This window comes from Saccostrea echinata, unplaced genomic scaffold (assembly GCF_033153115.1).
Source record: "Saccostrea echinata isolate AGI-Se365-2 ecotype Australia unplaced genomic scaffold, CSIRO_AGI_Sech_v1 ptg000023l, whole genome shotgun sequence".
In the NCBI taxonomy this organism is placed as follows: domain Eukaryota; kingdom Metazoa; phylum Mollusca; class Bivalvia; order Ostreida; family Ostreidae; genus Saccostrea; species Saccostrea echinata.
This window is the reverse complement of record NW_026889772.1, coordinates 10,129,688-10,273,866: the sequence shown is the minus strand read 5'-3', so window position 1 is coordinate 10,273,866 and position 144,179 is coordinate 10,129,688. Positions and strand designations below refer to the sequence as shown.

At 33.0% G+C, this 144,179-nt stretch overlaps 4 protein-coding genes across 5 annotated transcripts; 2 read left to right on the top strand and 2 right to left on the bottom strand.

The window, feature by feature from the left end:
• The first annotated feature begins 40,539 nt into the window (after positions 1 to 40,539).
• On the top strand, positions 40,540 to 50,470 carry LOC133191447 (myomodulin neuropeptides-like). Its single transcript, XM_061327201.1, has 2 exons — positions 40,540 to 40,732; positions 49,465 to 50,470. Exons 1-2 carry the CDS (start codon positions 40,678 to 40,680, stop codon positions 50,154 to 50,156), a joined length of 747 nt encoding a protein of 248 aa, XP_061183185.1. The 5' UTR covers positions 40,540 to 40,677; the 3' UTR covers positions 50,157 to 50,470.
• A 30,637-nt stretch (positions 50,471 to 81,107) lies between these two features.
• Positions 81,108 to 110,026, bottom strand: LOC133191178 (myb-related protein A-like). Of its 2 annotated transcripts, none has more exons than XM_061326901.1 (16): positions 109,861 to 110,026; positions 104,795 to 104,930; positions 99,016 to 99,168; positions 98,569 to 98,672; positions 98,299 to 98,427; positions 94,689 to 94,898; positions 93,748 to 93,851; positions 93,253 to 93,398; positions 88,922 to 89,233; positions 87,643 to 87,764; positions 87,191 to 87,302; positions 86,209 to 86,301; positions 84,919 to 85,029; positions 84,665 to 84,784; positions 84,261 to 84,329; positions 81,108 to 82,501 (listed from the first exon to the last, which is right to left on the bottom strand). In XM_061326901.1, the coding sequence occupies exons 1-16, from the start codon at positions 109,878 to 109,880 to the stop codon at positions 82,400 to 82,402; spliced, it is 2,043 nt and encodes a 680-aa protein (XP_061182885.1). In that variant the 5' UTR covers positions 109,881 to 110,026; the 3' UTR covers positions 81,108 to 82,399. The 2 variants fall into 2 exon arrangements, with proteins under 2 accessions (XP_061182885.1, XP_061182884.1); XM_061326900.1 differs by lacking the exon at positions 109,861 to 110,026 and adding an exon at positions 109,561 to 109,682.
• Positions 110,027 to 111,173: 1,147 nt separating this feature from the next.
• LOC133191177 (DDB1- and CUL4-associated factor 7) lies at positions 111,174 to 122,796 on the bottom strand. Its single transcript, XM_061326899.1, has 10 exons — positions 122,727 to 122,796; positions 122,436 to 122,533; positions 121,549 to 121,709; positions 120,794 to 120,895; positions 120,465 to 120,563; positions 120,087 to 120,200; positions 119,303 to 119,435; positions 118,055 to 118,206; positions 117,515 to 117,632; positions 111,174 to 113,345 (listed from the first exon to the last, which is right to left on the bottom strand). Exons 3-10 carry the CDS (start codon positions 121,702 to 121,704, stop codon positions 113,173 to 113,175), a joined length of 1,047 nt encoding a protein of 348 aa, XP_061182883.1. The 5' UTR covers positions 121,705 to 121,709; positions 122,436 to 122,533; positions 122,727 to 122,796; the 3' UTR covers positions 111,174 to 113,172.
• Positions 122,797 to 129,059: 6,263 nt separating this feature from the next.
• Positions 129,060 to 136,563, top strand: LOC133191270 (uncharacterized). The gene is made up of 5 exons (XM_061327025.1): positions 129,060 to 129,172; positions 131,729 to 131,958; positions 133,628 to 133,763; positions 135,327 to 135,496; positions 136,231 to 136,563. The coding sequence occupies exons 1-5, from the start codon at positions 129,060 to 129,062 to the stop codon at positions 136,470 to 136,472; spliced, it is 891 nt and encodes a 296-aa protein (XP_061183009.1). The 3' UTR covers positions 136,473 to 136,563.
• Positions 136,564 to 144,179: the final 7,616 nt, after the last annotated feature.

The window sequence follows — 144,179 nt, the reverse complement described above, 5'->3', positions numbered from 1 at the left end:
TTATGTACCAAATATTTTTGATATGCATTAATAATAATTTTCTAATTTGTGACTCTGGTAAATGAAATGTCTCAGACACAAAGTTGTTAAACCTGTCCATCGTATGAGAAGACCAGTATAAAAATGTACTTGTGTTTAAGAATTTGACACGCAAGTAGCAGCTATTTAATACTTGGTCATATCACAAAAATCGATATATTCAAAGTACAGTAAATATTATTCATAATTTCATGCCCATAAAAATATATTTCAAAACAAATTCGTTTTTTTCTCTTTTTTTTCTCTTTCACAATATAATGGTAAGAATGTTTGAATATGTTAGTGGTTCGAGGCTATGGACTTTGTTTATATCAATTATTCCCGGACTGAATACTTAAATGAACATTTTTTTCCTACTTTATTCGTTCTTATATAAATGTCAAATGTGTAAAATAGCTAATGGTGAATATTTTAGTAATTAATATTTCTTTGAAGTAACTGTTAATAGATACTAAAAGTACCAATCACAAACTACTAGTGTGTCAAGGTTTTCATGATGTCTAGGAAAATTAAGCAAAATTGTTCCGTAAATTTTGTGGATCGCTCTTCCTACGTTACGAAAGGTATTTGAACTCAATTTTAAAAAGAAAATTTGTTTAAAAGACTGTCTGTATGCCTATAATGACCTAAAATTTGGTACCGATGAAGTAAACATTTACAACTAAATAAGGATAGTAAAAAACGTTAAACAGCTACAACTGATACAGAGATGGTGGAAAGATAATAAACAACAGGTTCAAAAGAAACAACTTTACGATGGTACAAATACAATAAAAACAACTAAAACAAAGAAAGAACAAAGTATTTAAGAACTAGAAATGATACAAAGATGGTATAAAGGTAATAAAAAAAGTACAATAATATATATGGAGATAACAAACAATAATCAAACTCAAAAGTCCATTGATTGATTGTATATAGTTTTACGTCCCATCTGAGAATATTTCACTCATATAGAGACGTCACCAAATACCGGTGAAGGGCTTCAAATTTAGAACTTTACACTCAGTGCCATTAAGCAGTGAGGGATCTTTATCGTGCCAACGCCCGCCGCGACACGGGGCCGCGGTTTTTTAGGTCTCATCCGAAGGACCGCAACTTTCACTTCAACGTGCCGAGCGCTTGGCGAAGGAACAGTTCCTACCTAGTATACCGACTGAGCTACCGTGACGGTTAAAAGTCCAATGAAACAATACAAATCAGGAGCAGAGCAAACACGGACCTCTAAAAGAATAAGAATTGGGACCATGGAGGAGTAAGCATCCCCTGTCGACCGGTCACACCGCCTTGTCATACAAGAATGATGAGAGATAAACATCTACAACTGATACAGGGACGGTACAGAGATAATAAATGCAACTGATGCAGGAATAGTAAATAGGTAATAAATAACTACATCTTATGGTACAAATATCAACAATTACAAATGATACATAGATCCTTCAGTGGTAATAAACAACTACAAATAATTATAATTAAAAGGATGGTACAGAATTAATAAATATTAATTCAACTGATGCAAAGGTTAAACAGAGATTATAAACAACTTCAAAAGATACATAGATGGCACATGATTAATAGACAACTATAATTGATGTAACGATGCTATAGAGGTATAAGCAAACTTTATTACATACTTAATAATAATACCCCTATTTTTTTTTTTATTTTTTTTTGATTTACAATATCTCTTTCTTGATATCATAAGCTAGGCATTCAACTCAACATTTACATATATCGACGACGTATTATCAATTAAGAATAGTTACTTCCATCCATTGTCGACTCGATATATCCCAGTGAGCTTGAAGTAAAAGATACCACAGAGTCTGTCACATCTGTTTTATTTTTGGATATTTTCCTAGGAAAAGACGTTAATGGTAACCTAACAAAACTAACAAAAAATAAATAATGAGGCCGACTGGGGTTTTATTATGTGAAAACTACAATAGAAATACTCTTTAATTTTATATCATCATAACTTACATAGACTTCACTGTACATGCCAGGCCAAGTTTCGGGAAAATCTATCGTCTGAGTATTTTTAGGGACTATATCAAAATACAGGTACATTTACTATAGGATTATATGGGAAAGTGCTAGTTTTTCGCTCTTCAAGGCAAATCTTACAAATACTACAATAGACGTTTTCAAAAAATTAACAAATTATAATATATAATGAGTAATACTATATTGCACATTTTATGAAAGAAACACAAAATTCTATCTTCTGGTTTCCATAGGGGGCATCTCAAAATGTAAAACACTACGAAATTTTCCTGTTTTTTATGGAGTACTACAAAATACAACTTATACTAATTACAGTGATTAATATTATGTATTTAAAAAAAAAAAAATTAAAAATATCTGGAGGCCAATTTAATTTATGAATGCTCCATTCTACTGATTTGGGTAAATGATAATTATGTCTGTAACTACATCAGGATCATAGTTATCAATGTATCAGTTGAACATGTTACTGCTACTGTAGAATCCTTAGAAAGGCTCTTAGAATTCTTATTGCGAGAACATATATTCACGATTCGACGCTTGATCAAGAGATTTTAAAGGATTTAAGCACCAAATAAACATATAGATAAATATACGAAATACACTTCAACATCGACCATCGACCTTCTAACATCTTTTTTTTTCATTTATTTTTCTCGACTTCTTTGAAAATTCTACTTTCCTACTTATCAAATGTTTGATTACTATAAATGTATCATCACGAAAAATGTTTTACACTATGTGAAGATAGAACTATTGACGTCTTTTAGACATTGATTTATCAACAAGCTAAGATGTTTTTTTAATTAATAGTATTATTGGAATCCAGCAGTTTTCCTGCGCACATACAATTAGATTGAATGCTACTATATGTACAGGGAGAAAAGAGTGGTTTCATTTTCTTCTCTGTGATGGTACTAACAGACGAACATCGACATTCACTGTTTCCTTCCAACAAAAGGCTCATAGGCCGTGATGGTTTCCTGCCAATTATCTCAATATTTGATAATCTTAGCATTTATACTACTGACTTTTGCCGAATTTTACAATTTGGTAGAGGATTGTTTATTGTAACACTGCATGAATTTTAGTCTCTTAAAGACGTTCAACACACTGGGGGAGATAACTCTTGCGATTTCAATTAAACGTTTAACTTGACGTCAAATTTGACGTTTATAATAAAGCGTCAAATGACGACCGAATCGATCCCGACGTAATTATAAGAAAATGGGATTAGGGGCTTGATGTGGTTTCTTTAGAAATACCAAATCGTATCCTTGATTATTTGAGCTTTTGATTTAAAACCCGCCCTTCCTCCATAAAAAAGGAAGATTATGTCTTAAATTTCTTTAATTTTATATGAAACTCGTATCCGTGATCAATATTAGCACAACAATATTCTTTATCTTTTTATGATACATTGCTTTCTTTCTTTTTTTTTTTTTTTTTTTTTTTTTTTACAGTTGGCTATGTAACATTCGTATTACCAGATCACGGCCTATCTTCAAATTAAGAATTAGCCATATAAATACTGTTTTGTTCTCCTTTTAAGAAAAAAAAAGTTAAATACAATACGTTTCCAAAAGTTCACTGATCAAAGAGGAACAACTCTAAAAATAAGGGAAATTTTCCCCCTCCCCTAGTTGAGTTATTTCCTCCTGTTTGTCGCACAGTTATGAAGACACAGTGAATTCTGATGAACATAGGAACTGAAAACTATAATATATACTAAGTAAGTACCGAAAATGTAACAGAATTCTTTACTGAAATGACCCGAACTCACAAATATCTTATATGCGACAAACTGGCCCTGTCCGACCATCTAGATATACCACTGTCAACAATTTCAGTGCGCATTTCCTCGAATCAAAACAAAACGTTTTATACATGTATCACTGTACATGAATATTTTGACACATGAATAATTTAAACATAGATGGAGAATTTACAGTTTGATAAAATGAAGTTAATGTAGACGAATACGAAATTTCCATTTTATCTATAGAAGGATGCATACAAGGTGGGGGGAGGGGTACTTTTAGATCCCTCTCTTGTTTGAAACAATATATTCCATTTACCAGCCTGTTTACATAATAGAAGAGTTGAATTTTCAACATTGTGCGGGTAGACTTTACTTTACCGGTCCCCAGATCCGCAAGATCCGCGCGCTCATTGCATTATGACGTAAGATTTACGTCACTCAACTGATAAGGGTTAGTCTTGCACATTTTTGACTGGTTAGGGTTAGTCTTGCACCCACCTGAGAGATTAGGGTTAGTCCTTGCACATGGGTTAGTCTAGCATCCGCCCGGGAGATTTGGGTTAGTCCTTGCATACCATCCTAGGGATTAGGGTTAGTGTCTTGTTTTTTTGTTTAAAGATAAATTAAGAAATTCAGTTGCATCTGTGTATTTTTGCAAGATCTCAATTCAGCTTTAACGACATCTCTTTGGTTTGTTTACATGAAAAAATGGCTAAGTACGAAAGAAACGGCACTAAGCATGCGCCGCACGCGCTCTGTTGACAATTATTTTTCGTCTCCTTTTTCACTGAATAAACAATATTAATCACTTTTTTCAGAAAACGAGGTTAAAAACTTCGTTTAAAAACGAAGCTCTAATTACCGCGTCCAAAAAAAAGTGGGGGGGGGGGGGGGAGGGCTTTGTCAAAAATTGCCGATACATCTGCACTTCAATGAACTGAAAAGTTTTAAGAACTCTGATATATAATGTAAATAATTTTTATAAAGCAAAAGATATTTTCTAGCTTGGAATTTTTCATGTGTATTTGTAGATCTAACAATGTTTTCTGAAAGCCGCTTGAGAAACGTGACTTAAGGAGAAAGAGGGGGGGGGGGGTTCGCTATAAATTCAAAACGGCTCGTTTAAAAAAATTACAAAAAATTATCAAGATTACTTTTGTAACCAGTTACATAAAAAAAGTATTTTTTCCAAAATTAAACGATAGGTTTTTTCTTAAAAAATATTAAATTTGAAAAATACGCAATTTTCAAGGCTTAAATGAACCATAGTTTTTCAGTTTAAGTTCTTCAAAAAATATTTTGGCGATGTGTACCTCTACAAAAATACTTTATTTGTTTGGTTAATGGTTAAATGAATGAGTCAATGAAATTTGACAGCCAGACTAGCTGGACTTTTTTGAAAATCAAGGATTTTATACCTAGCCGATTTCAAATTTATTCTCCGCTTGAACAACCAAAGGGGGGTAACTTTTGGAACTTCCTGTCCAAATACGACTCGAACGATTTTGTCCAAAGTGTGCATATGCATTGTATATATGATCATGTATAAAATATACAAAAATAGCGAAAATTAAACGACAGGAATTTTTTGGTGATGGGTGTGTTGTACGTCCTTAAATGCTAAGGAGTAACATTTAAAATATATTATTAGCTTAGTCCCATTTATTATATAGGTTAGTTGTTTGTTCATGTCCAAAGTCATTAAATCATCCAAATATGAAAAATGTTGCAGACTCTGCATTGTTGTCTTTTATATCCAATTCAATAGAATATGTCAAGTAGACTTATAAAGAAAGCTATCATTCGCGGATCCAGGAATTTTTTTCCGGGGGGGGGGGTTTCCACCCCATTCAAAAATCCTACTAGAAATTTCTTGACAAGCAAAAAAAAAGTAACTACTTCCCCAATCGTGAAAAACCTATTTCGTGGGGAGGGGGGGGGGGCGTCGTTGACTTCTAAAGCTTCAGTACCTATGACTTTTCATACCAACTTACCACAGATCCCCCGTTTTCGAGGGGGCCTCGTTTCCAACGGGTCCAAGGTCACTTTTACTTGGTTTAAGTATATACATTTAATAACTTTACAAATCCAGGGGGTCCTGACCCCCCTTTAGATCCGCGCATGGCTATTCTTAATTTATTATTAAGTAAAAGAGGTTTTTTCATTATGCATCGTAAGAATTTAAAAACAGATCGAATAATAACGAAGCAACATCAGAATTCCAACTATTTGATGGAAGATTTGGTCTCCAAAATTTCATAAATATTGAAATGAGAAATTCCAACATCTTTTTAATATCAAAATCCCTACTCCATCATCCTCCACCCCTCCCAACCCCTTCGGTAAAGACTTAACGTCTGAACAGGATTCGCCGTTGAGTTGATAAGAGAAAATAAGTTCAATAAGTAACAAGAAAACAAGAAAACAAGAATGCAGAAAAGAGTTGGAGGAAACACAAAAGAACTTGTCAAAAAGTGGAGGTATTTGTTTTGTTTGTTTGTTGTTTAACGTCTCTCTCGAGAATTTTTCACTCATATGGAGACGCCACCACTTGCCGGTGGAGAGCTGCAAATTTTGACCTATACTCGACACTCAGGGTCATTGAGAAGTAAGGGATCTTTTTCGTGCCAGCACCTACTGCGACACGGGACCTTGGTTTATACGGTCTCATCCGAAAGACCGGTCTTCACGTCCCACAGTGGGATTCGAATCCGCGACGAAATGATTAACTCCTTACTCCGCGACTTTAGAGCAGACGCTTTAACCGCGGGCGACTGGAGGTATTTGTTAAACAACTTTGGGGGACGAAAGTGGTCTTTTAGTATTAAAGTAAATCGTAATAATATTGCTATTAAATATTTTTATTGAAATGCTTCGAAACTCATGATAAAAACTTGATAAATTGTAAGAAATTGTTTCTGATCCTTTTGTGTTAAACAATTATATATATATATATATATATATATATATATATATATATATATATATATATATATATATATATATATATATATATATATATATATATGGAAAATACATTGATTGTAAGTCTAAACTACAAAGACTTAACATGAAGCTTATTGGGAACAAGTCGCCAAAATGGAGTAGGGAAGCGTTTAGGGAACATCTGTAACTGTCTCTGTTACAAATAGAATTCGTTATTACGGTTTTTTTTCTTAACCTGCATAGTACATGATCCATAACACTTTTTATGAGCAACGTGGAACGAACCAAAAAAAGACAAAACAAACAATCAAATGACACTAATAAATATACATAAAACAAAAGAAAACAAAATCTCAGAAATGTGTCTATCAAAATAAGAATAGAACTCTTTAGAAACCACTTATTTTCTTCTGTCACGTAATTAGTATTAAAGAGATACCAAACGTAACGCTTTCGTCGATACAAATGTCAGTTTTACACGACTTGTCAGGAAGCTGACTTCAGCTATGGCTGTCACGTCAGTCTCCGATAAAAATCTCTTAACGCGTGGATTATACGACCTTAACAATTACTGAATGATTGAGATTTGACTTCAAAGAGGGAGCGTTTAATGTTTTATACGCAAATTGAAATTAAATTTTGCTCTAGTCTTCAAGCAGATTTGAATTAGATAATTTCCTGTCCTGGGAGTGAAGGTTTATGGACGTTTTCAGATGAAGCACAGTTCACTAACAAATTACATCATGGTTGTAACGGACATCTTGTTCGTCTTCAACTTTTGTTGCACTTAATATTTCTAATGACATTGAATTTATGAATTTCTATAAATTGAATATATCCAGTTTTTTTTGTTTGGGGTTTTTTTTTTTTTTTTGGTTTTTTGTTTGGGTTTTTTTTTTGGGGGGGGGGGGGTTCATTGAAAGACTGAGTTTATTTTTATTTGAAGCACAATATTTTCCTATTTAAGGTCATTACATAAATTGGGATTTTAAAAAAAATACATTCTGTGTGTGTGTGTGTGTGTGTGTGTGTGTGTGTGCTGTAGACTACGTTAGATCCTGCCACTATTAATAAGAAATGCATCTTGGTCTGAGATTTATTTACCCCCAGATTTGACCATTCAAGACCGATTAATCAAGACGTTACATGACAACGAATGAATGGTATTTTGTAACTAGGAATTAATAAGTTCCTTATTTTTCGTTATGTACAGACGCAGTTTACCGAACCTATGGAGTTTTATATTGGAAAGCTATCTATGATGTGACGTCTTTTTACCTCCCCCTATATTCCTGTTAATGGCTAAAAGCGATAGAAGAGGCCAAACGACGGGTAACCGCGATAAAGAATAAAAATCGTTAACAATCTTAATGAACAGCAATGCATCTCATTTCATTTCGATACGTCCATTGCTTTTGTCGGCAGACTTATTTTCATAGGATTTAAGTATTTGTGCATGATTACTGTATATTATTTAAATACATTTATAAATAAACCAACGATAAGCACAATTCGCTTTCCACAGGAAAATGAATAACCGTGTGATGGAGCATGAAGGGAATGAAATCTGTATACAATCGGTATCAAAAAAAGTCTCGACCGAGATTTTTGCTACAATCATTTTTTTTTAATTGAAGTCATTTCCTGGTTAAATTAAACTATATTTTAAGGCAGTTAAAATACTTTCCTAGGTAGGTAGACACAGAAAAAACTAAGGCTCCCGAAATCCAGTCATATGATTTTAGTTATGGCAAATGAATTTATCATTAGATTAATACGAAGGTTCTCTAATGACACACTGAAAAATGTGTTTTAATGTTTCACAACAATTCTTACATTCATCCCTAAGCACTAAAGGACACTACAAAAAACACACAAACAAAACACGACAATCCAACAAAATGAGGATTTATATAACTGATAACTACAATGGAAACCTCAGATAAAAATCACTGGTTTAAAGAAATGAATCCTGGAAGCAAGATGTACTACAGTAATTTGGTCCTCTTTTATCATATTTTGACTCTCTAATTTATGTTAAAAATCTGGTAAATGAATTTAAAAATAACTTTCCCAAGGGAAATATTTCACAATGCCGACACGTACATGTATATTTGGTTAATATGCATTACACTAACAAAGTTTCCACCAATACTTATTAGAAAAGACTTCTTATAACCTCAAGTGACTGACGAGAAATAGGAGTTTGCTGAAATCTCTTCTAAATTATATTCAACGCTGAATTCATTTCTGTAAACAGTGTTCTATACAGGCTTCGTTTTTATTGCATAGATATACATGTACTTGTGTAGGTCGGTCTAGATATACCTGTACTTATCTAGGTCGGTCTAGATATACATGTACTTATCTAAGTCGGTCTAGATATACCTGTATTTATCTAGGTCCATCTAGATATACATGTACTTATCTAGGTCGGTCTAGATATACATGTACTTGTCTAGGTCACCAGACTGCAATTTTTACTGATATATTTATTATTTTATCGCGAGATCTAAAATCTTTAAAACCTAAAGTAAGGGACTATATCACGTTAAATAAAAATATAGATATATCATTTTTGAAAAGTTTTCTTAAAGAAATTAAGGATTGATCTATGTAATATCGAGTAGAAGGTGTTACGTGGTAATAGGCCTTATATTTGTTCTTTCATCCCCATATCCTTTTTTTAATCCCACTCCTATTTTACAAACACAAAACCCACTTGTCAATAAAACCAGTAAAGTTTGTCTTTCCCTTGTAGTCTAATGAAATGACACCCCCAGTCAACGTATTTCTGAGATTGAAGAATTTTATTTATTTTGTTTCAAACTTAATAACCTTTTATTTCAAATTTGGAACGCGTGTCTCTGACAGGCAATACATGTATATGATGAAAACCCGAATTTAAAAAGTGCCTCAGTCTCTAGAGCAGTGGTTGCTTACAAAAACGTGATGTATTCCTTCAGCATTTTTATTATCTTTTCAATTTGATTTTTTATCTTGACATATTGATAGCGAAATTCTTTTAAAAACCTGATTTATTTGTAAAATTCAAGACGGACTTTAAGTGAAAATTTGCAAAAAAAAGTATTTAAAGCTACGGTATAATGGAAATCACTGCACGCTACTTCAAAAAGTAAGATTTCAGATGCTTCAGGGGATTCAATTCACTGTTGCAGATATACGTGTGTGTGTTGTGTGTGTGTGTGGAGAGAGAGAGGGAGAAAGAGAGAATAGAGGTGAAATGATAAAGTATTGGCTTATTTTACCCAAACTGTTATGATGTGGTTGAAATGAATTGGGGAAAACGTAAGCTCTATACTTTAAAGGCAAGATAAAAAATACATTGTTTGTAGCAAAATAAAACTTCTTTTTATAGTTTGACAATATGAATTTGCTAATTCAATAAAGAAAATGTTTGATTTCGAAAGGTTCATTTTGATACATGTACATTATCAGAAAACTGATAGCATTTTAAGCATCTTTGAAATCCTGCATGAAGTCAACATACCCTTTTTCTATTTTTTTTTCTAACAAAGGATTTAATTTTGTAATTGAAAACATAATACGAATAAACAGCAACATTTTGACGTCAGATTGATTTTCAGTCGAAAAAGATTGTCCAAGTTCGCCATTACGTAAGATTGTAAAGTAATCAATTCATAAATTTCAGCGAATTGATTCTAAAGAAAAAAAATTGGATAAAAGTCGGAAACAGGGAAAGTTCCAATTACCACTATCTCGGGTAATATAGTGTTTCATGTAACTCAAGTATGGACATAAAAGGGGTCAAATAAAAGCTTGGCATCGAAAGTCAATATATTGCATTATGTAACGACTAGGAGGCGAGCCTTGTTACTTTCTAATTAATCAGGTACTGAAGCGAGAAAATTTGACATGTCTTTATTGAGAGTTGTCCAAATGTTCAAAAATACATCTTTGAAGTGACGTGTTCTGTTAAGAAAATAATGAGTTTTTATGCTAAATTTAAACAGTTTTTATATTGCATAATGATGCGATTTGTAAAGGGAAGTGTGAAATGTGAAACATTTCCTCGAGGTTTTCATTTAATACAGCAACCACCCATATTTTCTCTCTTAAGAATTTGTTAAATTATATGTAAACAGTAGCTTTATGTTAGCACACCTACTTGGTCATTTGAAGCAGTGTTTAAATCATACAGTCAGTACTAGTAACAGTTATGTTTTTATACTTAAAGTAAGAAAAAATGGCTATTTTGTCTTTCGGAAGCAATCATACTTATGCATAATAGTATCAAGAATTGAAAAATTAAAAAAAAATAATGCAAATTCTTTTCCGTATATATAATTCATTGTTTACTATATTATTCTTCCATTGAATAGTAATGATTGTAAATCGATATTTTACTTTACTTTTACTATTTGAAGTTTTCATTTTCCATCAGTTACAAAAATTTAAAAAAACAAACAAACAAACAAACAAACAAACAAACAAACAAACAAACAAAACAAACAAACAAACAAACAAGCAAAAAAAACAAAGATGAAGTAACAAAAAATTGTTGGGTTTTGTTTGATCGTTTTGTTTTTATTTTATTTTATTTTATATTTTTCCCGTTGTTTTTTGCTTTGATTTTGTTTGTTCGTTCGTTTGATATCCCTCCGTTGTCAGATTTACTGAACATTTTGCATTAACACAATTTCTGTTTTAAGGTATGTCATTCGTCAGCTTCTGAGAAAAATTTGGTCAGAACCTCTATCTCCAAAATTATTTATTAAAATTAAACTTTTATGACATATTTGAATTAAACTATGCAAATTACACCAATATTCAGTTTAAAAACAGCTCACAAATTTGTTAAGAAACAAGATTTATGGACTTTTTTTGTAATGGAAGAATGTTTTATAAGATAAGATTATATTTATTGCCATTTTTACATTTGTTAAAATATTATAATGGTTAAAGTGATTAACCTAAAAGTTACAATTGAAGTGCAAAAAGGGTCAAGTTAATTGTACCGTTGCTCAGTAAGATGCACACCGACTCCCAGTTTTCTTTGCGATTTTGAGTCATGCTAAATGAGTAGTTATCTAAAATATACTTCTCTAAAAACCCTTGATATAACTCATTTGACGAGTGATATACCTTAATTCTTTCGTTTTCTCTCTATAGATGTCAAACACATGAAATATAGGGTGATAACGAACAGTATTCGAGCTCAAAAGTCTATTAAACATTACAGAATAGGAGCAGAGCAAACACGGGCCTCTAAGACATCAGAGGTGGGATCAGGTGCCATGGAGGAGTGAGCATCCCCTGCCGACCGGTCACACCCGCCGTGTGCTCCTTGTCATGATCGGGAAATAACGGAAAAATCCGTCGACAATTCAGTGTGTAAATAATGGCCTAACAATTAGTATGAAAAACGTCAGTCAGTATTTGACTTAATGAAAGATTGTATTTCTTTTGCTGACAAGGTCATTGTATCGACCATAGAACTTACGAAATGATGACTTTAAACGAGACTGTTGATATTCTTGTTTCATCAACTTGTTTGTCAATACCTTACCTCGTTTTGGAAATTGTTCATACGTAGAGCATGCTCTGGTGTATCGAATCAACTGAGAGATATGAACCCCGTTTGCAGGTGATAAGGGTGTATTGCTGCATAAGTATTTGGATATTTTACTAGAGAAAGACATTGATGGCAATTAACAACTAAACTTTATGATAAACGTGATTACCTTAATTTTTCCAGCAATACATACGGGGTTTTTGTCTCCCAGTTGATTCGGTAATCTCTTATGAACAATTTGTAAAACAAAGTTTATAGTTCAGAGTATCTTCATTTTTCATTTACAATCAACCTTTTGCAAACTCTATGGTTTGCAAATACAATCTCTCGTCAGGTAGAATGTAGAATGAACAAATCGTCGGGTCGTTATTTTTATACAGAACTGACAACGAGATTTCTCCGTTTACTCGATCACGACAAAGGGCACATGGTCGACAGTTGACAGTGGATGCTTTTCCACCATGGCACCTAATCCCGCCTTTGATATGTTTTCAGGTGTCTGTACAATTTGTATTGTTTCATTGGTTCTTTGAGCATGCGGACTGTTCGGTTTCTTCATATTTTATCATTCACTGAATGATCAGTTATAATTTATGATCGTCAGAACCACTTTTTACGACCTTATACAAAGCAGTCAAAATCATGCCAAGGTTTGTGTTTTATATCGGCATTTATATTGATAAGACGACAAAGCCGAAGACATTTAGCTAGACAGGAAAAGCTACTGCTTTGCAAAATCTGACTTGTTTTTGTTGAAGCCTTCAATTGATGTAGATTTGTTTTCCTGACAATTAGAGGTATTTATTTAATAACCGTATCCAGTAAGAACACAAAAATCCTCCCCGAAGATATAAATATTCAATCCTTAAATAATAGCCATCAAAATACAACAATTAAGTATTATATTCTTACTGTTGATTTTCTATGATTCATTTGCTTTTAGATATGCTATTTATGAATAAACAAGAAATATTTTTACATTGCTAATACTTCTTTCCTTGTTTACTAGCAGATTACCCATGCGTGACGACTACAGTCTTCAACTAAACATCTCTCAAAAGTACGTACAAATGTTAACGATTTTACAGTACTACAGAGTTCCTGCTTTTACTTTATAATTACGCTCAACACATTGTCTATCTATGACGCGTGACGTTTTATTTTTGCTGATATTATATCGTGAGTAGTTTTTTTTAAATGTAAGCAGAAGTCATGTTGACTTGCCTTCTTCTTATGCCTTTAGCGATGTTAATTTTACTATCAAAAAGCTGTATACAGCTCATCAGTATTTTCCATTCATAACAAAATAATAAAACAGTTCTCTTTGAACTTAATAAGCATATTTCTAAAAAAAAAAAAAAAATGGAGAAAGTGCCGTTTTGAGTGTTTCAAATGGAATAAACAAGGTTATAAGGTTGCTTAGAAATTTAATAAGAATTGTTTTCAAGATTTTGATAATTTTGTCTAATTCTTTAAAAAAAAGATTTAGAATTTTTCTGCATATAATGGAAATTTTTTTACATTTACTTAGATTAAAATAATGATAAGCCATTGAAAGTTTGTATAAATTCTACAAGATTTGTGGCATCCCATTTGTATTTCTTTTGCCATTTACCATTGAGGAATCTGTTGGAGTTGGATCTCGACATATTTTTTTAGTATCTAATAATTTAAAATGGATTTATTGTAAATTTATGTCTAAAATGTGTGTGTGTGTGTGAGAGAGAGGGTGTTTGTGTGTGTGTGTGAGATAAAAGATTAGACTTAATTTTTCAACAGGCTAAACACTGTTCAAACAGTGACGCTTACATCCTCAAACCTTTGTAAAAGATGATCCTTCTACCGACATATACTTATTACCCTTGTAAAAGAAGGTCCTACTACCGACATCATTACCTGATAGAACACTTATTACCCTTGTAAAAGAAGGTCCTTCTACCGACATCATTACCTGATAGAACAAGTACTACTCTTGTAAAATAAGGTCCTTCTACCAACATCATTACCTGATAGAATACTTATTACTCTGTATTTTGGTTCTTATTAGAGTTTGCTGAGAAGATCGAAGCCAGGGTCATTATTACAACTGCTCAGCTTATGTCCATGGAAAAATATCTTCAGGAAAAATTTTTTGCATTTTATTTATTTTGCTTCTTTTTCTCTCTGGTAAAGGTAATAAAAAGTGGTTGATGAGAACATCTGAAGTGAAACTTAAATTAAGATTCACTCATTTCTAGAAACTCCCCGGAAAACTTTTGTTGCTTTTCGAACAAAAATCACGGGAAAAATCCACGAACTTAAAATTATTGCTTTAATGTTGTTTTTATTAGTTCCTAAAAGTTTAATAATTGCTGAACACAACTGTCTTTCTAATACTCCTCTAAACAATTTTCTTTTGATTTCAGAATTCTTTAGTACACATTGCAGTGGTACTAGGTAATAGACGCCGTTTTCAAATCCGGTTGATGAAGTGCACAAACCACATTAAAAGATTAGTCATTGTGTTTCAAAGAAAATTATTTTCATACTTTTTAACTCGGTTAAGATCCCTTTTTCCTGATTCAAAGTAAGGAAAAGGAATTATTCATAATCATATTTACAAACTGCTTTTATTTTTGGCTTGGATTCAGTGATATAGAAAAAATGGGATTATTCCGTTGAAGATTTTTCTTCAAACCGTAATTCATACACTAAAGAAACGAGTAATTTATAATTCAGATTTTCTTACATCATATCTTTCATAAAAATAGTACCTTTCTTAGTTATATTTTGGTTAAAATTGCTCTGAAGAAAATCCTGCCGGACCAATTTTCATTTTGATATGTTACATTTCAGTTAAACTTCAATAAAAAATCATGTTGTGTTCGTTTTTTTTCTAAATAAAGCGAATAACATAGCTACATGTATATAACAGTTCTTAATGTTCTGCTAATTCTTTTTTTAAAAAACACTTTTGCATTTACGGACATAGGATACTAAAATATGTTACAGAAATTTGTAAAGCGGTACATACAGACTTTATTAATAGTAAAACATATTTATCACGAAATTTTCATACCTAACCAGCCTTTTTTTCTTTTCTTCAAATTAATAGGTTTATATCTATACTACAATTTAACTTGAATAAGAAAAACTGAAATAACTGCTATGAATATTTTAGTCTAATTTTACCATAAAACAAATTAATTTGTTACTAAAAACAAGGAAATGGGTATTCTATAATCTTTAAACATATTGTGATAAGTGTTTAGAAGCGATTACAGTGAATTATCTATTTATATTTTCCTCAGGAATATGTATTAAATATTTTTTTATTACTAAGTCTGCTTCTTGATTTATGTTACCAGCTTTAGCATTTATGCTTGCTTTGTTTTTGTTTTTTTATTTATGAGAAGTGAATTTTTAAATACAAGTACAAAAGTCATTACTTCGTTTTATTTATTTAATGATATACTCATAATTTTTTTTATCCTAATATTTTGCTTTAGAAGCAATTATTAAACACTGTGTCTGCATTGATAAAATTAAGTAAAAGGATTTCATATTTGAAATAAGCATATAGACAGCTAGTTAACCTTTTGTTAGGAGTGTCAGACACGTATTGCATCCCTTACTTTTCCTAAAATTACACTTTTTTCTTTTGGGAATAGTTCAGTCATCAATGTGTCTACATTAAAAGCGTGACTGTTCTGCAGAAGATCAGAGCCTAAGAATATGCGCACATTTTAGAACGAAAATCCTCTCTGTAATTAATAAGCAATAAAGACGATTAATTTCAGTGATAACTTCTCGTAAACATGGAAATAAACCAAAAATGTGAGTCTGCTGTGCGATTCTACGTCTAATCGAGTCTCTATTTTGTTCTGATACGCTAAATATTAGTAACGATATCGTCAATGATTTGTTTCGAATTTTGCTCAATAAAGAAAAGAATGTCACTATTTCAAGGGGCAATATATGATAACTTACCATATTCTTTTGTGTGTGTTTTTTTTTTTCGGAAAAAAAAACGCGCATTGAAATATTTTACGTTAAGAACATATGATACAAACAAACTTCCATGAAAAATGTTTGAAAATAGCCACTTTATTCATGATTACATGAGTAAAATGAATAAGTTAAATCGCATAGATTTTTTCTTCTTCAAAGTTTCACAATAATTTGATTTTAAGCGACAAAAAATTGTGTAGCTTAATAGGGAGGGATGCAGAAAGGCAGAATTTTGAACATCGAAAGAAAGTTTACAAATTCTTAATATTTTAGAAAGTTATTACTTGCATAAATTAGAATCAAAATAGGTCCAAATATATATACCAATCCAGGCATCCATTTTTGTTGTTGTATCGTCTGTCCTTAATCGTGCAAACATGTATTTCAGTATTATTTATCTATTGCTTAAGACATACATCTTATCGCATTTCAACATATTATACAAAATATTACAAAATGGCATTGTATAGCGGTCCTTATTGATTACAAAAATATAATACAATATAACAATTATGATTTCATGGAGAATTACCATATGAGAGAATGCTTTCTCTCAATTTAAAAGCAAAATGAATAAATTTCCCTAAATTACAAAGGTCATGGACATTACGTGTACCTAATAATTGTACAAATTTAAAACAGATGGTTTTTGCCAGTAATACAATTTGATATTTTTACGGAGCTTTTCAAAATATGGGCAAATTAAAACAAAATGGTATTTATCCTCTATTTCACTTTTACACATTCTGCACATTCTACTCTCCCTAGGTATTTCATTATGTCGTCCTGACTCAATTTCAAGGTTATGAGATGAAAGCCTAATTCGAATTATTAGCTTTTTGTACATAGAAGGTATGGGCTTACAAAGATAATACTGTAAAGAAAAATTGTCTATTATATGTTTGTAAATGTTACATTTTGATGAATAATTTATTTCTTCCGTAAGGTTTTGAACACATATGTCATTCAATCTATGTTTTATAATTGGGAAAAAAATTCTATAACAAGCTCTATCTTGTTCACACCACATATATCCTAACCCAATTTCATACAATTTTTCTTTAATACAAAAGGCCCAATTTTTCTTACTGTTTTTCATTCTGTCACAGTTATCATATAGTTCATCATAACAGTTTTTTATTACACAATTTTCACTAGATAAAACCTTGAACCAGAATTTGAACATTCTATACAATCGAGTAATTTTCATAGGTAGCCTAACAGTTTCCAAATACACTGAAGCAGAGTTTGTGTTTTTCCTTACGCCTAAAACAGATTTTATAAATTCCAACTGTACTTTTTCTACGTCACTAGCATTATGACTACCCCAAACCTCACAACCATAGTTTAAAATACTTGTTACATAGGTGTCAAAAAGTGACAAAAGGGTTTCTGTATTAAGACACATACTTTTTACTTTTGAATTTAATGCAAACATGGCCTACCTTCCTTGGTATGCTAGTTGCTTTTGTGTACTATTGTAATTACCATTGAAATTTAGTAACACACCCAGATAAACAAAATTATTGACACATTTTTCTGTTGACTTGATTTTACCTCCGTTTCTAAAAATTACAATTTTTGTTTTTTCTATATTAACAGAAAGATCCCAGCGAGCTGTGTATTCGTATAATATATCTAACATCTTTTGAAGCTCATTTACAGTCTCAGCAAAGATTAACATATCATCGGCATACATTAATACAAATAGATTAAGTTCACGCAAGTGTACAGGAACAATATCATTCTTCAGAAATTCTACTTCAAAATCATACTTCAAAATCAAAATAAAAAGGTTTAAGATGACTAATAATAAAATCACATAATTCTAGGAAGGATATCTTTATGCTGATATACATTTAATTACTTCCAATTATCCATCTAAAAATAAAGCAAAATTAGTGACCTGCATTTTTTCATACATCATCTGAATTTATATATATATATATATATATATATATATATATATATATATATATATATATATATATATATATATATATATATATATATATATATATATATATATATATATATATATATATATATGAAATATATGGAGATAACGAACAGTATTCAAGCTCAAAAGTCCATTAAACAATACAAAATAGGAGCAGAGCAAACACGGACCTCTAAACATCAGAGATGGGATCAGGTGCCATGGAGGAGTGAGCATCAGAAAAAGCATTTAGAAAAAAAAACATATGAATGTACATTTTTTTAAAAGATGATTTCAATTTTCACCTGAAATGTGTAATGCTGAAAAAGTTGAAGATAACGAACTGTGATCGATAAAAAAAATGATAAAATCAATTTGTGAACAGGGCATAAAACCATCGGATATTCAAGAGGTGGGATCAGATGGTTGTAAGCATCACCTGTCGACCGGTCACACCCGCCGTGAGCCCTATGTGTTGATCGGAAAAAACCCTAGCTCATAACTATTTTGTATTCCTAGATGCCCAGGAGAAGAGAAGAAGAATTTCAAAGAATAAAAACGTTTTTACTTTATAATGAATAGGTAGACGGAATATTCCTTCGTCAAATTTAGTATAGAAAGAAAGGTCTAACAATTGATATGAAACATGTCAGTCAAAATACGACCCAGATAGGTTATATCTGCTAACAAGGTCATTATAACGACCATAGAATTTACGAAATTCTGGCTTTAAGCGAGGGTGTTGAAATTCCTGTAACATCAACTCATCTGTCAGTAGCCTGTCTCCGTTTAAAAAAAATTGATCGTACTCAGAGCATGCTCATGAGTATCGAATAATATGGGAGACATAAACACCATAGGCAGATGATAATGGAATTTGCTACATAGATAAAGAAAATTTATGGCGGAAAAGCTGCAAAGTTTGTCATATAGTTCTTAGTTTGCCCTTATCGTCTATATTCGGTTAAACATCCAAATATGAAAGGACCATTCATAACCATGATAAATAGAAAGAGAAAGAAAATAAAAGTAAATTAACAAACTCACAGTGTTATGAACCTGTTGCAATTTGAAAAATTAACAAATTAAAAAAATGATAATTTGTATTTTATTTTACAAATAATGTATTCTATTCCTGTTTCAAAATATGGTGTATGCATATACTTCTTCAATGCTAAATTAGAAAACCTTACTTGAACACAATCAAATTCTTTCAGAACATGGAACTTGCGTATTTTTCTTTATTATATAACCCATAATGTTTTAATTAGTCTGCAATCATCCCAATCTTTTAAAATATACCATTATCACACGTGTCAGTGCTCTTTGTAAAAATACTTATACATCTTTAACTTATATGTGCTTATTTGTCGTTGTCGACTAAGACCGCTGACTAACGTTTTGTAACGACGAGTACCTGAAGCCTACAGGGGTATTCTTTAGATCTATGTTCTGTGTGCAGGAAATGCATCTATATTCTCCTGTCAACTATCGTACTAAATCAATATTTTCTATTATCTGCACCTATATTCGTAAGAATAAAGTTTGCACTTTAAGTCGCAGCTAATCTTTTAATTGAGATAAATTGTACGTTTTATTTAAGCGTCAAAGATAAAAATCTATATTAAAAAATCCTCATAAACAGAATGTGTTTCGAAGAAAGCTGTTCAATTTGGATCACATAATGATATTCCACATAGTAATGGTGAACAAATAAAATATGTTTAAGGTGTAATAAATTTGATACCTTGTTGCTGCGAATAGATAATTCTGTTGGCTGGAGTATGGTTTCAAAAATATGATTATAAATAATTTACATATAATAGTGACATGCCTTCGAATTCTCTCTCTCTCTCTCTCTCTTAAATATTGGATATACCGTAACAGAAGGCTATAGCACATTAATGAAATTCAGCAATACTTGTCTTCTATAGCATTAACAATGCAAACATGACCATTTTACGCATATATAGCCCAAATTATGTCTGCACAACTTGATATTATGTAAATACTGCATAATGCTGAGGGTGACATTGAACATTTTCAAATCAGCTTCGGCTGCGCCTTGGTTTACAATGTTACTCTCAACAACATGCAGTATTTATCATATTATACTGAATGTTTTCTACGAATACAAATAAAGCTGAAGCGAGCGCATAAATTCCGGACAGTTAACATTTTTTGAAATATCTCTGACAAAAATGTTTTATAGTTTACTATAGTAAACAATGATAAATACTTTGATACTTTGATTTACTATGAAACTTTATTCTAGAACTTTTTTGAGGTTTTGGCCCACAGTGTTTCTATAAATTTACACTTATGACATAAATTGTAGAAATGATAATTATAATACTTCCTTTTGATATCATAAAATAGTATGTAAGACTTGCAGAAAATAAAGTATAAGTTTGAAATTCATAGTAAAATTAGTTTGATTTACTATAGTAAAAATTTTCATACTATAATAACCTATGGTTTACTAAAGTATACTATAGTTTATTTAAGTATTTCTTTTGTTAGGGATATAACACGTCATCAAATAATTGGCTGTTGCAAATGTCTATCGTACTGGCGTGGTTTCATCATTCAGAGGGTAACTGTGTTTTTAACAAATGTTTCTTGACGAATCAAATCCGAATAATTTACATGAAAGTATAATATTAAATAATATATATGCTACATTTTGAATCTACTTATTCAAGAAAAAATTCTTACTGCTTTGTCGTTTTTTATTGTAATAAGACATGAAATGCAAGATTTTTTTGTTAATTCATTTATCTATGTATAAATATCATACAGTACATTTAAATACATACAAGGTTCAAAAACGTTAGCTATAAGAATTTCACACATCTTGTAAATGGGACATGGTTTTCAAAGAATCTTTTACACTACCCAAGATAAGGAGTTTATAATCTTATTATAAAATTGGGTTCAGGAAAAACGTTAACCTTATTGTCCAAATATTGCTGCTGAGTCCCAAAAGATTTAAAGAATTTATTTTCGTGCTTTTTCTTGTTAACTTACCCAAAACCAAAAAAGATTTCGAGTATCGTGCAAATATCATTAGATGAAGTTGCACCTGGTTTGAAACATCGAAAAATCCTAATCAAATATTGTTTTCAAGATCAGAATTAGCTGTTCTAAAGTCTTAATTCTTAAGAAAATATTTTGAATGAGAAGTCTTTGTCTTAAAGTCTCCAAAATAAATCTTTTAGGCAGACGCTGTGGGTATGTCACTGTGATATTTTCTAAGCAATATTTAAGGACAAATCGTAAAAATACTTTTAGCTCTGTCATGCCATGAATCAATTAAATTGCTTCTCTGTTACGCCTGTCCTCTCTGTGTCTCTGAGCAAGCTTGCTTGACAACATATTTCATTGGTTATTTCTTTGTGATTTTTTTTTACTTTCGCTACATGTCCCAAAATCATTAAATCTGCGATTATGTTTGGTTAACCAGCTCTATTGGATTTTTTTTACCTTTTATCCTAGAAACTTGACCCACTGAAATACTTGACATTCCAAACAAACTTCATATTTTCAAAAATGCATCTAGTTCCCTTCAAAGTTTGCATCTAATTTTTTGTGTTATAAGAAAAGCAAAATTCGTCATTTTTTGGCAATTACAACTTCAACTCACGAAGAAAATCACATCTGAATATAAGATTTTCTAACCAATTACCTGTTCACATTTATATTACATGTACAGTAAAAAACGTAAAAATTTTGTAATATACCAGGTATTTTGTCATGACTGACAGGCATTCGTATACTTAATGAACAGGTATGTTTTTTTTAAATATCTGTTTATCAAATAGCTCATATCTTTCAATATAACATCTTCCCAAACAACCCACCCCCTCTCTCACGTAAGCCCTTTAAACTTTGGTTGCATGAACCCTAACACTGAGTGAAGTTTGCTTCGAAACACTGGTGCCAGGTTACATCTGCTGTTTACAAAAAACGAAAGTTCTATGAGTACAGACAAAACTATTTGACATCTCTCAATATATGCATATATAAAACGATTCAACATGCCCTTGATATCACATCCTTGAAAATTGAATGTAAACGGAAAATGTAAACGGAAACCAGTCTGTTGTCAAGATATGCGTTCCAGGGATATAGCTGTTGAAGATGTTATGTTTTCCTTAATAAAATGCATTAGATGGAAGATGATAAAAGCTTATTTCTACCCCGAAACTTATATCCAGTATAGATGAAAGAACTGCAGGTTAGAAACATGATGTGTAGGAGTAAATAAAATAAAAAGGTCCTACACGATTCTTTTCCGGAAATATAACGTTCCTCATTTGATACTAAAATCTAACTTTTAGTAGTTTTCGTCGACAAGCTTCTCTATGATTAAAACATGAGTGAATGTTGTAAAAATTACTGTTCCTGATCGTACCTTGTAAATGAAGACAGTGAAAATATCATGGTAAATTTCCTGGAAAAATCACGTGGCCTAAAAGAGAGTGTAGCAGATATGTTTTAGCATGCTGTTGTTTCCAATCTTAAATACAAATTCTTTGTTAGCAGATTCAGATATACCTGTCCCATGACCTTAGTTTTCACCCAGTAGCTTTTAGTCCTTGAAAGTAGACATGGAGAACCTTTATGTATAGGACGGAAACAATATATAAAAATTATAATTCATCCATAACAAAATTGTGGGCCTACGGTCTGATACATCCTGTAAAGCTTCATATGAATATTTTTTCAATGAAGTCATTTCATTTCGTAGATAAATTGAAATTCATTACATTCTTAGAATACCATACATAAAATTTGCTGTTAACCGAAATAACCAAAAAAGCTGATTCATCATTATAAGAATGAAACCAGATGGCGACAATTTTAAACTATTTTGAATTTATAAGTAAATGCTTAATAATCATTGCTTACTTTATCATGAACTTAATTCTAAAATTGACCAGGTTCTTACTTCTATTATGTTTTTATTCCTCATTATTCTTATTTTCTTACATTTCTTATCATACTTCAAAATCCTTGTCACTTGACAACAAGTAGTTGATTTATTAAATATTCTTGTTTAATAATTCAGACAAGCAGTTGATTTATTTTAAATATTCTTAATAAGAATTAATAATATAAAATAATTCAGACAATTGTACACATGTGCACATCTACGTACATAGTAAGACATAGTCGTAGTAAAAGACGTTGAATTGTTGGTTGTTTTTTTTTCCCTTCTATTTTGCACATACACAGACAAAAAATAAAATTCATGACAAAAAGTTTAACATTTGTATTCCTTAAAAAACCCTGAATGAATGACTCATAAATCCAGGCATCTGTTAATGCTTTTAAAAACTCAAATTCTGAACTGTTGCTTCAGGGACCATCAAATTTAGAATCAAATACTTACAATGAAGAAGATCTTTGACTAAGGTGATGCATTCATTTGCATACAAAAATGTTTTAATCAATCAAGGTCATTATCGCACCATATTTCTCAATGTAGGAAATACAAGGGAAAAATTATTTTAATTCAGGAGGAAAAAATTGTCAGAGGGATATTAGATAGAAATAGAAATACCTTACTTGTAATATGAAAAAAGGTGAGGATAACGAACAGTGATCTATCTTAGAAAATCTACAAACAATACAAATTTGTGAACAGGGCATAAAACACGGGTCCCCGGGAATTCCAGATGTGGAATCAGGAGTAAGCATCCCTTGTTGACCGGTCACACCCGTTGTGAGCCTATGTATTGATCAGCTAGTCAAATTCAGTATAAAAGCAAAGGCCTAAAAATTGGTATGAAACACGTCGTCAAAATACGATACTATGAAAGGTTATATTTTCTAATAAGGTCATTATAACGACCATAGGCTTTATGGAATGATGACGTAAATCGAGGTTGTTAAATCCCTGTAAAACCCCTGTAACATCAACTTATTTGTCAGTAGACTGACTAGGTTTAAAAATTGATCATAACCAGGGTATGCCCTTGAGTGTCGAATAAGTTAGGAAATGTAAACACCATAGGTTGGTGATTGAAAAATATTACTGCATAAATATATTTGTATGTAGACCTTGAAAACAGATCTTTACATATTTAAAATAATCTCTCTTTTTTCGAATTCAGTAATACTTTTGCCTGATTTACGTATTTGGATGTTATAAAATACCAAGATATGAATATATATAATAGTTACTGCTTTTTATATTAGTGAATCAAGAGGCATACAAACAAAAGTCGAAATTTTAAATAAAAAATTGTGCGACTTCCAGGTGCATTAACCCATTTTCCCAGGAAAGACCCCCCCCCCCCCCATTAAATAATAATTCTAATCTGAAGAAGAAATTCCCCAATTATTATTTTCCTAATGACTCGTTAAGTTTTTATTGCAGCATCTGAGAAATAAACGTGTTTATTTCGATGTTTCAATAATCTGAACCCCAGTGCAAGTCTTTGTGCAAAACATTCATGTTTTGACCACTCGATAGCCGTGAATATAAGATCTGTCAAATACTTTCGGAGTGTTTGAGAATATAAGACGTACTCGTATATATAGCCGAGCCAATGATCTAGGCAAAGCTTAACTATCGCTGTCTTTCGTGCGATATTTACTTTTTGTACATACCTGTTAAAAATACCGACAACAGACTTGACACACATTCCGCCTGTCCCCTAAACGGTTAAAATATACTCCCCCATGCGTCTCCCCCATATTTTATCAACTCCCCAGCGTTACCATATCGTTGTTGGCTTTGATTTTAAGGAAATGTTTTAATTTTGTTTTCTTCTCTCTATTTTGTTATTTCCTTGTTTTGTGTATTTATAATTTGATTTTGTTATACGTTTGTTTTAGTTGCTTACTACTTTTGTATTTTTATTAAATTTTTTTTCATAAGGTTGAACTTTTTTTTATCTTTTCATTCCCCTTGCAATTAATTTTTGTGGTTAAACAAAGATCAGTTCTTGATATCATGTAAATCATATACAGTACCAATTTTGATGCACCATGCAGATGCGCATTTCGACAAATTATGTCTCTTCAGTGATGCTCAAGCCGAAACGTTGGAAATCCAAAATAAATAAAAAAGTCTTTGAAGAGCCTAAAAAATGTGCCAAAGATTGAAGCCAAATACTTCGAAGGATCAGAGCTATGCATGATTTAGATAATCCTTAATTTTGAAATAAATGTTTTAATATTACCACAGCAATTAAATATATATCCGTATTTTCAAGCTGGTACAGAAGTATCTAGCTACATATTCGTAAACTGAAAGCACATCATTTTTACCTCATATGTCACCTAGTAAAAAAAATAGCATTGTCGGATAAATAAATTGTGTCGGATAAACATTTTCTCACATTTCGAATTATACGTTATCAGAGCAATCCTGCCAACCTCTTGTAAATGTATACATATATTTCTATCCATTTAACATAACCAAATTATTAATATTGGCTATTTAGTTACTAAATATCTTATAAATCAATTACATATATATTGATCGAAGTCACAGTATACTTGAGCCTCACAGTACTTGAGCCAGTAAATACATTTAGGCGTGTTCTTTGATGAATACCATTTAAGGAGTGTAACATTGTGAGAGGAAATAAATATCAATCTCGGGGGCATTATTGGGTTATTGGAGGCGCCTCATTTCTTTTTATTTAAAACAGCATGCATTCTCTTTTTGTTCATTGAAAAATAGAATATGCGAACTTCGTGTCATTTGGTACTCCAAATAATTGGTAAAAATTCTTAAGATAAGGTATTGTAACTTTCTCCGTAATAACTTGTGGTGTCGGCCTCTGAGGGTACATTTTTAAATTTCCCACGATATGTTAAAAATCCATTGCCAGTATCCTGTTTTTAGTGACTATATTTATGATACATTTATACGCAATGTGCAACCTATGCTCAAAATTAAAAGGTCAAAATATCGAACTTTTGTCAGAATTGAAATGAATAATTTAATTGTCTAGTTGATAACGCAAATGGATACAAGCTAGTCCAATGAGGACAATATACAACAGTACAAGTGTTCTTACCAGTTCTTTGCATTTAGATAGGAAATCTAGAGGATTTCTTAGAATAAAAACGCATTATTCACTTTTAATGGTAATAAGTGCATTTTTTTATTGTTAAGAATGTCAAATCGAGTCAATTGACAATTTTAGATCATTGATGCCTGACTGATTGATTGATTGCTGTTAAACGTCCCTTTCAAGACTATTCCACTCAAATTAGATGTCCCCGTATGCCGGTGAAGGGCTTCAAATTTATACCTCTAGACTGTACTCAGTGTCATTGAGTAGTGAAAGATCTTTATCGTGATAACATCTGTCGTAACGTGGGGTCTTGGTTTTAAGGCCTCATCCGAAAGACCTACATCTTTCACTTCAGAGTACCGAGCGCTGGCGAAGGAAAAGTTGCTACCTTTTTATCATCTCTCTCGGAAAGTGATGCATCGAGTGCTGGAAGTGAAGTCCTATCGTAAGTTGCCATTGGTGGTCTAGCAAATACATACGGGTTATTGTGTAGTCATTCCTTTGTTCTTGCAGTCTGAAAATGCGATAAAAGTGAACAGTGTGATATTTAGTGTAATATCAGACTGTCTTAGTACTGATATCCTTCAAAACTGGACTGTAAAAAAGAAATAATGTTGCAAATATTTATAGTAAATTAAATAGTTTATATACAATTATTATGAAAATGATGTTTTTAAAACAAAACATTAAGTATTGATATTACAGAACTGGAAAATTAAAAATTAACTTCCAATTAAACCAACTCTACAACTTTAATAGGAAGGGAGAAAATGCGTACGAACCAGACTAAGATTCATATTTGAGCCTCCTGAACTTGTAATAAATTAATTTAACTTCAGCAATGACTTTGTTTGGAAATGTTCATAAATTCCCTTACTTGTATTGAATACTTATAATCAGAGCTGGCTAGAGAGTACTACTTAGGTTATATTACAAAATTATCCATTACATACATTACATCATATACTTTTAAAGTTATTCTCAATGTTTGTAATTAGAATTTAATATACCTTCAGCATCTGCTTTATGTTCTGCATATTGTTCAGTTTAAATCCAAGTTCACATCTGCATTTTCCTTTCCATTCCTAAAATATCATTCACTAGATTGTATCATTATCCGATGCATTTCAGTTCTTTGCAAGAATGTCCTCTCCAGACTCTATTACAGACAATCAAATTACTTTATTACGTAACTATTATATAGCTGATTCAAAAAATACTGAGCAGTTTTCATTCAAGTCTGCAATCTTGAAAGATATGCTTCAATGGTCATAAACACTGTTGTCCTTTGTTAAAATATCGGCCCGTCTAAGGTAGATTTTAAGTACGATAGATGTCTTATACAAGTCCGTTTGGAAATTCGGTCCTCAACGGATCTCAATGCATAAACAATGCGAAAATAATCTGATCTACTCAATGCTTTTCTACGTTTCTTATAATTTATATTAACAATTGATTCAATTATGATACAATCTAATGAATGATATTTTTAGGAATAGAAAGGGAAATGTAGATGTAAACTTTGATTTGAACTGAACAATCTACAGAAAATAAAGCCGTTCGATAACTTGCAACCTTAAGTAAAGTTGCACAAAATTCAGCATTAGATTTATTTGAAAAATAGCATACAGAAGAACTTAAAGGCACAAGTAAATATTATATTTCCGAAGAGTTGGAATAAGGATAATCAAGAATCATTGTGGGTATTTTTGTTTCCGGGATGTTAGCACTAGGATTATTTATGTACTAAAAACCAATAAAGTAAAATTTTTACAATTATAAAAACCTTTTTATCCCGTTCCATTTTATCAGAAAAGTTGAAAATATAATTCTACTCCCTTCGCCTCTTTATCATCCTGCACATTTCTACTTGGACATGTTGAGTGTCGGCAAAAGGATGATTTTTTTAGCATCACTGAATTAGCAGAAAGAGGCAGTAGTCTTTTCTGCTAATTCAGTGTTGCTAAAAAAATCCTCTCTTAGCCTCCTGATCGGAAGCAAAAAAGCCTTTGTCTCCTTAAACAGAAATCTGTTCATTTCATGAACAGGAGCGTACAATTCTATTTTCCTCAAGAACATGAGCAGATATATCATCACTACTCCAATATCTATCTAATCGAAGGAAGACTCAAACAAAAAGGAGGTGGGGCTGTTCCTTTGATTTTCTGAAGTAAGACATTTGAGACAAGTCTGCTACCTTAAATTTTAAACAGACAAGTGGGACAAAGACACATCCTTAACCTACTAAATTTAGAAATCTGCGCAAAGCTGAATCCTTAAGTTCCTAAGCCAGACTTCTGAGACTAAGCCGCAACTTTAATCTCATATCTTAGACAATAAAGTTGCATCCTTAACCTTCTAAACTTAGACAACAGAAACAAATCAGCATACTTAACTTTCTTAACTTAGACGACTGGGGCAAAGACGCATCCTCAAGTTCCTTATCTTAAACAACATTGACAAAGCCGTATCCTTAACTTCATAATTTTAGACAACAGAGACAAAGTTGCATCCTTAACCTTCTAAACTTAGACAAATGAGACAAAGCTGCATCATTAACTTTCTTAACTTAGGCGACTGAGGCAAAGATGCATCCATGAGTTCCTTATCTGAAACAACATTGACAAAGCCCCATCCATAACTTCCTAAATCAGCTATATGAAATTAAGACGCTTCCTCTACCTCTTATACTTAGACAACTGAGACAAAGTTGAATCCTTTAGTTTATAATCAGATAACTGATAATATGCCGTATCATTAACCTTTAGGGATGAGTATCGGCAAAACTTTCGTATCGTGATATATCACGATTTTTTCCCAAAAATATCATGATAAATCGTGATATTTTTACACACCATTTTTACTACAATTTCAAATGAATTTCCGTAATATTTCTTTAAAACATGCTATAAAAACATAACTTTACTTTTTAATTTTTTATTTATTTAATATAATGCATATTTGGATTCTGTTAATTAACTGTTTTCAACATTTTTTACAATTCCTGTAATTGTCATTCAATAGTTTGAACAAATACATGAATGATTTCCGGAATTTAGATTTATGTACCAAATACCGGTATTTTAGTCTCCGTATCACGATACGTATCATGCAATAAAAAATCGCGATATACCGGTATACCGATAAAACCGCACATCCCTATTAACCTTCTTAACTTAGACACACGAAACAAGGCAGAATCCTTAAATTACTAAACCAGAAACTAGTAGCTGATAATGTGCCACATCCTTAACCTCCAATTTATAATTAGACAGCTGAGACAAAGCTGAATCCTTAAGTTCATAAACAAGAAATCCAAGACCAAGCCGCATCCTTAACCTCCTAAACTAATACAACTGATACAAAGCTGAATTCTTAACTTAGGGTTAGGCAAAGACGCATCCTTGCGCTCCTAAGATTAAACAACTGAGGCAAAGCCGCACCTTTAACATTCTTAACTTCTAATAGGCAGCTGAGACAAAGACGCATTCCTTACCTCATTTACTTAGATTTTTAAGACAAAGCTGCATCCTAAACTTCCTTACCCTAGATTTCCATACAAAAGCAGCATTCTTATTTTCCTAAACTTGGATTACAGAGACAAAGTCGCATCTTTAATTTCCTAAACCAGACAACTGAGACAAAGCTGCATCCCTACCCTTCCTCACTTAAACAACTGACACAAAGCCCCATCTTAACCTTCTTAACTTAGATTGCAGAGACAAGCTGCATCCTTATTATAGAGACAAAGCATCATACATAATTTTCTATACTTAGAATAGGAGACAAAGCCGCATCATCAACCTCTTTAAATTACAGTGACAAACTTAGATTAAAAAGTTAAAGTTGTATCCTTAACCTCCTAAACTTAGATGACAGAGAAAAAGCTGAATCCTTAACTTCCTAAACCAGACAACCGAGACAAAGCCGCATCCTAAATTTCTTAACCTTAAACAACTGAGACAAGACAGCTGGATTAATTTCCTTTATTTAGCTGCTCCATTAAACTCCTGACCGTAAACAAGCCTGATTCTCTACCTTCTGACCACAGGGTTCTGTCCATTATATGTCACATCCCAAATAAAAACTGTTCTGTATTTTCCTTTATTAATTCTATGATTAATTATTTTTTTTCTTTCATTAAAATACATACTCTCTGATGTCCTTTTTTGCCATTAATAAAAAAATGTCCAGACATTTTATTGGGGATTTTGATATTAACAAGTTTAAACTGACAAAATGTGGGAGATGCTCAACAAATAGTTTGTAATTTGATTAATTAATTTCAATCGGATCGCATATGAAACAGTCCTATCTGTCAGGGTTTTTTTTTATTTTGCATTCATTTAGTAAATGTAAGAAATTTTATATGTATATGCTATATAATTTTACAGGAAATGGATACGAATTTTTTTAACACCCCCACTACTCCCGAAATAGAAACAATTCGTAAAAAAAATCATTGTTTCCAAATCCTAAACAGAATATTTATAACACACGTACTTCTAAAAGTGCTTACAAGAAGTTTTTTGACTATCTTATTGTAATATATGGTAATTTTTAGTAATTTAAGTTGAAAATATGTGTTTTCAATTATTATCATTTTTGTTTTTCACTCTCTAAAGAAAATTCACATTAATTTGACACAACTTTCGCAATATCATGCATTACACGAGCATGCTGGTAAACAAAGATCTTATGAATATTCATAATAAATATTCTTAAGAGTTCTAGAATGACCATACTTGCTACCCTCCAGAGGAAAGGTAAAACTTGATGAACCACCTTTTTTTAGGTGTGAAATGAAATCGTTTTAGTAATATTGCTACCAGAATCAATTCTTTAAACGATGTTATTCCCTTGTTATCCAATTACTCCACACATCTGGAGCCATCAACATTGCATGGACATAGGATACTCAAAAATATGTTACAGAAATTTGTAAAACAGTTTGCAAGGACTTAATTATTGTTAAAACAATTATTTATTACAAAATTTTTATATTAATTAAATTTTTTTATTCTCCTCAAATCTTTACTTTTTTATCTGTATTGAAATTCTTATTTTATGCAAAACCATTAAACATGAAATCCCCAAATAAATACCAATTAAATTTAATTTTACTATGTAAAAAGTTAATTTGAATGTAAAAACAACAATAAATATACAGGAAGTGTAATAAAAACCCCACTTTCTCCAGATTTGTTGGTATCTTGTGAACTTAAAATAAATGTCTCCTTTTTGACAGAAATTTGAGGGGTTTTTTTAATAAACATTAGAATAGCCACTACACTGTACTTTGGTTAGGAAAAATACTATTTGTGTCCGAAGTATTTTTCTCTGTAAATTGTGTAAAAAGAGTACAAAAGTATAATCATACCTAGTGAAGTTCTTGTCTACGTTGAAGGTAACATTTTGAGAGGACAATAGTGAAAGACCAACAGAAGCCACATTTTTCTGGTCTTTCTGAAACCGTTACCCACTTAATTTAGCCTAAAGAAATGTAGAATTTAAAAAAAAGACTGAAAAACTTGACATCAAGGAGAGTTTTTAAAGAAAAAGTTTCTATACATATCAAGGTATACTTTCCACTTTTCTTTAATCCACTAGATACCAAGCTATATTACGACTCTGTTTAATAATTAGATTTTAATGAAAAACCTCAGAGAAAACTCCTATTTGAATAGAGGTTAACTAAGGTGACTGAATCCCCTGTAGCTTAATGTTTCTCCCAAACATTAACAGGTGTAAAGACCAAAAATGACTCTCGTAGAAAAATGACCTTAGGTCATTTTTCGACGTCATCAAATGAACACCCCCCCCCCTTCCAGCCGTAGAAAAAAGTGATTTTTTTTGTAGAAAAATAAACAAGGGTCAGTTTTCTACCCGTGCAACCTATAAGAAAATGACATCCATTGAAAAATAACCCCATCCAACCGAGTGATACAAAGTATAAAAGAGGTGATTGATGACAAGGTTTGGGTCTCAATGTTTAATTCTCTTGCGTTTTCTGACGAGCACAGGAAGAACAGGCAATTAAAATGTAATATAATAGCATTTTGTTTAGATCTATTATTGTACTAGAGAAAGACACTAGTAGCGAAATAACAACAAAACTTTATGATAAACGTGATGACTTCATCGTTTTTATCGTCAACTTTCCTTATTTATGCTGCAATATATCATTATCACCTGCATACGGAGTTTATGTCTCCGAGTTGATTTGATAACCAAGAGCATGTTCTACATACGAACATTTTCTATACGAGGCAAGCTATTAATAAATGAGTTGATGTTACAAGGATATCAACAGTCTCATTTGGAGACAACATTTCGCTAATTCTATAGTCGATACGATGACCTTGTTAGCAAATACAATTAAACATTAAGTGGAAAGTTGGTTGACGTTTTTCATACAAATTGTTTCGCCATTATTAGCACACTGATATGTCTTTTGATTTTTCGTTTGCCCTATTATGACAATGAGAACACAGCGATGGTGATCGGTCGTCAGTGGATGCTTTCACCTAGATGGAACCTGGTCCCAACTCTTATGATTTTAGAGGTCAATAGATCCGTCACAGTGGCTTTTGGTTAAACTAAACACTGTTTCGTAATCTTTCTTTATCATCCCTTTCATATTTGGATATTTTACTAATTATAGACGGTTATGGCCAACTGACATCTAAACTATATGACAAATGGGAGGACTTCCGAGATGGCTTTTCATCGCCAACTTCTTATCATGTATTCATGTAGTAATGTTCCACTATCACCTGCATATGGTTTTTAAGTCTCCTAACTTGTTCGGTACACTAACATGCTCAGAGTACGATCAACTTTCAAACAGAGGCGTGATACTGACAAGTAAGATGATGTTACAGAGCTTTCAACAGTCTCAATCAAAATCAGCATTTTGAAAATTGTTGATCATTATAATAACCTTGTTATCAAGTACATTTATTTTTCCAATTTTTTTTATATTGTAAGGTTATACATTTTATGATTTTAAAATCTTAATGACAAATTTACAGAAATCCATCAAGGCCAAAACTTTTATTATTACGGAATGTAATACAATAGAATGATGCCGTTGAAGACCAGAATAAATTTATAATTGTTCGGATGAATTTTGATATATGTTCTGAAAAAATAGGATAATAATTGAAAAGTTAGTTCTTCTTGTGGACAAACAAGATTTTTGTATGGACAAATGTTTTTCCTTCGTATATGTTAAATACACTAAAAAGAAAGTAGATAAAAATTGTTTTTGATATGAATTGTTCAGACAAACTGGATATTTGCTTGGACAAATTATCGAATTTCTTATTTGTTCGAACAGACTTGACGTTTCTTCTTTATACAAGATTATCCTCGGATAAAGGAGAGTACCCAGAAAATCAAAGAAAGTACATGTATAAAGCACAGGGATTCATTAAAATTTGGGGACAAGATATGGATATCTCCATGATCAAGTTTTTTATTGATTCCGTTACTTTGTGGTTTTGGGGGTTTCACTGGAGTTTGACTTGAAGTTTAGGTTACAACTGCTTGCATCACCACTTTCGTTTGACATATACAATGGATATTAAATTAATGCTTGTTCTTTCGGTTTTAAAGAAATTGTACCAATAGTCTCGAAAACTTTTCTTCTTATTCTAATTTTAAGATACTTTTGTTTTATGTCCGAAAACTACGAGTATGTATACTGTTACAATCATTGACTTAAAAATACATACACTAAAATGCAACTTGATTAACCAGTAGATAGACATTAAAACAATTTTCTCTCTCTATCTCTGTGTGTGTGTGGGTGTGTGTGTGCGTGTGTGTAAGGGTGTGTATGTGTGTGTAAAATACATGAGATTTTTTTTAAACTAATCTTAAAAACAATGATGCATTCGTCAAATCAAAAGGAAAGCATGTCCACCTATTGTAGATTGAATTCGATAAATATTGTGAATTTATCATAAAAGTTCATTTTATTCGATCGAAAGATTTTATGAGATTAACATATCATCCCTGTATCCTCATTTAACATATACCTCAAATGAGCATTTTGGTCATGGGCCTTTTGATTTATGATTTGTAATCTTTTTTAACCAAAGAGAAAAATACGTCATGTATATCCTTACCAAAATCTATATGGGTCATTTTTCTTCACGTAGGTTATGCTGATTTTAAGGGTAATGCCACTTTTTCTACAGGCAAAAAGGTCATTTTTCGACGTCCTATAATGACCGGGGGTCATTTTTTGACGTCGGAAAATGACCCCGGTCGTTATTCTACGGTCATTATTTATCTTTAAACCGGACTTATAGTAATGTAAGGACCTGTCAGGTGTCTAAAATTTCACTATGGTGTACTGTGTAGTAATACTAGTAGTAGGGCGGCTGGACTCTACTTGTAATAATATTTCAAGTGAATCTATTAGACGGATAGGAATTTTGGCGAGCTCTCTCCAGTACTCACGTTGTTAAACATAATGACGTTTTTCACTAGGACATAAATTTTTAAAACCAGTTTTGTTATGACTTGTTCGGGTTGTGAAAAAAATGTATATGTGTTTTGAATATCACTGCCCCCTTCCAACTTTGTACTGTGGTATAGTCAATGTACTAATGTATTGATAAATTTCGGTAGTGAAATAAAGGTGGAAACTAACCAACCAACCACCCCCACTCCTCGAAATAGGAATTTCGGGTTTGGGCAATTTTGCTTTTTTGTATAAGTTTTTCAGTCAATACAGTCAATATTTTTTCATCTGGCTGCCCCCACCCCCACTTTCAAAAATGATACTATGTGCTTGTTACTGACTGAATTAATCCATTTACTTATCAGCACAAAAGAAAAAGTTTAATAAATTTGACGGTGAGATGCATTCTTGTTTCTGTGGTTTTCATTTTCACCGTTTTGACTTCCCTCCTTAAAGCAGGACTCTAAGCCGAGACGTTTCTACAAGAACCATTGCTTTACAACTTTTCCAAAGATATCAAACTTTTTTAAAGAGAAGATATGCTGTGACGGTACAATTTGTCGTTTTGTACATATTGTCGTCGGCGACAATATGTACCTACCCTCACTGCACATATTGTCGTCCATCTGTACATATTGTCGCCGACTGAAAAGTTACATATGTACATATTGTCGCTGGCGACATTATGTGCCTCACCCTTACTGTACATATTGTCGCCCCACAGATATTGTTGTTTAAAGGTGTTTTTTGCTGTTTTTTTTTTTTTTTTTTTGGTAGTTTTGTGAATGTAATTGGTGTGAGAATCACACTGACGTGTCTTGTATGCTATATCTTGCAGCGTGATTGTGACGGTACATTTTGTCGTCCTGTTCATATTAGAGAGGTTGAGATTTTAAACTTGTACGCGTACGTGTACGTGTGCTCAAATTTTGACGTACACGTACACGTTTTTCATAATTGATCTGTTGAGATTTAATGACGTGTAACATGAACGTGTAGACTGTAATCGGTGTCTCTGTTTCAACTATTTAGTAGTTTTGTGACATTAGTTTGACTTTAGTTAATGAACAAAACATGGATAAAATAAGTGTTCATGAAACTTAACATCCTAAATAATTAACAACAATAACAGTTTCAAGCATAAATTGACTAGTTTTTATTGAAAAAGCTACAAGTTTACACCTACGTGTAGATGCCTTTTTACAAGTTGTAGGAACGTGTAGAAAACTTATCAACACCAAATCTGATGATGTAATACGCAAGAAATTTAGGGAATTCCCCCACTAGACGTACACGTATGAAATCTCAACCTCTCTATTGTCACCGGCAACAATGTGTACCTTCCCTCACTGCTCATATTGTCGTCCATCAGTGGTATTGTATATGTTAATTATTTAATTATGAAATTTTACCTGTGGACTAAGTATAAACAAGTTAAACAAACAGAATTTACCAAAGCACAAAAAAAAAAAAAATCAAACCACCAAGCAAGGGTGGGGGGGGGGGCTACATCTGTCTGGGTCTTTGGTGTTTGAGAAGATTTTTAAAGATTTTCTGTATATATTCCTATGTAAAACTTTGATCACCCATTGTGGCCCCACATTACCCCTGGGGTCATGACTTGAACAAAATTGATTTTGTTTTTGTTTGTTTGTTTTTGGTAAAAATGTGTTGAAATTGACCCAGTAGTTCTTGAAAAGAAGCTAAAATTATGAATAGTTTACAGACAGAGGGACGGTCAGACAAAATGTGATCAGTAAAACTCACTTGAACTTCCAGTTCAGGTGATCTAAAAATGTTATTTTTTGCGTTATTCTTATATTATTATTAACAATATATTATATTTATAATATTATATCGGCACATGATCGTATATAAGAATAATTTCCAAATAATCATTACTACTGAACCAAAAAAAAATATCTGTATTCAATCTCTAAGTATATATTACAAGAAAAAAAGAATAGCTGATTTATCAGATATCTCAAAACTTACGGTATCTTGATATGTCATAGTGATGTACATCAATCCTGGACACAATTTTCTGACCAAAAAGTTTTCTCCCTACAGTATTGCGAGTAATGCTGTCTGTCTCCCTCCGTGCGTGTGTATGTTTGTCAATTTCCCTTTCTTTTCTCAAGTAAATATTCGTCAAAACAATATATCGACGACAATATATACCGACCTTGACTGTACATATTGTCGCCGACGACAATATGTGCTGGTGCTTGACTGTACATTTTGTCGTCCATTATGCAGGAGAAAAATAAGGCTCGTCTCGGTACATATTGTCGCCGGCGACAATATGCACCGATGGACGACAGTATGTGCAGTGAGGGTAGGTACATATTGTCGCCGACGACAATTTGTACAAAACGACAATATGTACCGTCACATATGCCCTCTGGTTGCTACTAAGGACATAAAATCTACATACGTTATAACGTCATATAAGTGGGCGACTTTGATTCCATATCAATGATGTGTATAATCAATCAACCAAAATGTTAATCATTTAATTTTATTATCTACTTACTGTATCTCCTAATTTTTTTTCTTTAAAAATTTGAAGCAAAAAAAAAAACCTTCTTTTTTTTAATTTTAAGTTTTTGCATTCATCAAGTCTTTTTAAAATAAACATAAGAATTCATTTTTTTAAAAAATGTTAAAGATAATGAACAGTGATCGATCTCAAAAAATCTACAAACAGTACATATCTATATACAGGGTATAAAACACAGACCTCCAAAAATTCCAGAGGCGGAATTAGATACCTAGGAGGAGAAAACATCCCCTGTTGACTGGTCACCCCCGCCCTGAGCCCCAAGTACTGATCAGTATATTCCATAGTCAAATTTAATATAAAAACAGTAGCTAAACAATTGGAGTGAATTACCTGAGCCAAAATACGGCCAATGATAGGTTATATTTTTAAGAAGGTCATTGTAATGACCATAGAATTGCTGACTTTTAACAAGGTTGTTGAAATCCCTGTAACATCAACACATTAGTCAAAATACTACCCAATGATATTTGCTAACAAGTTTATTTTAACGACTAAAGAATTTTCGAAATGCTGACTTTACATAAAGTCTGGTAAACAAAACATTTTGTAAAGAGTTCAATGTTGAACCTACAGAACTGAAAATATATATACCTATGTAAATTATATGACATATCCGATAGACATCTCACAGAATTTAATTACAAACTTCTTAACAATATTCTTTGTAATAATACCTGAGTATAATATCTGAGTAAATGGAGGAGAGAAGCACAAAGACTTTGCAAATTATGCCACATAAACGAAACTTCAAATCATCTCATTTATAATGTGAAAATGTTATTCAAATATGGAAAAGATGAAGTTTTAACTTCAATAGATATCAAACGGAAGCATGTAATGATTGGATTCAGATTTGAGCGTAATCACTCAATACATTGTACATATAGAATTTATAAGTATAAGATGTACTGTCGAATATATTCACTAGATGGGACTGCTACAGCATTCTTAATCATGTTAATTCTTCAATTTTTTTTCTACGCTTCAATTCTGAAAAATCTGAATTCTCTTGTAGACTATAGACTTCTTTAAAAATTTTGTTCAAAGGAGTCTGTAAATGTGCATTTCTGTTTTTATTGCTTTAAATAGTCTTAAGCCAACAGTGTCACATTATCTATTGTTTGTAATATAACTTGTTCTAAATATGTTATATATATCAACGTTTGTATTTAATGAAATAAATAATTTAAAAAAGACTTTAAATGAAATCCCTGTGACATCAACTTATCTGTCAGTAGCCTGTCTCGGTTTAAAAATTGATTGTACTCAACGCATGCTCTTGAGTATCGAATAAGTTGGGAGATGTAAACACCATATTAAGGTGATAGCGGAATATTACTATATAAATAAGGAAATTAAGTTGACGATGGAAAAGGTGAAGTAATCTCGTTTATCATACAATATAGGTGTTAGTTTGCCCTTATCGTCTATAGTCAGTAAAACATCCAAATATGAAACATATATGGCATACTCTGTGGTGTCTTTTATTTCAAGATCCCTGGGATATATCGAGTCGACATAAGAATGGACATAACTATTGTTGATTGATAATATCTGATTATCGAGTTGAAGGCCCCAGCAAATGTCTTTTAAGTTTGTTTGTTTTTTTAAATAAACTCTGCTTCATAGGAATAAAAATAACGATTCGGCCAACTTAATTATGTGGAAAATAAAGATAAATGTTTCTTGAAAAAATATCAATCACAAATGGAAGGAAATATTCAAGCCAAAATTTGGAAACAATTTTGCTAGAGTTATAAACTAAAGATCTTTTTTTCCTAGAGAAATAGCATTGGATTAGCTATTTCGTTGGTCTTTAAGATGACTGAAAATCAGTGTCATCAAATCTATTTTTTTAAATATTGTGTTATTCTATCTTGCTTAACCAAGTTTAGATAAGAATGCGCTGGATAATCATATTTGTACCATGAAACAGTGAAAGATTGACTAGAAGAAAATACATTCCTCTATAATTGCATTCAAAAAGGATAATTGATTTGTTCGAGTTCCGCGCCTTCATAACCATTACCAGTATCATACAAGATTAATAATTTTGTTGTATGAAGGCATCATTTGATTTTCCGTTTGTAATGAAACATGAATAAAAACTATAATATATATATATATATATATATATATATATATATATATATATATATATATATATATATATATATATATATATATATATATATATATATATCACCAAATATTAAAATCAAATAACAGACCTTACTCTCTTTAACTCAGAATAAGGCGTTATTTCTAGAACCGCGATGCGCAACAATTAGCCTTCACCGCTCCATATCTCTCAACTTCTTGGAAGAAGAATTTATAACAAGATAATGATATCACACGATCTTAGGTGTTTAACGTAAAAACTAGAACGACAATATCCCTTTCTTATCACTCTGCCATTCGAAAAAAAGTTGAAAAATCAATTCAGGATCGTTTTTCTGGATTAAATGTGGCAAGGAAATTAGCAATAAATTAAAAGATGTTTTGACGTGTACTATTTTATCAAAAAGTGCAGTAAGGTTCACTTTTACAAATTATGGATTTTAAAGACTGTTTCATAATATTTCAACGTTTTCCATTTCTTCTTTATTCTTTGACATTTCTTTGGAGATTAATGTTCATGTCTTTGATTTTTTTTATGTTGTTTCCAGGGAAAGTATTAAAATTCATATGTTTCTTTTCTCACGTATCGACGTGATTCACTATAAAATATGACTCTAGAAGTACTCTTGATTCTATAAATTGAATTTTATATGCTGAACAATTACATCGCCCACAACAGTATACTATGAATAGACCTTGGGGTGCAATGGCGGATTTACAAAATCAAACAATTTACTGGTGTCACCGCCCTGGTATTTTTTAATACAAAAATAGACTATAGCATTAATGGGTCAAGATCGATCAAAATTATTACATGAACTTAAATTCTTATTAAAAACTAATTCCTCAAAAGACAATCTACTACAATGTCGTTATTAGAATAGCAGCATAAAGGATAGGGGGATAAGAAGCATGATGTCAGTTGATCATCTGCGCGCAAAAGGCGGAGCTAAGGAGGTAAACTGATTCAGATAAAATATGGTTTAGTCAATGAATCAATTGATTCCTATCATGACGTCACAGTCTCTACCATATACACATTATAACTCGTTATAAATTGGCATCAAACTTGATTTACTCCCGTGAGAAGACAAACCCTTCATAAGACTTGGACCATCTCTTTTTTGACATTATCTGATTTTTGGACGAAAAAAAAAATTACTTCAAAGAATTTTGGAAACCTTTATTTTACTTGGGACAGTTTTAGTTTTCTACATTCAGCATTAGATATGAAATATTCCGTACATTTAATTTTACTTCTTCAGTTTCTACAGATGGTGTGGGGTAAGTACACATACTTTTATTCTGTATAACCAAATGATGCAATTATAAATAGAAAAAAATCTGAACATATTATTATTCACATAAATAAATTTAATTCTATAAATTCAATTGACAGTGATATGGCACTTTCCTATTAGAATAGTTCGTAAAATATAATACGTGTTTCCAAACTTTTTATCTGATGTGTTAATATCGAATATATTTTTGAAAGGTGGACTAATATCTATAAATAATATTCCAGTGGTTTTCCATTTTAAGGACTGTCATATTTTTTTTAAAAAATGCAAAAAATATTTTGCATTGGGAACAATTAGACACAGTTACTTTGAAATTTGCTAAAGACAAACTTCATTTTCAAAACTATTCTTTATGTTTGCTGTCACAAACTGGCGCTGTCAGTATTTTTTAAGAGAGAAAAAAGGACTGAAACCGATTTCTCGCGTTTGAAATATAAATCAATGTCACGTTATGCGTTTAGGGCATTTTATATCTATTTTAACTAGTTTATCAAAAGAGCAACTCCGTTACAGAGGAAAAATCTCCGTTTCCACTAATTACTTCAAGTTAGTGGAATTAGCGGACACCATGCCTGTCTATGATATCAGATTGCTATTCCAAGCATTCTTATTTTTTACCAATTTCTCAAAATCTTCGTTACAACAAAAAATCGGGAAACCGAACCAAAACTGACATCTTCTTTATCTTTCGAGGAAAGATATTGATGTAGAAGACCATGGTCATGAATTCTTAATCAATTCCTATGAACAGAATGTGTAAATTTTTATTCAGTCGTGTTCCATGATGAATTTCCATTTGAATGACATGCTCTGAAGATTTTTACAATGCTATTTGATGTATGGTTTGTATCTCTCCAGAATATAAACCCTATGTTGGCTACTAATACAAAAATATTCTGTCAGTTAGTTATCGCCGACTGATAATTGTTATAGGTATCTTGTGCATTACTTCTTGATTGTGGTTACGTTCGAAAAGTAATGGAAAATAAAACATTAGCTCCCCCTTTTTAAAATGCTTCAAGAATTGACCTACTTATTAATGGAATTGTTTCAATTCAATTAAAAAAAAAACAATAAAAAATGTTAAGCAGAACTGAATAAGATATCTGTTGCGCCTGAGCAACTTTCTGACTTTATGTAATGTCCTTAAATATTGTCCTTAATTACTTGGCGATCTCTAATCAATGAAGTACTAAAATTGGGAAACAGTTCTACACTTTGAAATGTGACACTTGTAGGAAAAGAGTATAGGATAGGATATTTGCTTTTATAGAGATATTCTCACGAGTTCAGTTTCCAACTCGAAATAAGACCAAGACAGCAAATTCATGCAGAATTCAAACGGAAGGCCAGGGATACTATGCAAAATTAACGAAATCTATGGAAAAACAGAAATCAACAGGCGAGAATCAAATTTAAAAAATCAGTTTTGTCAGATTAATGTGCTCTATGCAATTATAAAAGAAACTTATTGATGATATTTACAAATTTTTAATTGATTGAAATGATACCTCTGAATTCGATTACTGTCGTTTTAAGCAAGTTTTGAACGTGCGTGCAATCCATATCGTGTCTATTTACATAACACTCTGACTGAGTGAACAAAGCTTCAAATTATCACGATTTATACATCTTTAAAAAAATAATAAATGCCAGCAACATTTAATACACTCCCTCTATATTTCTTCCAAAGGCATTTATTATTTTTTAAAATCATTTTCTCGTCTTTTTTATCTTTGAAATGAAATTTTCACTCCTTTTTCTGCTTTCCGCTTATGAATAACTGGTATTTCACTGGGAATGGACTTTTATATTGGTAAATTGTACTTACAAATATTCTGTACAGATCATTCATGAATGTTGTTTGAAGTTTAATGAGTATCATTAGTTGCCGTCAGAGCAACAAAGCGAGAACTGATAGTAAGTCTAAAACTCCTGATGATAAATGTCAAGAAACTTTGTTCTTCAACTGAGAATTGCAAGGTCAAATTCTTGTTGCAATATTAAGCAAATTGGAGAAAACAGTATGTGAACAAGGCATCGTTATTACTTCATTTCCGCGTCCGCCAACATCATTTTATTGTGGAATATATTTTTCGACACGTAAAATGTATTTTAAAAGACATTACAGTTGCGAAAAACCATCAAATTTGCAGTTGTCCTCGGTTTTTATCGTTAATTTTTCTTCCTTTTCAATTTTCCTAGTCTCGTTTACGGAAACCTTGAAACAGCAAGCATTAACTTTTCCATGTACACTTAAGCAACGTCATTGTGATTGTAAGAAAATATTTAAAATCTAAATACTTGATAAGAAAATGAGAGTCTCTAGAGTACTTGTAACTATGGAGAAGACATATAGAGAGTGCCTGCTGTCCAATCATTTTATGCTTCTTTCTGAATATTGTTAAAATAATGTATGTCGAGCAGTGTGTACCGATATGGGAAATAATAAACGCATTGGAAGCGAAACCATTTTCAAATTAAACGAAAATACAGATCTAGAAAAAAATCTGAAATATTGGAAAACAGACGTTAGACAAACCATTACGGAAAATTGCGTCATATCTCTTGACATATTCATCATTTTCTTTTTTTTAAACTTTATTTTCGTACACTTTTGTTAACAAACACATACCCTTTCTGAGTTAAAACTAGCCCTGATAATTCTCATGCAGTTTAAATGTTCGGTATTAACTTTTTTTCCTCCAAGGATTGACATCATAATGCATGTTTTCTTTGCTTCTTAGTCAACCCCCTTTAAAAGACATATTACATGCTCAGTTATAATGAACAGAGGAGGACAGAACTGTCATTTGAAAGTACTTTTGCAAAGCAAAATCATCATCTCCGTATGTGAACGAACCTTTTCAGAAGCACAGTCATGAGAGTCTCTTATATTGTTTAGAAAGATTTATTTGGAATCAAAGCGCCTGACTTCTTTGAAGTTCGACCTCTCGTAGGACACGATGATACAGGCTTAGTAGAAGCCTCTCTCATCACATTAAGTCTCTAGTCAATATCATTCCTGTGAAGTATGTAATTTTGTGCTGTTGGTTGAGTAGAGTCTTTTTCTTTGTGTAATAGAAATTATAAGCTTTGTTCACCCATTGCTATCTTTGAGTTTCTGCCTCTTTGATGCTGCGATAATTGCAATCTCTAGATCTATACTTAAAAGGGCAATGAGCATCATTGTTTTTGTTAACTGTTCTTTCTACCATAATAATTATTATTATTTGACGACGTGCTTGAAGAAAAATGGACCTCAAAATAACATATTAATTTGAATTTTCAAAACAAGAAAGTCAGAAATAAATTACACTAAATACTCCAAAAAATTACACTAAATACTCCAAAAAACGTATCTCTGTCTCATCTTTAAATTACACTAAATACACCAAAAAACGTATCTCTGTCTCATCTTTAAATCGACATAATATATATTACGTTCATAATTATCATGAGCAAAAGAAAATAAAATTCTTCTTGCATTAAAGAACAGAAAATATCAAACAAAGTATATTGAATTACTTGAGATCGTAATGAGCAAGCGAGAAAACACGCCAAAGAAAAAAAAATGGTATTATGAATTATTTTTTCTGGAAATGGTGTGTGACAGTGCAACAATTAAAAATAATAGTGAAAGTGCCAGTCTGGTGTTCTTTTCATCTAAAACTTTTCAAAGACTGCACTAATCGCGATATCGATACCGAAAGATGGGAAGTTATTTGCGCTCGCTTCCGGTTGCGTCATAAAATAGTTCCCGAATCACTGGGAAAATGGCAGCTTTCTACAAAAATACAGTTAATTTGAACACTTACTGTCAAAATTCTATCAGATAAACTGTTAATGATTGGTTTAACTATTTTGTGTCAATTGAAGTTTGATAGCCATAAACAATGTCAATTAGGAACCAATATTTTCCGTGTTGTTCAATTGTGAAATCTAGCTACAATGATAGTTTGTAAATGTTAAGAATTACCGATCTTAATTTCAATATAATTCAGTATTTATATTGTTTATAATATGCATTTATTTTCCTTCTCATGGAAACCTCAGAGTGGTGACAGTTTCCTTCTGTGAAGTTCATTGAAGAAGTATTTCCGCATACTTTACGTACATGTGTTCAAATGAATTACGTCAAAAATTGTCTTATTTTTATTAGTTTTCTTTGGTTCTTAAACAAAAACATATTTGGATCATTTACTTTACAAATTACATTACAAATCTATCCGTAAATAGATAAAAGAAATTGTATGAAAAAGCGTGTCTTCTCTAAAAAAAAAAAAAATAATAATTCGATATGTCCTTCTTTGCGTGGCGTTGAGTCATGAAAGGAAAGCTAAACCATATGAAAACATCACTTCATAACCAGGAAGGAATTTCTTCATAGTATTTATTTTTCTCTTCGGGAAATTTCAACTGATCGAAGGTTATGTTTGAAATCCACTTATGACATTTTACCTGCACAATAATCCCTTTTCTGCTTCAAGAATTATACAAATAGTAATCTACGATGAGAGTTCATCAAAGCTAATGGGATATCAGATAGATTTTTCATTATTACGGATTATTTTCTCATTTTTCTGTCACTCTGGCCAGTGCTTGCAGATCGAGTGTTCTGTTGGTCGACACCTGTATCTGAGAACCATTCACATTCGTTGCCAAAAACCGTGGTCGACAAGCAGAAAAACGGCAAAGAAAAGCTACCATTTCAAGAAACATATTGCTCTTATGGCTTACACTGAATTATGAAATACACGAAGAAGTGACTAAAGGAAATGAGAATTAAATCAAAGACCCTAAGGGAAATGAAATAAAAAAACTAGTAAATGAAATTTGGCAGGGGGTAATGAACACTTATTGAACATATGATGTGAGTCATATCCAAATCGAATAGAATAAGGAAAGAAAGATTGGTGTGAACTATAAAGCACCACATCAAAAATTACGTAAACACGTTGTTAATTCAGAATCCCACATCCGAGAAGATTTTGACCACCATGGTCTAGTTAGTGGGGATAAGGACAAAGCAACAGCCCCCTGTCGTCACACGTTATTTATTTTTCTCATCTTCGTCGATTAAGGCGGAAATCGAAAGACAGTTAATTGTGGATCATTATTCTTCCAACTTTTGATCTGTCACTTGTCTGGCATTAATTACTGTGGCTACAGCCATCTCACAAAACTTCTTATTTCATTTTTTTACTCCGAGATTAATTTTCATTTCGTATCGTGACTCGGTTTAAAATCCTTACTACTACAAAGAGGCTACAAATGCCGTCATAGAATATGTCAGAAATCCTTGTTTTTGTTCTTTTGTATTTTTTTTCAATTTCCTCCCTAGTATCGTCAGTTTCAAAATAAATTAAAAATTTGCCATAACGAGTTCCTTTATGAAACACTATTTTTTCAAATATTTTTGTTGGGGGGGGGGGGGGGGTACTTCGTGCCACTCCACCATATCAATCACCGACAATGTTATCGAAAAACTACTCAAACGCGGTCTCAGAAGCTGAAAAATTCTAAAGTAAAACAATTGCTTTGAAACTAATATTAATTTTACGAAATTGACACAAACAAGACATTGCTATTTGCCATGAGAATGATACAATGACGTCATAAAAAGACTGACCATTGATTTAAAGCAGCTATTAGTTATCTATTATCATCACACCGGAAGCTGGTTCCGCCATATTGGAGAACTGAATGGCCGAAGTTGCCCTCATGATCGCGACTGTGACATAAGAAAGTTTTATTGCGTTTTCTTCATTTCCCGAGCAAGTTCACACGACAGCCATTTTATTGACTTTAATTGACGTTAATGTGCTAATTGTCGATTTGGAGCCGTTCCGTCACTGCATAACACATTTCAGCTTTGACATCTTCCACTTTCCTTTCGCCAACATTGCGTGACCAAGCATTGCCGAGGCCATAATAAGACAGTTTTTCTCAGTCCTACATTAGGCATAATGAGAATGAATTGTCTGTTTTATTAGTGGCCACAGAATAATTCCCGCCATCGATAAATTTGTTACAAGTTCATGAAATGTTAAATGTTAGGTATGATTATTTTATTGGAAACTAAATTCTTCAGTTTTCAAAGGAATGTCAAATTACAGTATGCACAGCGGATGCCAGAAAGTTTTTGATATCGAAATCTGCTGCTTTGCATTTCGATTCCGACGATTTCTTTTCTTTTACGAAATGTTTGACTCATATAGCTATGGTGGAAGCTATTTCATTTTGGAGTATCACCAACATTTAATGTGTATGAGTTATTTCCATAAGCAAACTTTAAAAAAAAATATCGAATAATTTAAAATCATTTTGCAACTTATGTTAACTTAGCCTGAAAAAAACCCCAAGGATTTTCAATTAAGGAGCCGTTGAGGAATAAAAAAGACCTTAAACCAGATCCAATGATTAATTTTATGAGGGGAAAAGTCCGGGGTCTCAGTCAATTAATGTTGGTTTCTCTAATAAAGAAATTCATAAACTTAACGAATAAAGTGTGGGAAGGCCGGTGTTAAATCTCACCTGTAATTATTTACATAGGCCTCCATCATTCAAGGAGTTGTGCAATTTATGATCAATTTCGCCTGCAAGAAAAACACTTAAGTTATTTCTGATAATGTCTCCTGCAATGTTCCACTTTTTCGTTTTGATGTAAAAGAATGTAAAAGTCTTTTTGAAATCTTTTGTACATATAGTGAAAGAAATAAAGAAATATCTTCTTAACATTCTTCTCTTCTTAACCTTTGTAAACTTAGACATCTTAGACTCTAATCATTAGACTTTGTTTATATTATCACATTTTCTTAATCTTCATAATTGTGAAACTTTCTTCAAATTTCAAAGCATTTAATCTTTAGTTTATAAAGGGTAATAAACAATAATAATATGTATCTTGAAAGCATGTGAATGACTTATAGACAGTCCTTTTTATCTTTGTCACATCGAAATCCCTGCCCAGCGTGACATGCAAATAAAGGAATAATAGCTTAACGTATTGTATAGAAAATTGTCTTTATAATCTCATCATAGTCTTGAGCGACCATACCATACGATTCGAACTCCCGCCATCTTTTTGCTTAATTTCCTATTTACATCAATAGACGTTCTCATTAAGATAAGGCAATCCCAACGAAAGCGATCTTGTGTTCTTATAAGATAGAATACACATTAGCAAATGTTTAATTTCGCCTGAGTAATTAGGAAACATGGAAAAATAATGAAGATTTCAGTTAAGAGATATTTTCTTGGCTTATTACTGATCATTAGATAAAACGTCACAAGCAGTATGGAATACGAATAATCAGTTGCTTGGTTTTTGCATTTTGTCAAGGTAGAAATGTCATGTTCTAAATTTTGAATTTACCGGGTGGGAGTAAATACAAAATTTAGAAAAATCTAAATGGCGTTTACCTGCCTGGGGTTGAACAACATAAACTATAAATTTCACATTAATAAATAGATGTAGATTCTTTTTATAATTTAGCAACAGACCTGACAATTATAATATTTTTCAAACAACAATTTCCATGGCAAAAAGTACGTTGGTGTGTTAAAAGAGCCCCTTTAATTATTAGTACTCTTTGCAATCAAAAATATACCCTGCAAATCGTTATTCTTTAGGAACGCTATATAGCTTTAATTTAAGTATGCTGACTTTACAAATTTACCATAAGTAAAATTCTTTAAAATAAACATTAAATTGAATTTTTTTCCTTGAAAAAAAAATCATTATCATTAAGTTTAAAGTAAATGCATTTGTAATGCTTTGTAGCAGAGAGTTTCTAAAAACGAGAAAATAGTAATTAGCTAATATTTGCGACGTTCTGATCATCAGAAAATTCAAAAAGCATAGTGACTTTTTTTATTTGTTATCTCCAATAATGACAAACCACAATGTTTAAATTTTCTTTTTATTGATCTGAATCTTTAAAAAAGATTAAAACATTGATGGAAATAAGCCTGCATTAATGAGAAAATAATCAATTTAAAAAGATAAGGAAAAGTTTACTGTTAGGAAATGTTTTATGAAAAATGAGAGAGAAATATTGTTGGTATATGTGAGCGTTTTCATTTGTAGCAAGGCGAAAGAAAGATCAGGAATAACAATGTTACATTAAGACAGACAACAATCTGGCCATCTCTATATTTGGCTCAAAAGTATTACTACGAATCGTAGTATCGATCATAGCTTAATTTATATCATAGATTTATTGTTGATAATTACAAGGAACGTGGGGTTTCAGCAGTTTGTTAGGTTATATCAGATGCCTTTACAAGTAACGGTGCCAGTGAACTCAGCTTCCAGTTTTTCTAGTGAAAACACACAAGACTAATAGCCATCAAAGACTATTTGTTCAACAGCTAGGATTATTGCAGATTATGAGGGATCGTTTTGTTTACTTTCGTGTTCTTTTATGAAGAAGGGGGAAAAAAAAGCTGACATTAAGTTCCCTAATCATAAGAATAATTGTAATTACCCAAACTGATGGGCACATAAATCTAAAAATTTCACATGAAATAATAGAAATTTGGAATATTTTTTTTGGTTTCAAAATGACAAACAATACAAAACTATACAATTACCACACACAGAAGAGAAAATTCAATATTTAAAAAAAAAATTTGTTTGATATGTTGAAATGTTAGATACATGTACAATCAAAGCAGTATCTCTCAATGCTTTCTTTTTCATAACTGCAGGTTCCACAGACTCGGTGGACGAAACACATGCCAGAGTGAGGCGAGGTGGACTGAGCATGCTCAGACTCGGGCGCGGACTTCAAATGTTACGATTGGGAAAGCGAGGAATGCCAATGCTAAGGCTAGGCCGTTCAAACGGACTGAGTGACACTGATGAGGAGGACTTTATGTACCCAGAGGAAACAGACTTAGTGGACGGGAGAAGACAGGTTCCTCTGCCAAGATATGGCAAAGATCTGCAGCAGCAACTGGAACTCAACTGGTTACAAAGTATGTTTAATAATGATTTGGATAATAATGGAGTCAGGATTATTCGTCCCCCTGGTCGCCCAGGACGTTTCAGGAGGTCTTTGAAACAGGACGATAGCGCAGAGAAAGACAGTCAGGAAAGAACCATACCACAGCCTCGCATTGGTCGCTTGCTCCCGTCAAAGTTTGATGGATATTATTTAACCGATTCCGAAGTATTCACTGATAAACGAGGAATGCCCATGTTACGACTTGGACGCGGAATGCCCATGCTTCGTTTAGGCAAAAGGCTTCAAGGTGATGATTCAAAACGAGGCATGCCAATGTTAAGGCTCGGAAAACGCACAAATATTCAGGAAGATTCTGCATCACAGAACGATTTAGAGTCAAATCAAAATAAGCGAGGAATGCCAATGCTTCGTTTAGGAAGAAATGCAAACTAAAGTTATAAAATACTTTAATCATAAACCAAAAAATATTTCAACTCTTTGCAAACAAACAAAACGGTTCCAACATTCCGAAAACTGTACAAGCAAACAAAGCGGGGTTATCTATTTTTAGTACGATGTGTGTAAACATGTTTATTTTTTTCGATTTTAACATAATGTTAAAAAGATCAATGATTTATTAAATTACTGTCGCAATTATGAATTATTATTTTTATGACTGTTGAAAATATAGAGACCTCTGTACGTGATCCTTATTGATTTATTTTGATTCATTTTGTATACATGATTAAAGGTGTTGATAAAAAATTTCATTGGCTGGTATTCGATTTTTACTGGATAGAAAATAGTAACTGTGTGTAATAATAAGCTTGATAATTTGCTGAAAGGAAAGGCATCACAAACCATTAAAAGTATCTATTAGATGCTGAAATAAAAAAAAGTTTTCTTATGACATACATACAGCATGTGAAGGCAAAAATCGTACTAATGTATAGCAAGTATTATATCGCTTACAATATTGCTCTTTCCCTTGAATTTCCGTGAATTTGCTTTACACCTCACACTTAAAAACTTAGACATTCTTATCTTTAAGTATGAAACAATTATTTGGCTAAAACATTTTCTTTATAAATTTCAGTTTGCGTAATAGGTAATATTCATCGGTCTGAATGGAGCATTGCAAACTATGAAATCATACTTATCTAAGATATTTGTATTGCTTGTTGCATGCAAATGTACTAAGTCATTAGAATTTACGGTTATTTAATAATATTTATGTGCATGCAACGTTTTAAAACTCAAAAGAAACTACCATTATTATCACCGAATTTGAACATTACAAATAACATTGAAAAGATATAATTTAAAAAAAACAGCAGAAGGATTTTTTAACATACTTATAAGGTAGTATATAATTCAAGGACGATTCACCTGATAATCACCAGGAGATCATCAGCAGTTAAAAGCTGTGGTCATATTAAAAACCACATTTTTTTTCCATCATTTATATTTTTGCCCTGAATTGTCTGCGGATTTTTCTGTTTACCCGATCATGACAAGGAGCATACGGTGGGGGTCGACAGGGGATGCTTACTCCTCCAGAGCACCTGATCCAACCTCTGTTTGCAGAGGTCGGTGTTGACTCTGCTAATAATTTGAATTGTTTAATTGGACTTTTGAGAAGAATCCCTGTTCGTTAAATTCATATTTCATTAATATGACATGGACTTCTTAGGAATCCCTTTGAGTAAAGAAAATACATAAAATGAGATATTAAAAAAGGTGATTAAAAATAGAAGCCCTTAAATACTAGTATAATATAGAATAACATTTAAAAAAAAAAGCAAACAAACAAACAAAAAAAAACCCAACAAACAAACAATACAAAGCAAAACACAAACAAAACCAAACAAAAACACATTTGTTACTGCATTAAAATTGTATTTCAGTTATGTGACGCAGTAACATAAGGAAATGCTCTTTAAACACCAATTTTCTAAAACATACAATTATTTGACAACATACTGAAAATCATCACAGAAAAGACTGGGTTAAATAGTACGAATCGTGTCACTTCTACACCTAGATTAAATTCATTTCACAATCACATAGCCTGGGACATTTATAAATCGTGGGGCTGAAAACGAGTATTCTATGCATGACAATTGAAATAATTGAATGTCATTGTGTGTATTTAAAATAGGCGACAGGAAATGAGGTTGTTTGTTGTTTTGTCCAATAGGCTTCCGCCAATCTATAGTTGTCTTGCATCAGTTTTCATTGTTTTAATGATACAGTTTCAATGGCTTTTCTTCTCCAAATTAAAAACTGATATAAGAAATTTACTGGGTTTTTTTTTTAATATATTTTTATCCAAACAGAATTGGTTTAAGTCTGTCTCTCAAACGTTGACTCTAATTCCTTCACGGTGTCTTTTCAATCATTAAAGATGCATGTATTATATAGTTCTGGTATATTTGTTATTCCCGGATGTCTTTTACTAAACTTTTGTGTGCTAGTTTTATAGACAAATTCTGAATTGAACGTGCATCCGACCTTGTTTCAGTGTTAAAATCAGTACAAAATGCAAACATCAAGGTTTCAAATCTAATATGGCGTCAAAAATTGTCGAGAAAGCGTCCTCCTCGTCCCCTCAAACTGAAAGAGACTCTCAAATGTATGCTTAATCTGAATTTTTGTGAAGCTTATTCAATGCTCTGTAATAAATTGTTCGAACCTGATCGGAAGACGAACTCGCCACAAGCAAGCTTCCTACATCTTTTTTTCGGATGTAGTACATGCAAGACCACTATTAATGGTACAATGTCAAAATTAATTATACTGCTGGTAGCAAACTGTATCGAAATATACCAATAACTGTGAACATATTACTAATTAACGGCAAAGGAATAAAAGCTGTAAGTGTAACAATTATGGTCTGTGTCAGTTAATTCTGGGTCATGAATAAAACATGAAGGTCAATGTTTTCTTAAATTGACTCTTGGCTAGAGACTCTACATTTAGTGATTATAAATTCTTTACAACAATTTTACTACATGTTAACATTCAATGTGATATATATTTAGTCACAGAAAGTGAAGAAATAAATATCCCATGACTGTAAAACTTAAGTACTTATGCATTGCAGGAAATAAGTTGGATAGTAAATCAGTTTGATTTCATAATTGTTCATATTAAAATTGTCTTTTAAAATGCATTACACTAAATCATAGATAGTAAGACATTAAGACGTCAAATTAAGGCATGGATACAGGGTCAGTGTAAAGCCAAAAAATATACCCAGAGAAAATTTGAAAATCAAGTTTTCAAATGGCGGCTACAAGGAAACGTGGTAATATTAGTTTTTCTTAAATAAATACAGTTATCCTGTATTGATTAGCCGATACAGATTACACCAAAAACCACACAACAATAAACATCAATTAACGTCCCTTCGAAAAAAAAATTTTTATTCTATTTAAATGCATCAATATATGAATGAACATTTATCACTTAAAACTGTTGGTATTTTTATGGAGATATTTCAACAAAGGTTTTCTTTCTCTTGCCAAAGAAGATTATACATAAATTATACCCTAAATTCATGGGGAGGTGTATTAATTACAATCCTTGGGGCAGATTACCGTTTCCAAAATGATTCTCAGCTAGAAAATAACAAGGATATTATTGGAATAACATTTGGTAAGCGTTTTACCCTTTGTGCCTGAAGAGTCGATTGGTGTCCTAATTACGGGTGAGTAGGACCAATACAGAGAGAAGACTCCAGTGTTCAGCCAGGGGTAATTCCGGTCCCTACAAAGCCACGATTTTCATCAAACGGTTTTGCAAGACCCATTAAACGTCGTTATACCACCACAATCGATGGGACAGTAATATTACTTAATCGCTGGCCATATTCGCGGCACAAACATCGGGTGAAAGATGTATGGGAACCCTTTTGCTTGGTCACTAATAACTTTGATGGTATTAAGGAGATATTGAAGAAAAGTGTTTCGACGCACTGGGGATGGCCATCTAGAAAATAAAAACCCGGACGCACTCACTTCCGGTTCTTTCATATTTATAACTCAATTTTTGTTTCCGAGTAGCAGACCCATCACGCCCTAGAACCAAGCTTTTATCGGCCATTAACGATGTTCACAACCACCTTGCATTCAAACGTAAATAACCTACACTCTATCTGACTTCCATTCAAAGAAGTTAGAGTGATCACTCTAATAGTTGTGTTTTTGCGAAGTAATAAGTGATTGATCAACAAGTTAAGAGATGTTGCTAAAACATCTTCCAATGAACACTTGGGAGAGATAAAATTATATATTCTTTATCGGTTTTACTTATAAAATATATTTATAAAAGAGTTAAATTTAAGCGCTGTAAATCAACCTTATTATTTCAGTGAGGATATGATGATAAAAAGTGTTTGGATACCGGTAAATAGGCTGTGAAATCCACTAGTTAGTATTTCTTGGCTTCAACAACGTAGTCGAGGCAAGGAATTTTACTTTAATTTAAATGGCCTTGACTTTGTTGACATGTTTTTTAATCTTATTCGTGACAAATATTTTGTTCATATGTAACCTTATATTTGCCTTTGGTATGTTTCAGTTTCGAAATTATCGAATTTAGTTAGTAGGACTGATAGAGATATATGGTATTTTCAAAGGTTGGTATGGTTATGGAATGCCAAAATTTTCGCCCATGCTCTGTTAGTAAATACCATTGTAAAAATTTTAGAACTTTTATCTATCCTAACCTTTTTTTCTTTTCTAAAAACTTTGAATTTGACTATCTTCACACTACACATCTGATACTCATCTAACACTTCTTAAAAGGAGCTCACGGCGGGTGTGACAAGTCGACAGAGGATGTTTACTCCTCCAGGTCACCTGATCCAACCCGTGATGTTTTCAGGGGTCCACTGTTTGCCCTGCTCACACTGTGTTATGTTTAATTGGATTTTTGCATATTCATTGCTTGTTATCTTCACATTTCATTGTTAACTTCTGTTTAGCTAATGTACGGGGACATATCCTCCTGGACCCACAAGGGGAAGGGGCTTAATGCACCCCTGGACCCCCTGTAATCAGAAACCATCGCCATTAGCTTTGCCTAGGTACACCATTGTTTATGCTTATAATTAGTACAAATGACATTTATCTTCCAGGTGTTCAGGATTTTTAAAAAAAAATACGTTTATTTTACGGATATACATTTTTTGTATTCTCAATTTAGCCACGACCTGAAATCTGACTATTGTAGTTACAAAGTACTTTACAATCTCATTATGTATTTATGAAACGTTTTTAGCAATGCAAATAATCTTAAAATTGAATACATTGTCATTTATAAAAGGAAACAGATTTAAAACTGTTGGTGGCGGACTTATTGCTCTTTTATTTACCGAAAGTGCTAGAAATAGTTTAAGGAACAAACGGGTTGTTTGAGCGGGGTTTTTTTTTTCGCGAAACGTGGTGATTTAAAGAGCCTTTGATTAGCAATATACATTATCACAGATCCGAGCCTGTATTCTGGTATCGAAGAATCCAAACATGGACTTTCCTTGACTTTTACAAATAGACTATTAAAAACTTTCAAAGGGACAGAGTAAAGTTCGGTGCGAATGTGATGAAGGCCTAACTGTTTATTTACATAAGGTAGTAGTAAATCAAAGGAGACAGGTTTTTTGTAAGGCCAATGTCCATGGCTACACTTACGTCTCTGTGTACTGTTAAATCGTCTCATCACATTCCCATTGCTACACTGTGGGCTTGAAAGATTCCCAACACTATCGACATTGTCATTGCTATGGAAAGGTCGTTCCTAGTTTTCTAATCCAGTATTCTTCTCGTTGTCTACGGAAAAATGTACTCATTGATGGGCTAGAATTCTAACTTTCATTGACAAAATAGAATGATCAGGTAAATATAAATGCTTGTCTGGAAGCTGCTGGTCCCCGTTGTTAATCTAAAATGTATGCCCCGATATTCTTTTATTAAGTGAACCCTTGGTTTCACCAACATAAATAAGCCTACAAAGGGTACATTCTATTCCGTAGGCAACATTAGAAGATTCGCATTTCAAATTTTCCCAAGATTTGGTATAGAAGCTCTGTCCAGTAAGATTACTAGTAAACGAAGACCAAGTAATCAAAATATCACAGGTTTTACAGTTTTTGACAGAATGTTTTGAAATAAGACACATGGGATCGGAAAACGAATCGTCACACATATTGATTGATTGATTGTATGTTGTTTTACGTCCCCTTCGAGAATTTTTCACTCATATAGAGACGTCACCATATACCGGTGAAGGGCTTCAAATTTAGACCTATACTCGGCCATTGAGGGCCATTGAACAGCGAGGAATCTTTATCGTGCCAACGACTACCGTGACACGGGGCCTTGGTTTTTAAGGTCTCATCCGAAGGACCCTCAACTTTCACTTCAAAGTGCCGAGCGCTTGGCGTAGGAACAGTTGCTACCTATTTTTTATCGACTTAAGTCAGTCGCGGCCGTGATTCGAAAACACGACCTTCCGATCACTCTACCGACTGAGCTACCGTGACGGCTCGTCCAATATGCCTCTAATAGAAACTTTACATTCCTTCAATTTTTTGCATGAACTGTTGGTTCTATAATAAAACTGGGAATCTGAAGATTGCACATAATACATGAATTTAATATCCCTGAGGATAATCCGAGGGACACCGATTGACCTCTTAGACTCTCTGTCCCTTATAGATTCAAAAGAGTTTTTATAGAGTCTTTTGTTCTCGTATTTTGAAATATCTTTGAAATAATACATTCTTTGTTCATGCGTAAATGTTACCTTTTTGTGCTTGCTAAATTCTTGTACTGCATTAAAAAAATTAAACAGAATGGAGTTTGTACTAATATTGTCATTTCATCCAGCAGAAGTATCTGTAAACAAGATTATAGGTTCACATGATTGATATGTCATTTGTATTTGATGTAATTATAGGATTGTAAATTTAATAGACACTCCTACTTTTATCTGATGGATAGTCGATTTGTTATTCTATAAAATTTAATTTGGTTATAATAAGAACAAAACTTGTCTACTGTCATCATCATTATCTTAAAAAAAAAACAACTTGAACATTTAAGAAATTCCCAAAATTTTATTCTAGTCTCTAACAATATATTAAACAAAAAAATCAAGAAAATGAACTGAAAAAATCAAGAAAGCAAATTAAAAAGCACAAGAAATTCCCAGCAGGCCGGCATTTTACTTTTTTGTAAATATTTTCTGTTCATTATATCCCTGCACATATAACGTCTTCTTGGATTCTTCTCATATTTATTGTACCTTAAAATGAATCAAATTGTCGCAGAGTCAAGAAGGCAAATCACTTAAGGTCAGGTCAAAGTCATTATCTTTTTCCTCAAAATTACTGTTGCCAATTATGTGATACCTACTTCTATTTTGAAATATAAGGGTTTTTTTCGTTTGCATAAAAAGATAATACCATATAAGGTGTATCAGATAACCTGCCAAATTGTTTGTTATTTTCACCTTTTTCACATCATATTGAATTATTTTTATCTTCACATATGGAGAAGTAGTCTGTCATACAGAGATGCAAAATGATACAAAAACAAGAAATATTGACCTTTAAATAAGAGAAAAAGAACGGTTTTAACTGATTTGTTTAAATGTACTTTTGGGAAAGATTTCTGTTCGTTATCATCGCATTTTATTTTTACTGATTTTTCACTCTAATATGTTAGATTGAAAACTAACAAAGGCTAACAAGATTGTAGGTTGTTTGAAAATCATATTCATGAAATATGGAGATATCGAACAGTATTCAAGCTTTAAGTCCATTTAAACAATACAAATCGGGAGCAGAGCAAACACGGTTTTTTTTTTATACTAATTGTTAAACCATTTTTTACACACTGCATTGTCTACGGATTTTTCTGTTTTTCCCAATCATGACAAGGAGCACAAGGCGGGTGTGTCCGGTCGGCAGGGGATGCCCACTTCTCCATGGCACCTGATCTCACCTCTGTTCAGTCAGTATTTGACTTAATGATAGGTTGTACTTGCTGACAAGGCCTGTGTCGACCATTAAACTGGCGAAATGATGACTTCAATCGAGACTATTGAAATCCTTCATCAACTTGTTTGTCAATTGCTTGCCTCGTTTTAGAAATTTTTCATACACAGAGCATGCTCTTGGATGTCGAATCAGCTGGGAGACAAAGACCCCATATGCTGGTGATAAGGGTATATTGCTGCATAGGTAAGGGAAGTTGACGATTGAAAAACTTAAGTCATATCAAGTTTATCATAAAGCTTGATTGTTAGGTTACCATTAAAGTCTTTTTCTAGAAAAATATCAAAATATGAAACAGATGTGTGAGACTCATATGAATTGAAGTAACTATTGTTAATTGATAATACGTCGTCGATGTATCTAACTGTCGAGTTGAAAACCACAGCAAGTATTTTCTTCTTCTCATGTAGACGTTTTAGAATAAATTCTGCTTCATATGAATACAAAAATAGGTCTTTTAATAAGGAGGCGCAATTGATACACATGGAAATTCATTAAATATATTCTAAAACTTCAGATCCTAGCCATTAATTTTCAAATCAATGAACAATATATATTCCAATAATTTCCAGTTGTTTGAATAATAAGTTTTCTCTGACGTCGATTCCACCAAATAAAACACAATGTTATGAATGGACGCTCTTCCATTCGATGGCCGACGTTGAAAACAAAAGGACGCGATTTTTTTTAAATTCTGAGAGTTCAAAATTTATAATTGACGTATAAATTGCATTTAACGCCAATTTTATTTTAAACTGATACAGTTTCTGTAGTAATAAAGATACTCATTTCTTCAAAAGTTCAGCTAAAGCTAATTCATTGGTGTGGAATGTTTGCCTTATGATACCATGGCAAAGTTCAGTACAGAGGTATCTATTCCAAGACATAATTGATAGCGGCAATTAATAATGAAGTTCCTGTCATTTGCTCCTATACAACTATAGATATTAAAATTCCAAGAATGTTATGACCAATACGACTCTGATCTTTCTCGTTCTAAAGTTATATTGCAATTTAGAATAAGAAAGATCAGAGTCGTATAATACAATAATAGTCATATAATACATATATAAGAGTCATATAATACAATAATAATAATAATAATAATAATAATAATAATAATAATAATACAAGTTATATTGCAATTATCACATATAAAACATTTCAATAAATAAATAACAAACAAAAAAATTAATTAATTAAAAAAAATTATAAGCTGGACTCAAGTCGAATCGTTCAGCTGAATACCAGATTCTATAGTGATTCTCTGTTTTGTTCCGTTGGGAAAAAAATCTGTTTTAGTCTCCTTGTAAGAGATTAATATTTACTGTTGAAATTCAACGGGCAAAAATCGCCAAGACTTTTCACTGACGCTTTTCTTTTTCAAAGCGTTGGTCATTTAATATTAATTGTATTCTCTTGAATTTTGTGAAGAAAGCAAATTATATGTACTTTTCTGGTTTTCGATGACAAAGCTAGGAAAATAGAAATATATAAGTTTGAAAATCGTTAGCGCAATGACAAATAGTTATGTGTAGATAGAGGTTGATGCGTTGTGTTAAAGATGGATGATGAAATACAATCTAATTAAATCAAATTCTTTGATCCGATCATAGGATCTATCTTTAATAATGCTGGATGAAAATATTAAAAATTAATTTCTTATGAAGGTATTTTTAAATTCTTTTGCTGACAAGTATGTGTTTTAGTATATCTTTCATTTTAAAAATTGTAGGTACATGATAGAACGAGTTCCACACGATACAGTACCTTTATAGACTAATTAGACCAATGGGATGTCATATTTTCGTAATCATCACGGATTTTTCCGAATGTTGTCAGCCTATTCTACAGAACCATAAGCCTATAGTACTATAATGAGGTCAATGCTCTATACTAGAGTATGTTGGAACACTTCTTTCTAATCCTCTTTTCTATCACAAAGACGGCTACAATACTTAAATTAACATAAAGACATCAAGACACGCTTCTTGTATATTTAAATCATTTACATCATATCCTTAAACTAGGTGGACCTACTAAAATAGATCTCAAGTAATGTAGTAAGGTGGTGGATGAGAATCTTTAAGTTATTTACTACTGACAGATATGTTGATGTTACAGGGATTTCAACAACCTCCTTTAAAGGGGCCTAGACACAGATTTGAAGTGAATATTTTCACAAATTATGTTGCTTTAGCATTTCACATGGAAATATAATAAAAAAAAAACTTATTTTATCTGGAAATTATTGAAATTTCGAATTTCGGGACGCGTTTGATTGACAAATCCGTGTTCTTTCAGAAAATAAACTCAAAATAATTTGTATTATTTAATTGGACTTTTGAGAATGATTAATGTTCTTTATCTTCACATTTCACACTTCCTACAAATTCATTATGACTATTTATGGATCTGCTAGAATAAATTTTGAAAAGTTTTTTCCAATATACATAGTATTCTTGTGATAATATTTGTCTCCTTTTTGTTGTTCAACCATAGCTTCGTGAAATGTGAATCTACACTTCATGTATATGAAGATCCTTGCATATTATTGCCCCACCGTTCTTAATGAGATTATAACTATATACTGTAAACCAACTTTTATTCGCATGCAAGAAATGTCTGCGAGTTTCGCGACCCACTTTAACTCGCGAATATTAATAGCATTGCGATAATTAATCGTCGCGGATTGATTTCAAAATGACGAATCGCGAATAAAAGATGACGCGAATAATAGTTGGTTTACTGTACTCCTAGGTAAAATTTTGACCATACAGTTCTTATCTAATTCTTGCCATTTCAATTTTTATCATAAATTGATCAAATTTGAATTCATAATGAATTAAAAGGAGTTTTCGTATTACTTTGGGTCTGTATGTCTTCAGAGGGATTTTTTTAAACGACCTCTCTCATTTCTAATTATTTCTTGTCTCCCCTAAACAATTATTTTTTTCCTTCATTCAAATTACTTCATATCCTTTACTTAAGGATGCTTAGCTTTAGGGCAATTTTGACTAAAAATTGCTGCAGTAGTTTTGGATAGGAAAAAAAAATAGATAACAAGACACTGGACATATTCGATGAGAATATATCATGTGGGGCCTTGTTTTTGGAAGAGGGGGCTCTAACAAATACTGTATTTTCCTTCCAAAGATTGAACTAGAATTGCTAGGATTATTCATAGAAAGTATAAAATATATAAAAGGTTGATATTTTCAAAATCTATTTTAGATATAGGGTCCATAGGAGCACCTCATTTATATACTCACCCCGATAGTTATCCAATGTTTAATGCTTTGTGAACCAGAAGTCACTGGTAGGCGCTGAATTAGAATGTTGTATGTGCATTAATAACATTCCCATTTTGAATTCTTGGTGAAAAGCAACAACTCTAGCTGAGACAGGCAGTGTGTAAATTTAAATTCAGGAATAGTAATGTAAAGCATATATATGGAGGGTAATTTTATTTAGATTATCAGGCAAAGCATTACTTTAATTTAAAACAGAAAATTGTGTTTTTAGAAGTATTCACCATTTCTACTTCAATTAGAAGTAGCAATTTGACAATAGATTTTGGAATTTTTTTTTATAGTTATAGTAACAAAACAACAACATTCTAGTGTATCCTGTTTATCATTTTTGACTCTCATGAAGTAATCATTAAAATCATAGGAAACAAGCACGAGAAGTGTCATTTTTATAGATTATTCTATAGAAATACGGCTTGGCTCTTCATTTTAAGAAAATTTAAATCCCTTTACCAAAGGATGATTTTTAGTAAGTTTGTTTGAAATAGGCCTAATGGTTCTGGAGGATGAATATGAAATCATGAAAAGCACGCCACGACAACAATGTCGACATACGGACAAATTTCGAACAGAAAGCTCAGTTGAGCTTTTGGCTCTAGTAAGCTAATAATAAGCATATTGTCAAACTACTGCAAGGTGGGTGGGTGGATCCCACGAACAAACTGTGCGAGAAGAGAGCTTAGAATGGGGATTACTTGTTGAACTTATGATTTAATAATGAAATATGTGGAGATAACGAACAGCATTCGAGCTCAAAAGTCCATTAAACAATACAAATTTTGGAGCACAGCAAACACGGACCTCTAAGACATCAGAGGTGGGATCAGGTGCGATGGGGGAGTTAGCATCCCCCCGCCGTGTGCTCCTTGTCATGATCGGGAAAAAACGGAAAAATCCATCGACAATTCAGTATGTAAATAATGGCCTAACAATTAGTATGAAAAACGTCAGTCAGCATTTGACTTAATGATAGATCGTATTTGCTGACAAGGTCATTGTATCGACCATAGAACTTACGAAATGATGACTTTAAAAGAGACTATTGATATTCTTGTTTCATCAACTTGTTTGTCAATAACTTACAAAGTTTTAGAAATTGTTCATACTTAGAGCATGCTCTGGTGTATCCAATCAACTGAGAGATATAAACCTCGTACGCAGGTGATAAAGGTATATTGCTGCATAAGTAAGAGAAGTTGACGATTCAAAAGTTAAAGTCATCACGTTTAACATAAAGCTTTGTTGTTAGATTACCATTAACGTCTTTTTCTAATAAATATTCAAATATGAAACAGATGTGTCAGACTCTGTGGTATCTTTTATCTCAAGTTCACCGGGATATATCGTGTCGACATAAGAATGGAAATAACCATTGTTAATTGACAATACGTCGTCGATATATCTAAATGTCGAGTTGAAGGCCACAGCAAGTGTTTTCTTCTTTTCACGTAAAAGATTTTGAACAAATTCTGCTTCATATGAATACAAAAATAGGTCTGCTAATAACGGGGCGCAATTGGTACCCATGGGAATTCCAATAGATTGTTGGAAGACCTGGTCTCCAAATACCACATAGATATTGTCAATCAGAAACTCGAGCATCTTTTTAATGTCAACTTCAGAGTACTTGTGTGTACAACCGGATTGTTCTTTTTAACAAAGTAATTTTGCAAATGACCAATGACAAGGTAAGTAAATTTACGAGTTCCATTTTTATTAAAAAAGCAGCTGTCAACAATGTCAGAAAGTCTGGAATTTATTTTATCGTGGGGAATAGTTGTATATAAGGTTGAAAAGTCGTAAGTTTTTATGTTGCTGATTTTGGGATTTTAACTCATAGGAAGTTGTAAAATTAGTCACTCATAAATCGTAAAATGTCTCAACACTCTCTCGGTGCCTGTTTGTTCACGGATTTTAATATGTATAGCAGGTCACCTTTACTGAATTTGAATTTTGATAATTTGTTTGTCCTTTAAAAGGCCCAATATTTTATCGATGGTTCGGTCCTTTTTACAAAGAGTGTGTGAGAAAATTCTAAAATTTGTTATTAAAGGTTCCACATAATATTTTGTGAGTACTTGAATCCAGCTCTTCTCAAAGACAAAAAAGGAGAAAAAATTAATAAACTAAAAACTAACAATATAAGAAACACTGCTATTTCAAGCCAAAGCATGAGTACGTCTCGATCTTCGACCCCAGCGGCGTTATATTGGATTTGAAAGCAGATAGCAAAAACCCTCTTAAAGGTTTGTAAAATTTCGAATTTTAGGAATATATGACTCATTTTTAGTTCCATAGCAACTGCAGCTATTTTGGATATTTGAACAGAGAGACACTTACATATCAATAATATGTAAATGTAGTTTGAAATACCATTGCAGAAAAAATCCACTTATAGTAAAATTCCTTTTTGTTTTCAGGGACAAAGTTAAAAATTTGTCCAACCGATTACGTTGTACCATTTTTTCAGAAACCAGTTTGACTAGATGAAAAAAATTAAGATTTTAATGAGAAAATGAGATTTAAAATTTTAATTTTTCATACCTCATATGTTTCAATGGAACTGGTCGCCATTTGAAGAAGGGACATTTGAAACAATGTTTCTCTCCCTCCCACCTCATACATAAATACAGCCATGATATTTTATTGGGGGGGGGGATTGAATATGGGAAAATTGCACTCTATAATTATAATGCAGGGTAGGATTTCCCCCGGAAAATTGAATCCGATTTCCGTGGACCCGGAAATCCTATTTTTGAGTCTATTTCAGGGGGAAAATCCTACTCTATAGCCAGTTTTCCGGGGGAAAAGATTTTAAGGGGAAAGTCTACTCTACAAGACAGGCACATGCATAAATATAAAGAAACAAATACATGTTCAATCGACAACATGTTGTTTTATAAATTAAATAAATACATATAGTCATTACTTATTGGCGTTCGAAGCTTCAGATCAAGGCTTTCACTATTTCCTACCAGTTGCTACCAATTTGAAAAGTCAAAAGCAAGTCCATACATGGGTTCTTTAACACCGGTTAGTTTATGATTATGGGTATCGTCCTCCAAAGCCTCTTTAAACTTCCACGTGTTGCGGAAAACAGAAATTTCGAATAATACCGTTGGTTCCTTAGCTGAAAATTTTCAAAAAAAAAAGGTACATTAACAGTCAATCATTCACTGTCCGATATTTTAAGTTGAAATCTACATCCTGTATTTTCTTCAGATAATCTTAAGCTTCAACTGTTGCAATCAAGCATTTAAATACCAAACAATCTCTCCGATGCTTCAATATTGACTTTTTAGAAGTATATATTCCTCTGTCTTTTTTCTTCTCTCAACGGATACATTATTACCGGTCATGTAAATATAGTTTAAAATGATCTGAGAGAGCACTCATTTTAAAAATTTTCACAATTTCGAGATCCAGGATCTTTCAAATGGCAAGTGAACTTCATTTGTATTATGATCGATCGTTATAGCTTAGTGGTAGGACGCTCGTTTTGTGATCTGGAGGTCCCGGTTCGATTCTCGTTCCCAGCGCAGCATCAAACCTAAGACTACAACATAGGTAGTGAAATATGAAGATAACGAACAGTATTTAATCTCGAAAGTCCAATAAAACGATACAAATTTGGAGCAGAGCAAACACGGACCTCAAAATTTAGAGGTGGGATCAGGACTGTTCCTTGCAAAGCGTCCGGCACTTCATGTGAAAATCACAGGTCTTTCGGAAATGATCTTATAAACTTAGGTATCGTGTCACGTTAAGCGTTGGCAAGATAAACAACCCTCACTGCTCAAGGGCAGTAAGTGCCGAGTAAAGGTCTAAATTTGAAGCTCTTTATCGCTATTTGGTGATGTTTCATATTAGTGAAAATTCTTCAAAGGGACTAAAACAACATCATTCAAATCAATCAGTCATTTGTATAATAAATTCTGTTGAAGAGTATACTAGACTATAGGATCAGCATAAAGGGGAAGACCTCAATACTATGTCAGAGTGTGTAAGATGTAAATGAAATAGGTGAAGATAAGGAACAGTGATCGATCTCAAAAACCTTAAAACAGTACAGATCTGTGAACAGGGCATAAATATGGACCCCGGGAAATTGGGATCAAGTGCCTAGGAGGAGTAAGCATCCCTGCCGTGAGCCCTATGTATTGATCAGGTAGACGGAGTAATCCGTCGACAAATTTAGTATAAAACAAAGGCCTAACAATTGATATGAATATGTCAGTCAAATTCTACCAATAATAGGTCAATTTGCTAAAAAGGTCATTATAACAACCATAGAATGTACGAAATGCTGCCTTTAAACGAGATTGTTGAAATCCCTGTAACATCAACTTATTATCAGTAGCCTTTCTCGGTTTTATGATTGATCGTACTTAAAGTATGCCATCGAGTATCGAAAAATTGGGAAACTTCATAAGCAGATAAAAGCGGAATGTTACTTCATAAATAAGGTAAGTTGACGATGAAAATACTGAAGTCAACAGGTTACCTTTTACTTTGCCCCTATCGTCTATACTCAGTAAAACATGCAAATACCTGGTATGTATTATCACTCTTCTGTGTCTTATTTTTCGAGTTTACTCGGATATATGGAGTTGACATATAAATGGAAGTAACTAAAGTTGATTGATAAAACTTCGTCGATGTATTATCTAAATGTCGAGTTGAAGAATACAAGTGTTTTCTTTTTCTCATATAGAAGTTTTTTGTAAATTCTGCTTCAGAGGAATATATAAATATTTTCTTCTATACATCCTTTAATTATTTTGTGAAAGGTGAAGACAAGGGCACTTTTTTTCTTTTTTCTTTTCTTGGAAAGGGGGGATTTATTTGTTGTTTAACGTCCCTCTCGAGAATTTTTCACTGATATTGAGACGCCACCGCTTGCCGATTGAGAGCTACAAATTTAAACCTATACTCGGCACTCACTACCATTGAGCAGTGAGTAATCTTTTTTGTGCCAGCTCCTACAGCGACACGGGACCTCAGTTTATACGGTTTCATCCGATGGACTGATCTCCACGTCCCGCAGTGGGAATCAAAACCGCGACGTAAGAATCGGCTCCTTACAATGCGACTCTAGAGCATTGTTTCCAACCACTTGCCACGCGGGCGACTTAATGGCTTGGCAAGAACTTGGTAAAGCCATTGTTGGACCCGGCAATGTATCTTTGTTTATCAGAATTTTAATATAGTTTAGGAATCCATATAGATAGGGTAGATCGAATTCCCTATTTTTATTGGCTGGAGTAAAAGATTAATAGACTGAAATGTGATTTTGAAGTATTTCATCCTTAGAAAGTGAACTATGAGTATAAGCTGAATTTCCAGAAATATATTTAAAGCCAAGTCCATCTAAAATGCAGTTGTAATAATGAGCCTTACAAAGAAGACATTGTTACAAGCTTTGTCTGCTGGAACCATAACATATCGTTCATGTAGTCTTTCTAACTTTTTTTATCACTTCCAATTTAGTGAAAACGGAAGGATATATGGTTCACATATTACCTTTTAACTTCCTAATACAAATCTTTAATTTATGTCTAAAACACTTAATCCATTCTGACAAAGTGTTCAGATCTTCCCCTTCATATTTTGTCTGGTATATTCCTCGACAGAATTCATAATAGAAATAAAGTTCTGAAGCCAATTGAATAAACGATGCTCCCTGTATTTAGTTTTTTTTTAAATGATTGCTTTTAGGTGGACCTTTTCAACTATATTGAAAACACCTGTAATGTAGTGTCCAGCGGGACTATAGTTGAAAGAAGACGAAGAACGAGAACACTTAGTATGGAATTCCATATACGACAGCCAACTGTTTACTGCCAACTGCTCACTGCTTAATGCCAACTGCCACTGCTCATAGATGATATTGCCTGTTTTGTTATCTCTAATACGCATGCTTTATTGAATAAACCCTATGATAGATAACAATAATATAAAGGTTCATCGATACTCTGATAAAAGAGACAACTCTTAATGATATAAATGTCTATTCCTCTATAAACTTGTCAAATTGAAGTGTCTTTTTTGTCCAATTTTGCCCCGCAAGCTATGCTATAATTGTCTGTATTTTACTTAACAAATACATTTCTTTTGGAAAATTATAAGAGTTAAAGGAACATTTTATATGAGTGAGCAGAGGGTTTATGAACCTTAATTACAAAAATTTTAATTTTTAAACAGTGAAGGCAAGGAAAGAATAAATAGGAGAAAAAAATATTCCCTCTTAAATACAAAACATCTAATTCCCTCATTTCCTTGCAGGCAAATAATTCAATAGATGTTTTGACGGATTAAAGGCTTATATACGCCAGAAAAAATGGGGGGGGGGTTGATATTTGTTGGTGTATGCATTTATATCAGAACTACTAATAAAAAATCATAAAGGCCTTTTACCCTATGTAAAAACAGTTGATCTCAGTCAAGGAAGAGCAATTTCAGTGCCGGGGGGGGGGGGGGGGGGGGGCAACCCAACACAATTCCCTTGACAAAAAAATTAAAAAAAAAAGTCACAGGCGTCTTTATTGAGGGAGCACTACTGTATTGTTGGAAATTTAGTGGGTACCCCCCCCCCCCCAACGAATGTTTTTACAGATCTAACATTAGCATTAGAACGATTTACATAAGACACATATAAAAATTCCCAAATAGAGGTACTTTTCCTGGGGTAAAAAGAAAACCGAAAGATATTGCTAGATATTTTACACTATAGGCAAAAGTTATGTTATTATAATTTTCAGTAATATATTTCTTGTATGAATACATATACCAACAAATGTTACTCAAGACCCTTCTAAAAGTTTGTTCTTTTGTCGTATGTGAACCCACCCACCCCTTTTCCCGCGTCAAAAAAGCTACTAAATTATTTGCCTGCAAGGAAATGCAGAAATTAAATGTTTTGTTTTTATAAAAGAGGAAATACTCCTTCCGATTTACTCCTTTTTCGCCTTTACAGTTTGAAAATTCCTAAATCCGCCAAATTTTGTAAGAACTACGCACGCTAACTCTTGATTCCCGCCTACATTTTCCATCCAATTAAAGAATTATACTGAAACGCAAAAGAAACGCAACAAGCAGTAATCTACAAATATTTGAATTTTTTATCTAATGATTTTCAAAAATGAATACAGTAAGGTAAAACTCGATTTAAAAACATCAGAGATTTGATAAAAATATTAAATGATTATCTTTTAACTTTAGAAAGTAACACATGAATGTTAAAACACCCCCCACCCCGGCCATTCAATTACAGCGTGCAAGACTGTCATGTACAACAGTTGCAGCTTGATTTCTACATGCAGTAGGTTCATCAATCTCGAGATCTGAGCGAAAGAAATATTCTTTGCCATTTTTAAATGCCTGTTTTTCAGATGATGAGGTCGAATTTTCTCTAGCCAATCGCAGTGTAGTAACCCTTGGACTTCCGGACCAAGGACTGTCATTCATGCTAATGATACGTAAGAGCCTGATGAGGCGTGATGTGTTGCAGATTTGCATCTGCAACTCTCCATCACCTTTATTTTGAAATTTTCCAGCTAGAGCAATGGAAATACTTAAGTCATTTTTAGGAAGCCTTGGCATCGCTTACGGAAAAGAAAGGAGAATTTATTTTTCGTAACATTGCTTCATTACTTATAATGAACAGACACAAATTCTTAAAACCCCATATTATTGCCAAATATTTTGTTAAACATGCAATTTTTGATTTCTGTTAAGCAGACTCAAACTTAACTTCCGGTAATGGTATGAAAATCATTCAACCGTTAAATTACCGATATTTACAAAGTTGAACATGTCCTTACTTTTTAGATACAAAATTATATCCTATATATAATATTTCCCCCTAAAATAGGATGTTGCGCTTCTTTTGCGTTTCAGTATATATCTCTTTTTTCCCAAATAAGTTATGTTTTACATGCGCGGATCTAGAAGGGGGGGGGGTCAGAGGGGGTGTCCGGACCCCCCCCCCCCCCGGAATATGTAGAGTTATTTAATGCATATACTAAACCAACTAAAAGTGACCTTTGAAACCCCCCCCCCCTTAGAAAACGCTGATCCGTGCTAAGTTGGTATGAAAAGTCATAGATATGAAGATATGAAGCATAAGAAGCCACCACCACCACCACGAAATAGGTTTTTCACGTTTTGGAAAGGAGTTTACTTTTTTTTCTTGTAAAGAATTATCTGGGTTGGATTTTTTTTTACTGGGGTAGACCCCTCCTGGAAAAAAATCCTGGATCCGCTCCTGGTTTTATAAAAATTCACATAAATATCAATATAAATATGAACATTTATTCAGATATGTGTGGCAGTTGGCAGTAAGTAGTGAGCAGTTGGCAGTAAGCAGTGAGCAGTTGGCAGTACGCAGTTGGCTGTCGTATATGGAATTCCATAACTTAGTGAGTTTTTTTTTTTTTTTTGTTTTTTTTTTTTTTTTTTGGTGTTCAATGTCTATGCACTGTAATGTTTGTTTAATAAGTTTATAATTGAAAAGTTTGGAAGCAACACTTGAGGAATATCTGTTGGAAATGCAGGTTAGACTTTAACTTGAAATATGGTGGAATGCAAGACTGAACTTTTGTATGATTAAGGATAATACTTATTTTATGTTATATTTTCATTGAAATCTCATATTAGATGATTAAAGGGAAAAAATACATACCATCTATCCTTCAGTATTAGCAGACTGGAAGTGATAAAGGGATCATAAAAATTACATGAACAATATGGAATGGTTCCAACAGAAAAAGCTTGGAACAACATAACCCTTGCTGAAAGGCTCATTAGATCTATTTAACAAATACATTTTAGAACTTGGCTTTAATTTTACATCTCGCAATCCAACTTATTCTCGAAGTTCCCTTTCAAGGATGAAATTCTTCAAAATCACCTTTTACATATTGATATTCTTAACATCCCAGTCAATGGGAATGAATTTGAGCTACTAATTGCAGGGTCCAGTAAATGTTCTACCAAGCCCTATTTTACTCCTCAAACAAATTTAACTAGTGTGATGGAGAAACTCGGACGTACAGTGCTACGGCATATACTTTGCATTTGAGAAATGGTGTAAATCAAATTGTGGATTCCTCAAAGCTCCAAAGAACTTTAAGAAAATTTGAAATCTCAATTTTGTTCAAAATAAACAGCATCCAACTGTATGTCTTTTCAACAATTCCTCCCAAAATTCCTCCCAATGAATTTAAGACAATGCATTTGACATCATCGACAGCTGCTTCTTCAATAAAAGTGAACATAGAATTGCTTGTGATGTCATCAACATAATTACTTTGTTTTGCACACAGGTACTAAGTAGCCTGAAGTTGATATGCAATTATTGAATATATGAGGAGTTATTAAAAAGTATAAGGATCGTAAAACAACAAACTTTTAAAAAGTTTGAAAATTTTAAGTTGATATGTTCATAATTTTCCATTTTCAAATATAGAAGACGCTAGAGTCACCCGGCACCGCAGCCGTTGAGTTTTATGACGTTTTTCGACAACCTCTACCTATGCCATTTGACATCTGGATCAAGATTTGGCATTAAATGTTTCTTCTCTCTCTCTCTCTCTCTCTCTCTTTGAATCTTTTGTTCTATTTAAAAACAGGTTATCTGGACAAATCTAAATGAGATTTTTTCAAAGTCTATGCCATTTTTTTTCAAAGTAAAACCTTAAAATTTGCACACACAAAAATCACTCCTCTTTTGGTGTAAAAATGAACAATTGCCCGGAATCTTTTGTAGACGTAGAAAAATGTCCCCTCAGCCTGTGTTTATTTATTTTAGTAATAGAGCCCAAGGGGTTAGTTTTCGACATGTGCCACCTATAAGAAAATGACCCCCCATTGAAAACCTCTACCCAAAGACATAGTATCAAAATTGGAAAGGGTTGATTCTCAAATATTTGTAAAGATATGGGTTGCAACCCCATTCGATCTGATGAAACCTTATGAAGCAACATCTCAACGCTCATTCTCCAGTGTTTATTAAGCATAATAATGAACGTAAGCTCAAATACTTGAAGATATCTTAAATTATTTGAAGACATCGTCAAATAATTTGAAGAGCGCAACAATTCATTTAAAAGTGTTTTCACACCTCAATTTTGAATTATTTTACGCATTAATCCAATGTTGATAGAACTAATTATTTTTGCTTAATTAATGCACGCAATAATTGAATTAATTAATTGAATTGAACTATTGCTCTCATCAAATGAATTAAAAATATTCACAATTAAATTAATGCGCACAATAATTGATTTGAAGATATGAATCAAAGAGCAACTCGAAATATGAAATGGCTTTAAAGTTATCTGATCATCTCATTTTTCTTAGTTACTGAACATGTATTTTTGCTTTAAACATTCAATCGCATTAAGCGATTGAGGGGCAATATCAAAACCATCTATCCTTCTGTGTTCAATAATTCAGAAGTGAAAAAAGAATTAGATAGACTACACGATCACACGGTATGTACTGGTCCCAGCTTACAAAGCAGGTAACAACATTGTCTTTGTTTGTAAGGCTCATTATTTTAATTGTATTTTAGAAGAACTGGATTTAATTCTACAAGTGGCAATCCAACTTATACCCATAGCTCTAAGGAGGAAATTCTTCAAAATCATATGTCAGTTTTGAATATTTTTAATATTCCCAACAACCAAAATGAATTCGAATTACCATATTTATATTGGATTCCAAAACTCCTAAAAATCCTTACAACAAAGATACATAGCGGGTTCCAGTAAATGTTCTACCAAGCCTCTTTCTTTACTCCTCACTAAATATATGAACAGCATAGAAGGAGAACCTTCAGGAGGAGTATGCAACAATATATTCGAGAAGTGGTGTAAATTAAATGTGGATACTTAAAAATTCCACGGAACTTTTGGAAAATTTGAAATCACAAAATTTAACCAAAATCAATAACATAAAAAATTACGACTTTTCAACTCTGTAAACAATCATTTCCCATGATAAATTAAAGTCTAGGCTTATTGACATCATTGCTTTTTCAATAAAAATGGAACTCGTAAATTTACTTACCTTGTCATTGGTCATTTGCAAAATTATTTTGTTAAAAAACGTCCTAATTGTACACATTAGTACTCTGAAGTTGATATCAAAAAGATGCCCACGTTTCTGATTGACAATGTCTTTATTGGAATTCCCCTGAGTACCAATTGCGCCCCGTTTTTAGCAGACCTATTTTTGTATTCATATGAAGTAGAATTTATTCAAAATCTTAAACATGAGAAAAAGAAATCTCTTGCTCTGGCCTTCAACTCGACATTTAGATATATCGACGATGTATAATCAATTAACAATAATTATTTCCATTCATATGTCGACACGATATATCTCAGTGAGCTTGGCATAAAAGATACTACAGAGTCTGACACATCTGTTTCATATTTGGATATTTTACTAGAAAAAGACGTTAACGGTAATCTAACAATGTTCAAAGCTTTATGATAAACGTGATGACTTTAACTTTTCAATCGTCAACTTCCCTTACTGATGCAGCAATATACATTCATCACCAGGGGCCCGTTTTACAAAAGAACTTATGACTGAGACCAAAAACTTGAGTTGATTGTAAAATTTTACAAAATTAATTATTCTCTTTAAAATTGCTAGCGTAAAGGTATCTTTCTACATACTTTTTAAAAAATATTAAAACTATTTTCTATTTAATGTAAATTAGAAAGTTATTAGCAGAATTAAATTTTGGTCTTAGTCGTCAGTTCTTTTGTAAAACGGACCCTGCATACAGAATTTATATCTCTCAGTTGATTCGATACGCAAGAGCATGCTCTACGTATGAACAACTTCTCAAACGAGGTAAGTTACTGACAAACAAATTCATGAAAAAAGAATATCAAGTCATCATTTTGTTAGTTCTATGGTAGATACAATGACCTTGTCAGCAAATGCGATCTATCATTAGTCTATGCTGACTGACGTTTTTCATACTAATTGTTATGCCATTATTTACACACTGAATTGTCGACGGATTTTTCCGTTATTTCCCGATCATGACAAGGAGCACACGGCGGATGAGACCGGTCGGCAGGGAATGCTAACTACTCCATGGCACCTCTGACGATTTTTGGAGGTTCGTGTTTGCTCTGCTCCCGATTTGTATTGTTTTAATAGACTCTGAGCTTGAATATTGTTCGTTATCCCCATTTTTCATTCTCTAGGTCCTAAATTTAGGGAACCCAGATCCTTCAACTGGCGTCGGAATTTCATAAATATTATGGATTCTGTAGAGGACTACGCCAGGCGATGGACCAGACATGAAAAAGAAGACCTTGACACTTTGTCAGAATGGATTAAATGTATCAGATGTATGTTAAAATCGCGCATTAAAAGATTGAGAGGCAATATGAAAACCATCTATCCTTCTGTATTCAATAATCCAGAAGTGAAAAAAGAATTAGATAGATTACATGATCAGTACGTACTGGTCCCTGCTGACAAAGCAGGTAACAACATTGTCTTTGTTTGTAAGGCTTATTATAATAAATGTATTTTAGAGGAACTTGGATTTAATTCTACAAGTGGTAATCCAACTTACACTCATAGTTCCCTTTCTAAGGAAGAAATTCTTCAAAATCATATGTCAGTTTTGAATATTTTTAATATTCCAAATAACCAAAATGAATTTGAATTACCATATTTATACTGGATTCCGAAACTTCATAAAAATCCTTACAAACAAAGATACATAGCGGGTTCCAGTAAATGTTCAACCAAGCCTCTATCTTTACTCCTCACTAAGATATTAACAGTGGTGAAGGAGAAACTTCAAGAGTACTGTGCAACAATATATTCGAGAAGTGGTGTAAATAAGATGTGGATACTTAAAAATTTCAAGGAACTTTTGAAAAATTTGAAATCACAAGATTTTACCAAAATCAACAGCTTAAAAACTTACGACTTTTCAACTTTGTACACAACCTTTCCCCACGATAAATTAAAGTCCAGGCTTTTTGATATCATTGACAGCTGCTTTTTCAATAAAAATGGAACTCGTAAATATACTTACCTTGTCATTGGTCATTTGCAAAATTATTTTGTTAAAAAACATTCTGATTGTTCACACAAGTACTCTGAAGTTGACATTAAAAAGATGCTCGAGTTTCTGATTGACAATATCTATGTGGTTTTTGGAGACCTGGTCTTCCAACAATCTATTGGAATTCCCATGGGTACCAACTGCGCCCCGTTATTAGCAGACTTTTTTTGTATTCATATGAAGCAGAATTTGTCCAAAATCTTGTACGTGAAAAGAAGAAAACACTTGCTGTGGCCTTCAACTCGACATTTAGATATATCGATGACGTATCGTCAATTAACAATGGCTATTTCCATTCTTATGTCGATACGATATATCCTTGTGAACTTGAGATAAAAGATACCACAGAGTCTGACACATCTGTTTCATATTTGGATATTTTTCTTGAAAAAGACGTTAATGGTAATCTAACAACCAAGCTTTATGATAAACGTGATGACTTTAACTTTTCAATCGTCAACTTCCCTTACTGATGCAGCAATATACATTCATCACCTGCATACGGGGTATATATCTCTCAGTTGATTCGATACGCAAGAGCATGCTCTACGCACGTACAATTTCTAAAACGAGGTAAATTATTTACAAATAAGTTGATGAAACAAGAATATCAGCTGTCTCGTTTAAAGTCATCATTTCGTAAGTTCTATGGTCGATACAATGACCTTGTCAGCAAATACAATTTATCAATGAGTCTAATGCTGACTGACGTTTTTCACACTAATTGGTAGGCCATTATTTACACACTGAATTGTCGACGGATTTTTCCGTTATTTCCCGATCATGACAAGGAGCACACGGCGGTTGTGACCGGTCGGCAGGGGATGCTCACTCCTCCATGGCACCTGATCCCACCTCTGATGTTTGGAGGTCCGTGTTTGCTCTGCTCCTAATTTGTATTGATTAATGGACTTTTGAGCTTGAATACTGTTCGTTATCTCCATATATTTCATGTAGCCATGTGGGAGGTGGTGGGGATGCTATAAATATATTTCATATAACTAGAATATGATGATTGTTACACAATATCCATTGTTGTTTTATGATTTAAGGGCTGTGTTCCATGGTTTTTATCTACAATGTACTTAAACCTAATCAGCACTTGCTATGAATAAATTATGAACCCTGAACAGGAGATTGCGTTTCGTTTCACGCACACATTCACGTATTTAGAAAGCAATATTACTTCCATAAACAACTGCATGGTGCTTATGTCTCCCAAATGTTGTCGGCACTTTGCAAATTTTGTGGTCATAGTCACGGCCTTGTTTACAAATATAACCTAGGTGGGACTTAATTTAACGAAGTTTCATATTAATCGTTGAGTCAAAGTTTTCATACTTCAGATTACTCCGTTTACCTGATATAAATACAGAGGATTCATGGTTAATTCTTCATCTGAACCCGGTCCGTGTTTTTGCTATTCTTGATTTGTATTGTTTATACGATTAACAAGATTATTTAAAAAATATCTATTATCTTTATTCATTCAGCTTAAAATTTTCAGATTTTTCAATAGTTATAGAGTGTTGAGTCCTCGATATTAAATGTATTTACTTCTGATATGCTTTAATCCCAGAGCAGGTGTAATTAAAAGCTTAATTAATCACATCACTTGTGACAATGAACGGTAATCCAATAACAGGCATCATTGCACTTCTGTTGCTGCACACTATAGGTGCTCTTTAATTGTGCAGAAAAAACAGCCCAAGGACGGACGATCGTCATGTTCTCATCAATGAACATACTGTTATTTCTATTTCCTTCACTGACTTTTTGTTAATTTTAATTGTGTGCAGTGCTTTTCACTTGTCTGCTTAAATTCCGTGCCAATCACCTCAGGTCACGTGACGTATGACGCCGGTTTTTCGGTAATTAATCACGTTACTTGTATCTGCCCTTACTCTAGGACTTCTGCAGTGCCATCATTTCCGTGTACTTCTACACTATTTTTCTGTGAACTTCCCGTTATGAATTGTGGTTTTGTTTCATACAATTCCCTTGAAGCAGCAACTTTCATCCACTTACAAACTATCATTTCTTTACATCATTAAAATATTTGCAATAAATATTCAATCCCACATATGCCTTCCCACCCATTTTAACCAACTTGACCAGACCACTTATTATCAGTACCTTCATTTATATGCAAAACTTTACTAATCTTGAAGATAAGCAACACTACGAATACCCAACAAACCCTACACTTTGAAACCTTGGAATTTTTATTAATAAATTTTCCAAGTTAAGGATACTGTCTTTCCGATATATTTTCTAATTATCAATAAAAATCTGCATTATATCTACTTCCTCATAATGCAGATTTTTATTGATAAATAGAAAATATGTCAGAAAGGCAATACACCAAATACCTTCTCCGACATTTTTAACAATTTTGAGATTTTTTGGCTTTGAAATAGGATTGTCTTTGTTTTATAATGCATGTAAAAGTCTTACTAATTGTGAATTTTTTTTAGTTATTTAACATTAATGAATGATCCATTATTAAAGCTTCTAATTTTTATATATGATTGCCTGCTTATGAGAGATGCAGTAAATCACTATGACCACTCAGGGAATTCTTCAACCGCTGATGACCATAGGAGGCGGAGTTTAGCTCTTGTCATTTTGCGGGGAAATCTTTCCGAACTCAACCTGTCTTTCTTAATTATAAACCTCCAAATAAAGAAAAGAACCGCCCATTCTTGTGAATATGTATCATGTGTATGGCAAAAAGGATAAGTGACTGGTTTCCAAAGCCGAGTCTCCAAAGTGTCATATATCTATGATGGGTTTGGCAGATCGGGTTTTGCTCCCTGATGTACGATTGGGCAGTCGGTGGTATTTTTTCGAAGGCTTCAGCTCCAATATGTTCGGATTTTCTCTTTCACAAAGAAGGGCAAGAGTTCTCAAATGTATTTTCACAAAACTGCATCTCGGATTTTTTTTTAAATTTTACATCTTGTTATATTTTTATATTGTTGTTATATTAAAGAGTTAATTTTTAAGGGTTATGTTAAATTAGACTAATAAACTGGTAATCCTGAAGTCCAAATGACTGTAAATTTTGAAGAATACAGTGACACAATTTTTACATTCGACCACTAACTTACATCGAGACGCTATTTGGAATTTTACGAATAATTTATTCTGTTTATTTGATTAAATAATTCCTAGCTCTCTGATTGGCTGAGATCCAACATTGTAGAAAAATACTACGTTAAGTTACGTTTATCTGCACGTGACCTTCCAGGTGAACATATGGATTTATGTTTTCTACATCGGACTAAAAATAGATTGAGAGCTTCCACTTTGATACAAATAATTCTGGAGAGTTATTTCACTTGCATGCGATTTCCACTCATCTGAACATATTATTCAGGTGCATACATTCGGGTGGGGGTTGGGAGTGTGTGCATTGGGCCTGTCCCCTTTTTTTCTGAAAGTAATTTTTTATTATTACTTTAGTATGAAAATGTTCTGGTTAATGATTTCAGCAAATGTAAACAAGTAACATGGCATGGGTTGCTTAAAAGTCAATTAATCTTTGAATCATATAATAAAACAGTTATTGCTCTTTCTGAGATCAGTACCTTCGGGCTCCATGAATATTGTACTCCTCAGGTCAAAAACAGCAATAATTGTATACACTTTAATCTGTAAAATTTTCACTTAAATCTGGTAATTTCATACTTTAATCTGTAATGTTTACACTTAATCTCTAAAATTTACACTTTAACCTGATGATTTTACACTTTAATCTGTAAATTTTACACTTTAATCTGTCAATTCTACAAATTCATATGTAAAATCCACACACTATTCATTGCAATTTACATATTAATCTGTACATCTGCAAATTCTATACATTCTTCTGTAAAATTCATTCTTTCGTCTATAGAATTAGTATTAATTTAATGGTTCTGTCGTGGTGCTATACCTATGAAAAGTGAACATCAAAGGATGACTTGCTCATAGTTAAAAGTACAAAAGTTTGTTAGTAAGGGCGGGCGTTTTTGGCCCATGGGCCTCGTAATTTTTCTCATTATTTTCAAATGCAGTATGTACTTGTTCTCGGAATTTCTTTCGTAAAGAGCGACGAACATCCTTTCTTAAATCTTCTTGCCATCTTATTTGAACGTGATTTAAGAACGTAACATCAAGGAAATATCATTAGATCAATTTCTATGAAGCTCCTACATCAAAAATAAAAATAAATCTCAAATACTTTATTTACTTAGTACAGATTATTTTGATATACCATTAATTCGAATGTTGTGTTATACACGAAATTGAATTAATGCTATCAACATTTGAATTGTTGCGCATATCAAATCGATTTTCAAATTAATGATCAATATTTTATATTATACGCATATTTTTTTTTATTTTTGTTCTCTTCAATTAAATTAATATGATTATTAAATCAATGATTGCATGCAATAATTCAGAATTAAAGACATCATATTCTGTGAAATGATGTATTTCATTTGCCGCGGATATCATGTATGTATTTTCAAATAGTCTACGTGTATGATAGCCTCACTTATATATCGGTCATGCTAGATTGATTTTTTTTTTTCTGTTATATCCAAACATTTCACCAGATATATCTAAAATCTGATTCATTTACGTAATTAGTTTCCAAATTAATTGTTAGACTAAAATTTAAGTTTACAGAATGTAGTATTCATGGTCTATTGGTTTTAAGCGTGTTTATGACGTATGAGGTTACTGAATTGTGCGAAATTTATACAGATTAAAATGTAAGTTATACAGATAATTTTACAGATTTAAGTGTAAAATTAACAGATTATATATAAAAGAAACGCAAGAAGCAAATATCTGAATTTTTTATTTAATGATTTTTTTTTTAAAATGAAAACATAAAGGTAAAACGTAGATTTTAAAACATCAGAGGTTGGATTTAAACGTTGAATGTTATCTTAAACCTTAGAAAGTAACACATAACTTTTATATGGCCATATGCGTCATTTGGTACAAAATGTTACATTTTTAAACTTTTTTTTCTATAAATTTGCCATCGCTGTACGATTTTAAAACGTTATATCGAGTCCATTTTAACTCAAAAATGTAAAAAAAAAAAAAAAAAAAAAAAAAAAAAAAAGCCCAGACCATAAAAATGAACTTTTTCCAGAAAAAATCACACTGTAGAATTTCAAAGTTAAATTGTGAATTTTGAATTTACTGATTATTTTAAAGTTAAAATTTTGATTTTGTTGTACCCATAGCAACCACCCAGAGAAATTTTGATACATCTGCATTTATCTTATGGCTCTTTATTAATTTTGTGTGAAATGCTACATAGGTTAATAAAGTTATCTTTAACTGTTAACATAAGCAAATTAAAATATTACAACATTTCCAAATTCAATTCACTTTATTACGTAAGACATACATCTTATTGTACACAATATAAATTTATAACATATAAACAGTAAGGCATAGCGCAGGTTCTTTTTTTTAACAGCATAATAATTATACAATCAGTTTAATGGTGGAGAATGTACAAACTATTTTATTTAATGTGTTTATATGACAGTAAGACATTCATTACGTAAATTAAAAGCATGGTGCAGAAACTTTCCCAAATTACAAAGGTCCTTAACATTGTGTGCACATAACAACTGTATGAATTTGAACATAGATGGTTTTTCCCAGTAAATTTTTTTAATATATTTTGCTCGTAAATCCCTATATCGTGGACATTTTAAAACAAAATGGAATTCGTCTTCAGTTTCGCATCTACATAATTCGCATATTTGATTTTCGCGTAATATATTTTTATGGCGTCCACTTTCTATAGCTAAATTATGTGATGACAGTCTTATCTTGCTAATTTGCTTTTTATAAATGAAAGGAATAGGTTTTACCAAATAATATTGCAGTGTGAAGTGGTCAATAATATTCTTAAATAACATACATCTAGAAGAACTATAGATATCTGCAAGGAGATTCTGTACATAGGTGTCAATAATTCTTTGCTTTATAATCAAGAAATAGCTGTTATATCAAATTCTTTTTTTGGTCAGTCCACATGTAACCTAACCCAATTTCGAATAATTTATCTTTAATATTGGAAGCCCAGTTCGTGATCTTGTTCATTGGTTGTTCAATTTCCTTTAACATTTTCTCATAACATGATCTCAAAATACAATTCTTACTTTGTAATATTTTAAACCAAAATTTGAAAATCCGGAATTGCCGTACAGTCTTCATAGGCAGTCTGCCTGTTTCAAAATATATCATGGCCGTGTTTGTGTTTTTTCTAACATATAAAACATTCTTAATGAATTCCAGATGTATCTTTTCAATATCACATGCATTGTGGTTTCCCTAAACTTCACAGCCGTAGTTTAGTATGCTACTGACATATGTATCAAAAAGTGAGAACATAGTTTCAGTATTTAAACTCAATTGACTAACCTTAGATTTTAGACAAAACATTGCTTTTCTTCCTTGACATGCCAATTGTTTTTCAGTTACGTTAAAATTTCCATTGTAGTTCAATAAAACACCGAGATACATAAATTTATCTACAACTTCTATTTGCTCATTATGTATATGCCACTTTTCATTATCATGAACCTTTCCCTTATTTCTAAATAAACCCATCTACTTTTACAGATTGTGTAAAATTTGTGGATTAATTAGTATATTTTACAGATAAAAGTGTAAATTTTACAGATTAAAATGTGGAAAATGAATAAAAAAGTGACGAAGTGGTACTAATAAGCAAAAGATCTGCGAGAAATGTTCCTTTTTTGGGCTATTTAAACTGAACTACAAATCTTACCTGTTACATTACTAGTATCTGCTTTATTCCCCAATGTACTTCTCAGAAAGATTACACATGTATATGTCATATATTTTGATTAATCAAGAATCATACACAAAAATAAATTTTTTAATTGTATTTTATTGTACCATCTACATGCTGTACGTTAAATCAATGTGAAAATGTATTCTATATTTGAAACAAAATCAAAATAATTCAAAACAAAAGAAATCAACAATTAAGGAACAAACAAGTAATCAAGAACAAATATAAAACTCTACAAGACAGAACACAAATAGCACATCATCAAAATAATCCGACCCAAAGTTTTTAACTAATTTACTCTATTTTCTTTATTAGCACACACAAAAAATCAAACACATCTATTGTATGTTAGCACAATTTTAACCAAACAAGATATGTTGGCAAATCACTTTTTTCAATATTAGAGGCAGACTGAACAATTCTGTAAATCCTGGGGATAAAACTGTTTTGATAAATTCTCTGATTTTTTGCTGTGAAAGAATGCTTCCATCACTGATAAATTTCATCAGAATCTGTATAAAATTACAGAAATCAGAAGATATTAAGTATCGACACCATTTCTTACGAGCCAAAAAAACAAACTTACATTTGTCAATTTTGAAATTAAAAAAAATTAAAAAATACACCTGAATTTAAAAAATCCAATAACAATTAACTTAAATAATATGACAATTGCCTACATTTCTAAACAGTTATTATAAAAGAAACTACTACAAATAAATAGCTAAACTTAAATACAACAAAACATAACAGATTACACAACTTTCACTGAAAATGTTATTTCACATCTCATTTCATAAGAGCATGAATTATTTTATAGGACATTGAGTTACTTTCAATCATGTTAATAAATCAGTACCAAAACAAATTGGTGCTTCAAGTAACAGCAGCCAGTTCTTATATGGCATATTAAAGAAGCAGATTTTATACATGTACATGTAAACAAACATTCACAGATTTACAGGAAGCCTAGCAGACCCCTTTCATTATCATTACTGTTCACTAATCTGTCCACAGGGGCAAGAAAAGGGGGGGTGAAAGCTGCCATATTATAAGTGTTACATCAAAACACAAAAAAATAAATGATATTCAGAGTAGTTTACTCAACAACTGCTTCGTTCAATTCACACTCTCAGCATAGTCTTTGAAAACTATGATCACTCATGGACTTTTTACCATTTCATATACTACAAATGATACCATGTATTCTGTACATAACTTTCCCAGGAAAATGAACAATCTTTGTTTCTCAGAAAAATAGAAAATCTTTATCTGAAACACAAAACCATCTTGTGGATTGATGAAGAGTACACAATATATTTAGAGCTTGTTTCACTTCACAGGACTGTGTTTTACATCAGTTTGGGGTTAAATAAAAGAAGCACTTTTAACTATGCTCCTGGCATAATCAATCATAAGGATTTGGTCTTCAGTTCTTCCACAAGCTATTTTCACATAATCTGTATTCATCTGTAAATCAAAAACAGAGTGTCATAATTATAAAGGTACCCCAGAAATACATGTAGGTCATGAATACCCTGCCTAACATTTGTATTGCAACATTTTGTTTCTTTGTTCTTATGCAGTAGTATGAAGAGATGAGAAATGCTTCTTTTTTCCACATGTATTGAACCAATACCTTTAGTTTTAGTTATTGTGGTACATAATATTTCATATTGTTTCAAGTTCTGTCCTTAAAAACACTATATGCCCCATTCAATACTTGGTGTAAGCAAATACATTTAAACTTGAAATGAATACATACATTTAACATGTTTAAAGCACATTAAAATAATTAGAAGAGTTTGAAACTTGTTTTCACTAAACACTAGGGGTGTAATGATATGTCTGAAGCATATCATCATATACCGATATACTGAGACCATATCATTATACCGCAGTACATCACCTTCCATAATTTTTTTTTTTTTTATGTATTGTGTCCTGTTCTGAAATGTGACACTATCTAAGTTCAAACAAAGTTAAACAAAAAAGAAATACTGCTTGTTCAACACCATCTTTGTAAACAGCTGATACAGGCTCTCATGACTGTTTCATTAATTCAAGTGTCTTACATGTACATGTATATTAAATACGTACAGCACCACAGATGCAAAGCTACAACTTTTATTATATTACATAAGAATGCTTCAGAAATGAATATAAATACTGAAAATATGATGTATTGGGATATGCAGGTATATGTTTTTTTTACTGCGATGGATATTTTTGTGTATTTTAGTATACTGGTATATTGTTACACCCCTTCTGAACACAATATACACTAAAATGACTGCCTCAAAATTTAAATTGATTTAAACATTTTCCATTGCATCAATGACCAATAAGTAACTGGTCTTAGATGGCTATGTATTGCCTTGACATAACATAAAGCATTAACTTGTCTTAGATGGCTATGTATTGCCTTGACCTAAAATGAAGCATTAACTGCTCTTAGATGGCTATGCATTGCCTTGACCTAAAATAAAGCATTAACTGGTCTTAGATGGCTATGTATTGCCTTGACCTAACATAAAGCATTAACTGCTCTTAGATGGCTATGCATTGCCTTGACCTAACATAAAGCATTAACTTGTTTTAGATGGCTATGTATTGCCTTGACCTAACATCAAGCATCATCTTAGATGGCTATGTATTACCTTGACCTGACATAAAGCATTGTCTTAGATGGCTATGCATTGCCTTGACCTAACATAAAGCATTGTCTTAGATGGCTATGCATTGCCTTGACCTAACATAAAGCATTGTCTTAGATGGCTATGTATTGCCTTGACCTAACATAAAGCATTAACTGGTCTTAGATGGCTATGCACTGCCTTGACCTAACATAAAGCATTGTCTTAGATGGCTATGTATTGCCTTGACCTAACATAAAGCATTAACTGGTCTTAGATGGCTATGTATTACCTTGACCTAACATAAAGCATTGTCTTAGATGGCTATGCACTGCCTTGACCTAACATAAAGCATTGTCTTAGATGGCTATGCATTGCCTTCACCTAACATAAAGCATTGTCTTAGATGGCTATGTATTGCCTTCACCTAACATAAAGCATTACTTTTTTCTTTATCTTATCAGGTTATTGTTCAGATTGAAGTTGTACAGAGACATGCAGGGAGAAAAACAATAGGAGAAACATTATCCAGTAATTGAAATACAAGGTCATGAAACCCATCAAATAATGCTCATTACTGCCCTAAAACCTACCTTTGAATTACTGAGTAGATCTGTCTCAGCAAACTGGATCTTCCTACTGGATTTCCTCACCACTGAATTCTGAAATAAATAATTGTTTTTCAACAGGCATACATTTCAGACTTGAAGTAATGTATTGATAAACTGATACGTGTAGATAAACAGATACTTATAGATAAACTGATACTTGTAGATAAACTGATATGTGTAAATAAACCGATACGTGTAGATAAACTGATATGTGTAAATAAACTGACACAAGTAGATAAACTGATACATGTAGATAAACTGATACCTTTAGACAAACTGAAACATGTAAATAAACTGATACATGTAGATAAACCGATACTTGTAGACATAACTGATACATGTACATGTAGATAAACTGATACATGTAGATCTTCCATATACTGTACCTTATTTGTTGCCTTCTCCTTGGGAGGTTTTGTTTCCTCCAGGATTTCCTCTGGTAAAGTTTCCTTGATGATGGAGGGAGGAGAGAACAGCACACTGGCATCATTCAGCAATGATTTACTCTGGAAAGTTTTAAAATGTATTTAACATATAATAAAGGTGGAGAAGAATGTACTCTACTAGTATTCATATTGACTATCTTTAGACACCAACAAACATAATCAACTTAAGAATAAGCATTTGACCATTTCCTTACTGGTGTTTCGGGAGATAAAACCATTGGTTTTTCTTCTGGAAAGCCTACATTTCTTCTTGGTGACAGCCATCTAGTCGCCAGACATTTTCTCATCTTACGCTTTGGCTGTGTCTACATTGCAAATTACAGATTCAGTACAAATACATGCATCGAGTATCATTATAACAATGTGAACTGTACAGCTGCAAAGTCATATGCAGCACTGTTAAGGTTGTATATAATGAGGATGGGCTTCAGTTTACTACAAATTACACACATGAAAACATTTTTTTTCAAAATACCGGAAAATGAAATAATTTGCAATTTTAAACTGTTAAACTATTAAACTACATGAAATTGTATCATTTCATGCAATTTTGAAATTATTTAAATTCAACACATCTGGGTATAAACAAGTAAATGATGAGAGTAAATTGGTTGAATTGGCTCAGTGGTTCTTGAGAGGAAGCAAATAAACATGTGCAAAGTTTACAGATGATACATGAAAGACAGACTCTGGACCCATTGGATCATAAAAGCTCACTTGAGCCTTCAGCGCAGGTGGGCTAACAATTACAGGTGACTCTTGATGGCTTGAATCTGGATGTTTCTAAGTTCTTGATCCCTCTAAATGAGTCTCCAATCCTGACTTTTTTCTCCTATATATGTAACTAAGCAGATTTACTCTTGATTTCACAAACTCTCAATCTTTTGATCTCTCAAAGTCAAAATGAAGTCCCCTTATGCATATTATGTTGTATTTAACTCTCGGTACCTCCAAAGGATTTTGTGTATGCAGCTTGACATACTTAGTAAGAATACAGTAGTAACATTGGTTTTATGTATTGCTATTTATAGCACTGACTCCTGAGCTTTAATTTAAACAAAAATACATATTTACGTATATTATGCAGCATTCTTCATTATTGCCAATGGAATGAAAGGCAATTCAGATATCCGGACACTTCACCTATCTAGACAATTTTGACTGGGAACCAAAGCGTCTGGATAAATGAGGCTCCTCTGTACATGTGTATTATTTTAACACTGTTGTAAATGAGAATAAATTACTTCAAGTGTGACTTATTTTTAAACCAACCAAGTAACCCAGATATTCTGCATTCTTAAAACATCAAACTCTTGATTATGAGAAGTTTTTTTATGGTACGCGAACTTCAAAGTATCGAGAGTCACCTGTATCATATTTCGCTAAAAAGTATAAATCTATATGGTTTTATTTGAAAGAGTCAGAATTTATAAAATATAAGTTCATTTGCCCTTTAGAATTCAAATGAAGAAATACTGATTTACCTTTTTAACAGGTATTTGTTTACCCCTCGTCACCTGAGTGTTGTCTGGGGTAAATGTCAATCTGTTATCATCCTTCCCATCGACCTCTTCTGGCTGTAAATACAGGTAAATATCTCAAAAAAAATACACAAATGTGTTTTCTCAAAACTCATGCAAGCAATAAGGAAAACATTGAATATCCCAAAAAGACAGTGTTAAAGCCTTAGATGAAAGGGACATATTAACAAAATCATAAATATTGGAGAAAAAATTTTGTAAATCAAGAAAAATTCTAGTTGATTCAACTGATACCCCCTGTGAGTGTACATCAAAGCAGGGACCTCATCTCGAAGTATCCACACTTGCAATTTTAATGGAAATTAAACACCTTTGAATGGTAATGTCACCCTGAATAAAATCAGGGCAACATATTGTTATTGTTCCACCTTTAATTTTGTCTCCGAGTTGTTCTTGCTGTTGGCTTGGACAATCTCAATGAAATTTCACAGATGATGTTATCACGGAGTCTAGTCTTACTTGCATCTACACTTTATGAAAAAGCTTTCACTTAAATTTTGTCTTTGAAAGTTTTTAAAGATGCCACCAAATTTTTCCTATTTCTTAATTATAAACCCTAGGAAGGGGGTGTGGCTCTGTATTTCTTCTTCATCCATGGATGCTTCGTGGCAAGTTTAGTTTAAATTGGCCCAGTGGTTCTAAAGAAGTTGACAATGCGAAATGTTTTCAGATGGATGCTTAAACAGATGAACAGACAGACAGGCAAGACAACAGACAGATGACATGAAATAGTCATTTAAGCTTACAGCTCAGTGAGCCAAAACACAGAAAAATTGAGGATTGACAGAATATGACAGACACATGGAAACACAGAGACAAAGTGATTATTATAGGGTACCTGTAAATCCTTGCAGGGTCCTTAAAATTACTGTTTTAAATAGATTACCATGACACATTTTGTATTATAATAGTTATGTCAGTTTACCATATCATTCATTTTATTCTTCTTGTCAGCCACAGCATCCTTAAAAGGAGTGGGAGTCCTGGGGGTGGCATTCAGCAAGGTCCTCCTGATCCGCGGAGTACAGTGGATGGATCTGTAATATACATTACCCAATGTCAAACACTGTAACAGAGCTGTAATAGACATTAACCAATGTCAAACACTGTAACAGATCTGTAACAGACATTAACCAATGTCAAACACTGTAATAGAGCTGTAATAGACATTTACCAATGTCAACTGTAATAGACATTAACCAATGTCAAACACTGTAACAGATCTGTAACAGACATTAACCAATGTCAAACACTGTAACAGAACTGTAATAGACATTTACCAATATTGTATGCCTAAGATTCTTTTACTTTGCAAAATCATGTTGGCATTCTAACAAATAGATATGTCTATTTACAACCACAACGGTTATAACGTACTTGGGTTGCATAGTTTTGGCTGCACTGCTCTGCAGTGGGCAAGTGGGCGTGGCTGCCTCTCTCTGAGTGCACACTGGAGTTGAAGTCACTCTACCAATAGGGATCCCAGGACTGTTAAGGAACTGCAATACAGGTTCATTTAAATGTAATCTGTGAGTGTAACTTTACTTCATAATCTAACAATCCGAGGTAAGACTCATTTCAGACAAGAATCAAAGTTACATGTGGCAACATACTCTTTCAAATGAACATAAACTATTTCTGAAACTTTTCATCTTTTTTCAGGGCTCTTGATTCTCTTTAATTGGGGCCGATATTCGGCCCCGTTCCCAAGGTGAAAAAGGCACCATTTTTCCCAAATTTGAGTGTAAAAATTCCCTATGTATGATTGCTTAAAATTTATTACTGTAAAAAGAAAATAGAAAGCATATTTTTGACAAGTCGTAAAAGCACTGTGAAGATATGAAGGAAACACTTCCGTGTTGTAAACTGGTAGTTCGTATATGCTCGAACCAGTTCAATATGAAAGCGAAAGTCAACTATAGTAAATTACAATTCTCTTAGGTACGACTTGTTTATTCAAAAACATGTCGCATAATGTGAATACTATAGAAAAAAGATTTCTACGAAGACAACTAACAAATGTAAGAAAATAGACACTTTGTTTAAACAACAGGCTGCCGCTCTACAATTAACAGAATCTCATTCTGAGTTAGTGGTTACTGAAACCCTGCCCTAGAGCATTTCAGGACATCTAAAGACAAACATTTTATTTTAAAGTTCTAAACATCTGAACAGTCAATAACATGTCTAATTAAGATCTACCTTGAATAAATAAGATGATTTGTTTTCAGTTTCTCTGATTATTCTGTGTTTATTTTATTTTTCTTGTTTAAAGAGTTAAAATTATGATTGGTAAAAATTTCCCAATTTTTATAAAAACAATGCTTTTTTCCCAATTCCATTGGCCCCGGCCCCAGTACCAAGAAAGGGTGTGAGAGCCCTGTTTTTTGAAACTGAACTGTTAAAATACAAGTGAATACATGTAAGTCAACAACTTACTTCCCAATAAAGCATTTAAAATACTTAAAACAGTTGTAGGTAATTACAGGATTGAACAAGGGCACCACAAAGTTGAGCATCCTCTCACAAAAGAGCACATCAATTCTGATATAAATTATTACTTGCATCACATACTCATCCACACACTCAAGCCCGTTACTATATCCCCTCCAACTTTGTTGTGAGGGGGATAATAATACACTAACATAAAACGTACCACTGAAGGAGAAAATGGCAGACTCTTGATTGGTGTTCCATTGGGAGTCACAGACTCTAGTTCCGACACAGAATCACTTCCTTTTTCAGGTACATCATCTAAACTCTCTGGGTTTATCTCTTTCAAAATAACTCCAAGTTCTATTTGATTTAACGGCCCCTCCTTGTAGGCCTTGAAGGGGAGACTAACTGGGTCAGTATTTTCTGTGTCACTAGCCTCACTTTCATCTCTGATGGCAGTATCTAGGTCAGCTGATTGCAGGTAATGTCTTTTTGTTATGTTTATTATGTTTCTCTTTTTTAACACCTTGCTCTAAAACAAAGAAAACAAACAAAAATATTTTTAAAATCAATGGAAAAGATTGGAGGACAGGACATGGAATAATTGATGGGCTTGTGCATTGTGCTAATGCTTTGTAGAGAGCACATGCCCCTGGAACCAGTGATTATTTTATGCATGCCAAAATTCATTCACAGTATGTTGGTTAACTTGCCATGTTACTGGTGTTATTCGTTGTTACTTTGTTATTTGTTTACTAGAAATTAAAGGTTAATGCAGTTATAAAAAAACATAGGTCTATTGCTGTACAGTATTTCTTCATGTACATTGATCATAGAACATGTATTAAGTAGCATATGTTGTATACATAGTAAACAATGACAATACATGAGTACACCTCAGAGTCGGTTTGTTTTGGACCAGGGAATAGTCACGTGAAATTCATACTGACTGATAGTATAGCACGGGAAAAACTGCCAGGCTATTGTCAACAAACGGACTTATACAATGGAGTGGAGAAAACCCAAATTTTACCGTTTTGAACATTTGTATGTAAATGCGAGCATGGAACTATTAGATAATGATGTACATATTATATTGTGTAAAACGCTTGCAAAAATGCATCATGTCTTTCCGAGAGCAATTTCAAAAACTGGCCTTTTCAAAACGTACATGTAGTAGTTTTGTAGTAACCCATAATGCAACTCATTTAGCTGATTGGTCAGTTTGCCAGTCATCTTGGGTGCCTCATTTAGCATGTAAATTTATTCTGATGTCACAGAAAATAGTTTCCTTGACTTGCTAAAGTGCATTTAAGACATACAATGGTAATCTGAGAAATCCACATAATTTTCCACCTGCATTTTGAACAGAAATTGTGATTCCACGGAATTATGACCCCATGGAAAAAAGTATGTTGACAGTATTCGTAATCACTGTAATGCTGTGTCACCAACGTACTACTAGTATGACAAAAGGCCCACAACCCTTACCTGAGTAACTTGAGCCAGCTGTTCATTTTCTTCAGATTTTCAAAAGATTTTTTATATTCCAATGAAAAATTGTGACCCTATTCTATGGTCCCACTCTAACCCTAAGGGGTCTCAAAATCAACACAACATGGGGATTATGAATCAATACGACTAACATGACCTTGCAGTTATGAAGAAAATTCTTTTATCTGTATGCATGCATAATGTAAAATTCTATCCTGATTTTAGCCAACTCTACTCGAGATCCATAATTTAAAAAAAAATATTGAATACACACAACTTGGAAATGTTTGCAAATTAATGGCTTTAATTGTGGTTCTTGAGAAGATATACAATTTTTTAAACTGTTGGTTATTAAAATCAGAAGAAAAAAAAATGCTATTTTTAAGCATTGGTCTTTTTCATACACTAGTCAAATGGGACAGTGAAAGTTGTCAATGACCAGTAAAAATTAAAGTTAATAGCCTGAATGACCAGAGAAAAAATTATTTCTTGCCCTGGGAGGGTTAGCTGAAGGAGGGGGGGGGGGGATACAGTAACCAAGATAAATAATTTTGTGTCATCAATGCACACATAAAATTCTCCATATTTACCGTATATACTTGCCTATAAGTCGGTTTTTTGGGAGTTAAATTTTGGTCCAAAACTCTAGGTCCGACTTATAGGCTAGTCATAAAAAGATTAGTATTATCTGGACATCGAAATGTAGAATGGATATATCATATCATTTATGCATTCTAAGATTATACATAAAGTACAAGTATTTACATATTTTAATACCTTTATTTTTATTTAAAGTGTGCATTATGTATTTTTCTTACTGATTTAAAATTAAATATCGGTGTCATTTCTAAGAATTTTAACTGAAACCAGGTTAAAACATCAGAGCATTGGTTTGAAATTGTCATCTGATTCTAACAGAAAGTTGTACTGACTTATAAGCGGGTCAATGGCAAATCCCTATAAAATAACCTATAAAATAACCCCAAAAAATACAAAAACGACTTATAGGCGGACCGACTTATAGGTGAGTATATACGGTAATAAGAAGAAAGGCGATCAAAAGATGTGTATCATGCTTTCTTGAAGTCTCTTGTTTAAGAGACTATGAAGATTTTTTTTGTCTAAGAGTACTATGAATTAAATAAAGAATACCTTGAAAAATTACCAAATAGCTAAGGTACTTTACATATGACCTTAAAGAAAATCTAAATCTCCCCATCCAGAAAAAAAGTCTGATTTTAATAATGCCTTCTCATAGTTATACTATGAGGATTTGAATTTTTGAATGCCACTTCCTTCTCTTTAGAAATAAGATATGGATTTGTCATCAATTATCCACCAGTTTGACAGATAGAAGATAAAATCAAGACAGTTAATTCCACTATAAAAAGGGTAATTCTCAGGGAAAATATACCATAACTCACTAAACTCTCTATCATGTAATTTACCTGTAATTAAAACCTCATAAGGAAAACATATATTCTATTCCTGCTATATACTAAAGTTGTATTAAAGAATTCCTTGATTTGAACTCTCCTTCAAGGAAGACAATTTATTGTTTTACAATGAATTCCTACTCTTTTCATACATTTGTTTTCTAATGAGGTTTCTGAGCCCTAATACAGATGTATTTCTTTTGCCTTTTAATTTAATCATTTTTAGACATGCACAGTAAATGAATCATCAAATGATGATATGCTTTGTATCATAATGATCTATGACCATGGCCTTAGTAATAATCCACCTAGTAACCCTGTATGGACCATTATCTGACTGTATATTCATCAGTGCCACCTGCAATCAGTACCAAAAATACTGCATTCAGTACATTGATCTTTGAGCTCAGAGTCATTTTATTTTTTTAAACATGTTCATGCTATAATCATTATACCCCGTTATGCTTTGAGGTACCTATCTTTTATTTGCAACACCGCTTATACCACTGAGTAAAATTTAATGAGACTTTCACAGAGTTTTTGTTACATAGTGCCATTGTGCACCTCTTATTTTACTTTTTGATCTGACATACATATATTTCGGGTTTCCCACTGCAAAACATAGACACTGCCATTCTTTCTATAATATCGGGGGTACCCATCTCTATCGGCAACTCCTCCTTTACCACTGAATAAAATGTTCACCATTTTCACAGAATCTTTATTTCAAATTACCATTGTCATGTGATTTCACACCTCCCATTTTTGTTTTTAATTGGACACATATTTGAGTTTTCCATTGCAAAACATGGACACTGCCATTCTTTTTATAAAATCGGAGCTACCTATTCTTATCCACAGCTGTTCTATATGTTCTACTATCATCTTATTTGGTTCATATATTGTTCCTTCACTACTCTCTTTCAGCACTCATTGTTCATTCATTGATTGCTATCCAGTTCCTCAGCTTACTCTCAGCATTCACTCACTGATCACTCTTGTAATTGAAATTAAAATGCATTTGTATCATACGAAATTTTTAATCTCCCATCATAATCTTTGTGGTCCACAGTCTTATTTTCTGCAGGGTTAGGCACCTCTTGCAAGAAAAAAGAGGACTTTGAAATAATATTTCCTTTGTATTCCCATGTAAAACTCTGATGGCCAACATGTCCAGAGGTCCACAATTTTAACTAGAACTGTCAAAAATGGACCAATAGATAAGCTTTTATGCATTGCTAAATATTTGAATAAATGGATTATCTATGCACACATTTCATGCATGGAACAGTGCACACAACATATGTAGTTCATAGAACAATATTTTTTCTTGTTCCTTTTTTGTCTTAATTTTATTTCAGAACCTAATATGTTGGCTTCTTTGACCTTTTGAATAAAACATTAATTAAGTCTGGATTGAAAAATTCCCTGGCATTTTGACAATACTTATGGAAGTTTTGATATACATGTAAGAAAGTTCTAAAATGCAAGTCCTCTGTAAATCGCAATTAGATTATTACATCTTTGTTCAGTTTCTTTGATGAAATGTGGTTTGGGCACAAATCAAAGATCAAATATATCGGTAATAATTACCATTTGTAAAATTTTTAAGAAAACCTACCATCTTGGCAACATTTTTCCTTCTGGTCTTCCCCCGTCTTAAGATTGAGGGTAAAGCTGAAAACTTTGATGTCACTGGCGAGGGGATAGGAATCAGCCGTCCTGGACTCTTCAGTTTCTTTATAGCTTTCCCATCAAATCTGTACTCTTTAAATCACAATAAACTATTGCAAGTTCTCTGAGCATATCATTATACTTGATAATAGATGCAATGAAATAAAAGTTCATTATTCAAATCTAAAAATCTATTAAGGATTAACTATTGCCAAACAATTATGCAGTACTGTAATACAGAAAGCATCTGCTCCATAATAATTCTATGGTGTATGCTCATAAGACTTCAGAAAAATATACGTGTACATGTATATACACACTTAATTGTTATGGCAAGCTTCAAATAACAAAGCTGTTTTCCTACAATGAACTAGATATGTGATGGATTCTCAATAGATACCACTACATCAATGCATTAGTAGAGGTCCTTTAAACATCAAACCTTTAGAATATAGTGAAGTGAACTTTGATGGTGTCTTTTTGCTGCCTCCATTTTTTCCAACTGGCACAATGTTCAACACATTCACCTTCTGACAACCATCTGGACTGTTAAGAATGAAATACATGTACATTTAAGTTAAAAGTTATAATTAGTAACTTCATTATTTTCAGAAACTTCAGGATTTAAACATATCAGCCAAGCCTCAGTAATCCAAATGCCAATGATCTGGACATTTCACCTTCAGAGTTCCAGACAAATTTTATGGGGAACAGAATCTACATTTATATTTACTAATTATAAAAGGTATGATTTAGTTCTCAAAATGCTTCATTAATCCAGATGATTTACTTGGGAACACACAAGCAGACTTGTCAAAATCCGTCGGTCCTGTCGGCAAGGCCGGTAAAAATTTGTCTGGACCGATAACTCTCAAGAAAATGTCGGTCCAAATGACCGTTTGAAAAAAATCTCGAGTGAAGCAAATTTTAAAAAGATCGGGTTTGTGGTGCGCAGGTGAAAGTCACAGAAACAGCAGAAATGGCCATGTGGTGACGATGGTCGATTAAATTTGTTACAGCAAAGACATAAAACGTGCCATTTATGTCTCTGATTAAAGATTCTCTATTCTAAGAAAAGAAACTTGTGAGATTGAAGGCTGTTGAAAATAATAAACGGCATTTTAGTGCAGTTTTTATTTTACTTTCTCAGCGTCAAAATAAAGTACGTATATCTGGTTTGACAAAACTTCGTCCGGTCCAGCAGAACATTTGACTTTGTCAGACCAAATGTCTGACAGTGAATTCAAAATTTCGACAAGTCTGCACAAGTCCAGATTAATGAAACTCGAATGTATCTAAAGCTTTGTGATCCTTTGTTAGCTGACTTCCTTCCTAAAATTGATCTGTCTCACTAAACAATCATTTCCTAGTGCACAAACTTACCCTGTAATAAAAGTATTTACAGAATCTTGGCTGATGTGGGCATTCGGGAATAGCTGGATGGGCTGAAGTGAAGGGACGGCGGAATTACTTGGAGTGCAAGGCTGACCAGTAAGGATTGCTGGTGTATATGTAAAGTCAGGTGGTGGGATACGTTCCTCATACTTTCTCTTCATTGTAGAATTCCAATGATTCTTTATTGCATTATCAGTCCTAGGAAAAAAATTAATCTCTTCATCATTTTTGTTTTTTAAATAGAAAGCAAATTTATTTTGTACTACATTAAATATTAACTAGAACTGTCCAAAAGGGACAAATACCCCCCGCTAGGATTTTTCAGAGGTGCCAAATCACTAACATTTTATGGATCTAAGAGGTGTTCACAATTTCCTTATAAACATTTAGAGTGAAAAAATAATTGCTCATTATATTTTTTTCATGAATGAAACCAAGGAACAACCTAATAAAACATCAATACCAATACATTGTAATTACATTGTTTGTTTTTTTAATACATTGAAAAAATAAATTGCAAAGTTCTATCTGTCATCTTTTAGAGACATGGCACTCTGCAAATTGGTTGTTGAAAAAAAATCAATTAATTACAAAATCAAATTAATCTTCAAAAGTTTATATCAAATTCATTTTAAAAATAAAAGGCTGGTCTTCCAGTAACTATGTACTATGACAGACAATAAACAAGAAAACATTGATGTAACCATCAATTGTCGCCCGGGAACAATGGAAACGAGTCTTGATCATCAAACCGCTTCGATATGTGTGAAAAAGGCATGCGTCTAAATGATGGAGACGATAGTCGAGAATATTTTGAAAACCTATAGTCGGATGAAAATCGAACAAAAATGATACCCTTTTAAACTTTATCAATTCCTCAAGTAAATGTTGGCTGCATAAAATATAAATTGAAACCAGACACATGCATCACCTATTTTCAAAAATGTCTATCACTTTAAGAATATAAAACATGAACTGTGTAAAGTATGTTTTTACGTTTTTATGCGATAAGTAAAATTCGATGTTCTAAAAAAAGGGACCTGTCGTTTTTTCGATAGTAAATGATAAGCAACTTTATATATTAAATATGAAAAACATATATATTTTTACAGATTCACTTTATGGAAGTAAATATATTGTGTATCTCGTAATTTATAAAGGGAAAGAACATTCTGATTAACAATCTTTTTACTGTTTAGAAAACCTTTAATTCTGAATAACTTCTCCCACCTCAATCCCCATATACCAACACTTAAACTTATATGTATAGAGCAGCCCGGTCCTCCGGGCTGCAATTACAATTAAGAGAATTAAAGAACAGAGATCTTTAAATTCCCAGGAGATATAGATAACACCTGCTTGATCAGAGATGCCCTAACAACTTCCAACACTGAACTCATTAATTTATCTTTAACTGGATGATGTCCACTTATTACTCCCAAGGGACAAATGGATTTACACTATCTGCTGTGTAATGTAAAAATTGTTTTTTAATACTTGGTGATTTTTTGTTTTTGTTTTAATGAATAGTTTTAAGCTGTGGTTCACATTTTTGCACAGATATGTTCTAGATTCTATGTCTCAAACCTTAGAAATAAACCCAAAATGACTAAGTCAATAAAAATGAAAAAAAAAACTGTAAAATGCAGAAAAATTATCAAATAATGTTGAAAATACCAGGTGCACATCTTCATATGGTAAATAATGAGTGTACAAATTTTCATACAATTCTATGAAATAGTCTTTGAGAAAAGGTCAGGACAAAACCATATAATAAAAATGAAAAAACACCTGTAAAATGCAGAAAAATTATTCAATCATGATGAAAATACCAGGTGCACACCTTCATATGGTGAATAATCAGTGTACAAATTTTCAGACAAATCTATGCAATAGTTTCCGAGAAACGCTCTGGACAAAATCTCGTCTACAGACAGACGGACATGGTGATTCCAATATACCCCCCCTAAACTTCGTTTGCAGGGGGTATAATTAGGGTAAACCAAAAATTTATGTACCTGCATGTGTCACTTAACCTAATTGAAAAATTTGGATATTAAAAAAAAAATAATCTCCATAGATGCCCCCCCCCCCAAAAAAAAAAATATTGAGTAGGGCATTTTAATTGGATCAGTAGGAAACTGCAAACAAACAACCAGGGCTTTCAAAAAGATTAGAAACAGGAGGTACTTTTACAAAAAAAAAAGGAGGTACCTTGTAGAAGTGATTTTGATTTAACGTGTTACCAAATTTTTTTCCAATGAATATTTTGGCTGGTACAATCAAAATTTCAGCTGAGTAAATGTACTGGGTACGGGCAGATTTTGAAAGGCCTGCAAACAACATTTTGTTTTAGGCCCAATTTGTACAAGTTTGGTTTGGATACACCTTGTTAAAACTCAAGGCAGAGATACAGATGCTTCCTAGTGTGTAACAATTTGTTAAACTCAATATACGGCATTACTCACTCAATTCATAAAGAGATAAATGAGGTAAGATAAAAAACCATTGATTTATTTTTCATATTTTGGAAAAAAAAATTAAGGTTATTACATCACAACATCTTTTGTTAGATGGATCTAAATCTTTGATCAAGATCTTTTAGGGTATCCCTTTAACTTCATTTCCCATAAAAAGTGTTTAATATGAAGTCTGCAAGTTACATAAACAGTAAAGTCAATTGTACAGACACACTGAATACTATTTAACATATATATTTCTGAAGCAGGTCCTAAAAATAAATGAATTCCTTTAAAAAAAAATGCTGTCTGGTGGCATAAAATAAGAAAAATAAAGACAATTGTTTGGTCTAGTCAACTCTGACATTTCTATAAAATGTCAATCCCAAAATTACCCTGCTATAGAAATATGTCAAACAACCTGAGGATCAAAGCCATAATTTTCTATTAATAGCCAAGATGCTTAACTCTTTGTTACATCTAAGTGCCATCTCAGAGACAAGTGTCTACATTTTAAATACATCAGATGAAAGAAAATCTTCAAGAACACTCGGGCATTAAAGGTAACAAGGTGACACACAGGTGCAAAGGCCACTGCCAAGGGGATGAAATGGGTACTTTTTCCTCTTTTTTTTTTTAAATAAATCCCTTAAATTACCTAATTCTCATAACAAATTCCTTCAGAGAGAGAGAGAGAGAGAGAGAGAGAGACTTTATACATTTTTCACATTTCCCTTTTACTGAATAGATCTTAACATATACATGTATTTGAGGTGCTTAGTACTAACACTTTTTAATTACATTGGATAAAAGAACCTGATGTTATAGAATTAGTGTACTGGAAGTCAGTGACACAAAAAAGCCTAAAAATCACTTCAGGCAAAATATTTACATACTGCAATAACATTTTCCTTGAAGGAGGATTCCACAACTCGAAATTAATAACAAGAAAATGATTTCCCATTAAATGTAATTTGACCTTATAAATCTCCAACAAGGACGAATTTTTAATATATCAATAAGCAGTAAAATCATTAGACAAAGCCTAAAAAAGAGCAATTCTGTAATATTCATTAAATAGTTTCTGCAAGGTTCTGTGCAGTTATCAAAAGTGTGACAAAGAACAGCTGTAAGTTTACCTCCCAGGTAAATACTTGGCTATTTCTGCCCATCTGTTGCCCAGGGCCCCGTGAAGTCGGTAAATCAGTACGTCTTCTTCTCGGGTCCAGGCTGATTTCTTTATTTCTGGATTTAAGTGATTATGCCACCTACAAGATGAATTCAACAAATAAGTTTTAACATGCAGGATGTGCTGTATTTTATAGTCATTCTTCCATATTCTGCACTCACAACTCATCTCACTGAAAAAAAGCCTATTTGAAATCTTTAAAATATTGTTAGCTGCCTACCTTTCCCTGCACTGTTTCCCAGTTCTGCCTTGAAGCTGCTTGGAGATTTGGGTCCAATGCTTTGCTCCAATTTCTCTGACCAGCTGAATTACTTTTTCATCCTCCTGCAAATTTAGAATGTAAAGATAAATTTTTAGGTAACCATCTGAAACCTCATTATTTTGAGATCTCAATTAATGTACAAATGATGTAAAGAAAGAAAAAGCCTCAAAATGACTAATTTCAGGGGTCATTTTCCATGAGAATATAGTGTCCACAAACGTTACCCACTTCAGTATTTGGATATGTTGTGTAAAATTCTTTGAAGAATCACACTTCTCAAAATCTTTGTGGGTGATGCATGAGGTCTTCATTATCTGAGAGAAAATTTCACTAAAAATGGATGTCTTCTGCTTGAGCTAAAAGGAAATAAGGTACTTATAAGCCCTTTATGGTTTGTGTGCTTACTTCTTTAGTCCAGGCTCCTTTGACAAGATTAGGGTTGATCACTTTACACCATCTATGTTGGCACTGGATGTCTGATCTATCAGGATAATAGCTGGCTATTTGCTTCCAGTCTGAGTCACCCTTGACATCTACAAGGCTTCGTAACTTTTCGTCCTAAAATCAAGCAATAAACTTTAAATGTTAAGTTTATTTTAAATTATTTGATCATCATGCTAACTTCATTGATAAAACATTCATGTACAATGTATAACAATATCATACATATGATATGTACCGGCGGTACGCAAAATGTGCCGTTTTTTCGAGCCCATTCATCGTGTACCGGCGGGACACCAAAATTCATGGAATATGAAAATTTGTACAGTATTTTGAATTTCTCGCTAAATGCCACCATTTTCCTCTCATTCTCGCTCCCGACACACTGGAAAACGTCACCTGTGTTTGACACTTGACATTCTGATAATTGTGTAGTGTACACAAACCATCGCGTGTGAAGGTGTGAACTGCCAATTGGGATAATTATCTTGCTATAAATCCGTATCAAGATACCCCTTTAGGTAGCTTTATTTTTAAAGGGGTACTTAATTATAACTGTTTATGTTTCGTAACTTGATTGAACAAGAGGCCCATGGGCCACATCGCTCACCTGAGCACATTGGCTAGGCAAAAGCACAAATCAGTTCAGTATTGAAAAGGTTACCGGGGGGGGGGGGGGGGGGGGGGGGGGGGATACCTGATGATGCTTCCATGTCAATATAACAAATGGCTTTGTTGTACTTGAGTAAATTTTGAAAAAATTGGATCCCCCATTGTGGCTCCTCCTTATCCCAGAGGTCAATATTTGAACAAACTTGAATCTACACTACCTGAGGATGCTTCCATATCAATATGACTGAACATAGCTTTTCTGTTCTTGAGAAGAAATATTTTTTCTGCATGTTCTTATGTAAAACTTTCGATCCCCCATTGGGCCCCACCCTACCCCAGGGGTCATCATTTGAACGAATTTGAATTTACACTATATGAGGATGCTTCCATATCAAAATGACTAAACATGATTTTCAGTTCTTGAGAAGAGGATATTTTCCTGTTTTGTTCCTATGTAAAATTTTCGACCCCCCATTGTGGCCCATCCCTGTCCCCGGGGGTCATCATTTTAACAAACTTGAATCTACACTACCTGAGGATGCTTCCATATCAAAATGACTAATCATGGCTTTGCAGTTCTTCATCAGAAGATATTTTCCTATATATTTCTATTTAAGACTTTGATCCTCCATTGTGGCCCCACCCTACCCCAGGGGTCATCATTTGAATTTACACTATATGAGGATGCTTCCATATCAAAATGACTAAACATGATTTTCAGTTCTTGAGAAGAGGATATTTTCCTGTTTTGTTCCTATGTAAAATTTTCGACCCCCCATTGTGGCCCATCCCTGTCCCCGGGGGTCATCATTTTAACAAACTTGAATCTACACTACCTGAGGATGCTTCCATATCAAAATGACTAATCATGGCTTTGCAGTTCTTCATCAGAAGATATTTTCCTATATATTTCTATTTAAGACTTTGATCCTCCATTGTGGCCCCACCCTACCCCAGGGGTCATGATTTGAACAATCTTGAATTTACACTACCTGAGGATACTTCCACATAAATATGATCAATCAGGGCTTTGCTGTTCTTGAGAAGAAGATTTTTTAAAATTTTTCCTATATATTTCTATGTAAAACTTTTATCCTCCATTGTGGCCCCGCCCTACCCCCAGGGGTCATGATTTGAACAAATTTGAATTTTTACTACCTGAGGATGCTTCCATATAAATATGACCAATCAAGGCTTTGCTGTTCTTGAGAAGAAGATTTTTTAAAGATTTTTCCTATATATTTCTATGTAAAACTTTGATCCTCCATTGTGGCCCCACCCTACCCTCGGGGGTCATGATTTGAACAAACTTGAATCTTCACTACTTGAGGATGCTTCCATATAAATATGATTCATCATGGCTTTGCTGTTCTTGAGAAGAAGATTTTTAAAGGTTTTTCCTATATATTTCTAAGTAAAACTTTGATCCTCCATTGTGGCCCCGCCCTACCCCCGGGGGTCATGATTTGAACAAACTTGAATCTACACTACCTGAGGATGTTCATATAAATATGACCAATTAGGGCTTTGCTGTTCTTGAGAAGAAGATTTTGAAAGATTTTTCCTATATATTTCTATGTAAAACTTTGATCCTCCATTGTGGCCCCGCCCTACCCCCGGGGGTCATGATTTGAACAAACTTGAATCTACACTACCTGAGCATGCTTCCATATAAATATGACTCATCATGGCTTTGCTGTTCTTGAGAAGAAGATTTTTAAAGGTTTTTCCTATATATTTCTATGTAAAACTTTGATCCTCCATTGTGGCCCCGCCCTACCCCCGGGGGTCATGATTTGAACAAACTTGAATCTACACTACCTGAGAATGCTTCCACATGAGTTTCATCTTCCCTGGCTCTGTCGTTCTTGACAAGAAGATTTTTAAAAAATGCTATTAATTTTTCACAAATTCTTTATTATCTCCCCTTGAAAGAGGGCATGGCCCTTCATTTGAACAAACCTGAATCCCCTTCACCCAAGGATACTTTGTGGCAAGTTTGGTTGAAATTGGCCCAGTGGTTCTTGAGAAGAAGATGAAAATGTGAAAAGTTTACGACAACAACGACGCCGACGCCGCCGCCGACGACAGACAACGGACAAATTTTGATCAGAAAAGCTCACTTGAGCCTTTGGCTCAGGTGAGCTAAAAACATAGGTAATCAAAGATTACGAAGCTCACCTCGACGAAGGTTATCTATAAGTAAGGCAAATCTCACATCATATTTTTTCTAGTTAGTGTACATCCCAAGATCAATATCTATACAAGTTTGGTTTAAGAAGGACTTATAATTACTTGGAAATAGACCTGCTCAAAAAACTTTAACCTGGTCACTCATCTGGAAAATCTAGGTCAGATTCAGCATCCGAAGCAAGTGTGTAGTGTTCATCCCTAGATGCATCATCCATGCAAGTTTGCTCCAGGTAGGGCGTATAGTTACTTGGGAATGGACCTGCTCCAAAAACTTTAACCTGGTCACTCATCTGGAAAATCTAGGTCAGATTCAGCATCCGAAGCAAGTGTGGTAGTGTCCATCCCTAGATGCATCATCCATGCAAGTTTGGTTCAGGTAGGGCTTATAGTTACTTGGGAAAGGATCTGCTCCAAAAACTTTAACCTGGTCACTCATCTGGAAAATCTAGGTTAGATTCAGCATCCGAAGGAAGTGTGGTAGTGTCCATCCCTAGATGCATCATCCATGCAAGTTTGGTCCAGGTAGGGCTTATAGTTACTTGGGAATGGATCTGCTCCAAAAACTTTAACCTGGTCACTCATCTGGAAAAATCTAGGTCAGATCCAGCATCCGAAGCAAGTGTGGTAGTGTCCATCCCTAGATGCATCATCCATGCAAGTTTGGTCCAGGTAGGGCGTATAGTTACTTGGGAATGGATCTGCTCCAAAAACTTTAACCTGGTCACTCATCTGGAAAATCTAGGTCAGATCCAGCATCCGAAGCAAGTGTGTAGTGTTCATCCCTAGATGCATCATCCATGCAAGTTTGGTCCAGGTAGGGCGCATAGTTACTTGGGAATGGACCTGCTCCAAAAACTTTAACCTGGTCACTCATCTGGAAAATCTAGGTCAGATCCAGCATCCGAAGCAAGTGTGGTAGTGTCCATCCCTAGATGCATCATCCATGCAAGTTTGGTCCAGGTAGGGCGTATAGTTACTTGGGAATGGATCTGCTCCAAAAACTTTAACCTGGTCACTCATCTGGAAAATCTAGGTCAGATCCAGCATCCGAAGCAAGTGTGGTAGTGTCCATCCCTAGATGCATCATCCATACAAGTTTGGTTCAGGTGGGGCGTATAGTTCCTTGGGAATGGACCTGCTCCAAAAATTTTAACTTGGTCACTCATCTGGAAAATCTAGGTTAGATCCAGCATCTGAAGCAAGTGTGGCAGTGTCCATTCTAGATGCATCATCCATGCAAGTTTGGTCCAGGTAGGGCTTATAGTAACTTAGGAATGGGACTTGCTCCTAAAACTTTAACCGGGACGCCGACGCTAACGCCGACGCCGACGCCGGGGGTATAGCATAAGCTCATCTCGACTTCGTCGAGGTGAGCTAAAAATTAAGCCAACTTCTAAAGTTGATATACATGACTTAATATACATGAATCTGACCCAGATCTCCATAGGTATAAAATATACGATGTTTATTACCATGATTACGATGAAATAAAGGATATAGTTTTAAGTTTTTATGTGCTGAAATTTATGTATGATTGTATTTGCTGCTGTTATTTAGCATTGCTGATGTATATATCAGTAATATGAACAAGATGTAAATTAGTGACATTGACTCTCACGTTAATACTATATAAAGCTGACAAACAAACTATCATCTAAACTAGCTTAATTTATAGTCGATTCACAAGAACATTGTGATTATAAAACACAATATATGAAATTTTAAAACATTCAAAGCTCATTACAACTTTTAAAATAAGACATTTGCAACAATATATATTTGTTGGTTTAGAAATAAGGTGCTTATCAGAAGAATTTATGCGATATTTTACATCGTTTTTTGTACCGTTTTTTGATAGGCAGTGTACAGTTTTTTCACCCAAATTCCAGTTTTTTTTATGGCTCCTGTACAGTTTTGTGGTCTTTGACTTATCACATGTATGCAATATAATGCTTATAGTGTTGGAAAAAGTTACAATAATTGTGAAAAGCAATCTCTTTATAATATTTGTTAAAAGCAACCTCTTTTGTTTCTCTTTATTAACTTGTCATAATGTTCTGATACATGTATCATCATGATTACAGAAAAATTAGTAAAACTAGTCAAATGCAAGTATTAAAAACTTGCTCGATTAATGTTATCATGTATATAATGCTTATGAGTTTTGAATGTCATGATCTTTGTTCAACATCTGTGACTTAAATTTATTAACTTTTATATTATACCTAGTAATAAATACACTGATTACACGTTGTGCAATCACATATCAGATCGGCATGCAAAAATGTATATCAAAACAAAAAATTTTCATTTTACTGAAATACCGTAATCCAACTATTATTCATGTCAACTTTTATTCGCGATTCATCAGTTTGAAATCAATCCAAGACAACTAATTTTCTCGACTGAGGAAACATTCTCTACAAATACAAAGCAAAATAAATGGTTCGCAGCGATTAATATCCGTGAGATAAAGTAGGTCACAAAACTCGCGAATATTTCTCGCACGCAAATAAAAATTGGTTTACAGTATACAAGAAATACATTTCATGTACCTAACATTTGTTAACATAACAAGATTCATAATGACCTAAAAGTAGCTCCTTTTAATTTTTATTAATGAAAAAAAAGTTGAATGAATTTTAATTATTACATGCACCAAACACTCTTTCATGTGAAAAGCAAAAACAAAATATATAAACTCACATATAATATTAAATATTTTAAATATATAACTAGAACACTACATGCTTAAAACCATATGTCAAATCAGCCACAGGGTCCCATATATCTGCCTTCGGACTGATATGACACGGATTTTAGCATATACCAGTAATACTCTCTATAAATACCATAATATATGTGTACCATTCTTTGCAATGTCTTTTTTTTTTAATTTCTTATTTTTAAAAATATCAAAAAACAACTTCAGGATTACCTCTTCAGTTGTCCACCTTCCCTTATTAATAATTTTCTTGCTTGTAAAAAGCTGACTGTTGTAGTCGTGATCAACTAACTCAGAATCACTCGATTCCTCACCACTGCTGTAGGACTGTCTGCTGTAACTGGCAGAACTGAAATGTAATCATTCATTTACTGTCTTCTCAATATTAGAAGGGTTTTTCTATTCTACACTGTTTTAGTACCGTAAATACATCCCACTGACTTGTATTAAATTTATTTTAAAATTAAGACTCTTTGAGCTAGGGTTGGGCCTTATTCAAAGATTGAAATTGGTGGCCAGAATCAAATAGGTTTAAAATCAACAGTACACTTACATCTGCATCTTATATGTGATAATTAAAGATGCAAACTTAGTATAATCCAGTAAATCAGGGTTGCAAATAGCCAATCACCCAAATGTTAGTAATTTTGTCTGTGGGCGACCGACTCTTGAGGATGTAATCCCCCCATGGCGAATAAGAATTTTATTGCAGCTTTTCCAGAACCTGATCATGCTTTGATGCAATTTCATTTCACTGCTTCCTACCTACAAATTGTTCTCTAGACCCTGAATTGCCTAAATATTATAACTTTAAGAGGTCTCAAAATCAAGGAAAACATAAATTTTCATGCAATTTCATTTATTCATGGTGTCTCGATCATTCGGGAAATGAAAAACTGTGGAAGCAAAGTATACTTCTAAGAAATAAAATACAACTAGAACTGTCCAAAAGGGACAAATACCCCCCACTGGGTTTTTCAGAGAAAGTACCAAATCACTAATGTTTTCTAGATGTGAGAGGTGTTCACAATTTCCTTAAACATTTACATTGAAAATTTAATTACTCATTATATATTTTTATACGTCCGTCTTACGACGGGACGTATTATGTTATAGCGTTCATGTTTGTCCGTCCGTAAGCTTTTTCATGTCCGGCTCATAACTTTAATACTATTATGCCTAGAATTATCAAACTTTGTCAGCTGATACATCTAGGGTAGAAGGTGTGTCGCACATTAAAACCATGTCGTTCTGACCTTTAATAAAGACGCTATGGCCAAATATGGAAAAATCATAACTAGAAAACCATTAGACTTAGAATCAAAAAACTATGTCTTTTAACTTTTAAATTACACAATCCCAAAAGATGTCAGAGTATTGCAGTATCTTTATTAAAAAAGTGTTAAATCAAGAAAATACTAGTCTTATTTTTTTCATTATGTTCTTTACAGCAATCTGTAACAACAAAAATTCCACCTCTCCCATGGGTGTAATGATCAGGCACTGGTCAAGGAAAATTTTGATAGCAGAAAATTGCATGTCAAATTAGAGAGAAATTAATGAGTTTAGTGTGAGGAGATAACTGGCAGTGCATCTCTGATCAAGCAGGTGTTATCTACATCTCTTGGGAAATGGGCAAAAGGAATCAGTCTCTTAATTAATTGCTTTTGTTGTATTGAATTGTTCTTGTTGGCTAGTCTTACTTTCAAGATAAATTTGATGTAATTAAAACTAATTTGATATTGTATATAATAATTAAAACTTATATGATATTGTATAATATAATTTAAACTAATTATTTATTGTACATTTTTTATTTGAATTTTTATATCTTTACAACAAATTGCAGACTGCCTTGTCTCGCTAAGATGTCATTCAAACAATTGAATCTAAACTGTTTATGATAATTTAACAATATTTGATGGGCGTATCATGCTGTGGTGGGGCACTTTATTAAATGAATGAAACTAAGGTGCAGCCTAATAAAACATCAACACTAATAATTACAGTGTTTTTTATTACATTGAAAAAATAGTTTGCAACTATCTGCCATCTTTGTGAGACATGACACACAGCAAATTGATTGTTGAAAAAAAATATCATAATTAATTATAGAAAATCAAATTGATTTTAATACCTTTATATCAAACTCATTTTAAAAATAAAAGGCTGGTTTTAGTAACTATGTATTTTGACAGACATAAATTACAATTAAGAGACTTATACAACAGAGATCTTTATTTCTTTCTGCCCAATTCCCCTGAGATATAGATAAGACCTGCTTGATCAGAGATGCCCTAACAGCTTCCCACACTGAACTCATTAATTAATCTTTAACTGGATGCATGTCCACTCATTACTCCCAAGGGACAAATGGATTTACACTATCTGCTGTGTAATGTAAAAACTGTTTTTAATACTTTGTGTTTTTTTTTTAGCTCTAATGAGTAGTTTTAAGCTGTAGTTCACATTTTTGTACAGATGTTCTAGATTCTATGTCTCAAACCTTAGACATGAACCCAAAATGACTAAGTCCAGGGTTCTCACTAGGATTTTTCTAACTTGAGTCCCAGGACTCAAGGTTTCTGAGAAGGTTGCGTCCCAGCTAAATTTGATGCGTCCCAGAAAAATTATGTTGAGTCCCAACTAAATTATTGCAGTATCCTTCCATCCAAACATCAATGAAAATTATCTTTATCATTTTATCAGTTTGTTTACGCAGTATAAACATATTCAAGTATATAAACTGGTAATGCATTCAAGCTATATTCTAAAATACACGCGTAATCAATTGCCATAAATATAACTTGGTGTTTATAAAGCTAAAATTAACTGTTGCATAATCAATTAGTATCCAGAAGTTGACTGTATACAATCACAGGTGTCATGTGCAATGAAGCGTAACTAATCCTGTCGGTCGTATGCACTGGGTGAAATTCACGAGATAATCAAGCCGCATTGTGTATACAAGCAGTAATTATGGTTTCTACATGTAGATAACACTCAAGATTCAAAAGTGTTTTTAAAAAAAAAACTGCAGTATGTTTACAGCTGTCGGAGTTTGGCATGCAACACTATTATGACTATGGACTAATAAACATGAAATATCTTATGATCAATCCCTGTTTTAAAAAAAGAGAAGTAAGTATAAGAAAAGTTGTTTCTTGGATAAACTTTATGATAGTTACAGGAAGGTTTCGATTAAATATTTCTTTGGCAAATCCTAACATCTAAATTCCCCGTTTTCGAAATCACCCGAATTTTCTCGCTAACGAGGACGCGTCCGATCATGAGTCCGCGGACGCATCGTTTTTAAGAACCTTGCGTCCCAAGTAATTTTGCTGCGTCTAGGACGCAGATTCTTGCGTTAATGAGAACCCTGTAAGTCAATAAAAAAAAAAAAAAACACCTGTAAAATGCAGAAAAATTATCAAATAACGTTGAAAATACCAGGTGCACATCTTCATATGGTAAATAATAAGTGTACAAATTTTCATACAAATCTATGCAATAGTCTCTGGGAACAGATCCAGACAAAACCACATAATAAAAATGAAAAAAACACCTGTAAAATGCAAAATAATTATCTAATCATAATGAAAATACCAGGTGCACACCTTCATATGGTGAATAATAAGTGTACAAATTTTCAGACAAATCCTTCCAACAGTTTCCAAGAAATGGTCCGGACAAAATCTCGTCTACAGACAGACGGACAGACAGACGGACAGATAGACGGACATGCTGATTCCAATATACCCCCCCTAAACTTAGTTTGCGGGGGGTATAAAAAGATTGAGATTTTTTTTTACAAAGTAGAGAAAATGTGGATCCCAAAACATTAATGTGGGCTAGTAAAACTTGTAAATTTGGGGGCCCACATCACATGGCCTCTAAGGTTTTAAATGTTATTTACAACCCTGAAATGATCTTTTGTGCAATATGAAATCCACATATTTTCCTCTACTCCAATGACATAATATTAATAACTAAAACTGTGGGCTGGGATGTCAGTTTGGCTATATTTATTGGATAAACTAGGGTGAAATGGTTAAAGAAGAATAGTGAGTTGCAAAATCATTTTTTCCCCTACATTTTTTGTTTTTTACTGACATTCTACTTCCTAAGTCAATATTACATCCCTGCACACACCAGCAGAGTGCATCTCTCTCAAAGCAGGATTTTTTTTCTTTTAGTACAAAAGTAGCGTTACCAACTTTTTATTTAAAAAATCCCACTGACATCATTACGTATATACATATATATATATATATATATATATATATATATATATATATATATATATATATATAATATATTATATATTATACATATGTAACGGGACCCCTGCATCACTAGTCAGGTGCTCTACCCACTGAGCTATCCAGGCCGATATCCACGGCCCAAACCATTACATTCCTCCCTCCTTAAATTGTCTTCGCCCTCAAAGACACAACCCAAGTTCTTATTAACCTCTGGCAGGACTTTCACCTGCAAGTCCAGGGGTGGTCAACGGCACCAAATCTGTAACAGGAAAGGAGAAAATGTATGGCTGGACCGGGAATTTGAACCCGGGACCCCTGCATCACTAGTCAGGTGCTATACCGACTGAGCTACCCAGGCCGATATCCACGGCCCAAACCATTACATACATATATAAACAACACTGAATTTTGGTTGTCAGACATATGCCACTTTTCTTTAAATAAAAATAAGAGTCATGACTTTTATCATACTTCAGTCTTTGGATTCAAATTCCAATTCAGCCATCAACCAAAAGCATATTTAAAGAAAACAGTTATCATTATAATCAAAAAACATTGCTACACATACAAAAGCAATGTCTTAACATTTCCGTTCATCTGATATCATGTCAATGATCATGATGATGACCCCAGGGAGCATATTGCATATAAATGCACCACCTGCTCCAATTTACACTTGTCAGCATACATATGAAAAAACATAATATAATTAACCTGACATAAACATGTCCATATTTGTATGAGGGCAAAATTTCCATCTTTGCTCAAATAGAATGGTGCTTCCTCATCATTAATTTCGCAAACACGCGATGGCATTCCAGATCAGCTGTTGAACGCGTCAAAATGACGTCATAATACTTTCCCCCTCAAGTTTAGCGCCAATATGTAAGAGGAACGACGAACAATTCAAAAACATGTCCAAATTATGTCATTCTTTAACCAATGTCATTTTAACTTGCAAACACACAGAGCTGTATTCATCAGAATAACCCAACATCAATGAAATTTACCTACCTGTCAGACAGATCACACATGTCCACTTGATGTAGACAATTTGGTTACACTTGCCATCACCATTTATTGAAATTTCTCCAAAATTAATCGTTTAGCATTATTCTCGTAACTTTATCGAAATGTTGATTGCTTTATACAAACACCAAATTGCGCGCGGAGGATCTACGATTGGTCCATAAAGCGGAAGTGCGTAAAATATCTCTAATGCCCGAAAATGTCATGTTATAATGCAATAACACTATCAATATGATCAAATAGCCATTTGATAGAAATTTAAGAGGTTTATGATGTATTAAAAAGTTTTATGGTTTTAACCATTTTAATATTTTGAAATCCATAATCTATTAGATTTTCTTGCAATAACACGAACAATTTTTCTGACGAATCGAAATTTAGACAATTCATTCTTAAAATAGGTCGTCACATTATTTTTCATTGTATTGAGTCTTTATAATAATTATATTTATATAACTCATAAGAATCCTGATTTTCCATTATAGGTGATTTATTGTATATATTGAGTGGATGGAATGATAATTGATGAGGTGCCATCTAGCTTAGGCTTACTGAAGTCAAAACAATTTCGATTTTGATTCATAGTCGTTTTCAAATTAAGTAGTGTGTACTAATATATGGAGTTTGATGAAATTATCTTTAACATTTCTTCGAAAACTAGGGAAAATACGAAATGAGGAATGGTGAGGTCAAAGTCATTGGGAAGGTCAAGGAGAAAATTATGACAATAATAATAATATGTAACCGACAGTGAATAAATTATGACAATAATTTCTTGAACAGTTTCAAATTTGAAACTGAGCAAAATCCAGAATAAGGGAAGGTGAGGTCAAGGTCATGGGAAGGTCAAGGTCAAAATTATGAAATTGTTGAAAGGCTTTCACCAATATGTATCACTTGATGAGTTTTGATAAAAATTGTCTTGAACAGTTTCTTTGAAACTGAGCTAAATGCACACTGAGGAATAGCAAGATCAAGTCCTAGGGAAGGTCAAGGTCAGAAAATTTTGACAAAATTGAACAACTCTCCTCAATATGTATCAGTGTTAGAATTTTGATAAAAATATCTTAAACATTTTCTATGAAACTGAGCTAAACACAAAGCACAGAAGGCAGACAAGTCCCGGTCCTGTTCATGTTGGGCCATAAAAATTACTTCTGTATTTTAATCTTCTATGAGTTAAATCTGTAATGAGATACAGAAGAAAACATTGGAAAGATCTGTTCTTCACATACTGGACACATAAGTACAAGGCCTGAATGTGATCTCTAATACTACATTTTATTTGAAATTCTGGAGACAAATTTAAACACATGAAAAAATAAAAATTATAGTTAATTTATATGTACATAAATTATTGGTATTTGATGAAATGTGAAAATTATATGAACCAAGAATGGCCAAAAATATAATTTTAACAAGATACAAAAGAAAACATTAAATAACCTTATATGACAAGACATGACAAATTTAAAGTATAAAATAATTAAATAGCAGTGTAAAAGATTCTATCCATGAGGCTAATAAAATATGTTTCACTGCAAAAAGTGTATATACTTAAAAGTAAAGACCCCTTGTAACCATCAAGTTCACTACAATTTGACCTTGGCATAATCTAAAATCTATTGTGAATGTTTTTTATAATTATTACAAAATTAAAATGAAATGAATTAAATGGGATATGGAGGTTGGAGAAAACAATGTAAAAAATTACTTTTTTTTCTCTCTCCACTCTTTTCTTTTTTTTTTTTTTAAATACTTGTAGCATTCTTTGCACTTTCAAACTTTTACCATGCTTATGGCATATGCAGGAATGGTTCAAAGCTGAAAATGTGGATTTTAAAATTTCAAAAGAGAATACAGGATATTATCCTTATCCTCTATTCTCTTTTCAAATTCTAAAATCCACTTTTTAAGCTTTGAACATTCCTGCATATGCCATAAGCATGGTAAAAGTTTTAAAATAATTTCCCAATTTTTTCAGTGTTGTGAAAATATACTTTTCAACATTACCCAAATTTAGACATTGTTTGAAATGAATTTCCTGATATTCATATGTAAATATATGAAACAAAGTCAATATAAATGTACATTCATAATACATAAAGTATTTCATCACACACATAATCTAGAAATTCCTGATTGTGTACTTTATTTTTTAATTAATAAGTTTTTGCTACAATAAAAAAAATGTATTAGTCTACTGATTCATCATCATTAATAACTGCTGACTAAAGGTTTTCCTAGAACAAATATTACACTTGGAATATTTACACAAACATGTATTATATTAATAAAATATATCTTAATACATGTACTATGCATTGCATTTCATGCAATAATTATTAAGTACACATTTATTTCAAAAATATCATATTATAAAAAAAATTCTTTTGTGTGACAATCTGTAACCTAATATAATAGTTGCCCTCTGAACACAACCTAAAATAATGCACACACTCTTGGTATGAATAAATCCCATGAATTTTTTTCATTTAACTACATTACACTGTTGAATAGACATTTTTATTAAATTTTTAGTGCTGTAATAAAGCATGTACATCTGAGAGTCTACGGAACTGACTCCATCAGGAATCTTATCATCAGGGTTCTGAGAATAATTTCTTAATTCTGCTTATCAATTATATCTGAGATATTCATTTAGTGGTTTAAATTTTCTACATACAATATTCAGTATAAAAATTTTACCATATTTTCAATATGACTAGGAATTTTAGACTTTTTTTTAACTTACTGTATTCACAGCTTTGCATGACATTGAACTGTATGAAGTCATTAGTGTTCAATCTCACTCATGCTTGTGATAAAATCCTTTTAAAGGTTTTAGAAACTAAAATGGTTTGACTAATTGTGTGGAAGGGCAAATACATGCAGACTGACACCAGACAAAAATTGTAAACAATGCAACTGTGTCCAGGCCCCTTTAATTTTTTTTTCTTCAAATTAGTACCCCGGGTTAAGGTTGGCTAAATTTTTTTGTGCCTTTCAAGGACCCAAAATAATGTTTAACGTACTGTACACTTAAATAATAATCCCTCTGAACAATTCTTACTTTGAACACTGGTCATATGTATGTACATACAGTAGTAAGTATATGCACTTTAAAAAGTAGGATGAACATTCTGCAATTTTAATAATGACACATAATTTGTGGTTTTTATAGTTCCCTCAAAATTAGCTGTACACACTAATATTTTCTTTTCTAAAATATTTTTCTACATGAACCACATTCTTTGTCAACTAGATGTATATTAGCACAAATTATCTCCCTTTAATTCACACACGTAAGATTTCGAGACAGTTATTATAACAGATAGCAATCCAGTCTGGCTGTGTTGATGACCACTGAATCTGGTTTATCTCCCCTCCTGCTGTATATGCCAGTATAGGATCCTCGATTGCTCGGGGCATCGACTGGATGTCCCAGATCAGGGCCTGATGGTCATCAGCTGTGGAATCAAACATTTATAGTCATTCAGCAAAACGCTACTTCTGAAAAACTTTTTATCATTTTAGAAAAATGTTTTTCTAGGATATGAGAGACCAGGAACATACATTGTACATTATTATGATAATAAATAGCATATATCAAAAAATTACACAAGGCCTAAAGGACACAGTGCTCATCTGAGTCACCTCAGCCCTTCACACACTGTGAAATATTATTAATATTGATAAATATGTTTTTGCATACTTCTTTATGAAAACAGAGGTAATGAAAGGGGAACAGTTTATTACTTTTGTTAACAAAAGCATTACCAACAAGAGGCCCATGGGCCTTAACGGTCACCTGAGTATGATACAACAATTTAAAGGATGCATAGAGTATAAAATGAACTGAAAGGTGAAACTTTGTTGCCAAAAAGCAAGAAAAATAGCGTGATCATGATCAACAAAATAATTGGTCTTAATATTCATTAACAGTTTATAAATTATGTTCTATAAATCTGATCCCCATTTATCACTATCACCATACAGTATATTAACAAATTATCAATGCTTCTGTACTATTTTAATCCTTTGTTGAAATTTTTTACATTGGCCTCTCTTGGTCCTTGATGAACATTTAATAAGACAAGTTATTTTTATCTCATTTTTATTTATCTACTACTTACAAGTCTATCTGATCATTAAAACTATGAAAGTACTTTTTGTATTATACAATAAAAGTTTTTGCATAATTATCTTATTCTATTTACCTTTCAAGTACATTATTTACAGTGATAAATTATCAAAGTAAATGGCAAAGGGGAATAACTCTTCTCAGTAGAATACAAAATAAAAGAGCCCTGGCCAGGACCAGAACACTTGACCAAATGGTCCAGATGTTCAAAAATCTGGTAAAAATAATCTTCCTCATTAAAACTTTTACTCTTTTTGCCTCTGATATGCCCAGGTGCGGAGAAGATTTTTAAAGAAATAATGCATTTATACTACAGATTCTCTACATTATCAATAGAGCCCCCCCCCCCCCCCAACACCAGAGCTTCTGACCCTGGGACCATAAGTTTGCTCATCATAACTAATCACTTTGTTTATCTGCTTAACACCAAGGAGCAAACAGGATTATGTAATAGAATTAATGCATTTTTACTATATTATCAAGAACCCCACCCTCACACCAGCACATCTGACCCAGGGGTCATGAAATTCACTACTCTGGAAGAAGCACTCTTGCTCATCATAACTATACACTTAGCTTCATTGCTTTTTTAACCAGAAGCAGAAAGGAATATTTTCAAATAAATTTTGCTTTTTCACTTTATAATCAATAGAAGCCCCCCCCCCCCCCCCCCCCTCACCAGAACCCTTAAATCTTGGGTCATAAAATTCAAAATTTTGGAAGAGGCATCCTTGCCTATCATAACAATGTACTTAGTTTGTTTAAACAATACCCAGGGGCAGAGAAGAAGATTTTCAAAGAAATAATTCACCTTCACTACAGGATCTATATAGCCCCGCCCTAGCACCAGAACTCCTGTCCCGGGGGCCATGAATTTCACAATTTTGGAAGAGGCATCATTGCTTATCATAACAATGTACTTAGTTTGTTTGAATAATACCCAGGGGCAGAGAAAAAGATTTTTAAAGAATTAAAGCATTTTCACATTAAATCAATAGAGCCCTTCTCTAACACCAGAACCCCTGATCCAGGAGCCACGAATTTCACAATTTTGGAAGAGGCATCCTTGCTTATCAAAACTATGTATTTAATTTGTTTCAATAATACCCAGGAGCAGAGAAGTAGATTTTCAAAGAATTAAGGCATTTTCATTATATAATCAATAGAGCCCCGCCCTAACACCAGAACCCCTGACCCTGGGGCCATGAAATTCACAATTTTGGAAGAGGCACTCTTGCTCATCCTAACTATGTACTTAGTTACTTTATTTAATACCCAGGAGCAGAGAAGAAGACTTTCAATGAATTAATGCATTTTCACTATATAATCAATAGAGCCCCGCCCTAACACCAGAACCTCTGACCCTGGGGCCATGAAATTCACAATTTTGGAAGAGGCACTTTTGCTTATAATAACTATGTACTTAGTTACTGTAGTTAATACCCAGGAGCAGAGAAGAAGATTTTCAAAGAAGTAATGCATTTTCACTATATAATCAATAGAGTCACGCCCTTACACCAGAACCCTTGACCCTGGGGCCATGAAATTCACAATTTTGAAAGAGGCACTCTTGCTCATCATAACTATGTACTTAATTACTTAATTTAATACCCAGGAGCAGAGAAGAAGATTTTCAAAGAACTAATGCATTTTCACTATATAATCAATAGAGCACCGCCCTAACACCAGAACCCCTGACCCTGGGGCCATGAATTTCACAATTTTGGAAGAGGCACTTTTACTCATCATAACTATATACTTAGTTAGTTTATTTAATACCCAGGAGCAGAGAAGAAGATTTTCAAAGAAATAATGCACTTTCACTATATAATCTATATAACCCCTCCCTAGCACCAGAACCCCTGACCCTGGGGCCATGAATTTCACAATTTTGGTAGAGGGGTCAATGCTTATTACAATCATGCCAACAGTTTGACTGCTTGATGTCCAGGAGTAAAGAAGAAGATTTTTAAAGATTGCATTAATTTTGGTGGTTTTAGCCCCACCCCTCAGGCCCCAGGGGGGCAGGGATCATGAAATTCACAATTTTTGTTCCCCTTCACCCATAGATGCTATACGCTAAATTTGGTTGAAATTCGTTGAGCGGTTTCAGAGAAGAAGCTAAAAATGTTCAAATGTTAACGCACATCGCACGATGCACGTCGCACGCCGACGGACAAAAACGGATAGCAATAGGTCACCTGAGTGACTCAGGTGACCTAAAAATTACTATATTGTGGGCTTTAAACTACATTTAGGATGGAAAATGTATGTCACATTAAGACAGGGAGTTGCTGAATGCAGCTAAAATATAATGAAAAATTCTCAGAAGAAAATTAAAGGGTCCCATATGACAGGAAGTCACTAAATGGTGGATGCCCCGATAGGTTTGACTCTATCTTTTCCTAGAAAGAGGGCTTGGCCCTTCAATTACAAAAATCTGAAAACTTTCATCAAAGGATGCTTTGTGGCAAGTTGTTTGTAATTGCCCAAGGGGTTCTGGAAAAGAAGTTGAAAATGTTAAAAGTTTACAGGTGACACAGGACATGGACCAGAAAGATGAAAAACAAGAGGCCCATGGGCCACATCGCTCACCTGAGTAACTTTGGCCATGCTGTTCATTACCAGACTTCCCCCCTTGTAATACCTATTGTGGCCCCGCCCTACCCCCAGGGGTCATGATTTGAACAATTTAGAATCTACACTACCCCAGGATGCTTCCACATAAGTTTCAGTTTTTCTGGTCCAGTGGTTCTTGAGAAGATTTTTAAAGATTTTTCCTATATATTTCAATGTTTCCCTATTGTGGCCCCGCTCTACCCCCGGGGGTCATGATTTGAACAATTTAGAATCTACACTACCCCAGGATGCTTCCACATAAGTTTCAGCTTTACTGGCCCTGTGGTTCTTGAGAAGAAGATTTTTTAATGACCCCACCCTATTTTTGTCTTCTCTTGACTATCTCCCCTTGTGAGGGGACTTGGCCCTTCATTTTAACAATTTAAATCCCCCTTCACCCAAGGATGCTTTGTACCAAGTTTGGTCAAAATTGGCCCAGTGGTTCTTGAGAAGAAGTCAAAAATGTGAAAAGTTTACAGACGGACGGACGGACGGACAGACAGACAGACAGACAGACAGACAGACAGACGGACAGAGGGACAGACGGACGGACGACGGACAAAATGTGATCAGAAAAGCTCACTTGAGCCTTTGGCTCAGGTGAGCTAAAAAGGCAGACAATCTAGGCTCATGAAAACCTTTGGCTGAGGTGAGTAAAAATATAAGAAAATGATATTACATTACACACTGGATATCTTAATCAAATATCTAAACCCAATGCATTAAAATACAATTTTACCCAGTTTTGGATATTCTAAATCACATCTTTCATTATACTTCAACAAAGCTTGCATTTGTTTAAATGGTCTAGGTTTAAACTCTTGAATGAGGAAAATGATTTTCCCAGGCTATAATATGACATTAGAAATGTCTTACCAGCTGTACAGATGTGACAACTGGAGTGTGGGGCCCAAGCAATGCCATTTACACAGGCTCGGTGATTGTTCAGGCGAGCTACAGGTGTACAAGGTACTCGCACATCCAAAATAATTACCTGTTAAACATAAAAAGATTTAAGAGTTCAGATAATGAAAACATTACATAAGTTTATGTCTTTACTTTCAAATAATATATTTTTCTTAAAGTTCATTACATTTATTTTTTTCATTTTGATTTTACTTCATATTCAAGTATATATCATTCTTTAGTTCAAATACCTGGCATATAATATGAAATAGAGCTTAATTTACTTGTATATTCAAAAAAACATACTTAATTATCTTTTAAAGTTCATGTCTTTTATTACTATAGAAATAAATATGTCATTATGCAAATCACAAGAATCAGCAAATTCATCAGAGTATGGTTGCATTTTAAAGAGAACATCAAAAATTACATATACATTCACTGATCCTCATTGCTTTACCCCTCCTTCCTGAGAGACAAACCATCATTGAGTGTTTAGTAATACTGTACCTCCATGGCATCCATAGCCATTGTAGCGAGGTAGTTAGGGTCTTGTTTGTTCCAGCACAGTCTGAGGAGAGGGTGGTGTTGAGCATCCTCATAAATAATTGTTGAATGCTCCAGGTGTCGCAGGTCAAACATACGGACAGAACCATCAGCACCTGCATAAATTAAAAGAACATATTTGGCTATCTTTTTTTTTTTTTTACATGTAAAACAGCTTGGAGAAGTTTCTCTAACTACTCAAAATATTATTGAAAAATTGAATTTTGTATAAAACAAGTCATCTTGTAGATATGTATTTCAACTAAAATACATGTGCATTTTTTCTGAATAGTCAACTTGATATTGACTCTTGCTGCTAAATTTCCATGAATAAATAAGATTTTCAAAGGCAAATATTTTCAATATTGATTCATTTATCCTTTACACCCAGGGAGCATAACTTTCACCATTCCTTCAGAGGCTTAGGTGCTCATCATAATCATGCAATCATGTAAACAGTCTGCCCTCTAGGTTTCCATTAGTAAAAAAGAAGAATCTTAAGGGTAGTGTATTTTCTATAAGTGACCAACTTAGCACGCCACCATGGTGTCTAAATCCTTTACCTAGGAGACATAAACTTCTAATTTTTGATAGAAGGCCAGTTGATAAACATGCAAAAAATCCCCTTCCTAAATGTCTATGGATAGGAAGAAGAATTTTTAAGATTTTAATTGTTTTGGCCCACTCAGGCCCTAGGAAAGCAGGGACGATGAAATTCACAACTACTGTTTCCCTCCATCCATTGATACAACATATCAATATTTTTAGAGATTGGTAGAGTTTTTCCTGAGAAGCTGAATATCTTCTAAAGTTTACATACATGTAATGTACAACATATACAATGTACTGGTACTTCACAATGCTGGATGGAAACTGATAGCAACAGGTTCACTTGAGTCACTGAGTCATTTATTACATAAAATAAATCATATATGAATTACTCAGATGTCTTATTAGTTCAAATAACAATTATACTTCATTAGTTACATTTTTCTGGTAAACATTAGATAAATAAATACTTTAATACTTTTAAAAAACAAATGATATATCATTTTACGAAAAATATCATTTGATATTATAGACAATTAGTTATGGTAATTGGCAATTTTTGGACTCTTGATCTGTCAATTTCAAACTTGAGAAGTTCTCCAGAATTCCTCTAAGTTTTCAAGAGTCAAAAATGTTGTAATATAAAAAAAAAAGTTGACATACCAACACTAGCAAACATGTCCCTTCCTCCTCCCGCTCTACTGAATGCGATATCGTACACCTCCTTGTCATGGGCGATCAGCTGGGTTTTTACATGGCCAGACACAACATTCACACGACCCAGAACTTGCCCTGTCTATCAAAATAATTTAGGATTAGGTTTGTATAAAAGAGTAGCAGCCTTCCATCCCCTATATCTTTTAGATTCTTCTTGATGTAATAGAAGGGATTTTATACCAATGGTAATTCCACATCATAACAATTCACCTACTTAAGAGAGATTGATTTGCTTACAGTTCTTACTTTTCTAATAACATCACTTTTAACACAGAGAAAGAATACACTGTACTAAAATTCAAAGTAAAAACAAACAAAATACCACATGACAATGGTACTTTAAAGCAGTATGAGCTGCAATTTCTATGTCTGAAACCTGTTGCAGAGTTGTAATTCACTATTTCAATGACAGAAAAAATGAGGATCTTTTAGCTTTTGTTATTCATATATGCATTGGAGAAACCATTTACAAGCTATGACTGAAGCAAAATTGTAGTCCTATACAAAAATTCATTTCTCATATTATACTATACATTCCAAAGTACAGAATTCTTTCTTCTGATAAAATTTAACCTACACTAGTAATTTTAGTCTTACTGATCATACAGGTTTAAGTTACATGCAGAATTATCATAATAGCACAATTTCAAAGCAAACTAAAATTCTCTATAATACAGCTCATACTGCTGTAACAAGAGCACCTAATGATTTATGGAGAAAATTGGCAAACCTCTAGACCCCATATTGTGCATGTTGTATCAATGCTGGACGTTCCTAAGAGATTAGGATCCACCTCATTCCAGTCAAAGGAAGTCAATGGAGCACAAAAATCTGAATTCTTGTTCTGTAATAACAATTCTGATTTAAATTTGTTTTGCATTTCCATTTACATGAATGAACATAATTTTTATTTTCATATATATGTACATGTATTTCTGAGTTTTTTTTAATGATGCAAATACATAATCCCTGTTATCAAGTTCTTAGTATTTTTTCCAAAACATAAAGCAAAAGGTCTCCAAACCTGGATATATCTTTCTTCGAATCAATACCCTAATTATCATAACAATATACATTGTACACGTAAATAGCATTATTAAGGACTTACATTATTGAGGAGGCATTCCAGCCGAGATTCATTATCGCTGACCCTCCACACTCGTAAATAGTCACCACTGGTGGCTAGCAAATCAGGATATCCCCCTTTCTGTAAAAGCAAAGACTACACTTTAAGAAAAGGAACAAAATAGTATGGGAATTATCCAAAAGTAGGTGTGCTGTACCATAAAGTTAATACTGTATACATACATCTTTAGTTCTGTTACTATAAATTACACATATTGTTACAATAAATCAATGATATATGTCCTTCATGAACTAATATATTACACATATATTTACTGTGAACTAGATATATATCAACTGTACCATACTTACAGCATCAGGGATCCACATTATTTTGGTTGTTGGATATGGGTGATCAAATGTGCTCTTTGATGTAAACTCTGAGGTTTCCTCATCAAGGGACACTATCTGTACCTAAAAACAAGAAGTAAACACTCATTCATTACTATCAATTCTATATTACTCCATTCAAATGCTGATTTATATTGAATGAAAATTTAAAACATTTCTGCAATTTCTAGATCCGACTGAAGTTTTAAAACTGTATTATTTATCAGTTCTCTTGTCTTAAAGATTGGCCCTCATGATTTAACTCTATAATTTCTTATATCTCAAGCATATGACAAAAACACACATTGAATAATCTTATATCTTAACAGCACTATAAAATATATCCCAATTATTCTTTGATACAAGAAGCTAAGTCTATAAATATCCCACAATCTTATTCTTCTACTGTATTATAAGCTTATTGAAAGCGTTTCAGTGAATACTGAGCCAGTATTAAGTTAACCAATACAAATTCAACATTTCTTTTATCATATTTCTAACACCTTTAAATCCATTTATATGTACAATGTGCATTGTAAGTTTCTGTTTTTTCTCATATCTAGTTTTTGAATTGCATCTAAGCCACATAATACATAATAAAATCTCTAAATTTAATCAAAAAAAGAAACAAAAAAAGCTTTCAACAATCATAAGCATGGTATAACAATCTACACAATCTGCACACTACATGTACTAAAATAACTTCTCATTATCAAAGTTCAATATGTATGTGAGACCTTATTGTTGTATTCCTCTACAAAGCTCCCAAGTGCTAGTCGGAATCGTTTGTCTGGACGGATACTCCAGTTCATGCTGTAGACTGTCCATGGTGCCTCATACTTATAAATTTCTTTCCGCTTCCCTTGTCCACCTGCACCTGGTAGAGCACACATGGTGCCTACAATACAAATGAATAAAAGAGAAAAGTTTACAGGTGTTATGGAGATTAAATTTTACACCTTTGTGACTGGATGCATTATGCATGAAATAAGGCTCAAACCATTTGAAATATTGACTTAGATGATGGATTTCATACATTTTCTTTAATGGTGTTGCTAGTTTCTCTGACATATTTTACTAAGTTATATATTCATTTTCACAAGTCACAACATGTAAAACAGTCAAAGTCTGATCAGAGATATTGGACTTGTTGCTTTATTTATTCCAAGCTAATGGTCAGCTTCATGCTCTTTGATCATCTGAATGAACATTTTCATAAAATCTTACTTTAATCTGTGAAATTTTGGAAATAAAAAGTTCCAAAAAAAAGTAAATAAAGTGTGTGTAACAAGTTGTTCAATTGAATTCAGGAGTGAGGAATATATATTGAACAGAGTACGTATACAGTATAAATAATAGCATGAAACAAACCCCACTGCTGATATTTGCAGCAAGAATGAGTTAAAGATCTCATATCGGAAACATCAATTTGGACCAATATGTTTTACACTTTAAAAATAGAAGCATTTGCAGAAGAATGCACAATAATTGATGAAGATATACATTGACCTGATGATGACACATTTTGCAGAAACAATCCCTTAAAAATAAAAAAAATCCACAGAGTTTTTTTCTTTTTAATTGCACTTAAAGTGTTTGACTGAGCATGTTATAATATTGTTACCTGTGTTTGATCGGACCTCCACAGTTTCTTGCAACACGTCGTGACGTGAAAGTGACTTCTGATTGTTAGTCTTTCATTTCAACACTAGTGTTCTTTTTCTGAAAATAAAGGGAGTCGTGAATACTTATAGGCCTATCTGTAAACAATATTCAGGGCAATACAAGTAACTTAGCTGTTTTGGAGATAGACCGGGATTTAGTCTCATTAAAGAACAAAATATCAAATTATAGGGGAAGAAAATGTATCCAATTGCTTACATATTGAATAAAGTTTATAATCATTAAAGTTTACCTTATATTTTCTCAAAAAGAACGTACTGTAATCGAATTAAATGACAAAAAAATATTCAACAACAAGCAAATCAAAGAGAAATGGCGCAAGGGTTATAGACGAGTCGTTCATCAATCTATTCGGGCTATGCTAAATGCATGCTGATTGATTTTAGACATCCACAAGAAACATTTTTGAACCATATGGAATGTTTGTTTCATTTTTAAAATCATTATATATCAACTTATAGCAAATGTTTCAGACTCTCACACTTTAAGGTTCATCAGTCCTTTGATAAGAAAGATAACTCTAATTACCACAAGTGTTAGCTTTCCTAAAAAGCTTGTCTGACTTGAGAGCAAAGAAGATGGGCGTGTTTGGCGTGTGATCTGCAGGAATAAGGCGTACGAAACATTTATAGTTTAAATGTCTACGATTTGGTCGGCTGACCACAGCTGGACACACTTTACAAAGTTACACACATGGGAAAATGTTACATTTAGTTTGAAATACTGTGTCGAATTTAATATATCAGTCCGCTTATCTTAATAATTACTAAACGTAAAACTTAGTAACGCTTCACATAAGTAATAAACACCTATGGGGTATAGTTAAATGCAATTACATATATATAAAGTGTCAGTAGCTTGGAAAAATTGCTTTCGCTTTCGGTGCAACAGAACCAGAATTTATCTATTTGAAAATAAATCAGTACACAAAATTAAACTGACAAAAGAATTGATTGTTTGTACTAAAAAAAAAAATATTAACGCTCCATGCGAGGATCGAACCAAAAATATTTATTTTTCATTGCACTGTACGGGTTACGCATACTACTGAGCTATCACCGCTCCACACATTTTATGGTTTTTAAAGCGACAATGAAGCACCGCATTTACACGTTGGAATTTTTTTTGGAAAAAGTTCATTTTTTATTGTCTCTGGGTCTTCTCTCCATTTTTTACAAATGTTTGTTCGTTTCTTTGAATTAAAATGCACAAAAATAACGTTTCAAAATCATGGAGAGATGACCCAGAGGTAGCAAATTTTTAGAAAAACGTGTTTGAAAATGTAACAATTTGAACCAAATGACTCATCTAGCCAATTTTCAAGTTCTTTTTTAGCAAATCAAAATACAATATCGGGAAAATATTTCCATTTCCTATTTCACAGGAACAAAATACAGCAAAAGAATGCTAAAATTTTATGTGACAGATCAATGAAATTTTCACTTTTCAAGTGCGCCCAGATTCCTGCCGAATGCCAATCAAAAGCGCCCTCGTTCTTTATTTTTACGCGATGAATCAGGAAAAGTTAAATCCAGTGTAATCAACATGACTCTGAGTCATGAAATGAATTCTTTTGAGCACTAAGAAACAAGAAAAGTTCAATTCAGAAACTTATTCTATCAGAGACCTGGTTCTATATACACTACATTACTTTTAAATTCTTTTTTTTTTCATGGACATAGGAAAGGGGAAGGGGGAGGGTTGAGGACCGTGAGCTCAATAATTTTGCCCATTTATAACATAGCTACTTTATGCTTGTGTCCCCTTAATCATGTAAATATTAAACTTCGGATAATTTTTTTTCATGCTCAGTGAGGAATTTTTCCTTGATTGTGTCCACCCGAAACTGAAATTTATTCCAACGGGCCTGTCAAAGAATAGAAAGATATAACCAGTGCTTTTGAAAGAAAAAGTTACAACAAATAAAAATCTTAACGTCAATTGGTGAACAATTTTGATAATTAAGAAATGTCTTATTGAAAAAAAAAATAAAATAAACGGGTCTCGAATGAGCTAATATCTTTGCATTTAATTTAAAGCATAGGAATAAACATCTATCCTTCACTTCGATATTTTTTTTAACTATGAATAAATCAAAAGTCTGCAAGTTATGAATACGGTATGTGTAGATTTATAAAGGTAGAGGGACATAGTGTATGCATTGAAAATAAACATGCATTAGTTAATCTGATAAAGATAATCGCCAATTGTTGACCTGACCAGCTTCATTCCTTCTGTTTTGCTGGACATGAATGAGGCAATTTTCGAGAATGGCCAAATGCCATGTAACCTGTAATGTATTTATAATGTGATAATAATGACATCAGCTCCGTTTAGGTGTTTAGCATGTTTCTATTACTCCACATGCTCTCCAATTGATAGTTAAGATAGTATGAAGTTTCCAAGACTATAAGTTATCACAAGAATTCTATTGAACGACTTGACCACCAAGCCTTGGCTAAATCTAGTCAAATAGAATTGTCAGGTTAAAAGGTGATTTCTGTCAAAGTATGCTGAAGTTTTAATCGAAATTTCTACGAGTTAACAGAAAGATGATGAACCGTGGCCTTTAATGCGACAAGTGTATTGCTACATCATGACTTTATATATATATGTCGGTTCCAACTTCGTTCACTGCAGTGAAGTCGATTTTTTTCTTTTTTCTTTTTTTTTTTGGCGATTCTTTCTTTCCATGTAGAGGCGTATACCATCATTGTTTTGTGCCTTACACTTTTAGTTGCCCAACCGCATCCACCGCTAATAGCCAATTTGAAGGGTCAACAGACGAACTCCTCGGAAATCTGTACATGTATAAAATACCCGGTATGTCTTAAACTTTACACAAGAAATCTTTTTAAGAATTGAAATTCGAGAAATTAAGTTTTTCTTTATGTCTTCTTTATGCATATGAAGATATTTTCAGTATATATTATATAATATGGATAAACATAGAATATAATTCTTATACAATTATTGAAGTTGTTTTATATCTGTCATTTTTCAAAGTACGATCTTTCCAAAACAGGGATCCGACATACTTCAGGCAATATATTGTAACCAGAAATACATGTACATAATACTGGTATAAGAGAATTTTAAACTATAAAAAGTTACATAGACAATAATTAAATTTCCATACATAGAATCTTGTATTTACTTTAGATTTGGGCCAAATGTTGCTTGCAGGCAACTCATCGTCACAGAAAGAGTCATAAAAAGCATATTTAAGACGTAGAAACATAATATTTTTGGCCGTCATGTTTATTTTCCTTGTAAGAATTCCTCCCAGGAACATTTATGCTCCAGCTAAATTGGAAAAAGAAACATATATCAAATCAAACACACTTTATAGACACACAGTGTCGCTTTTTAAAGGGAAGGAGGAGCCAAAATAAATAATAAACAAGCAACATACGTATGTTAATTTAATTTAATCAATATTTTATTATGCAAAGTCAAATCATATAATTGGATTGGACATCAGGCATAGCCTATATAAGTCCCCTCCAAGGAAGTCAAGGTTACAAAGGAATATTGACAATTATCATGTGCAATGGTTTACAATTAATGACGAAATTGTTCATAATAAATTATATTAATTTCTAATGTAAGCTAGAAAAGGTAGAAATGAAAAAGATAAATTATACACAAAAGTTATTACCTATAGCATACATTCTCATTATACAATATAATGAAAATAAAATAAAAGAGTGCAACAAACAACAAAAATGAAAAAGTAAGTAAAAAAGTGCAAGAGACAAATATGCATGAAAAGATACAAGAAAAATAATGAAATAAATAAATAAAATTGAAACAAACAATAAAACTGAATAGGTAAATAAAGAAAGTGCAAAAGACTAAGCAAGGAAAAATAATACACTCATATACATTGAAATGCTGAGATTTGAACTAGGTATAAGTCAAAATATTACATACGCATGGTCATAAACGTGTTACATTCTTATCATTTCAGCATATGTGAATAACCCACATTAGGTATGACATAATTATATGTATTATATTCTACAAATAATTCGTATGTAAAACATATGTTTGTAACATGGTAAACAAACTACAAAAGCTTTATATATTATGACATATATAATTATAATATATCTTAAGGTCAGACGACACGTTCCTCGAAAGTATATAATTTTTCTCAAGAATTTTTCATTGAAGTATTGCTACTTAAAGAAGTTTCTTCGCCAAAAATTGAGGTACCTTACCAGGCATTTGGGCAAGATACCAGAGGTAACATTTCTTACATAATCCTTAGGGATAATCTTTTGAATTGCCAATATAACCATTTTTTGTGTACTTATTTTTTAAAACATTCTGAAAACAATTTAGAAATCACAAATGAATGACAATTATGAATACTTTTTGATATAATACCAAGGTATACAAAACATATATTTGAGGAACGTGTCGTCTGACCTTAATGACAAATTGACGATTTCATTCTCTCATGTAGAATGTTATTAATAAATTCTACTTCGGCTAACAGAGTAGCACAGTAAGAATCCGTTGTGATCCCAACAGATTACTGGAATACCTGGCCCAAAATCATAAAATATGAAGATAAGGGACTAATCAAGTCCATTGAAACAATACGAATTGGGAGCAAAGCAAACACGAACCTCTAAAAATGTCAGAGGTGGGATTAGGTGCCATAGATGAATAAGCATTCCTTGTCGACCGGTCACACCCATCGTGTGCTCCTTGTCATATGAAATGAAAACGGAAATATCCCTTGACAATTTAGTGTGAAAATAACGGCCTAACATGTTTGAAAAACGTCAGTCAACATTCGACTTAACGATATACTGTACTGTATTTGTTAACATGGTCATTGTATCGACCGTAGAATTTGCTAATTGTTGTCTTCAGACGAGAATGTTGATATTCTTGTATCATCAAGTTATTTGAAAGTTAATACTTTTAAATGCAACACCAGGCTCCGGGGTCATAAAATTAGACGAGTTCCCTTTTTTATCTCAGTCTCACTTTTACAAGAAGAATTGATATTGGAAAAGTGAGACCAAGATCAAAAGTGAGCTCGTCTTATAGTTTTATGGCTCAGGCCCCTTAATTATGAGTAAATCAATAAGATGCGTCAGCATGCCCATTTAACTTAAATATCTACGTATGCGATATTTTACAAGTGTTAACTTATTTGATCAGAATATTAATGTTGCACTGTGTTACTAGTATATTATTGATAATATAATTTATTATATTTAATTTTAATTTATATGAGTTTTTACCTATGTTCCAGTGACCCGGGTAACCTATTTGTGGAGTCGTAATACAATGTTCTTTGCGGAATCGTAAAAAAAATTGGGGAATCGTAATCCTTCTTGCAGAAACTTAATGTCCTTCCTGATTTACTTTACTTTAGCAAATAAAATATACAACATGACTATCAACATGAAAATTCTGTCAATTTTAGTTGAATATTTTATTTGCTAAAATAAAGTACATGTATATCAGGAAGGACATTAATAACAGTTTGTGGAAACGTGGTGCGCCGGTGAGTAAGTCATTATAAGTAGGTCTTTGATGCGGTGACACACAAATGTAGGTGAAATGCACCGTTTAAGTTTGACATTTCTTATCAGCATTTTATCTTGAGGTGGGTTCATGTGCCATGAGGAGTAAGCATCCCCGCCGAATGCTCTTTGTCATGATCGGGTAAAACGAAAAATCCCTTGAGTGCGAAAATGATTGCCAAATAATTTAATTTTGTTTGTATTCTTGCCTCTGATTGGTTAATATCCAAAAAGGAACACAAATTATTTCTGTATAACCTGGTTTGGTATGGGGACACACCCCCCTGACAACCAGCTGAATTATCTGTATCCATACAATCCTCTCATTTCCATTCCTCGAGATTCATGGAAAATTCCAGATTTAATAAACGTACCTTTAACTTCAAACGATAATTCCCTCTTACCACATGTAAAAAGGCTTCTAGGCCTATGTATCAGTTTTTACCTCCCCTTGCTTCCTATCACTTCCGTTACTTCCGTTACTAAGGTTGTATTATTGAGCGGCAAATTTGAACTAATAAAAAGCAACGAAATTTTACACCCATAGTTATTTCATGATTTTAAAATTAAATTATAAGGAATGACTCTAATTCTTGGCCAAATTATTCGAGTATAACCTGGTTTGGGTCAGTTTACGCTGTTTTATAATCCGCTTCGCGGATTATAAAGCGTAAACTGACCCAAACCAGGTTATACTCGAATAATTTGGCCAAGAATTAGAGTCATTTCTAAAATAATTTGTATGAAAAACGTCAGTCAACATTCGACTAAACAACAGATTGTATTTGCGAAAAAGGTCACAGTACTGACTATAAAATTTGCGAAATGTTGAGTTTAAAGCTCTTGCATATGGAATCATTTGAGAGACATAAAATCCATGTGTATGCAGGTGGTAATGGTATTTATAAAGGAAGTTGACGATACAAAAGATGAAGTCACCATTATGATGAGTGAGATGTCATTATCATAATCTATATGGGATATACTCCATGTTTAACAATGTATGGGAGAAAATGACTCATTGTCAATATCCGTGGGATTTATCCCATTTGAGCAAATTTGTGGGAGATAAAATCCCAATGGGAGAAAATATCCCATCTGACACGTTTTCCCCCATGGGAGAAAGGTGGGATAGTTGGTAGGACTAAAAATCCCACCATTCTCCCATGCGATTCTGACTTTTAGGACTTCATATCTTTAAAAAAAGAGATATTTGTGAGTTCAACATGAGACCCTGTGATACCCAAGTGCTATGATTTATTTTTGGACATCACAATTAGAAATGGTAGTAAAAAGTCTAGACAATGTCGTGTCCAGAGTTAAATGGCGCACTCTTAAATACTGATAACCTTCGGATGTTTTGCTAATTTAAGTTTCAAAACGTCTATGTGCCATCTCTCAAAGGAACCATCAATAGGCATTGATGTAAGAGGGGGTGGTCTATTGTGATGATCTTTCTTTAATCTCTGACATCTTTCACAAGATTGGTTGTAATCATATATTTCTTGATGCATACGTGGCCAGTGATATTTCCGTTTGAGTGCTGTCATGACCTTTTTTAATGCCAAAGTGTGCACCACCTGTGCTACTATCGTGAAAAGTTTGAAGAGCTTCTAGACGAAGCGTTTTTCGTAAAGCTAATTGCTTTAGCCAACGATTACTTTCTTTGACCTTTCTAGTCCGTCTCTGGAACCAGTGATATAATATACCATCACAAAGACTGTATGATTCTGGTTGTTCTTCTATCTTTTTACGTTCTTTGGTGATCTCTGGTAGAGTTTCTGACTCTAGATAGAGGTATATGCCTCTGAAATCAGGGCAGTCCTTTTGAAGTTGACCTAAGTCATTATGATTCGAATCCAGTTGTGGTTCGACATGCTTGATCAGGTTCCACAGTGGTCACCTGAGCACAACTGTCGTAGTGGAACTCGACCTCTAACATTGTATCATGCTGAAAAGCTTCTACCACATGTGTATTTGTGATACGTTTTGAATTTTCATCGTAAGTGCGCCTGCTGAGTGCATCAGTCACTACATTGGCATATTTGCTTTTACCATCTTTGTGAATAATTTTGAAACCATAACCTTGTAATTCTAGTGACCATCTTGCAAGTCTTCCATTATGTGTTTTTTTGCTACATAAGGTATTGCAGGGGTTTGTGATCAGTGTAGACAACAAATTCATTGTTAGAGAGGTAAGTTTTGTATTCTCTTATACCTTCAATAACTGCTAAACTTTCGATATCTGATGCTGACCAGACTCGTTCTTGTTTCGAGAGAGAACGCCCGCCATAAACAATGACTTTTTCACGATTACCGTTGTCTTTTTTAGAGAGTACGTACCCAATTTCCGAATTCGAAGCATCCGTTTTAAGAATTAATGTATCATTAATGTTCGGATGAGCAAGAATGGGCGCTGAGGTTAATTTAAGTTTTAGAGTATCAAATGAGATTTGACACTCTTGTGTCAATATATCTAAATTTCGAATAGAAGGCCTTAGCAAGAGACTTTTTTTTTTAATTAAATTTTGATTCAATATAGATGCAACAGATCTGTAACGGGTACAATTAGAACCCATGGGAATTCCAACAGATTGTTGGAACACCTGGTCTCCGAAAACAACAAATTAGATACTGTCAATCAGAAACTCAAGCCATATTTTTAAATATCAACCTCGGAGTACTTGTATGTTGAATCGGAATGTTTTTTAATCAATAAGTTTGCAGATGACCAATGGCAAGATATGCAAATTTTTACTGAAGAAGCAGTTGTTTATGATGTCAAAAAGTCTGGTTTTTAATTTACCTAGTTGTATAAACTGTTATAAAGTTGTAGTTTCGATGTTATTTATTTTGGTAAAAAATTGTGATTTCAAATTTTCTAAAAGTTCCATATAGCTGGATGGTAAAAATCTGTAAAGACGAGAGTATTTATGCAAGCTTCCAGTCAGTGTGTAGTCCAAGTAAAAATAGCAGATTTTCTACGCTCAAATTTAGGTAATCTAGTTTTATCTGTTTAACTACTCACATTTTGACTACGTTAATGTTTTCATACAATAAATTTGTTAATTTTTCATACAATAAAAGTTTATAGGGAGATCCTATATTCGTACCGCATTATATATTTTTTAATACTTTACAGTCCAGATTGTTTACTGATTGTTGGAAAAGGCCAAAATGTTGCGATTACAATAGGGTAATATCAATTCTACTTGACCTTTTCAAACCCCATTTTGGTCATAAGGTATAACTGGCGAAAAGAGAACAAAGTAGGAATTTGTCAAAAAATCAGATGTACACTTAGGCTACTCCTGACCTAATTTGTTTTGAACAGATTTTATTGAATACATCAAAAGGATTGGAAACAAGTTCTATATAACTTACTAAGTTCCTGACCTAATTTATACCATATCTTATCATGATTCCAGAATTTGTTAGAGCAAATGCATTTTATAATCCCACTGACAATGTTGTACATAATTCTGTATTTGTCTTCGTTCCTTGTTGTGGAAAGTCAAAAGTGAGTTTCATTCTTAACGTTTTTTCGATATAAATTCCACAAATTAATTAGCGATGCTTACCTAGCCTATATCCTGTATTGAGGAGAGCATGTCATGTTTTTATATTTTTCTGGTTTTGCAAAATGATCGTCTCATGCAAAATAAAAAAAATATGTCTTCAGATCAATTAAAGTGACCTCTTACCAATCCCTTGTCTCTCATCTCGAGAAGGGAGCAGACGTCAGCTTTTTCTTTAACACCGCTAGCTGTGCATCATCAACTTTAAAATCAACAGACGACTATCCTGTGTTTGGTGGTGAACTTAAATTATTTTTAACTGTTAACAACTCAGATGAAAACACGGGACAAACGATATTCAGCAAAGTCCGATATATAGATGAAAAACCAAATGGTATTTAACTTTTGTGTTCTTTGTGCTCAAAATGTTTCTTAAAATTAATTGACACTATATATTAATAGTGTTCCCAGAAATTTTTGAGAATTTTTTCGTGATATATTTTTTTTGAAAATATTTTAAAAATAAAATATCGATAGATTGAAATCAATTTTTTATCAAAGAACAATTCTTGCTACTACTTTCTTATGTTAAATGCAGTTTTCATGGATAACTTTTTGTTTACTTTGTATACTTCCTGTCGATTGCTGATGTTAGAAATGAGTGATTTTAAAAACACAAAGCCTACTGTAGATATGTAATATCAAAGAACTGCAAAACTATAGGTACTTCTGAAACACTGAGCATTCCACTGTCTACGTATACATTTGTTTAAACGTGGAGCAAAATAATGAAAAATGGGAAGGAATTCAGGAGAGGAAAAGAGCTGGTAGGGTAAGGAAAGTAACGCCATTTTTATACACTCAGTGTTGTTTTTACTGCGCAAATAACCAAGCCTTCTTTGATCTGTACATTTTAGTTAATTAGACTTACGAACTCGTATCCTCAACTGAATTTCTCTTCTTTTACAATATTTTGTTCCATGCAATACAGAGTAGACAGTGAAATGCTCAGTGTTTCAGAAATATCACCAGGGTTAAAAATCCTTTACCAATACATATGTTAAACAGGCTTTCTTTTTTCGAAAGCAGTAATTTTGAACAACAGACAATTAGTACATATAAAACAAGCATTCTGAGAGTATTGCATTAGCAATACTAGTCCCCTACCGGCAAGTGTAATCTGGTTCCCGTTAAGAATTGAAAATGCCATAAATTCGTCAAAAATCAATGAAGCGGGACGAAATGCAAACTTGATCTATAACTAATCAAGGTAAAGTCACTTACCAAAAATCAGCTCAATATCTGAAAGCGTTTAGAAGAAAATTGCGGAAAACCCCTAAAAATTGAAAAGGCCGTAATTCCGTCAAAAATCAGTAAAGCGGAACGAAATATAATCTTGATCTGTATCTCATCAAGATGCACTCACATACCAAAAATCAGCTTAATATCTGCAAGCGTTTGGTATGCACTCACATACCAAAAATCAGCTTAATATCTGCAAGCGTTTGGAAGAAAAGTGCGGAAAACCAAGTGGGACAGACTGACAGAGGGACAGACAGACAGACAGACTCAGAGGAAACCTATTGTTTCACCGGTAGGGGACTAATAAATGGGAGGTTATCTACGAAAACTGCGTGTAACAAAAAAAGTAGAGGGTATTGTCATTAAATTCAATCTTAACATTACAATATATTTTATGTTCTTAATCTAACACAATTGTATTTAGAAGAATGTATATATTTTAAAAAATCTCAATAATTTCATGGAACAGTATATGCAAACAAAATTGTGTGTAAAATTCCTTTCTCTAAGCAGAGAAGAGATTAATTGGCATGGAAAAAATGGGAGATGAGAGAAAACCTTGATATAAACAAAATATATGATATACATAAATAATACAAGGAGTATAGAACTGTGTTGACAACTTTATTTCAGTGCCTGAACAAGTCTGATTACGTGTGGGTAAATTAAGTTGTGGCACTCAAACACGGTAAAGAGAAGCATCATTTACTCATCAAATACGTTAATGCATTAATGATAAATCAATAACTATAAATTTTCAGACTTAAATGAAGAAATACAATCCATATATATTGTCAATGATATGGCATCTATATTCTGGGGAAGACCTGGCTTCTTTGTGAATAATACCTCCGATTTTGACGGGGTCAACTGCAATTGGACAAGGGGAAACGGAAAGTATGAATTTCTACTTCTCAGTGGCGTCAAAGAGCTAAATAATACTTATTCACTAATCAAGATGTAAATAAACGAAAAGGTATTTTGTTAAGTTATTATATTTTTTCCTACGTAGATTTATATTTCATCGTACTTGTGAACTTATGCCATGTCTATGATTTAACGAAACACCAGATGAATGTTCTATTTATCTGATTCATGTAATTTGAATTATTGGTACCGATGTCTGCGGAGTTGATTTCCCTCATAGCCAGCTTTACCCCCACAATCTTGCATTCTAGAATTGGACTTCCCTCTAAGGGGAAATCTCACACTGGAGCCATATTTCCCCCTCCTTCTTTTTCGGTAGGATTTCCCCTATTTCATCAATGTTGAAATCATATTGACAATATTTTGACAAAAAGGTTTATATTAGAGTCAACATATTTTTAATGCAAATATGTGTGTTTTCGAATTGAACATTTTAAGTCTCATTTTTCTCAGTAACTACCCAACCAATTTTTTTTAAGCATAAAAGTCTTAATTTTTTCATCTGGTCAAACTGTTTTTAGGAGGAAAAAATTATGGTACAATGTAATCAAATTTTTAACTGAAGCCATGGAAACGAAAACAAGGAATTTTATTTTAACTGAATTTTTTTCTCCAATTGTATTTCAAACTAGATGTACATAACTGTACATAATATTGATGTGTAAGTGTCTCTTCAATTTTCTTGGGTTAAAATATCCCAAATAGCTGCCATTGCCATTCAGCTAAAACTGGGACTATTTCAAAAATTTTAAATTTTCAAAACTTTTAATTTTTTGTTTTTACTCTCTGCTTCCAACTCCAATATTACATGTACACTGCTGGGGTCAAGAGGACGAAGTTATGTTATGGCTTTCAAGAGTAGTGTTTCTTGTGTTTTTGTTTGTTTGTTTGTATTTGGGGGGGGGGGGGGCAAATACTCATAAGATAGTATGTGGAAGGTATCCTGATATTTTTAGAATTTTCTCACATATTCTTTGTAAAATGCACTGATCTATAGATAAAATACTGGGCCGGTAGAGGGCAAACAAATTAAATCTCTAAAATGGCCTGATATACATTTTAAAATTCGTGAACAAACAGGCACCACTTCAAGAGAGGTGTTGAAACACTGAGACTTACGAATTTTTGGTGACGAATTTTACAAATCTCCTATGATTTAGAATTCTGGGTTGAGACGCAATGATTTGAACTAAATATTTTAAGATTTCATTCTAAATTTGAATAATTGTTGAGTCGAAAACACTCCTAATTCCATTTAAAAAATCAGTTGACTCGTATAGACTTTTAGCCAATATATTGTCGATATGATTTTTGCATTGATAAAATAGGGGAAATCCTACTCTGAGAAAAAAGAGGGGAGAATTTGGCTCTAGTGTGAGATTTCCCCTCTGGAGAAGTCTTACTCTAGACTAAAGATTTCTGGGAGAAAGTTGGCTATATGGGGAAAATCCTACTGTACAAAACTGAACTTGACAAAATTACCACTAATATTTTCTGTATTTCTTTACTTTTCATAATGTTTTTCTTTGATAGTATATGGGCAAGGCAAAGCAGGGATCAGAAACAGTTGACATCTTTCAAGGATATAAAAACTGTGCTCACGTCTGGCGAGAAGGTCCGTTGGGTCGTTAAATCTAGAGGATGTACATGTCCACCAGAGGCCGCTGTTTGTTTAGATGGTGCAGTTGGTGACACCATTAGAGGTATTCTAAAGACAAAATTTGGCGTTACTTGTGCGCATGACGGATTTCTAACTATGTGCAGAGCAATATGCATTAAAATCTCCTGGAAATGAGTACTCGTACGTGTATATTTAGACTGCTTCATATATGTTTTATTCTGAAACTTTAATTCAAGCATGTACATGTATTTAGAGTAAATATTTTGAGAAAGCAGGGGGAATAATTCTTTATTTGTTCTACAAAAGTTTGAAGTTTAATTACCGAAATCTGTATTCTTTGCTCACAAGACCGTAACTATAGGCTCAAATATTTAGTGAGCCAAGGGATATGGGGGACATCCGAGTCCTAAGCGGGTCTAGGGTAGTGTCTGGATGCGGATTCTCAGGGAAAGGGGGAAGTTCCCAAAATCTGGGTTTTAGTAAATTTTAGACTTAATCTTGGAAGGTTTCACGTTTTGAAATATTTTTACATGCATTCTAAACGATATTGAAGCACCTAGTGAGATGGCCGATTTACAGAAATTGAAACTTAAGTTAAAAGTATCAATTAAGTACAAAAAACACATAATTAATTAAAATTCAAAGTAAAACTTTTTCACTTTTCAGAAAATTCTAAAATTTTAGTGAGGCATTTGCCTCACTTGCCTCAATGGTAGTTACGGCCTTGGCTGAATGATGGTCCTAGTTAAACGATTCGTCGACACTAAATAAAATCATTGATTTTTTGTAAAAAAAAATTTTTTCCCTTTTTTTCAGATTTCAAAATCATGGCGGATGGCTCAATAAGTTTCTCTACTTCCATGACTATTCAAGTTCTCCTCTCTTGGCGGTACATACGAATCATTATTTTTGGTCATATTTACGAAAACAATACAGCAAACTTTATGCTCTCAACTTTAGAGCCTACTACGTGGGATGATGGAGGGGACCATCTAATCTTATGTCCAATAACTTCGAGGGAGTCCACGGAAGGAGCAAATTTTTTTACTGAGAGCTGATAATTTTTCTTTTTGCCTGAATGAAATTTTCTTAAATCCTAGTTAAACAGAATGCAAAATTAATTATTTGATGATGTCAAATTTTCATGGTTTGAGAAAATATTATTGGTTCGAGATAGTTTGATTTCGTGATTAAAAGAGGAAAAAAAAACATAATGCAGTACTTATGTATTTCTATTTCATAGTTACGAGAACGTGACAAGTTTACGAAAACCTTTAATGTCTACACTATACATTATGAATTCATTGTAAAGTTAAAGGAAGATTCAAACAACGTTGCTTTGTGAGTAAATTTCAAGAGAGGTTACGACTTATCTTACATTTGATGATTTGAATTGTCGATGAAAAAGGTGAAGATAACGAAGTGATCGATCTTTAAAAAAAAAAAAGACTACAAAAAGATAATATCTGTAAACAGGGCATAAAACACGGACCCCGGATTCCAGAGGTGGGATCAGGTGCCTATGAAGAGTAAGCATCCCATGTCGAGCGGTCACACCCGCCGTGAGCCCTATGTTTTGATGAAGTATAAGAAAAATTCCATCTTCAAATTTAGTATAAAAAGGCCAATCAGTCGGTATGAAATTTGTCAGTCAAAATGCGACACATTTATAGGGCCAAATAATGTTTGTTTGCCCTCTCCCGACTCAGGATGAAAATATTGGGTCGGTAGGTAGGTGAGAAATTTTTCCCCAGAAAATTTCAAGCTGAATTTTTACAATCCATTTTCCAGACTGCATAAAAAATAATTGCTTCCTGGAGGTTAAAAAATGTTCTGAGTCGGGCAATTTTTAATCATTCCGTTGCGAGAGGGCAACCAAAGAATATTTTAAAGGTCTAGGTTATATTTGCCAACAAGGTCATTATGACAACCGTAGAATTTATAAAATGCTGAATTTAAATGAGGTTGTTGAAATCCCTATAACATCAAGTTGTCTGTCAGTAGCGTGCCTCGGTTTAAAAATTGTACTCAAAGCATGCTCTTGAGTATCAAATAAAAAGGGAGACATAAACACCATATGCAGGTGACAGTGGAATATAACTACATAAATAAGGAGACTGAATTCATCTCGTTTGAAATACAATTTAGTTGTTAGTTGGTCCTTATCGTCCATAGCCAGTAAATATGAAATATGTGGAGATAACGAACAGTATTCGAGCTCAAAAGTCCATTAAACATTACAAAATAGGAGCAGAGCAAACACGGATCTCTAAGACATCAGAGGTGGGATCAGGTGCCATGGAGGAGTGAGCATCCCCTGCCGACCGGTCACACCCGCCGTGTGCTCCTTGTCATGATCGACTATTCAGTGTGTAAATAATGGCCTAACAATTAGTATGAAAAAAGTCAGTCAGTATTTGACTTAATGATAGATTGTATTTGCTGACTAGGTCATTGTATCGACCATAGAACTTAATATCCAAATATGAAACAGATCTGACAGACTCTGGGGTCTCTTTAATTTCGAGTTCCCTGGGATATATCGAGTCGACATATGAATGGAGGTAACTATAATTGGTAATTGATAAAATGTCGTCGATACATCTAATATCGAGTTGAAGGCAAAAGAGGGTGTTGCAGTTCTTTTGTTATTTTCCCTAAATGTGTAGCAGATTAAAAGAAGAATTTTAAGTCACTGAAAACGATGTTAATTTTTTTCAGATACAACGGTATATACAGCACAATGTAGAACAATATTTGGAAGCTGCATATTGACTTCCAATTTGCCATTAAATGATGTGTAAATTAATCACACAGCAAAATATATCAGATTTTCTGTTTTTTAAATAGGGAATCCCGGTTGTTCTGAAAAATTTCCTCCTTGAAACAGAATAAATTTGATATGTGCACAAAGAGGCAGGAATTTTCTTCAAAACTGCCATTTCCGATTTTTGTTTCAAAGAGGCATATTTTTAAAAAACACAAAAATTGAATAAAAATTATTATCCATGCGAAATGCAAAATGTGTACAAAAAATAACTCAAAGATGATGAGTGTCTGAAATGGTCTAGTGGTTATGCTGGTGGACTACTAAAGAAATTTTACCTGAGAATGGGTTCGAATCCCGGAATGGGTCGTTTATGCATTTTTTTCTTCTTCACTTTTTTTCGTGTATGGAAGTGCAATAAAATATCTATTTTAAGAGAGAGAGAGAGAGGGGGGGGGAGAGAGAGAGAGAATGTCAAGAAGTTAATGAATAATATTTTAAACGCCTGCAGATTTAATTTGTCTTCCTTGATACTGTGACCTAAAACTAATGACATAATGCTATTTTTTAGTTGAAAGGCGATGTCTTGGAAAATAAAGTATTGTTTTAAATTATTATAATTTATTTTTTACATAGTTTACTCATTTTGATTCATTTTTGGTCTGTTATTTAGTGGCCAAGATTTGATTTGAAACAAATAGAACGCCTTGGATGTAGCATAAACAGTGTGATTATGGGACACAGTTTTATTTATTAAAAAACATTCACGGACGTTGTCTACCGTATATCTTTCAAAATGCTGTGCAAGGTGCACTGGCCACTGCATGTGCTTTTTATTGTTGGTTTGAACATATTTTATTGTTTAGATATTACAACAAAAGGATCGGACACAAGTTCTTAAAACTTAGAACGTCCTCTCCTTTATAACAATTAATTACACAAAATAATGTTAAAAATTAAACTACACTGGAACCAAAGGTCAATACGATTATCTTACATAGGTTGTGCATGTACAAAATTGACTTGATGTAGTATGTACAAATGAATTAAATATGTAAATTCAAAAACGACCAGATCTCTTAATAAACAATTGCACATTTAAAAATTAACTTTCATTTTCAGAAATGCTAATCGAATCATCTCCCCATAACAGTACGTGAGTGTATACAATACGTAAATTAATCATTCTAAAAATAGCATTAAACAAATCGTTTCTTGGGACAGTGTATTTCGTACAAGAAAAAAAGTAATGATATGCGTCTTCTATTTTTCCACAAGTGCATAATGGACTGTCAATGATGTTGCACCTAAATAAATCTTTATTCAAAACGCAATTGTGTCTTAATCTAGTATGAATTACATTCCAGTAACGATCACCAAAAGAAAAAAATGCAGGAGTAGGTGTTTTTTGAGAGTTTATACAATTTTTGAAGGAACCTATAGTAGTGGATTGTCTTGTTTCAAGAGGTAAAGAGTTACATTCCCTTATTGCCATTGGGACAAAAGATGATTTATAAATATTTAATCTACACTTAGGGATGCAATAATTTTGTGATTGTCTTGTTACGTAATTTGATTCATGTGATCGAATGTTTGGAAATATTTCTTTCAGATACTCGGGTACCATATTATGAAAAATTTTATACATAGTTGTTCTTACTTTCGACATTCTTCTAATAGCAAGTGGTTCCCATCCAGTTTCAAAATAGAGAAAATCTCGCGATGCTAAAGAAGTTAATCCAGTGACTATTCTTGCTGCTGCTAACTGTAATTTTTCAAATTTTTCGGAATCTTGACTAGAACACCCACACCAAACTTCAGTTGCGTATTCTAACTGAGGTCTTATAAAAGTAGTATATAAAAGAGTTAAAGTTTTAGCACTTACCCTGAACTGCATTTTTTTAAGTAGACCTAATTTTTTATATGCATTGGCAACGATAGAATCAATGTACGCTGACCATGTAAGGTCGTGTGAAAAGAGAATACCTAAGTGGTTTTGTGATGATACAAAATCTAAATAACAGTCTTGAAATTTAAGCCTTGGTAGTTCGACATTTTTCTTAGTACTAAAAAAGATAGCTTTGGTTTTCGAAGGATTAAATTTCAATAGCCACTGTTTAGACCACTGTTCAAGTTGATTTAAATCATAATTCAATCCTACTTGAATATCATGTATGTTTTCAGAACAGTTCTGTAAAGAATTATCATCAGCATACAACCTGCTTAAACTCGACGTATTTTCAGCAACATCATTGACATATATCAAAAATAAAAGTGGTCCCAATACAGACCCCTGAGGGACTCCAGCATGTAATGGTTTAAAATTAGACATAGTATTCCTATGCAATACCCTTTGTGTCCTTAAATCTAAATAACTTTGAAACCATAGCAATAATTTATCGCTAACGCCATAAGTTTGTAACTTAAATAGAAGACCTTTATGCCATACCCGATCAAATGCCTTAGACAAATCACAAAAAACCATACAACAGTGTTTTCCTTCATCTATAGCTTTAGCTATGTAATTGTATGTCTCAATAAGCTGATAAACAGTTGAATGACCTGGTAAAAAACCAGCCTGATATTTATAAAAAAGATTGTTTGAATGAAAATAATTATAAACATATTTAAAAATGACTCGCTCCATAATTTTACCTACGCAGCTTAATAATGACACAGGTCTATAATTTGATAATAATGATGGGTCACCTTTTTTAAATAAAGGAAGTACATTAGCTACTTTCCACTGTTTAGGAAATACACATTCTCTTAAAGATCTATTAAACAGAATACACAAGGGAAATGAGACGCTAAAAATAGTAGCTTTTAACATTTTATGACTAATATTGTCAGGTCCTATGGCCTTGTTCACAGGGAGAATAGAAATTATATCAATCATGTCTTGCTCAACTATTTCAATACTATGAAGAACACTATTACACCATAAAGAAAAATCTGGTAATGCAGGTTCGACATCATGCGACGACGAAATCGAAGCAAAATAGTTGTTTAACGCCTCAACTTTGTCAATATCGCTATATGAAATATGCACATCGCCATTTTCTGTAATATCCTGCAGCGGTGGTATTTCGGATCTGACCTTTGTTTTGAAAACATCTTTTAATAATTTCCAATAAATTTTTGAACTTTTGATACTTGCGTCGATAAGATTGGTCTCTATATTGTTATAATAGTTTGCCATCGCTACTTTTTTCATATTGTTAACTTTGTTGCGTAGTTTTTTAAACTTATCCAAATCTGAATCTTTTTTTGTTTTGTGGGCTTTATTTCTTGCGCGATTTCGCATACGAACTGTTTTCCGCAGTGCAGAATCGAACCAGGGCTTATCTTTAGGCCTTATAGTTACTGTTTTTTCGGGAATGCATTGTTTTACATGGTTTAAAAAACTCGTTGAAAAATTACTCTCCGCCTGGTCTATATCTTTGGCGTCATTAATAAGCGTATTCCAATCTGTGTTGCGTATAAGTGTGTTTAGTGTTTCAAAATCCGCATTTTTGTATATCCATATTTTCCTATCATATGATTGTTTTTGTATTGTATGTGATTTGAGATAGATGTATGTACCTTTGTGGTCGCTGAGAGAGTGTTCAACGTCTATTGTCCCAGAGTCCAATACATCGTCGTGTAGACTTTCACTAACAAGAATTGGGTCTATGAGAGATTTCGTGTTTTTCGTGACTCTAGTTGCGTCGCATACTGTGTTTTGAAAGGAGTATTTTAAGAGAATTTCATTGACTACATTTGTGATTTGGAGATTTAGAAAGTTTACATTTAAGTCACCTAAGATTAAAATTCTATCGGATATATCAACAGCCTTTTCAAGGGACCATTCAAACTTTTTCCAAAATGAATTATCGGAGTTAGGAGGACGGTACACACAGCAGAGGAGAATATTGCAGGTAGGATCGCTGATTTCTACCCATATACATTCAAGGTTCAAAGGTTCAAGATCAGGGCGTCTCTTAACGCTTTTTATTGTTCAAACTTTCTCGTACAATACGGCAATAGTGATACATGCATGTAAAAATAAATAAAGTGAAAAATAAAAAGGTTAACGTTCACTAAAAGGTCGCCAATCGGTTCCTACGTTAAGAAAAAACTATGCATGAAATAAACATAAAATGTGAAGTGTTTGAACCTATATCAAGCTGGAAATACCCGCCATAAGCACAAAGTCATCTACGTAGATTTTCTGTATTTAGACATAACTCTCCATGCGTGGTGGGTATTTAAATGTCCTTCTCGATATAGGGAATAATCGCGAGTTTCTGCAACACCCTCTTTAATGCTTTCTTCTTCTCATGTAGAAGTTTTTGAATGAATTCTGCTTCATAGTAGTATATAAAAAAACAGGTCGGCTAATAAAGGAGTACAATTAGTGCCCATCGAAATTTCAATAGTTTGTTCGAAGAACTGGTTCCCAAAGACTACTGAGTATATAGATGTTGTCAATGAGGAACTCAAGCATCATTTTAATGTCAAATTCAGACTATTTGTGTGTAGAATCAGCGTGATTTTTAACAAAGTAATTTTGTTGATGACCAATTACAGGAAAATTTCCGAATTTTATTTTTATTGAAAAACAGTTGTCTATGTCTCTGATATCAAACGTATAGTTTTTAATTTATTGGGAGAAATGATAGTGTAAAGTGTTGACAATTGATACGTTTTGATGTTACTGACTTCTGAAAAATTTTGTGATATAAAATTTTCTAAAAGTTCTTTGGAATTTTTTAAAATCCACATTTGATTTACACCACTTCTCGCATATGCTATAGCACAATACCTCTGAAGTTTCTCCTTTATAGCAGTTAATATTTTTATGAGGAGTAAAGATAGGGGCTTGGTAGAGTATTTGAAGGACCAGATCTAGATGTAAAGACAAATAATGAACCTGCAATGTATCTTTGTTTAATTGTAAAGGATTTTTATGAAGATTAGGAATCCATTATAGGTAGGTAGATCGAACTCACCATTCGTTGATTGGAATGTTAAAAGTATTAAAGACTGATATAAGTTTTTGAAGAATTTCAAACTTGGAAAGTGAACTGTGCATATAAGATGGATTTCAAGAAGTAGAATTAAACAGAAGTGTTTATCGACAAGGAATTTGCAATTGTTTTGTGATTACAACGATTTATTTAGTAAAACTTTGTGGAAAGTATTATTTTTTCATTACATATCATAGTTCTCAAACCATTTGATCATTTTTGTTTCACATAAAAAATGGGCGTTTATATAGCCTGTATTTCTTTAAATATTTCATAAACTACCCGACCAAAACTACACATGTCTTGCACATTGTTGGGAAATGGATTTTTCACCAGTTTGACAAATATATTATAAGGTTGTAAAGTAATATCATAGGCATGTGGAAAAAGCATTTAAAGGGTTTTAAATTGTTAAATATCGGTGGTCGGCGCGCCGCATTTTTTTTTGGGGGGGGGGGGAGGGGGGCTTTTTAAACATAGCACTGTAAGCGATATTTTCTATAATACCAGGATATACGGAAATATAGTGTGACAAAATTTGCGTCCATAAAATCTCTATTATCTGGACTACTAATGTAGGAATTTAAAAAAAAAAAAAAGCACTCTGATTGTACACACAAGTACTCTGAAGTTGACATTAAAAAGATGCTCGAGTTTCTGATTGATAATATCTATGTGGTTTTTGGAGACCAGGTCTTCCAACAATCTATTGGAATTGCTATGGGTACCAATTGTGCCCCGTTATTAGCAGACCTATTTTTGTATTCATATGAAGCAGAATTTGTTCAAAATCTTTTACGTGAAAAGAAGAAAACACTTGTTGTGGCCTTCAACTCGACATTTAGATATATCGACGACGTATTGTCAATTAACAATGGTTATTTCCATTCTTATGTCGACACAATATATCCCGGTGAGCTTGAGATAAAAGATACCACAGAGTCTAACACATCTGTTTCATATTTGGGTATTGAAAAAGGCGTTAA

Bases quoted from the DNA above. Each gene is read 5' to 3' on its own strand.
- LOC133191447 (XM_061327201.1), top strand. From the start codon at position 40,678: ATGAAATATTCCGTACATTTAATTTTACTTCTTCAGTTTCTACAGATG. The intron at 40,733-49,464 runs GTAAGTACACAT...TCATAACTGCAG, and splicing joins GTTTCTACAGATGGTGTGGG to GTTCCACAGACTCGGTGGAC.
- LOC133191178 (XM_061326900.1), bottom strand. From the start codon at position 109,604: ATGGAAATTTTGCCCTCATACAAATATGGACATGTTTATGTCAG. The intron at 104,931-109,560 runs GTTAATTATATT...ATTACATTTCAG, and splicing joins TATGGACATGTTTATGTCAG to TTCTGCCAGTTACAGCAGAC. The intron at 84,785-84,918 runs GTAAGGAAATGG...AAAACTTTCCAG, and splicing joins TTTTATCTCCCGAAACACCA to AGTAAATCATTGCTGAATGA.
- LOC133191177 (XM_061326899.1), bottom strand. From the start codon at position 121,704: ATGTGTGCTCTACCAGGTGCAGGTGGACAAGGGAAGCGGAAAGAAATT. The intron at 120,896-121,548 runs GTCTCACATACA...TCTTGTTTTTAG, and splicing joins TAGAGGAATACAACAATAAG to GTACAGATAGTGTCCCTTGA. The intron at 113,346-117,514 runs GTAAGACATTTC...TTGATTCCACAG, and splicing joins TTGTCACATCTGTACAGCTG to CTGATGACCATCAGGCCCTG.
- LOC133191270 (XM_061327025.1), top strand. From the start codon at position 129,060: ATGACTCATTGTCAATATCCGTGGGATTTATCCCATTTGAGCAAATTT. The intron at 129,173-131,728 runs GTGGGATAGTTG...ATATGTCTTCAG, and splicing joins TTTTCCCCCATGGGAGAAAG to ATCAATTAAAGTGACCTCTT. The intron at 131,959-133,627 runs GTATTTAACTTT...ATAAATTTTCAG, and splicing joins TATAGATGAAAAACCAAATG to ACTTAAATGAAGAAATACAA.